This window comes from Cebidichthys violaceus, unplaced genomic scaffold, assembly GCF_023349555.1.
Source record: "Cebidichthys violaceus isolate CVI_PGR_0920_01 unplaced genomic scaffold, fCebVio1.0.p SCAF_10, whole genome shotgun sequence".
Classification (NCBI taxonomy): domain Eukaryota; kingdom Metazoa; phylum Chordata; class Actinopteri; order Perciformes; family Stichaeidae; genus Cebidichthys; species Cebidichthys violaceus.
Window position 1 is genome coordinate 10,791,206 of NW_027176263.1, and position 142,889 is coordinate 10,934,094.

At 43.3% G+C, this 142,889-nt stretch overlaps 7 protein-coding genes and 2 non-coding genes across 21 annotated transcripts in view; 1 reads left to right on the top strand and 8 right to left on the bottom strand.

Annotated features, from left to right (window-relative positions):
- Window positions 1–9,657: 9,657 nt before the first annotated feature.
- On the bottom strand, window positions 9,658–12,260 carry irf2bp2a (interferon regulatory factor 2 binding protein 2a). The gene is made up of 2 exons (XM_068725107.1): window positions 11,116–12,260; window positions 9,658–10,774 (listed from the first exon to the last, which is right to left on the bottom strand). Exons 1-2 carry the CDS (start codon window positions 11,939–11,941, stop codon window positions 10,059–10,061), a joined length of 1,542 nt encoding a protein of 513 aa, XP_068581208.1. The 5' UTR covers window positions 11,942–12,260; the 3' UTR covers window positions 9,658–10,058.
- Window positions 12,261–36,430: 24,170 nt separating this feature from the next.
- tomm20a (translocase of outer mitochondrial membrane 20) lies at window positions 36,431–38,816 on the bottom strand. Its single transcript, XM_068725120.1, has 6 exons — window positions 38,629–38,816; window positions 38,254–38,300; window positions 38,085–38,166; window positions 37,685–37,827; window positions 37,296–37,370; window positions 36,431–36,990 (listed from the first exon to the last, which is right to left on the bottom strand). Exons 1-5 carry the CDS (start codon window positions 38,750–38,752, stop codon window positions 37,326–37,328), a joined length of 441 nt encoding a protein of 146 aa, XP_068581221.1. The 5' UTR covers window positions 38,753–38,816; the 3' UTR covers window positions 36,431–36,990; window positions 37,296–37,325.
- LOC137886033 (small nucleolar RNA SNORA14) lies at window positions 37,099–37,233 on the bottom strand. Its single transcript, XR_011104938.1, has one exon. It is a non-coding gene; the product is annotated as a small nucleolar RNA SNORA14 (small nucleolar RNA).
- LOC137886044 (small nucleolar RNA SNORA14) lies at window positions 37,501–37,635 on the bottom strand. Its single transcript, XR_011104939.1, has one exon. It is a non-coding gene; the product is annotated as a small nucleolar RNA SNORA14 (small nucleolar RNA).
- A 527-nt stretch (window positions 38,817–39,343) lies between the features above and the next one.
- Window positions 39,344–77,270, bottom strand: arid4b (AT-rich interaction domain 4B). 6 transcript variants are annotated; one of them, XM_068725158.1, is made up of 24 exons: window positions 77,117–77,270; window positions 74,873–74,921; window positions 65,555–65,665; window positions 62,577–62,642; window positions 62,225–62,315; window positions 60,917–60,996; window positions 60,451–60,542; window positions 58,328–58,469; window positions 56,960–57,039; window positions 53,186–53,262; window positions 51,541–51,689; window positions 51,381–51,453; window positions 50,092–50,186; window positions 49,884–49,981; window positions 49,396–49,594; window positions 49,083–49,282; window positions 45,605–45,787; window positions 44,505–44,589; window positions 44,282–44,417; window positions 42,850–44,076; window positions 42,587–42,697; window positions 42,149–42,391; window positions 41,779–41,925; window positions 39,344–41,626 (listed from the first exon to the last, which is right to left on the bottom strand). In XM_068725158.1, the coding sequence occupies exons 2-24, from the start codon at window positions 74,876–74,878 to the stop codon at window positions 41,475–41,477; spliced, it is 3,843 nt and encodes a 1,280-aa protein (XP_068581259.1). In that variant the 5' UTR covers window positions 74,879–74,921; window positions 77,117–77,270; the 3' UTR covers window positions 39,344–41,474. The 6 variants fall into 6 exon arrangements, with proteins under 6 accessions (XP_068581259.1, XP_068581250.1, XP_068581228.1 ...); XM_068725149.1 differs by having other exon boundaries at window positions 42,149–42,373; window positions 44,210–44,417; XM_068725127.1 differs by having other exon boundaries at window positions 44,210–44,417.
- Window positions 77,271–77,600: 330 nt separating this feature from the next.
- Window positions 77,601–91,205, top strand: ggps1 (geranylgeranyl diphosphate synthase 1). The gene is made up of 4 exons (XM_068717978.1): window positions 77,601–78,008; window positions 79,332–79,424; window positions 82,511–82,581; window positions 90,048–91,205. Exons 2-4 carry the CDS (start codon window positions 79,352–79,354, stop codon window positions 90,849–90,851), a joined length of 948 nt encoding a protein of 315 aa, XP_068574079.1. The 5' UTR covers window positions 77,601–78,008; window positions 79,332–79,351; the 3' UTR covers window positions 90,852–91,205.
- Window positions 91,206–100,980: 9,775 nt separating this feature from the next.
- On the bottom strand, window positions 100,981–109,894 carry b3galnt2 (beta-1,3-N-acetylgalactosaminyltransferase 2). The gene is made up of 12 exons (XM_068725173.1): window positions 109,666–109,894; window positions 108,858–108,984; window positions 108,377–108,477; window positions 105,836–106,035; window positions 105,523–105,618; window positions 104,635–104,742; window positions 104,453–104,531; window positions 103,752–103,935; window positions 103,290–103,415; window positions 102,938–103,097; window positions 102,793–102,849; window positions 100,981–102,032 (listed from the first exon to the last, which is right to left on the bottom strand). Exons 1-12 carry the CDS (start codon window positions 109,772–109,774, stop codon window positions 101,895–101,897), a joined length of 1,485 nt encoding a protein of 494 aa, XP_068581274.1. The 5' UTR covers window positions 109,775–109,894; the 3' UTR covers window positions 100,981–101,894.
- Window positions 109,895–112,591: 2,697 nt separating this feature from the next.
- LOC137883630 (guanine nucleotide-binding protein G(I)/G(S)/G(O) subunit gamma-4) lies at window positions 112,592–125,773 on the bottom strand. Its single transcript, XM_068725186.1, has 3 exons — window positions 125,208–125,773; window positions 123,811–123,916; window positions 112,592–114,733 (listed from the first exon to the last, which is right to left on the bottom strand). Exons 2-3 carry the CDS (start codon window positions 123,907–123,909, stop codon window positions 114,605–114,607), a joined length of 228 nt encoding a protein of 75 aa, XP_068581287.1. The 5' UTR covers window positions 123,910–123,916; window positions 125,208–125,773; the 3' UTR covers window positions 112,592–114,604.
- Window positions 125,774–125,976: 203 nt separating this feature from the next.
- lyst (lysosomal trafficking regulator) overlaps window positions 125,977–142,889 on the bottom strand; it is a 55,602-nt gene continuing 38,689 nt past the window's right edge. For 7 of the 8 annotated variants that reach the window (XM_068725246.1, XM_068725242.1, XM_068725218.1 and 4 more), the window contains 31 exons: window positions 141,588–142,212; window positions 140,732–140,912; window positions 140,107–140,276; window positions 139,788–140,018; window positions 139,434–139,600; window positions 138,177–138,329; window positions 137,340–137,531; window positions 137,016–137,227; window positions 136,718–136,927; window positions 136,101–136,277; window positions 135,815–135,891; window positions 135,514–135,702; window positions 135,001–135,146; window positions 134,801–134,897; window positions 134,552–134,613; window positions 134,298–134,353; window positions 134,054–134,206; window positions 132,597–132,841; window positions 132,182–132,248; window positions 131,914–132,070; window positions 131,214–131,354; window positions 130,875–131,092; window positions 130,547–130,777; window positions 130,236–130,425; window positions 130,013–130,149; window positions 129,736–129,834; window positions 129,116–129,255; window positions 128,903–129,000; window positions 128,643–128,799; window positions 128,485–128,556; window positions 125,977–128,373 (listed from right to left, as the gene is read on the bottom strand). In XM_068725246.1, the coding sequence (XP_068581347.1) occupies window positions 128,235–128,373; window positions 128,485–128,556; window positions 128,643–128,799; window positions 128,903–129,000; window positions 129,116–129,255; window positions 129,736–129,834; window positions 130,013–130,149; window positions 130,236–130,425; window positions 130,547–130,777; window positions 130,875–131,092; window positions 131,214–131,354; window positions 131,914–132,070; window positions 132,182–132,248; window positions 132,597–132,841; window positions 134,054–134,206; window positions 134,298–134,353; window positions 134,552–134,613; window positions 134,801–134,897; window positions 135,001–135,146; window positions 135,514–135,702; window positions 135,815–135,891; window positions 136,101–136,277; window positions 136,718–136,927; window positions 137,016–137,227; window positions 137,340–137,531; window positions 138,177–138,329; window positions 139,434–139,600; window positions 139,788–140,018; window positions 140,107–140,276; window positions 140,732–140,912; window positions 141,588–142,212 (5,189 nt within the window). In that variant the 3' untranslated portion in view covers window positions 125,977–128,234. The remainder of the gene's footprint in view (window positions 128,374–128,484; window positions 128,557–128,642; window positions 128,800–128,902; window positions 129,001–129,115; window positions 129,256–129,735; window positions 129,835–130,012; window positions 130,150–130,235; window positions 130,426–130,546; window positions 130,778–130,874; window positions 131,093–131,213; window positions 131,355–131,913; window positions 132,071–132,181; window positions 132,249–132,596; window positions 132,842–134,053; window positions 134,207–134,297; window positions 134,354–134,551; window positions 134,614–134,800; window positions 134,898–135,000; window positions 135,147–135,513; window positions 135,703–135,814; window positions 135,892–136,100; window positions 136,278–136,717; window positions 136,928–137,015; window positions 137,228–137,339; window positions 137,532–138,176; window positions 138,330–139,433; window positions 139,601–139,787; window positions 140,019–140,106; window positions 140,277–140,731; window positions 140,913–141,587; window positions 142,213–142,889) is intronic. The other variant, XM_068725235.1, reaches the window with a different exon arrangement.

A 142,889-nucleotide genomic window follows, 5' to 3' on the forward strand; every position in this document is an offset into this window, starting at 1 on the left:
CCACTCTCAGGCACAGATAGAGTTCTGAAAAGTACTAAGGCGCTATAGTTGGCACACCCCCTTCCCCCTCCAGTGATACAAGCACAGACGGAGCCAGACTTGGATAAGAGTGCCAGGTTAGGTGGGGCTGACTGAGTTGTCCTTTAGCTGTCCTTCAGATACGCAGAAATATTCACCCAAATGAAAAAGTAAACAAATTGTATTGTAATCAGACCATCATGTGGTTATTAGATTTTAAGCTAATCACTGGCATTTAAGGGCTTATGTTCGAACATGTTAACGTTTTACATACGGCCACAAGACGCATTGTGTAGTCATTTATTTAAATCATGGCCTATTCTTAAAAAGCCTGACTATAGACAGAGCTGGGGACAAGTAGAGAGATAAAGGGGGAACAATTTCTTGCTGAGGTCACTGCAAACAGCTTGTGTTACAAAGTATATGCGTTAAACAGAGCACAATACAGGCTGTTCCAGAGTGACAGATTGTATCACAGCACAAAGGCAACATTAAGATAAATATATTTTACTTTCACTATTAAATGGGGGGGGGGTATAGTGTCCGCGAAGAGATAGAGAAGGTACTCTGATCAAGGTCACAGCCTGAGACAGACCGATTAGGTTGCTGTGGCACTTTGTGGCTCAACAGACTAAAACGCATGACTTATGTTGCAAGTTGTGACTTTGCAACAGAGCCACCGCTCTGCTTGATGTATCTGAGGTCATTCTTTCACAATGCCTGATGGAGGAGTATACCCCCGCCAGTAATAACTCACAGCCAAGCTGTTTGCTGCAGGGTACAATCACCGACCTGATAACATGTGCAGTGAGGACGACACAATTCACACCCTGCAGAGCCCATGAAGGACGTATTCTAAAAAGACAGAGCAAATTACATTTATTTATTCTCTCAAAGACATTATTGAATTTTATTTTCAAAGAAAAGTACATACAGTAGGTCTCCATGACCACCAAAAATAACATTGAGCCCAGTCTTCTTCTCTGCTAGTAAACCTGCTCCTGTGTGCTACAATTACTGTAAGTATTGATTCCCACAAATTAGTAGCGTTACTGGTCTTGATCACCTGTGAGCACAATGGGCCATGTTCTTGGTTGGGAAGCCAGTGAGGGATCAGCTACTCCTTCTGGTTGACTGAGGCCCCTGAGCAGAGGGGGCGTGGGGGGGTTGAAGGTGAACTCTGCTCCTCCCTGGACAAGAGATCAGTATGATTTCATTGAGCATTTTAAAGAAAGAAGAAGAAGGGAAAAATGTAACGACATGGCGTTCTATGGGCTGTGTTGCTGTGTGTGCTCTCCTTGTTTCCCTGGCAACGGACACATTGACATGCTGCAGTGCTGCTGCTGGAAGTTGGCAGGCAGCCAGGAAGCACCCTGCCTCCACACAATTGTACATTCTGTCTGTTGCCAGCACTATCACTCCAGCTTCACGCAGTTCCCATCTCACTTTTTGGTTTGTCCATCTTTGTGGGTTTCTGAGACCAGCTGAACGCCAACCTGAAGACTAATGACTTGGGTGGACTGTGCTGTGTGCGTGTGAAGGGAAAGAAAGGCAGCAACACGGGGAGGGAGAGCGAGCGAGAGCCAGGGAAAAACATGGAGGAGGGAGGTGCGACGGCTGTGCCATGAAGTGCTCGCATGTTAAGATGAATAGAGGGAAAGGCGAGCCTCGTGTTATGTTACGAGAACATAGTAGTGGCTGGAAGGGGGGTTGGGCTCTACATCAACAGATGGATAAACCCGGGAGAGGAATGCGTGCCAAGCGCCAAATGTATCAGCGGCTTGCTCGGGCATGAAATGTCAGGTGTCAGCGGCGAGCCACGCGGTCACTGCTATTCATACAATCCACCATGTGCTGGGTGTACACATAAGGCCCTGTGAATGAGGATGACGGGGGTTAAGGGTAAGAGTGCTGCCAGGGAGAGCAGGATGGATGAGCGGGTGACTCACCTCTTTATCAGCTATGGATACAGTCAGCCTGAGAGGAGCCTCCATGGCCTTATGTGTTCAGACAGGTTGGAAAGGGAAATGTCAACACCGGGGAGGCTTGATCGTGACTAACAACCTCATGGACGCATGAGGGCTAGCATTATCTCATCTGCAGAGCAACACTCACACACTGCTGGAAAAGGCTGTACTTAGACCCAGGAGTGTTGACTGGTCATGCTGGAAACACAGCGACGCATGCGTGCATGCCTTCGTTCTGCTGCTGTCTTCACATAAATGACACACGCAAGGGAAATTTTGCAAAAGCTCCACGCCGGCTGAGAGCAATTTAGGGGCTTCTTCTGACTCTACAATTAGTGACTGGCTGGTGAACAAGTAACCCCATCAAAACACATCAGTTGGCATTTTGTTGCACAGCCTTTTCCAAAGCCCTCGGGGTCTGTGTCAACTGCGTCCTTGTCCAGACAAAGCCTTCTAAACCCGGGATTTCGTTTCCACATTGTGCCCCGGTGTCCCCCTCATTGTTGATTTTTCCACTATGTGCAAGGCCAGGGCATTTGTACCAGTCTGTTAGGCCCACGTCAAAAGAAAAAGTATCCGCTGTTGACGGCTCAGCCATTCTTGTTATTCATGTTATGCCTGGTGGTTTAGTAGGGCAGGGTGCAGAATTTTCCAGAAGCAGCTGTGTGCTAGTGAAGCTGACAGTGCACCAGCCCAAAAGGGTTTCTAACTCCCTCCTTTCTCGCTCTAAAAACCCTCCCACCCTCCCACCCCTCCCTTCCCCTCCATCGGCATGCTTGGCTTGTTGCCCGGACTTACTCAAACTCACACTCAACCAGAAATATCCGCTCACCCTCCCTCCTTCCCTCCCTCCTCCTAGCCCCTGAACATATCCCTATGGCTCAACAGAGAAGCTTCCATCACTCCGGATGACATTGGTTCATTTTTCTCCCCCTGCACATTCCAGCTAAAGAGGAAGACAAGGAAGGGGTGCGGTTTCTGCTCTGTGATTATATCATTACAGAGCAGCAGACATGTATGCAGTATATCGAACACAACCTGTCATTAGCATACTCTATTTGATGATGGCTAAATACAAGTGTGCTTTTGTTGGATCCAGCCAACTGGATGGCCTTTGTGCCAGTGCCGCAGAATTACACTCGGGAATGCTTTCTCCAAGCGCTCCAAATTTGAGACCAACCTTGAGCTATAAAAACCCATCTCTTATTTACTGTACCATTACCCCCCCCCCCCCCCCCCCCCCCCCCCCCACAACACCTGTTGTGACATGCTCTGCCCGAGTTATCAGATACTCCGAAGGCTCTGGTAGCAGTCTAAATAAACCAGTCCGAGCGACACAGTTGTGTAATACACTCGAAGTCACCGGCTCCAATAATAGCACACACCTGTCAAACACAGGCCCCGCTTGTTCTCTATGTTGACCTGACCTCCTCTCGCTCCTTAACTCCGACTCAAATGTTCCATGGCTGTGAGACAGCGTAAACAGTTCTCGAGAAAAATTATTTCCAACACACGCAGACACAAAGAGAAGGAAGAACAAGAGGCGCAGGTAGAAGCAAGAGAATAGAGCATTTTGACAGGCAAGGGAGGGTGAACAAAGGCGATAAAAGCTTTATTCTGCCTCTGCAGAGATTGTGCACTGGCTGCCACTATAAAGCCCTGATTGACAACAACATTAGCACTCAGAGAAGAAATTGCTCCCACTCACAGTTATGTAACATACAAAGAAACTACAGCGAGCTCGTGGATGGGTATTATTGTGCATGTGCTTATATGTGTGTGTGTGTGTGTGTGTGTGTGTGTGTGGGCACGTACACACGTCACATTCGCAGATAAAGACAGAATATCTGAGTGTTGTTTTTATCTTCTGACAACTGTATGCCTTCAAGGAGATGAAAGGCGATGTACAACACACTGAGGATCTCTCAGGAATCCTGGTTTTATGCAGCACATAAAAGTTGTCCCAGACAATTTTTGTGGCGCTCTGTTGTTTGGCAACGCGACGGTGAAAGCTTAATTGTGCGGTTGTGGTGGAGTCAGCTGATCTTGCTGCATGCACACACTGAGCGCCGTGTCCCAGCTTGACCTGGTGATAATTGTCCGCGGCCGAGGCCCTGCGGAGGAGCGGTTTGATAAACAGACAGGGACTCGAGGAAATGAGCGTCCCATAATGCATCACCACGGATCTGCTGACACGCCCCGGAGGCCGATGCATTCATCAGCCCACCAGCCCGTCCCCCTGTCAGGCTCTTCACAGACCAGCAGAGCAAAGGCAGCTTGCATTCAGATCAAACATTTCAGTGCGTCACTGTAGCTGTTATCTCAACATGGATCTCATTGTTTGAAATGATCTGCTTATGTTCGTGTGGTGACTTCAGGCACATTCTGCGTTACCCTACATGGTACTACAGCATACGAGGCTTTGCACATATGGCCCTCACGTGCCATTACATCCATTTGAGTCCAGGCTCTCGGTTGACTAAACAAGCACCTCGGGATTACAGAGGGACAGACAGTCACCTGCTACCCCCCATGTCTTTACACACACACACACACACACACACACACACACACACACACACGGCTAACCTCCACAAAGCTGGCAGACACGCGAACAGACAGTCAATCACTATGGTTGCATCTGTGTTTTTGAAAGGGTCTGGCTCACTGTCTTTCTTTCAATACACGCTGTATGTTGAGGAACCATGGTTTCATTTGCGATTTGCCAAAGCAGTGAAAATGCAGAGCGGTTGGCGGCGGATCCTTCTAGAGCAAAGCTGTGCTATAGCTGCTGTTTACTTTTAGTGCGGCTTTAAATTGACGGCTGAATCTAACTTTAGCTCGGCTCGTGTCAGAGGTGGCAACAAGCATCTCACTACTGTGACTGGCATGCCCCCTCCCCTCTGTCTGGAAGGTAGAGTTCAGTCAGAGAAAAAGAGAAGTCATGGCTTTTATTTTACACAATTGGATTTCTATAGATGTTCAAATGTGCAGGGATATTTTTTACAGTACAGATTTCATAAATTTAGAGCCCATCCTGGGCTTTACTCTACAGCCATACTGTTGTGTACCAGACATTCTCGATTGCAGGAGATCACACTCCCCGCTCTCGCCTCCCATTTTTCATTTGGCATAGTAGCAGCACGCCATCTTATCAGCTGATCCTGAGCCAGAAGCTTAGGAGTAGTTGCTCAGCAGAAAAAAAGGAGGGATTGTGCTGGGCTCGGCTATAATATGAGAAAAAGCCCAAATGCTCTTGGATCAGTCCCATGCTTTGTCCTCATCTCCACGTTGCCTCTTTCCCTTGTTCATTTTTCATCCTCTCTCCTTTCATCTTTTTGTGCTGCGCCCCCTCTCCTTCCTCTGCATTCTGCTCACTCTCCTCCTCCACCTCTCTCTCTCTCTCTGCTCCACTTATAAGATTTGGCAGCACTCCAAGATCTGAGAAAAACATTGGAGGCATAGCCTCGTTTTGATGTCTGGAAAAGAGAGGGAGGCTGAGAGTGAGAGAGCGAGAGAGTCCTCATTTCCATTTCACAGACTTGATTCACGGCAACAACCACAGCAGAGAGAAGGAATACAGGGATATCGAGAGTGTGAGCATAACTGCCAGTCAGAGGGAAAAGGAAGGACAGAGGGGGGGGAAAGGCAGACAGATCTAGATATGCAAGAAAAATAGGGAGAATTAGGTTCACAAAGTATGACGACGGTGTGTATAAAGAAGTGTAGAGGCAAACAAGTGTGTGTGTGGGAAGGAAAAAAGACCCTAAAATATCTTAAAAGTATAGTGAAAACATACATTTTGTTTGTGTGACCTCTAAAAGACACCGTTTTTTGTTTCTTGCTGATACTATACATAGAAAATAGCCATTATACAAAAAAAAGAAGATTAAAACTCATTGAACTCCAGCACAGAACGATTCGTAAAGGCCGTTCGCAGTAATTGGGTCTCATACCAGTCTGAGAGCAAACAAATTTGGCACCCAGCACTGTAATCAGGCCTTCATGGTAACCAGGCCTGACCAGTCAGATGTAAAAAACAAAAAAACAAAAACCTATGTGGAGCAAGCCAAGAATCAGAAGGGAAATTTTACGCGTCTTGCGGATTCAGCCGTGCTCCTCCTAATTGCTGGTTGGAGCTCCAGCTTCTCCCCCGATGCTGAGAGGAGAAACCGTCATTACTAGTCTCGCAGGAGCCCGAGCCCAACTCCAAAGGGAAACTTTGATTGATGAATAGAAGAAAAAAAAGAGGCAGATACGAGCGTGTCCTCGATACAACATTTGCTGTGACCTTGTTTTCCCTGACAGGTCTAAAATTAACCATGCGGATCAGTTATACTGGGAGGGGAGAAATGTGGACCAGATTCTGCTTTTGGCGCGTCCCAGTCTCCGCTTGCTTTCAGGGGATTACAGCAGCACGAGCATGCCTCTTGATTTATTGTGCTAAACATAGATTCATTAGTGAAACAGCTGGCTACACCGAGTGCTTCACTGTCTCCCACACATTCCCTCCCTCCGCCCACCCACTGGGCCATATTCAACGTTTTAATGTAAAATAAATGCCAAAGGATTTGAATTTATAATGTGCTCCAATGTAGATGTCGTCAGTATTAGTGCCATGCTCTTTCTAAGTAAATGACTGTCTATAAATGTGACTTATAGACTTTATAATGTATGATTCTTTAAGTATTTCCCCATGACATCAATAGTTAAGCCAGCGTAAGTGAACCAGAAACATCAAACACACGCTTATCTGAGCGGGCTAGAGAAAACGCTCAAAAGACAACAAATGTGAACCCTGACCAACCCAGTTATGGCTTTACTATCACAGCAACATCTTTCTGTAACACTGCATACCGACCAACACTTTAGTTAACCATTGACAGGCGAGGCGGGGAGGCAACAGACTCTCTGCGTCACCTATCTGTTATTGCCTTTCACTTAGCTTGATTAACTGGACTCTTGTCTAGTAAATCAATCAAACGGTCAATGTGGAATTTTATGACCATTGATGTGTTGCAGCAGCTTGATAAAGAATGTCTGGCTTGGGGACATTTTTCTTGTTTAGATCTATGCAAACTACATGAGTGTGAGCTAAACCGCCGCGCAGCTTCAGACAAAAGCTACTATGATAAGGCAGCGGAAGGAGGAGGAATCTAAATTAATCTTTGCCTAAGGTGATATCAGTTTCACCTGGACTTCACCTGGCTCTGTCTCAGACGCTATGTTTTACTCGGTTTGCCGTAAAATGGTTCCAGGGTAGGAGCACATCAAAGTTAAACAAGGTTTGTCTCATGAGCAGGAGCTTAAACATAAAAAATCCCTGAAGGTTCCTATAGTAAACACAACGAAAAGCCTGTGAGTCATTAAACACACAAGGCACCCGCGTGATTATACTGAAAACAGAGGAGAGCGGTCGCACAAACCAAAAAAATATATATATGATCATAAATATTCAAGCTGAACTTCATGCCATCAACTCTGTGTGACCTTGTCTTCACATGGCGGTTGTTTACTGAAATCACTCCATAATGTTCCCTCCTGCATATAAATCGACAGGCTGCACCGGAGCATCTGCTGTGCACCGTTTTCTCTGGTAACTATGCAACACCAGAGCACTGTGTTATGACAGAGCCACTTCCAGGGACACATTATCACTGTATTAGATACGACGGCAGGCTATTTTAATCAGCACTGAACAAACAGGTATTGGCTCTACTGCGATAAATCTTTAAGGGAAGAGAGAGAGAGAGAATGAGAGAGAGACAGAGAGAGAGAGAGAGAGAGAGAGAGAGAGAGAGAGAGAGAAATGTTCTCTTGTGCGTCGTTGCGTCATACTTCATGGCCGGCAAAACCTGCCTTCCTTGGATGTGGCAATTTCAATTTGGCTCCCAGCACACTGTCATAAGGAACAAGTAGGTCAAAGTGCCGACTATTAACAAAAGAAATCTCTGAGAACAGTATGTGCGATGGAATATGCAGTGGGTGTGTTGTTGGTGAGCACATTGAAGTGTTAACCTTTATCAAACTGGGCTGCGTTTAAAGTCCAACTGATAAGATAAGTCTCCAACCGGAAAAGGACCATAAACAAACAGCTGTCTTCAAAAAAAAGCATACTCTGGAAAAACAGGTTTCTGTCGGTCAAAAGCTCCTCAGCCTCAAATGACATTGTGAAAGCTGTTTTTTTTGGCTGGAGAGTTTATTCAGTCAATCAGGGGACTAGAAAGATTCGTGCCCCTCTTAGTTGACTAAACAGTGGGGTGCAAAGGCTATGTTTTCATTCAACATTATGAATCAATCAGTTAATAAGGACACCATGCAGCTTATTACAGAGTGGGTAATCCCTGTTAAGACTACCAAATTACATTCTCAACACACCGAGGTCAATGGATCCTGAATTGAGGAACAGATTCATGGGCACCGATGGAACTAAAGCACAAAAAAGCGTCAACGTAAGAACCTTCTATGGGCACTTGATAACCCAAAAAATTTAAATATCTGCGGGCCATGGCTGAATTTTGGGGGCTGCACTGACGGCTCGAGTAAAACACGAGCAGGATGTCTTAAATAATTACGCACCTGCCTACTACACCAAGCCCCCACCCACCCTTCCTCTCCTAGATATGAATCTCCATGTCAGTGTCCGCCTGCTGCAGTGTCAGCAGCGAGGGAGTGAGATTTCTTTGTCTGAGGGAGCGAAAAACAGCCTCCAGATTGCTTCTCTTCTGCAGACACAGTAACTGCAGCTTGGCACATAACGACCCCGTGAGGCGCCCACTGCTTGTAGAGAGGAGTCTGGCTGCTTACTTGCCATTATGGAGACAGAATTGCTGTTTTTACGGCCTCGCCGTCATGAATCTGCAACAATTAAATTTGCATCTGAAGAGATGCAGACCGTGGTCGGTATGTAGGGCAGCAGCAGCAGCGTTATTGTTTACTCTGAAAGAGCACACATTGCATACCGAGGCAGAAACCTGCTCTGAGCATTGTGGAGGCATGTTGTAGTGTCGGTGACGTTAAAAGGGGGTGTTGCTGCAGTGCTAATGTATCGAATTCATGCTTGGAGGGTAGTTTGAAATGCTGATTTTTATTCATACGTTGTGGGTTTGCGAACTGCTCAGTGAATCAAAAGCTGGATTGTGTCATGAATAACCAGTTTGTCTGGAATTAAAAACCTGAACGCCATAACGTCAAACACAATTTTGCATACAAGCTTGAAAATGTGTGGCACCAGTGCACAAGCTAAGAATGTTATCCAGGGCGGAACATTTCGGCTGTGCGGTTACACAACGCGGTTACACTATGGTATCATGTTGAAAATCATGCACTTTCTCACGTTACTGACTCAACAGATTCCAGCTGACTGAACATGACTTGGCACCTATTTCTGTACACTGCCATCAATTACAGTGATGCACATGCTGGACCAAATTTGGGACAGAATGTGTCTTGTTTTGGGAGTTGAATCATAAGAAGGCATGTGTGCAGGTAAAACCAGGCTGCCGTCATGCAGCTCGAAACAGCAGCCTGCTTTATGTTGTGCAGCGTAAATCAAGTCTCCTGAGCCGTCACAACAAGCCTGCGTAGCAGAGCACAGAGCTCCTATCTCACCATCTGTCCACAGGTTCTTGTGTAACGTATTCACTCAAATGAAGCAAGCCCAGACAATAAGTTCATACAAGATCAGAAATTGTATTTGGCAATTTTTAAACAAGTGCATACAAGTACAGCTAAAAGCATTTCAGTTTTGCCAAGTGCTCGTAGAGTAGCATTAGTCACATTCTACGTTAAACAGGAACTGCCACCAGACCTAGAAGTACATCAAGAATTTTGTTAAACATCAACAAAGAGGAACGTAGTCCATTATAATGAGTACATACCTTTATCTTCAAAAATATAGAAACACAATGTATTCAAAAATCAAAAATTATACAACCATGTTTACGAAGTATACTCTTCCCTTGGGTCCAATATGTACAAGTCCGTTAGTTTGTTTGAATGGTATGTATGTGATATTTATATATTTATACTCATATTTTTGCTTCCCCTCCCCAAAGAAGTGTTCAAACAAAATCAAGGGTCCCTCTCCTTTTTTACTTTGACGTCTCCTGCAAGGATGGTGGCGATTTCTCCTTGCATGAAAGCCCACGGTACGTTCGAGCCAACCAGGGGACATTTCTCTCCACTTGGACAGTACACTTCACCCGTGGCACCTTGCTGCTTTATGCTTTCCCTCGAGCACGGGAAGCAGAACTTGTGCGAGGGCACAGACGGGCACTGAACAAAGTGTGTGTCCTCCAAACGCTCGTGGCACAGCGTGCAGCACAGGGGTATGCTGCCGGGTACCGAGGAGTCCGGAATGCTTTGGGGGTGCACTTGGTCCATGCCTGGCACGTGGGGCGTGCCCGCGCCAGATGCATCTCTCTGCGTCAGCCTCCTCTGGTTCATGGAGGACGGCGACAGGGGACTGTTGCTGTTCCTCCGAGTGGTGGAGTGGACCTGGTTGCCGTCCTTGGGAGAGCTGTTCCCACCTGCGTTGTCTGCCGCCATGATGAGAGCCGCCATGGGGGACTGGCCATTCTGGGCCGCCTCAGGGGTGGTGCGGGGGTGGGGGGATATTGTGGAAGGGGGAGAGCTGAAGCTTGGCGGGGGAACTGGAGGCATTTTCGGTCCGTCAGTAGGTGGTGGTAACCACTGCTGTCCTTCTCCGTTGAGCTTGGCAGCGGTCCCCTCTCCGTCTGGCTCAGGAGAGGCTTTTCTCTTCATGCTCCGGGGGTGTTTTCCTCTGTCTGGAGGTGGGAAAGGGTTAAACAGAAATAGTTGAGTCGCACAGCTCAGACATGGCTCAACAATTACACTGGTGGAGAGACTTGTTCTTTTGCTGTTCCCTGCTGCACCGCAGGGTACAAAACAATAATAACAAACACAACAAAATTGTAAAAAAAAAAATAAAAAAAAAAAAATACAATGTATGCACCTTTAATTTTGCAGACCTACTACTAGATTTATCATTTTGCACGTTATTAACCCATTTTGCATGAATGAGTAAATTAAGATAACATAAAATGGAATATTGCACAAAAATGACAAAAAAAATATTCTTGAATTTCAACACTGCTGGGATGCTTACCTGACTTGGAAGCTGTGGCGCTGGTCTCATAGACCATAGCCCTTTGTTGCATGGTCGGATGGTCCTTCTTGAACCTGTTGTCGAACGTGTGCAGAGCCATCAGGTCCCTCACCGTTTTGCCCTTGCTCATCCAGTCCGGGTCTGCCCTGTTTTTGTGGCTCTCGGAGAGCTCCGGCGTGAGACTGTCCGGTCTGTGCTTCTCCTTGCCATCTCTGTCGTGCTCGGTGCTGGAGACCGAGGCGGGTCTCTTGCCCATGTCCGCGGGACTACCGCCCGCCAGTGCGGAGGGAAGTCCCATCTGGCCCGGTCTGCCGTTGACTGCGTGCACCGGGGGCATGTTCCCGTTAACCAAAGGCACTAGATTTGGGGGAACCGTGCTATTCCTGCGCGGGTTGGGACTCTGGCGGTTTAGCTCTGGCGGCTCGTCGGGCTTAGGAAATCCATTGGGGACGGGAATGCCGTTCGCCTGCCTGCCAGACTGGTACTCTGGACCCAGCCTCGGCGGGCGGTCGGAGGAGAGCGGGTAGCGGTCCAGAGGCTGCGGCGGCCGGGAGCCTTGGTCTCCCGCCGCAGCGTGGTTGATCGCCTGGATCTCTTTCTGCGACTTCCCCGGCCCGGGAGACCTGCCCTCCTGAAACCCGTGAGCCCTCTTGAGCTGCCGCGCCGTCTCGATGACAAACTCAATGCGGTCCGCTCCTTCGTAGTTGACACATCCCCTGCAGACGGGCTCGGTAAAATCCCAGATCATGGCCCATGGCATGCGGGGCAAGTCGCATAAATAACACGACTGCCTCCTGGAAGAAGCAGCGACCGCCGCGGACGACATAGCGCTCGTCGTCGACCCCCCGAAAAGAAACCCAAAATGTTGTTTTCCCTTTGCCCTGCTTTCCTCCGAGCTCCCTTTAAAAAAAGCCAACAAAGAGCAAGTTCCGGTTTGTCGAGAGGAAGAAAAAAAATACACAAACGGCGTCTTCTCCCGACTTTTAGAGCGACAACGTTGAAGTTTTAGAGGGAGACGTTCATGTCGGTGTGTACTTTACTACGGCGCTCCTCTATCTATCTCCACTGACTCTCTACTACTGGCTCAATGTGGAGCAGTGACGTCACCACGGAGCTCTAAACGCCTGCTTCCACTTCAGTTTCTATTGACTTGATTTCTTCGACAGACCCCCCCCCCCCCCCCCCCCCCCTCCACCCACTCATCCTCCTCCCCCCCACACAGTTTACTGCAGCCTCTGTCACTCACTTCTTTTTTTTCTTTTTTTCTTTATTTTAATTTAATCACTTGAACCTCGGCCAGAACTGCACCCAGTTCAGCCTCACCGCCGCCTCCGACTGAAGGGAATAACCTCCTGTTATTATTATCAAACCTGCAAAAAAAATATGGCACCGTCGATACCAGCGAGCATGCAGCGAGAATATATATTTTTTTCTATGAACAAACGTGGCTGTAGGTTAGCAGTAGACCGCCAGGGGATAGAAAGAGAGAGAGTCGCCAGCTCCTCCAGTTGACTGCTGCTTTGTCCTAAATTCAGAGCATTATCCGGTTCAGGCTGAAAAACGCACGCTGCAGCTTGTTTTTCTCAATGCACAGCGCCTCGACGCCATGAGCTGCTACTACTACTGCTGCTGTGCAATGGATGAGGTGGGTCGAAAACAACTGTAATACGGTGGCAATGTTATAGAAATATACGATGAACCTAGAACATGTTGTGCAGAAAACATAACAGTGTTTTTGTTTAAGCAGCAAATACAATTTATTGGCCATATTTTAGAATTATTGGAGGGGTTTTACTGCCCACGTTTTCGTGTCAGCTTACCAACATGAGTTCAACACGGACAGACTGATTTTTTTTTTTAAAGCACCGTTTAGACAATAATTTCCTGCCCTGTTAATATATAAAATGAGAAAGAAAAGCGCCTCAGTTAGCCAGTAACCAGGAAGCTCTGTCATGAGGTGGGGATTTCCAGCCAGTGTGTTGTAAGCTTGAATGGATCGGGGTTACAGCATGAATATAGCTCTGCCCACATGAACTGAGCAGTCAGTCATCCAAATCTGCCACCACGAAATGAAATTACACAGGAATGAATCAGCCAGTCAGACTCCTTCTTTTTAAGACTTTTTTGTTTTTTTTTGTTTTAGTAAGCTCATAATCAAACACAAAATCCGAAGTGTTAGTATAAAGGTGTAGCAAGATTAATGATTAGACTATTATGTTTTACATGATGGAAAAAAAATGATTCTAGAAACAGGTCATATGCCAACAAAAAACCCCAGCCAAAAACCCCCCGAAGTAAAAGTGTATGTTTGAACTGGAGGAGTGTCCCAGTAGTTCAGATTCCTCCCTCTCATCTGGGCTCATTGCAGCTTAGCCTCGGGCTTTGGGTGAGGCAATGCGTCTGTAACCTGCAGACACAAAGCAGGATATGTTTGTGCAAGTCCATGTGACGTTGGAAAGAGGAAGCTAGATGTTTAGTCACGTACCCTCATCCGCCTCACCCATCTATGGGACGTTGAGCCGTTTGCGAACAAAATAACACAGTTGCCGCCAAGCAGATATAATGGTAGTGCAGTTGCCATATGATTTAAAGTGATTGTTTCTGTAAAGCACGCCTAACAATGCAACGCAACGATATCCCCTTGAGGACGTCACATGGTTTTAGCGCCTTTACTGTTGCTCTGACTGTAAACTACTGTATAAACACACTGTTTCCCATCTCCGCTTTCTCTCAAACCTCAATTCGTGTTGGGTGAACAACACTAGGAAGTGTTGTAACGCTTTATGACAGTTAGCGAATGACTGTTGTGAGGGGCAAAAATAAACAAATTCTTTCCTTGAGATTGGTGGGAAACGGTTGCCTAATGCTTTGATCCTTCGGTTTCCACTCAGCCGATTGTTGTGCAAGCAAATAGCTACACACTATTATGCAAGACGGAGGCATGCTGGGATTCAATTAAATCCTAAATGACCCGCTTCTATAATGGGAAGATCCACTGATTTAAAGTAAAAGCTGCAGCGGCTGCAAAGCACAGTTGTACTGAGCAGAGGCGACAAAGAACTGAGAGGAAGCCAGATTTGCACAGATGGCTCCGACTGGCAATATGAAGCGTGTACACAGTAAAACCAGCACAGTGAGACCCCGGCTGAAGGCCATAGCATTTGAGCCACTAAGCCAGGTAGAGTAGTTCTGTAATGCTGTTCTGAACTAATTTTTTTTGCAGAGCGGTATGTAAATTGAGACATGAAGTAGCTAAATAAAGAGTGAAAGGTAGGTGACGGCCAGGGGAATACCCGGCATGTGACAGCGTCGCAGGCCTGATGAGATGACGTTATTTTTCTTCTATCGCTTTCAGAGCCTGTTCAATTTTATATTGGCCATCTTTTATTCATGGGAGCGAATCATTACAAATTCTCTCTGAAGTTTTCTGCCAAATCCAAACACAGCGCTGGATGTTTTCTTAGTCTTTTTTTTTTTTTATTTCTGTACTTCTCCTCCACGAGAACAACATTCATGTTATATAACCCTTTTTAGCACAACTGCTGAAGTGAGCACCAAACTCCACTGTAACATGTTGCACAGACATAACAAAGGGAGGTTAATGCAGGACGTGTGAGGACATTTCACTGCAGCCGAGCAGTTGTTGTAGTGACCCACCTTGCAGATTAATAGCTGCACAGAGTGGCAGACGGTGGAACATGTCAGGCGGGTGAATGTAAGGACTAATGTGCATGAATTACACAGGCCCTGTATGTGTAACAGAGAGCGGTAACCATGGAGATTATCACAGTACCACGACTACCATATATATCCTGTTCACAGTGCTATTTTTAGCCACGGATTTGCTCAGCGAGGATTAGAGCGCAGATAAAAATTTGGGGAGCTCTGAAAGATAACACCACAACATCCATCTGTCAAATTAGCTGCTTCCTGTATTTCAATGTTAGTTGGAAGACGTTGTATTGATTTGTCTGAACGGATTAACACTGGATCCTGGTTGCATGATGCAGAGAAGCGATGTGCAGCGTGTGCACAGAAAGACAAATTGGGACATTTTTAAGGAGTCTGCTTTGATTTAGGTATAAAATGGTGGAATTCAAATAAAATGGAGGGTCGACGGCGAAAGGGAAAAATGTGCTGGGCGGCTGGAATCTGGGGGCTGGAGGCTGCAGAGGTGATGTCATTGGGCCAGAGCAAGAGGCGAGTGAAAAACAAGTCTCTCTCTTTATTCTGATCCTCTTTGCAGTCCCGGTGGGGGTGGGGGCCTGGCAGTCGGCCAAGGCAAGGGCTGCTGGGAAATGGCAAAGGATGCCAAGCAGGCCCCACCGCCAACATTAGAAGCTCACATCTTTGTTCTCAGAAACCTGGTGTGCTGCCAAAGGCCTCATTTCGGCTCCATGGCATGATTACACTGGATGTAGGCCAACTACTGAGAGCTTGCTCGCTCTCCCTCCCTCCCTTTCTCACTCTCCCTTTATGCTCCCTCCCTAGGCTCTCTCTCTATCTCTCTCTCTCGCTCTCTTTTTCCACTGCCTTCAAAAGCTTTCTGCCAAACATGCAGCAGTTGCCATGGCTGCAGAGAATGGAACATAAAAAAGTGAGTAATGAGTCAGGCTTGGACCCAGATGTGCCACATGTGTATCCATTTAGAAAAAAAACCAAGATGGTAACATATCCCCTTAATCTGCCGAGCTCGTCGGGGGACAGACGACTCAGTAAATAGCAGAGGGGAGAGCGGAGGAAATAATCCCCACAGAAAAATGTAAATGAACATTGTTTTCACATCCATTTTTAAACAGAAGGTAGTTTCAGAGTCTGCTTTGGCAACCAGTAACAGAGAGACCTGCACTTTGCTTCTGTAATGCTCAAGTAAGTTTGCATGCAGTGTGAGCTGACGACATAGTTTCCCGTCCAGTGGAAACCCCCGAATATTTTCAGACACAACCAGACATTGATGTAAACAAACTTTCCCTGGCCTCTTGTTGTAAAATCAGCACATAGTTAGAACCGGTTGAACCAGTATTTGAGGTTTGGCTGCCCAATTCATAAGCTACTGTTAGAATAAGTAACACCTGCATATTTAAATGGCTTCTCACTTATTGCCCTTAAAAGGCTGTTTCACTCCTGACTCATGGTTGTTATGTTTAGCTTAGTGAGCTGAGCTGTGCAATCATTCCAGCTTTGTGACCGACTCAGACAAAATGTTCAAAATGTCATTCTGCTACGCACGCACACATCCCTGCAGTCATTGACATAATGCATTCCCTAGCCCTTAACCTAACCGTAACCATCACAACTAAATGCCCGACACCGACCCTGCACGAATGTCCTCACTTTACATAAATGTCCTCACTCTGAAGGTCTACAACTCAAACTGGTCCTCACAATGATAGATGTACAAGAAAACACACACACACACACACACACACACACACACACACACACACACATATATATATATATATATAAAATGACTGTACAGTAGCACTGCACTAGTTTACTGTATGTACAAACCCCCGAGAGACAAATCCAACTTCATTATAAGGACCTTCACAGTGCATACAGCAGCATGAATATGTATGTACCGTCGGAGCCTGAATGTGTTTATATGTGTTACAGGAACATTTATATTTGGACACATTGCATTTTTTTCCTCCAGCCTCGTTTCTTGACAAAGGTTATTACTTTCTTTTTTCTCTTTTTTTTGAGCCAAGAAAAATAAAGAGGTGTATTTCATGTGTGTTATGTAACCTCTTCCTCTGAGCCAAATAAAAACTTTCCCAAAGTAGGCCTATTTATTACCGGAGCTCCTGTCTATTTTTGAGCAGCCATGCTAAAAAATGGACTCTGACGTCCCCGGCAGTTACCAACAGAGCACTCGGGTGTCTTAAAATTCACTAGTGCTGGCATCATTTTCACGTTGCTGCCTTTTCTGTCAATAGTTTGAACACCCATGTGATTTGTATTTACCCCTTTGCATGTATTAATTCAGCCAAAGAGTTGAATAAAAACCCTGGTGAATAATACCTAAAAATATGTGTGAACATGCATATTTATAACTCCTTTATTTAGAAGATATTTCAGGGTTGCAATTGGAAGGAGATCAAAGCTGCTCCTGTTCCAGTAACATTTGCCTTGAAAGCAGAAGGGGTATGCAGAGTAATTTCTGTGATGTATAGAAAACAAAATAACACGACTGCGAGAGCAAGGGAAACCATGAATAGCAGACACTGACCCAATTGAAAAAACCTCAAGTCCCTTCATTTTCGGGGAAATTCTTCATTTATAGCAGCTTATTCAGATCAGGAAAGTAGGGAAGATCATGAGGAAATGCACCTGTATTATGCATTGTTTACATATGTTGTGGTTGCATTTGGAAGGTGATCTCTCTTCAGTTTTCCCACAGTCAAATTCTCAACACATTTACTTGGAAACAGCCCTTTTTTGGTAGTGGTCATAACTCAGCCGCGGTTCCCGTTACAGATTCCACAGATGCCTCCCTGCCCTCCCTTTGATTGTCTGGTGGTTTATGGAGGATGTTTCATCATGTGCTGCGAGCGTCCGTGCCAGAGATGTCCTTCCTCCCCTATCCATAAAAGTGCAAGTTGTCACGATGGTGTGGCATTCATTATCCGCCTGTGGTTTTGGGGGCCTGGCTCCTGAGCAGCTGGGGAGCATCGGTTGTCACATTCAGCCTCCCGCCGCGGTGAAAGATGGGAGGGCAGGAGATGAGTGCTGTCCTCCTGTCTGTGTGATAAAGCCCCCTTAACCGCAGCGTCTGGGCATCTGGGCACACGACGCCTCACCTCCCTCATCCACATCAAAGCCCTGTCTCAGAAAACAGCTCGCTGTGAGGAGCTGGAATAGAAAGTAGAGCTGGAATGACGAGTACAACCGTGTGTGTGAATTCACCGAGGATAATCACAGTGTCTTACAACTTGGGTCTTATTTTTGTAGCTTTGACCAATAATTACCTTAGGTAACCGTAGGTTATGTTTGCAGTTCGGTTTGCTTGTTTGTCTGTTTGTTGGCAGGATTACGGAAAAAAATGTTGGCCCTCGGTGGAAGGGTGTAGCATTTGGCCAAGGACAAACCCATTACATGCTGGCGCGAATCCGAACTCACAGGGTGGATACACAAATGATTCCTCACTTTTGTTAACATTGCGAGATAGGGCACTTGTCCTTGGCTTCTATCTGTTGCGATAATATTTTCCTCACAGAATGAATTGCTTGAATCTGGAACATGGCGACGTAGCAACAACAATGTCTGACAAGGCAAGAAAAGAACAGTCATGTTTCTATATGTACGACTTTATGTGCAGGTAAAATCAAACGTGAGCGTAAACTGGTGATGTTGGCAATGATCTCTTTTAGCCATAACGCAGCATGGGTATGATAGATAGATCAAGAACCCGGTCTGTGATGGATGTTCACAAGCGACAGTCGGGGTAATAATATTCCCATTCAGCAATTTGATTCAACACCAGATGGATAAATTGCCGATAGAGGTCAGGCTGTTTGCTGACTTTGTAAACTGTTACTACCTCACAGTAACGTTAGCTTGTCACTCAAGTGAAGTGAGACGCCATCAATAAAGAGAACAGCATTACGTTTACAAAATGGTTTATGAGTAGGTTGCATTTGAATTAATTATGTGCTAGTTTAACTTGGTTTAGACATTTTTTTAACGAGAGCTCTTGTGAGTAAAATGTTAGTACTGATGGGAATGTTGGCCACATCTACAGAAATACAGCCCTGGTTGATATAAACCTGGAAGAATCCTTTAAGACACATTCAATTAATTCCATCCCATGTGGTTTTTATGGAAATGAGAGTGATGACAGCTTTTATTTTGTGTATCACATGACCTCACGCGGTAAACTTTATCTGTGATAAACCGGTTTTGCAGCAAGTAGGAAAGATGTTGTCATGCATGCATTTCATTACTCCTAACAGGCACATAGTGGCTAGTCCAGTCATAGTCACCCACAACAAGCTCAGCTACAGTAATACTGTGGGAAGCACATGAGATGAATAGCAGAGCATTGACGCAACAGTGAAGTCCCAATACAAAAGGCAGCGCTGTGGGAAAGTTCAGTGCCCTTGAAGGAGCCCGATAAGCCGGAGGTGATATGAACCCACGTGTTTGTATCGTGCAAATTTGTGACGACTACGAGCTCGCCGCTGATCGAGAGCCGTCTTACGCCATGAGTTCCCAAGAAAACATTGAGTTCCCAAGAAAACCTGCCTGTCTAAAGGTCACGTGTTGCTGGGTGTGGTGAACGCTATCTGCGTGATCTCAGTCTGTGATGGTATTGTAACACTGGGTGTTTTACACAGTTGACATACAGGTTTGGACGGAGGCTGTTTTTCAAACGGTTTTAACATATGAGAGATTGTAATTACTTCTCCCCCTCCTTATGGTGAGTGATGGGATCCACATTGTTCAGCAGCGCTCACAGATGTGTAACTTGACCTTGCTCTATGCAAATCCCTTGAACGCTCTCTCTCTCTCTCTCTCAACAAAGAGGGATAAAGTTCACCTACAGCGCGTTGCCACACAATGGCAGGGAGGAGCCAGACGGCCTTGATGCGGAAATGGTTTCCCACTGAGTGACACGTCTGGCTACACCCAGGGTTGCCCTGAAGGACAAAACACCCACCCTCCTTCAACACTTTTATTTTCACATGTACATATCTACTTTGCTTATCAACAAACAACTTTTGCGGAGACCTCATTCTTTCTCCTCTCTTGATATAAAAACAAACAAAAAACGCTCTCATAGAAAAAAAATGCTGTTGCCTAATAATAAGACGAGCAAAGTTCACCTCCCATGTAACCGCAGCGCTCTCACATGATCCATGCCAAGTTAACCATTTACCCCCGAGGAGGAAGAGGAGAGGCTCATTCTGGGCAAACGGTGCTGTGTGTGTGCCGTTTGAACGCGTTAACCCGGCCACTACCTCGCCCCTCTGCTCATTAACACACAACATGCAGCAGCATGAAACCCGTCGGCCTGCAAGTTGCCCTCTATGCCTGAGACAAAAGCCTCCTTCCTGCTGCCACAAAACAATGCATGCGGGGCGGTCGGAGCAGTGCTCCCATTATGAAACCGCTCTGTCACAAGACAAGCAACTCACAGGAATGCTGTTGTGACACATGCACTCTGTTGACATAAGGGTTAAACATTGAACCGCTTACACACACACACACACACACACACACACACACACACACACACACTTTAGCTGCCAAAAGGGCGGGAGCTTTAACGGCTGCAGCACCGGTTGGTCGGCAGTTGCGTATTTGTCTTTCCACTTTTGGCTGGGTGCAATCCCCCCCCCCCCCCCCAGCAGTCATGAGGTTTATCAAAGGAGAAGTCCTCTCTCTAACTGCAGCCAGGTGCACCACAGTGTAATGATTCACACAGATGCAGTACTCCACACGGCAGATTGCCTCGTATGTTCGGAGCTCTGCAGAGGTCGCCGGGTGCATGCGCGTGTTGAACGTCATGGGCTGATCTCCGGCTCGGTGCCGGTGCAGAGGGTTCAGCGGGAGTTCAGCACAGATTAATTATTCATGCGTTTCTTCTGTACACCAAGTGATGACCTCCTCGCTCTGAAAAGGTCCAAGTGCTTGAATGTTCTTCCACTAGTTTTCACTCAGTTGTATTTCTTTCTTTCTTTTTTACAGATGTGGAGCAACAGAACTTGAGAGGAGGTTTATGCATTTATGCTTCGGTGGGGCCGGATTTTTGAAAAAGTGGTCAGGGTTTGCGATTCAGTGATTAGCGATTTAGACGTAGCCATGCGCAATAAGCACAGGAAACGTATCAGCGTAGTTCTTTACAGAATGGTGTATTCACTTTAATGTGTGTTGGCACCGCTTTGAAAAAAAACCCTGCTTAACAATTCTAGGAAAGCCAAGCCACCTGGAAATCTCATGACTTCCTGAATCTACTTCCAGGCCGAGCTATCAGACTGTCTGACTAGCAGCTTTCATTGAGGGGTGTAAACATTGATTGTCAGGCATGTTCGCCAGAGCCAGCGGTGAATCAGGCATTAGTGCTCATGTAATGCCTGCAGTGAACTCAAATGCCCCGGCAAAGCCCTGATTATATTTTCTCCCTGTCCTTTTATAGTACGCCGTGAACCGTCGGGACTCGTGTACAGGCCCCTGCACACTCTACATGGTCTATTCTTGTTGTTCTCGAATGCAGTCTGCATTTTCCTCCAACCGTATAATAACAGCCGTTAGCTAAGGCTTGCCGTTTTTTATAACCTGCAATTGTGATCTGAAATGTGCACGGAGCAAACAAGGCAAGAGGAAAAAAAACAGAGCAAAAGTATGACACCACCGGGGGAGAATCCAGAACAAAATCCCCTCTCATGTCAAGGCATGCTGTGTCGGCGGACCGTGACCTCATCTAAAGTTTACACGCAGCCGCCTCATGCTGCTGCATTATCTTCAAAACTTGCAAAGCAGCACATTCCAGTCCTCAGCGGCAACGAAAAAAATGACAGCGTGCAGATCCTGCTGCGCTTTGAGAAACACGATAAGCAAATAAATGAATACTTCAGAAAGAAAAACAAACAACAACGCACATGCATATGCACACACTTTTACAAGCAGGAGTGCAAAGATGTATGTCAGGTCAGTTGTGGACTCTGATTGGAGCTTTGCGCGTCTGCTTACTCAGCAGCCTGCACCAAGCTTAGCTCGCTTTCAGTCTTTTTTTAAACAGACCACAGGGTAGTAAATAGCTACGAGGAGGATCACAGCCTTCACAGCTGATTGGCTTGATGCTTGCCTGACATAAACAGGAAGCCGGCCGTGCGAGTCAGACAAAGACGGAAGGACCAGAGACGAGCAGAATGTGGTGGCAAGACAAAGAGAGCATGTGTAGAAAAGCCATGCTGACGGATTTAGACGAAGAAAATAAAAGGTCTTTCTGTTTGTGCCGTGTGACTCATGGAGGAATTCTACTGTGATTCAGCTCTCTGCATCGTCACCAGACAGTGTGCAATGATAACAGCGATGAGGTGTATTCGTAACAATAGGGCAGGAGGCCACAAAATTATGCCACTCATAAGCCGAAATATCCTATTCGTTCTGTGGTTTCCTATGTTTGCATGTCATTCGGTATAACATAAACTATATTAATCTTTGCAAGCAGTTTGTCAAACTGTAATAGTGTGAATGAGATTTTAAATATCAGACTGCTGCTGTGAATTTAGAGACCAAGCTCCTGTATTTATTTGCACCTTTTCAGAAAAAAAGGATTGCACCTCTGACTGTTCGCTTCCATTTCAATCGTAAGATGTGAGACTTCAGTAGAATTAGTTTCAATTAATTCCTATTTATATTTTTGTATCGGGTTGCACAAGTTTTGTGTTACGCAAGTGAAGCGTACAGTGACTAAACTTCACTTCCCTGTAATTCACCCTTTTGGGTAAACACTACATAGGTTCCCTTTTTTACGTCTGCTCATAAATTAGTGTATTTTCAGATAATACATATTTAAGAGCTGTGGCCGATAAGAGTTAACAGTATCAGCTGATTATGATGTGTTGAATTCTGTTGTCTCATGTTGATGGTTAACTATTGTGAAGCCTCTGCCAGCTCTGCGTGCACAGCACTGGGTTGTTGCATGCTTCTCAGAGGGCTGCGACGGGGGCAAAAAGGCAAAGAGTGGAAATAATGAGTGACATATCAGCCCTGCTACCCAAAGAGCTTTTAGAAAAACACCCTCCCTCCCTCCCTTGTCAAGCTACCCTGTCTCCACGCCTGGCTTTTTTTGAAGGTCAGATGAGAAACAAGAGAGCGCGCCACCGCCACCTCCGACTGACTGGTTTAAACAGGCCCTGGGAGGAAGAGGGGGGTGGCGGTGTGTGTGGGGCGTGGCCCACTGAGCATGCCCAGTGAGTGAGGAATGCCATGTGATGGCAACACAGTAGGGCTCTCCCATCTGCTGATGCAGTATGCACTTCTCGCCCCCGGGCCCTTTTCCATCCAGTCTAGTGAGCAGCCAGATCAATTTACTGTGGAATGAACACAAAGTCAGCGGCTGACACGCGCGCACACACATATCCGCACATTCTTTATGTACGATGCAACAGCTCAGCGACGCAGAGCCCTGCACTGCAGCAGACAAGCACGCATAGGAATTTACTCATGCATGCATAAAAAACAATAAAATAGTGAGGCGGAGGTTGAATCAAAGGGCCAATATATTATTCAGGGAACTCCCTCTCTGCTCCAGCTGAAGCGTACGGTGTTTTTAACCTCGCTGCACGCAAAGCTGAAAAACCAGGAGAGTCGATATTCTGGCGCCTCTCCTCCATCCAAATTCCTGTAACATGCTGCTGACTCATCTGATCCGCACGGGCGGGCGAGGTGCCTTCATTTATCATCATGGCGGATGGTGATGGCCGTTGATGGCGTTTTCAGGATGAATGGCGCTGACTGACATTTTCATTGTTGAGCTGTGTGCTATTTCATCACCCCCGTTGCGCTAAAATGCCAGAACAAGAAGCATCAGTTGTGGGGGAATGCTATCATCTGTCTCCAGACTCTCACACACACACACACACACACACACACACACACACACACACACGTGGAAAGTGAGACCACATGTGTGTGTGTTTTCCCTCTTATGAATAATTGAGGAGCCCTGCATTGTGTAGTTGAGCAGGCGCTGACTAGGCACTCAGGGTGGTACTCTTAACTACTGTGACAAAATGGTGTAGCGTTAAAAGTGACATTTAAGGCATATTGACGCTAAGGCGTATTGTCAGGCTACTTAGTTGCCTGTGTGCAACAAAGCCGGCGGACACACACACACACACACCGCCGGCTCGAGTAAAGCTCCCAAAACTGCGAGCCGGTGTGTTCGAGTGAGAGCTCAAGAAATGTTAATTTCCTCAGCTGAATGCAAATCAAAGTGTGACTCGCTTCTATCTGCTTGCTCGTACATTATATGAATAATTGAAACATATTGTGGGGGTGATCTAATGTGTTCTTTTATTTGCAGAGTCACGCCTGTGCTTTCTGATATGCTAATGAGTCTCCCCTCGAGTAATTGAGCTGTACTTTAGAGAATCAGCCCAGGCCCTAATGGCGCATTGTCTGGATGATGATCAAAAAGCGGCCGAGACGAGGACGAGATGTTCTCCGGTGATCCACAGATGAGGCCGATAATGAGGCACTTGAAGGGGTTTTCAGGCGTGACGGACACCGCGGCCGGTTCAGTCACGAACCCACCCAGGGAAGCAGGCGAATTTCATCTCCGGCTTTCGTCCCTTAGCCCTTCAATTGGATGAGAATGCCTTCTTTGGGGGAAATGTCCTTCGCAGCTATGTCCTTCATCTCCCTCCCCCTCTTTGACCCTCAGCCCCCAAACCATTACAGCCCCCTCCAGACTGATCGCTGCTCTTTGCCACCCCGCCCCTCCTCATCTCTTCCTCTTGCTCGAGGGTTTCTAAATCAGGAGCATCTGACATACTCGCCACTTACTCGTGTGTCTCTCTCCAACTCCCTGTGACCTCGATCCACCCTCTCACGGTGGAATATTGTACACACTAATCTTCCTATAATACTTTATAGCAGCCACATGTTCAAACACAACCCGTGACCACATGTACACGCGAATACTGCCAACAAGAGACGGACAGCTGCAGTTCAAAGCTCAGCAGCAGCTGCGTTCCATTGTCTAACCGGGAGCTGACTGACATTTGAAGCCTGGCGATGGCCGCCTTTAAGCGCGTCTATTCTTTCTCTCGCCTTCCCTCTTATTTGCGCCATCCGCCCGTCTTTGTCCTTCAACCGCTGAAACACTGCTCATTCCTGTGATGTTTTTGGTGTCGCTGAGGTCTGCCTAGACACACCGCAGTGTTTCGGATTCTCACACAGTAACCAAGGAAGCGCAGAATATGCTCCTTATTTGCCTCCACAGGGGGCGGACACTCAATCCAACCTCTTCACTGTCAAAAAGGAGTTGGAGATATACTTGGCAAGCTATGTTTTGAGCCCCCCCCCCACCCTGTCCTCACTCCCAGTGAGTGTATGTATGTATGTATCTTTCAAGCCCTCCATTTCCCAGAAAGGAGCCCAGGATTTATGAGCGCATGAGCCGCCGCGAGCGACATCTCCAGAGAAGGATGAGTGTTTCCTGCAAACAGTTGGGAGGGGAGGGAGGCGCTGCTGTGTGTGTGTGGGGGTGGACAGCTTCCATAGAAACACTATCCAGTAACACTTGAAGAGCGTCATCAAGGGGAGGTGTGTGTGTGTGTGTGTGTGTGTGTGTGTGTGTGTGTGTGTGTGTGTGTGTGTGTGTGTGTGTGTGTGTGTGTGTGTATGGAGGGGGCGTCTTTCTGAGAAAAAGCCCATGAGGCATGCAGACCTGTGATTGACAGTTACCTCTGCTGATTACTGCCTCTCAGGGACCGACTCTCGGCGACAGCTGCTGCTTCAAACTCACCCTGAACTGTTCCTAACTTCAGGTTGACTAAATATGCCCAAAACTAGCATGACAGCATAAGCATATAGTGTCCAAATCCTCCTCGCTCCCTGTCTTTGTTTCTAGGAACACTTTGCAGAAATCGGACACGAGAGGACCACACATCGCCCAACAATCCAATCAGCTGAGCTGACATGTATTTGCAAAGTAACCGAGCCCTTCATCATCCCTCTGTCTTTATCCCCGGGCGCGGACGTGAGGAGTAACAGTGACCTCATGTTGAGTTGTGTAAGAGCGTGGGGAGAGGCTTGAAAACCGAGCCATGTGAGACAAATGAAAGTGCTGATGCGTCGAAAAGAGAGCCAGTGTTTCTGGAGGCATGCAGATACAAAAAATCCCGGCAGAAGTCAGATGTCATGGAGGACAGACGGGATCCGGACTCATCGAGGCAGTGGTGAAGGGCCAGATATGGAAGGGGGGGGTAGGTTTAGAAAGAGGGGGGATCTATTCCAGTAGAGAGAGAAAGGTCACAGTGTAAGCTGATAAAGGCAGGAGGCAGAGCTTGGGGCTTCTTCCAGGCCAGCTAGTCAGCTGACGCCTGCAGCTGTGTTTGGAACATCAATATGAGCCTTGTTCACCCCCCCCCCCTTCCTCCCTCCCTCCTTCCCTCCCTCCTTCCCTCTAAAACTATCTTTCTCCCTCCCTCTCCTACTCACTCGGCATCCCCTCTCCTCTCCTCCTCCTCCTCCTCTCCCTTCACTCCGTTTCCTTTTTTTTTCTCCAGCTCTGATTTATGAAAGTAGGGCATGTGCCCATAACTGCTGCATCAAGGCACATGGCTGAGCCTCCAGAGGCACTGAGGCTCTGTTTACATCAGCCCAGACAACTGCACCGCATTGCACAATCGCCACAGGCAAGCTCTGTTATATAAAGATGGGGCCACGTTGGCTCCATTGTTTTTGTTTTTCTGGCTCACCCTGTCTCCACCTGTAATTCCTGTAACCGCATGAATCTGTAAAGACACGCAGTCCTCTGATCTTTGATGTCAGTTAGCGCGACCTTTAGCCGAGGACTGAACGTGTCAGCCCGAGCGTCCGATTTCACATTTCCCAGGCTGAAAATTCATGACGCATAATTGGATCGAGCGGCTTGGGAACGTCTCCATGAACTTCAATAGCTGTTTTGTTTTGTAGAGTTTGTTGTTTTCAGCTATTTCACTCATTCCTGCGCAGGATTTCAGGGGGGGGGGGGGGGGGGGGCTTTGTGTCGGAGGTTTATTGTTGAGAAGTACTGGAGCATGAGAATAATATAACAAAGAGGGCGACAAATGCTGTGATTTCAGCCGCGAGTGTGAGTCTAAGAGCATGCGTGTTTGTTTGGGCATGACAATTAGTCCCAGATGAAGCACCGAGGCACTTCACCATCAGTTTCCATGGCGACAAATCAGACTTGCTCAGTCGGGGGAAGACAGAAAAATGTGTTCTTAATGAGCGCGAACAAAAGCATTCGAGCCAGAAGAGACAAGCTGATATGACAGTAAAAACTGCATAATCACGTTGGGAGTAAGAGGAAAGAGTTCGATGGCAGACTTAAGGTTGGGTCGAGATGATTCATGAGAGCATCTGTGCAAGTGAGCAGGTCAGAGGAGTACGAGGATAGCGAAGAACATATCATCCTCCTTTGTTTTTGATCATCTCACACACAGGTGAGGTTTTGTGAGTGTAGATCAAAATGGCCAGCTATTATCACAACAACCATACAACCTAATGAATTACAGGATCTCCACAGTGCAACCATGAACCTGAGCTCAGGAGTGAGTTCGGTGTAACCTCCCCTGTCCCTTTGCTAAACCTTTGCTGACTCAACAACGGGCCGCTTGCTGCAGCTCCATGCCTGAGCCCCCTGGCTGAACCACAAGGACACGCCATCGTTTACAGCCGAGGGCTTTGGAGCTGGACGGCTTCCGATATTTCTGCCTGCTTGTGAGTCACTGCAGGCTGTAGTCATGCTAGAGGCAGGGTCAGTGCAGCCAGCCCTCTGCACAAACGCACAAGCACACACATGATGCTACAGTCATTACTCCAATTTTCTGTTCTTAAAAGGGATCATCAGAGCTGCTGCTGTTTAATATGGGGCACATCACTTCTGTTGCTGGCATGGCTTATTTTGTTTGTGTATTTTCCAGAGACTAGAGCTGCTTTGTTATGCGCCAAAGAATTAATATTATCTGGCAGGAAGGCGCAGAGTGAGATGAAAAACATCTTTTCAATCCGGAGCCCTAACCTAAATAAACGCTTTTTTTTTTTTTTTTTCTTTCTCCCCCTCATGCTTCCAGTCTTTTTTGCTCTCTGTCTTTGTAGAAGTCCTCGTATCCTCGACGCTCCCTCCGCCCACTCCCCCTCCTAACGCCCACGCTCCTGTCCTCCACTCTCATAACTCAGCTGTTACTTGGCAACATGGTCCCAGCTGGACCCAGCATCAGCCGCGTTGCCTCGGCAACAGAACGCACACATGCAGACACGGTAAACATATTGGTTTTTGGGAGCAGGCGCTACACGCACAACAAAAGCCACATGTGTATTCAGCTCTCACTCGGTGCTGTAACATCCACCAAAGAAGCAACGCCCTGATTAATCTATGTGGGAATGATTTCCAATATGATCTCATGCAGCTGCAGCATCTCTACACCTGCGTTCAGGGTCAAAAATAAAAGGAGAGAAATAGATTTGGTATTGGTATCACATGAAGTAATGGATTGCTGATTCTGCACAGTGGTTTCCCCCATCTGGCTGCATCGATCTACCGCTTAATATTTCTTTACATCCTTTATTAGTCACGTCTTGCGTCACCATACAGTTACAGCCAAGATCCCCTCACAGCCTTCAGCGTATGGATCTGGGAAACAAACCTCTCCTCCACGCTCTGGGTAACACTGCATCTGTCGTCATGGCAACCTGATCCATCATCTGCGGGAAGGGGGGGATCAATTGATTCATTATTAAGTGAGGCGCAGCCCTCCTTCTCTGCTTCCAGTTCACGTCTCCTTTCTCTGCCTTCAAGCATCCGTTATTGCCCACTCTCTGGGCTGAGGAATAGCGGGCTGTCAAGTCTCCCTCGTAGAAATATAATTCAGAATCTACAACGAGTCTGAAAAACAGTGTGTTTGTTGACCGCCGTTGAAAGGCACAGGGCCGCGGCGTGAGGCAGGTCGAAAATGCATTTTGTACAAGATGTTCTCAAGATGTTCTCAATCAAAATTGGATCACAGGATGAATGCAGATGGCTAACCTAAAAATCATCCATTTCCCACATGTGGTAGGGAAGGATTGTGAGGGAGGTGGAGGAATGAGGGCGTGAGGGGTCTTTGTTGTATAGACAAGATGAATTAGCATCAGCTGCAGCTTAAAAGGAAGGGAGAGATAAATGTAACGTGACACACATTGCCTGTTCAAAACACCGCTTTGTGGAGCGGGGCATTTATATCGGTGGGGGGAGGCGCGCTTTGACGATATCCCCTCTCATTCCAGTCTGTCCTCCATCGTGTCGTGTGGCTGCACACCTAAGTACAGCCTGGAGGCACTGGGATGGGTGGGAAGCTCCAGTTTCTAGGAAGGGAAGCTGAGAGAAGGGGGGGGAGGAAGGAAGACAAATGTACATTATTGGAAAATGTGTGCTAAATGGATGATGTCAGCTGCGGCACTTTGACATTTTAATGTCATCTCTGAGGGAATTACATCATTAGCCCTCTTTCCTGGCCTGGCTCGATGCTGGGAAACCTCCTAATGGATGTCAACAAGCTGTCCCTCTGGAAGAATGGAGCAAGGGGGGTGGATAGGGTGTGGATGGCGGTGGTGATGGGGGGGAGGGGTGCTTTCACTGAGCTATATGAGAGCGAGGCCTCACACTGAGCATCATCTGCGCTAAAAGCCCACAGTGCATTTCTCGCCACAAGATTAACTCAATCCGTGTTGCCGTCCTTATCAGACTAAGTGCAATGGTCCTCGAGCTCCGCCCACTGCCATCCCCTTGGCGCTAACCCCGTATGACCCGACGTGTAGCGAACCTCGCGGCGGAGCCGTTTCTTAATTATTTCATGCATTTATAATTACAGGAGCACATTGAGTTGGCAGCGCGCGAGTCTCCGCAACGATTGTGCTTCTTTCAATTTGAAGAGCTGTCAGTGGTCGCCACTGCAGCCGCCCAGAGATCAGATGCTGTATCCAATAATTGATTCATTAATCATCTACAAGCCCATTAAATTCAAATCAAGTCCAGGAATGCAGGCTTTCTGGGAGAAACTAAAAGAACGTATCTCTCTGATTGGCTCTCTCTTCCCCGCGAAATCATTTCTGGAGAGAAACACCTCAAACTAGATAAGGATATGAAAAAAAAAGAAGCCTTTTATATGCTAATGAAAGTAGTACCGTGGTTTGAAAACAAACATAAATCGCTCATATTTTTTCGGCAATAATATCAAATCATCACAGCAGCTGCAAATAGACTCCAAACAAACATGGAGGGAGATCAAGGCTTTCGTGTAAAATAGGTCAGATGGGGGATATTGATGTAGCTCGGCTGAATCTCAAAGCAAACCGGGGATACGTTACTGTGAGCTCACTGCTGACATAAATCAACAGTGTGTGCAGAGGGCTGAAATAGAAGAGGTGAAGTGTTGGAATAAAATTGTGAGATCAGTCCAATGGACGCCATGTGAGGTGATCAGACAGAGAGAATAGAATAACGACTGGTTCTTTCAGCTGCTGCTCTCGTCTTGTATTGATAGCGAGTTCAGCTGCATGGCGGATCATCTCAGCCTTGAAGAGGATTTGGCGGTGAGTGAAAAGCTGAAGGATGGGAAAGAGCGGCGTGGCTGGGCAGCTTAGGATCACCGAACAATTGCAAGGCTGACCGGTATTTCGAATGGATTGGGGGCAGAGGGGAATCATATTTCCAGAAGGACACAAAAAAAAAAAAAAGCTGGCGTGAGAATCAGATGTGGCGTACGACGTGGCTCAATTCTCCGCGTCACCCTCTTGAGGACTTTGGTTTGAGAGTCAAAAGCCCGACTCGTCGTTATTATCTCGCTGACTGTGAGCCTGTAATCTCCCTCCCCAGTTCATTGAGAAAAGCAGATTTGATGTGACAAATCCAGGGCCCCAGATGACAAATAAGTCAGGAATTTGCTGTGATAAGTACCACTCACTTCATGGTGCGCCTCGCTTATAGACGGGAAATGTGGGGATATCGGCTTCGCCCTATTTTCTACATTCTGCTCTCTTCTCGTGTTGAGACGTGAATTAACATCAAAGCATGACCCAGAAAGACCAACGGCCATTATCAGATTGATTCTTTTCTTTTTGTCCTCTATGACAGCTTTTAACTTTAATGCAGAACATTCCAAACTATGCCTTTAACGTATGCAGAGACCCCGTCACTTTACACACATCCTACAAAAGCAACCAGTGCTTGCTGTCCCTCAAGTTAAGAAGTTACTGTACCGTCATCTGCAAGCATGCAAGCAAACACATCCATATGCAGACTGAAAGTGGTTACATAAACAACGGCAAATGCAAAATAGTTCTGCATGCAAAGGCTGTCATAAAAATAGTGTGCATGAATGAATAACATTAAACGAGTGGGGCAGATAAGCTACCCCCTTATGTGCTCGCCTCAGATTCAAATTTAGCTTTGCGTAGGGAATTGATGAGACACAGAGCTCAAAGCCAAAGTCTTCAAAGACCGTGGTTACACAAGATGCAAGGCGTCAAACGCACTTTGTAGTTCTCGGGTGAACGAGTGGGTTGTAGCTGCCGAGCCGCGCTGGGTGATACGGCAACAGAGTTCTGCGAGCCCAAGAAAAGATGATAAAATGCAAAAGTTACAGCAAGGTTACATCGCGTGAAAAGGAGAGCAGAAGCCACCTTTTGTTTTTCTTGGTTTTTTTTTTAGTAGATTGTAGTTGTGGGAGTTGTTCTATTGTGCTTCAAGGTTAAGCTCCCCTTTATCGTTGCCATAAAACCCAGCAGGTGTGAGAGAAAGAAAAAAGGCATGGGAGCGCAAGGGGAGAGAGAGAAGAGAATGACACGGGAAGATAAGGAGAAAAATCAACGGCTGATGGTATAATAGTGCAAGTGAACGGTTTCATCACACTCAAATCGAGGCACGCTGAAGGAGGGGAGACATAAAGGAAATGAACGACTTTTTGGAAAATACAATTATTCGCATCCTTAATGAAAGTTAAATGAGAAGAGCTATACCACACTATATGTCGGTACGCCAACTATGAAGTTAGCTTAGCATAAAGACTAGAAAACAGCTAGCCAGGCTCTGCCCAAAGGTAGCAAAGTTGGTCTACCAGCACCAGGCGCTCAACATTTGGGAACAGCACACAGACACACACAACCCCCATAAAAATTGGCATTTTAGCACTTTGTTTACCTTGTTAATTTGTGAACTTAAGTGTGTGTTCATACAGAACACAAAGCAAATTCTAGAGGCGGATATAAATGCATACAGTCAATGGACAGACACGATTAGACGCAAATTATCCTGAGGCGGCACAAATTGACGCATCCGTGCAAGCTGCTAATGTTTTAACTTGAGTGAAAGAGTTAGCACGTAGGAATCTGCTTAATAAACAGAGAGACCAATGGAGTTTCGGTGCAGTCGGAGGTCGCGATCGAACGTCTTTTCGGTTGTACATTTGCTTTTTGGGGCAAATAAACACAAAGGATGCAATGTGAAAACTTGTTTCGCTTTCTGTATGATGGTGCATTTTGTAACCTTCAAACAGAGGCTAGCGGTTTCTTCCCGTTTCCAATCTTTATGCTAAGCTAAGCTAACTGACTGAGAAAGAACATTTCAGTCTAGATCACTATGTGGAAACTAACTGAGATGAATCAGACTATTGTCTTGTCCTGCAAACTGGAGGACGCAAACTTTGCTCCATTTGACTCCCACCCAGCCCCAGGCCTGTTGTGAAATCACATTACCCACATTTATTAACGTTGCCTTCTTAATGGAAGTCTGCTGCAGCAAACTATTTGTCTTGGTAACACTGAGAGCACTAAGCGGAAGTAGAGGATTGCTACATTCTTGCGGAGGGCCCCCACATTCCCCAGAACACCACAGCAGGGTTGTTGTAGCTCGTACAGTTCTTCCTCTGCTCCCCTCCCCCACCCCCCAGCATCCAGCTTCCTGTGCAACAGCAGCATGGCCGCTCAACCGTTCCCTTTCCCTGCGCCGAGCTCGGTCAAGCTCCAGCTCCCTGTACCCCGCAGCTCCAAATACATTATTTACACTCCCCTCCCTTCAGCTCAGCTCAAAAGAATCAGGGCAGAGGGAAATAACACCGCTGCTCAACCCTCCCCTCCCTCCACCAGCACCACCCCACCTGCTCGCTCTTTTCTCACTCTGCAGGGATGAGAATACAGTGCAGGACTGGGCTGCGACAATGGGAAACTGTGTGAGGGCCCCAGCCCTCCCATTAATCCCCTCTGACATGCCTCCCGAGGGCAGGGATTTGCTACAAGTCAATGCAGGAGACCTACAGTATGCAAAACAAGCCTGTCTGACTCTCTCATGATTTTCAAAGCCTCTGCACTGCCTGTGAGACAGGAAGGCAGATCAGAGAGAGCGAGAGGGGGAGGGGGTAGGGCGAGAAATAACTGTGCACACAGTCTGCTTAGTTAACCCTTTCTTCACCCTCCTGCTCAGTGTACGTGTCACTTCCCTCTTCTAGTTTCACTCCTAGCCTAGATTGCAGCGATAACACTGATGACAGATGACAGGATGAGAACCGAAGCTGAGCGAGATATGTTTTTTTCTTCTTCTTCTTCTTCTTCTTCTTCTTCTTCTCCCGCTCAGCCGTGCCGCCGTCATCCTCTTTGTCTCACTTCATGACAAATTCAGCTCCAAGAGAGAGGCTTGTTACCAGACAGGGGGGGGGGGGGGTGGGGGGGATATGAAAAGCACACAACGTAAACAGGAATCCACACAGGTCACGTGACGCACTCACTGTTCTCGGGCAGAGTAGTGCTATTGAATTTCCGCCTTATCAGGAATCTGGTGATGAGGAGATAGGTGGAGGCTGGGTGGGGATGACATTAGAGGGTGTTGGTGATGGTGGTGGGGGGGGGGGTCGTCTGTCCACACCCTGCAGCTCACACTCACTGGGAATGTAAACAACAGAGATGAATAGACAGGCTGGCTTTTACACAGAGGAAGGAAGAAACCTGCATGGAGGAAGGGCAGCAGAGTTACCGAGGGGAGAGCAGCTGAGAAATGGAAAACAAAAAAAACAGTTGACAATAAGACACAGCGAGAACTCCGCCAGGATTTGTAGCCTGCTTCAGAGTCACGTGATTGGCTCCACTGTTGCCCCCCCCAACATCCCATTCCACCCCTTCCCTTTTTTTTCCACCGGTCCTTTGAGATGGAAAAATGGGTCATTTGTGTGGAAGTTAATACTCTGAGCACGTACAGTGCTGCTTTATTTTAAGGAGGTGCCATGGAAATGTTTCTTCTTCACCCCCCCTGGGTAATTAATACGCCGTGTTGCTGCCGTGCACACAAGTGGCAGTGCGGAAGAGAGCGGCGGTCTTTATTATAGACGCGACTCATATTGCTCACCAGTCTGCCCTCTTCTTCCATGACAACGTACAGTAGTAGTAGGCTGCAGACTCTCACACCGCAGCCATGACATCAGGCCCAGACTGACGCGCATCGTGCGGGCTGGAGAACATGTTCCAAAACACATGCGGGCCTCTGTGGACGTCTCCACCTTAGCAGCCAGTGATCAGCAGGCTACGGACAGGCAAACACCTCCCCGGGAGGTTATAGTGGTCGGAGCTGGTGCAGCATAGCGTGCCGCTTCGCAGAGTTACGTGAAGATGCCATAGCAACCGCATACAACAGAGTTATTTCTGTCTGCCTTTAAAACTCCCAAACACAGCTGCTCTCACAGAACCAGACATCTCCACACGGCCCAGATACCAGATATGTGTACGGTATAGCTCTCGGTATTCAGAGCGAAGTAATCGAGCTTTTGACATTCAAGCCTTGCAAACTGGAATAACACAGCAAAAGGGTAATTACTGCTGTGGATCATTTTTGTTGACACGATTTCCCGTAATGAGTTGTGGAGCTCAAGCGATTATAAAATTCCCAATACAACGTTTGACATACGATCGGAATCCGTGCAAACAGATTACACTGTGGCAGTCAGACCGTTTGGTTTGCTCCCTTATGCCCGATCCTGGTATTTTAATGTTGCCGTCAATAACAGGTTATTTCCTGCGCCTGTATTGAAGGAACAGGCCGCATCTGTCATCGTGAGCACATTAGGAAAAAGGATTACAAACTGTTAACGAAAAAAAAGAAAAAAGAATCACCCCTCCCGAGCACATGGTCTCTGTGCTGCAGGCACCGCCATTGTTATTGCTGTCAACTGGAACTGTTTTGCTCTCAGCTCTCTCTCCATTCAGTTGTCCTTCAGTGGAAAAGCACGGCCGTCTGCACACAGACAGCCTGGAGCAACAGTTCCCCCTACTGCACAACAAGAGGGACTTTCTTTATTCAAATCTTTTTTTATTATTATTCCCCTGTCGGCTTTATCAGATATGAAGAGCTGACTCATAATCCATTCATGCAGACTCATAAGAGCACAGGTGCAATAATAATAAGAATTACATCAAATTAAGAGAACCCCATTGATTACATAGCAGGTCTACTCAGGATTAAGGCAGACTTTGTTGTAGACTTAAAAAAAACAACTAAAGATGTGCTGTGTCATCCTAAACTCAAAACACAACGTCATGGCTTCATGTTGAGACCGGTTTTGCTTGGTTTATTTTATGGTGGCACGCTTCCACGGCAGACGGCACTGGTCTGGTATCGTTCATTGACACCTCAGCTCGGTCGAGTCTGCAGGGGACAGTGTTTGTAGAAGCAGGCCAGTGGTGCATATGGGGGGGTCCGAACCTGCCCCCCCCCCAGCAGCAGACCACAGCGCCGGCTTGACCTCCAACAGATTAACAACGAGTCACTTCTTCTGCACACGCACTCGGTGCCAGACGACTCTGAAGGCCTCTCCTTTTCCACCAAAACGGCAAAATAAGCACGAGTGCTGAAGGAAAGGCTGCAGAGTGAGCACATGAGTTCATGGCAAATGGAACACCGTCTACTATTTACTCTTAACTCGACATTTCTGGGCCGCCGTTCAATTTTCATTTCTCATTCCTGATTTTTCGCCCTGCTCGTTTCCTGGCAACCTCCAGGCCCGCGCTGCTCTCTGGCCAGAGCCTTTAGGAAAACAGCAGCAGACAGGGATAAAATAATTACGGCTCTATTTGTCTTCCAGGAGACACTTTAAACCAGACCCACTCCCTTCCCCTACGACCTGCTCCACTTTCGCTCCCCTGCACGCACAATAAAGCCATTCACAATAAAGACGGCGGCTCAATGTACTCACACGCGCTCATGTGTTGAGCACAGAAATACTGTACTCCCAAAATGACAAGTCAACCGTGTTTCTGCAGCGTCTGCACATTATTAGCTGTCAAAGATCCATTAACGCGTCGGAGGTTAACACTTAACGTACCTAGACCTTAGTCCCATGAGGATGCATTCTATTACCTTCCTCCTTGTTCTTTAACAGCTTTTTTTCTGCGGTAATTTTATTGAATCTTGACGAATATTTATCCTCGACTTTTGCACATAATTTCCATTAATCTCCAGCTTTCCGGACACATAAAAACGGCCCCTACGCAACATTTCCAAACTGTAAAAGCTTTACATGTTCCTGTGGATTGCTACTGCCATCTACTGGTGAGTGAAAACCAAGAAACTTAGTGTGTTTTCATGTTTTATTGTAGGACTTTACACGTAAAAATATTTCCAGATATGATGAAATATAAAAATAATATTTTGCTGACATTGGAAAAACAATTTTGAAAACTTGAAAATAGTCCACAAACAAATGTTTTGCTTAGTGTAGGCACTCAGACACTTCATGTTTAAACTGTGCAGCAATATGTAACAAATCATTTACATACCTTTTTTTAATTAAATACATATCAGCAACAAACTCCCCCCAAATAAAGCACATTTCATTTGAGAAAAATGTATAAAATTAACAGATGGGAATACGATTAGAAAGATGGAATGTGTTTAACATCTCCCAGAAGCATTTATTTAACCTCGGAGAGCCACAATAGAGGGAATCATTGTCCCCCAATGTCCAAAAGGTAGCGCTCTGTCGTCATCAGGCTCACTACTGCAGTCACAACCAGACAGTGCAAAAATACCAGTGTCCGAAATAATCAAGACAACAGAGTAGCAGTTCTCCATCTCACAAGCGATTGCACACATTGATTCCATGTCATCATCTGTTAAAGACAGCTGAAGATTCTCTGAAAAACAGAAAATAAGATATTTCAGAGGTTATGCCGATATTGAAACCCAAATTATAGAATTAAGCTATTCGTTCTCGCATAATCAGTCATTTTTAACGTTAGTATTTCTGTCTTAGAGGTGAAATAGCCAAGAGCTACTGACACATGGCTCTCAGCTTTGGATAATTCTAAGGTTGATCTTGCACCCTTTCTTGTCCCAGAGACCACAAAAAGCAACCAGGGGGTTTATTAAGGATGCTCTGCAAAAATGGTGTGGGGGAAATTACACAGAAATGTAAATGGGGGATGCAGGAAATCCTCACCTTTCAGAGTTCCATCTCACACACACTCATTCATTCGACGTCATCTTCTGTTAATGGCTGAGAGCCGACGATTCGCTGAAAAACAGAAAACATCTTCCAGGTTATGCTAAAAAGTGCATGAAGGCACAAATTCTAGAATAGCTACACTTGATCTTTCTTAAATCACACATGATATTAAACAGCCAGCTGTTTTTAACATTAGTATTTCTGTCTTAGAGGTGAAATAGCCAAGAGCTACTGACACATGGCTCTCAGCTTTGGAAAGTTCTAAGGTTGATCTTGCACCCTTTCTTGTCCCAGAGACCACAAATAGCAACCAGGGGGTTTATTAAGGATGCTGTGTAAAATAAAAACTACACACACTTTGAATGGGGGTGCAGGAAACTCACCTGGCTGATGGTGGGCAGTTTGGTGAGCAGCATTTGGAAGACTGGAGGTGGCAGCGTCTGCTGGAGCACCTGAAGCAGCTGCTGAGGTTGACCGCAGACCGCAATGGCGTTGGTCAGGTGGTCCACACCTTTCTCAAAGTCACCTGGAATGAGGATCGGGAAAAGTTTAGAAACCAATCAAGGAATAGGAAGCGGGTCAGGAGAATATAAACAGGAGGTATGGGTTAGTTACAGATGGTTAAAGTGCAGCACAGGCTGTGTCCCTGAATGATTTACACGTGTATGTATTATTTGCTGCAGTGCTCTCTCAAGCACTCTTTGATGAGTCTTGTAAGTGTGCCCCATGCACATAAGCAAACATTTTATGCATGAGTAAACTGTGAGCAGACACGTGACTAACCTTGTGACAGGAGCTCCTCTCCCACCTGGATTTCCTCCAAAAAGAATTTCTGAACAGCTTCCGCGTCCTTCAAGTCAGGTAACTTCAAAGTCAAACAAACAAAAACGTGTCAGAAATGCACAATTAGGCCCCAGTGAGCCGCCAAAATCTGAAATAGATTTAGTCCTACCCTTGCCGCGCCAGAACTTTCACTAGAAACGTTTTGCTTTCTTCTGCCTGCGAAACAAAAGCGGCTTTAGACTGTGCTGGTACGTTCGGTTTGCTGCAACATTACAAATCGAGAAACACGTGGTCTCAAGTTACGCCGTTAGTCACCGCGTGTTTCTTGCGTCAGTTATCTATCCTGCGACGTGGCCGAGGAATATTAAGCAAATAACACGGGTTAACACTTTCTACGCTGTACGTAATTCCAAAAACAACATAGCACTCTATCAATGCGTTTGCGTCCTTGTGGCTTTTTTGCCGCATGGGAGCTTGTACTAAGTAGCCTATTGAGCTAATGCTAATGCTAACTTCGTCTGCTCCCTCCAGCTCAAATACTTACGTTCGCGTAGCTTTTCCTTGAAGCGAGGGTCACTCCGTCGCTTTCTGTCAAAATAAATACAGTATGCGAGGAAAAGGGCTCCACACGCCCCGACAACTACCGCAGTCGTCTGTCCGCTCATCATATCTGAGACTACTCATTAGCGAGGCACGCGGCACACTAACGGTTTAGCAGCTAGCGCGATGCTAAGGAAGTGCGGACCGGAAGTGTGTACATCGTGACGCATTAATGTATCGTAGTTCAGTTTTAGCTATAGGGCCCCTAAACAACTTATTCTTTAAGAAAAACATTATGTAAATACAAAAGTGTAAAATGCTCTGTTACAAGTAAAACTACCTTAATGCACTTTATGTAGCAAAAGCAAAAGTAGTTATAATGCTGAAAGCTTTCATGTGCAAGCAGCATTTTAATGTTTATTTTAACTACTTTTAAATCTAAAGTTCACTTTGTATGTACTGTCGGGTAGGTCATCTTCGATGCATCATATTTTGTAAGCTTGTCATGTGTTTTAAATGCAACTATAGCAAAATAACTACTTACAGTACATTAGTTAAATGCATGTAATGGGGTAAATACCTGGAGTAAATGGGGCTAAAAATAAAATTTTCACTCAGAAATTAAGTAAAAGTAAAATAAAACTGTAAAGTAGCACTACCTCAAAGTTGTACTTCACAAATAATGTACTTTCCACCACTGAAGCCCAGAGACACACTGAATACTTCACAAACTATGGCATTTATTTCAAACAGAGGCTTCTGCTTAGCTTACATTTTTACAATAAATTACACAATGATCATCTTCAGATGAGCCTAATAAATACTATTGAGCATTTTTCAACAAGCTCCATTACTTTCTCTTAATCTATGATTCAGACTATTTTCCATATACAGGTTCATACAGGCCATGTACAGGTTGGAAAGTAGTTCATCCGCGTCCAAAACCACCATTCTTTTCTTACAAGCACAAGCTATAGAAAAATAAAACAATACAAACTAAAGCAAAACATGACGTTAAAAAAAAAGAGAAGAAAGAAAATAAAAGTATTCAAACTTATGAAAAGAGGCAGAACAAAACAACATAAATGAACTCAAATAAATCTGTTCCTAGAAGAGAACAATCATGAGGACAAAGGGGAGAACAAACATGCTGTAACCCTCAGTATTTACACTTAAGCTGCAGTTAAAACCGTAAAACTGTCTGTACAGAAAGGTACATGTTATTAACAGTGCAAGATATTAAATAGCTTGACTCAAAACACTTCTCAATATACAAATGTATAACAAAAGCATACAATTACATACAGGTGCCAAACAAAATGTAACTTCAGGTTATCGTACAGTATGGGGGTCTATACAAAGGAAACACTGGAGATGTCTTCAGAAATGTATACACATACATCACTTTATGATATAAATGTACATTTATAATATCTTTAACTTTAATCTTGTCATAGTACAGGAAACAGAACCAAACCTTTTTGGTAGGGATGAGTGAGAGAGAAACTTTTTTTGATCATGAGTACAACTAGAAAGATGCCAAAAGAGAATGTGTTGCTTTATTTAACGAAGCAAAAATACACTTAATTCAATACCTTCATGTTTGTTTAAAACACTGCAAAATGTGGGATTCAGCTTCATTCATGTGTTGCGCAGTACTGAGTACATGCTGTAAATACCTCCTATGGCTGCCTTCACGTTAACTTGATCCAGAGAGTGAAGACAACGGGACAGAGGGGATTAAATGGCTGATGGAAACGTAATCAAATAAAGCAGATGGGTTTTTAAAAAGGCTAAAGAACTGGAGTAATGTGACCATTGGATTCACCACCTCCATCATTGCACATTTTATACTGCCAAACTTTAACAGTTGCACCCAACCTGGATGAGAATTCAGTAGTAGATTACAGGTGATCCAGTACACGAGTTCTGCTTTCACAATTATACTTTTTAAATATCACCTTACGCTGATTAAAACCATCGTTATCCGTCAGACGCAGCCCTTAACTGCCCGCTCACTCATAGGGCTTTCATCAGTCTTTTGTAAAGGGACACGATATTCCGGCTGACCCTCCTGATTTGAGAAGAGGATCAGGGGAAACAAAAGTGCGTCCCTTTCTCAAAGTGCCCCATGGAGAAGAACAAAAAGGCACTACAGTATCATTCCATATTCATCCACTGAGGCCGTCAGTGGACCTATGATGGTCTGAAACCCAATCCGCCAACACCTACATGACTCAATGCAAACATGTGCAGCACCACATGCCTGTATGCGAGAAGAGCATCGTCAACCACTTGAGGTTTAACCACATGAAGGCCTTTTTTTAACAAGGGTGGACAGAGAAAACGCGTCAAAGTTACATTTCGTACGCTCTTAATGCCAATGTGGCAGTGCTCCTCTGGATTCGCCGAAAAACAACATGGCAAGCACAGGCTGTACCGCGGTGAGCTACGAGCACAGAGGGCTCTTCACTGGAAATCATCCCTCACCAATAACAACTTTATCAAATGGAAACAATTATTGCTTGCAAAAAACAATTCTTATAAATGTTCAATTAAGCGGAGCGTAAAAGACAATTTTGTATTTTTTGTTTGGACAAATGTTTTCCCCCTACACAATCTTCATAAAAGTGCACTTAAGTGCCATTAGCTTGCCAAGGAAACAATTGTCAATAGAAAATAGTGCTTGTTTCTTGTTTTTTTTGTTTGTTTGTCTCTGGTCTGGTTTTTGGGCCCCAGTAGTTACAGTATGTAGGTTGACTTGTCCGTCCTGGTGGATGGGAATGGGGGCAGTGACCCCGGGGTGCTGGTTAAGTGCTTAGTGCGGTGGCTTTTCGCTGGCTCGTCCTGTCACCTGCACTCCACGGATACCCCAGAGTTCTGAGATGAGGAGGATGAGGATGACACCGGCGGATCAGCCAGGGTCAGCATGACTGCCGCAGTTAGTGAGCTGGAGGACGGGGACGAGGACGAGGAGGATGAAGAGGAAGCAGCCACCGTGCCTTCAGAACAAACAGAAAGAGGATTTGGTCATCGTCAGCTTAGAGGCACGTATGGTTTCAATAGTGTGACCAGATCTTTACACACAGACATAAGAATTTAAAAACAGCTGGGGGAAACACAAGCCTGGTAAGGTCACAAAGAGTTGACTCACTTTCCCGTTCCTTCTTCTTCATGCGTTTTCGCCGCCTGTCGATGGAGGCCACCTCAGACTTGAGGGAGAGGTAGTGGTTCCTGATGTCCTGCAGCTTCTCCTGAAGAAACGAAATTCTCTCCAGACTGCTCATCTTTTCCAGGTCAGCTAAGCGGAGCGAAAACAATTCATTTTAGGATTTCAGAGTTAATAGAGCAGAGACATAAACGCATATAAAACTCAGCTTTAATGAATAGGATGAAAAATAGTTGCTGAATTAAAGAATAAGTTCACCCAATTCCCCCCCAAAAAACGTGACGATGTTACCAATTAAATAGCCTCAGGTATAACAAATTACCATACAAAAACAGCTTAATTGTGCGACGCTTACACATCTGGAAGCTCCACTTGTACACGCGTGACGATCTTCCATGGTGGTCTCGGTGCTGGGTGTGGTCGGCGTCCCCCTGCTTGTGGTACTTATGGCTCGAATGGGGAGATCGTACGTGACACTTGGGCGAAGTGGCGGCCTTCACATCTGGCGCGTTGTTCTTAGAGGCGGTTGGTTTGGCAGTGCCCTCAACAACGGACTGGTCCTCACTGTCACTGCTGTTGGCTGGAGGAGAGAAGACAGCTGAGGTGAAGAAAAAAGAAAAGGAAAATGATCAGGCAAAAATCTCATTCTCTTTCCCATCTGAAACCTGTAATTTAATGTCAGGAAACGAGCAAATATGAAATAGAAAATTCCCCGGCTGATAAAAGTGCTGCTGGCTTTTGAAATAAGAAAGGCTAGCAGGGCGACAGCAATTCCATCGACAGCTCTCCTTACCTGTTTTCCTATTCTTTTTGGGAGGCACACCTAGGCTCTTGCGGTTTGGCTTGTGTTTCTTTGAGGGTCCACCTGTCTGTGGTTCTTTCTGCCGCTTCTGACTCACAGAGGCTACAAGGAAAGTGCAAGAAAACAGTGAGGATGTAGGCGGACTGGGAAATGAGTCGTCAGTGTGTATTTATTTAGTATTCCATCATAAAGAAAAACAATGAATTCTGTCAAGAAAAAAAAAAAAAGCTGAGTAAATTGGCTATTACTTGTACCTTTGGACTTCAGCTCGCTCTCCTGTTGGCTGCTGCTGCTCAGCTCTAGACTGCAGCTGCTGCTGCAAGAGAGGCTGACGTCAAACACCTTCGAGGGGGAACCCGCCCCCTCATCCTGAGGGAGGTCCTGCAGCTCCCCGCCCAGACTCTCCACCTCCACTGTGCTGCTGTCCGTCTCACTGCGCCCACCTGCCACTTCCTCCTGCGTGGGTCCCGGGAGAAGAGCGTCAGGAACCGGCTCTGGAGGCAAGGCGGGCGCTACGGACGGTGGTGGGGAGGAAGGCTGCGCCGGGCCAGAGTCCTCCACGACACTGCCCCCCCCTGAGGGCGACTCGGGTGTCGTCGGTGGCGTGTTGAGTACAGAGTTACTGCCGCTGCTCGGAAACTCCTGCAGCTTGTCGTTCTCCATCTGCTCCTCCGAGGCTTCGTCCTCGGGTCCAGCATCCTGTTCGACGCTCGGCTCCTCCAGACACGGGGGCGCAGGTGGAGGGGGAGAATTGGCGGCCTCTGTGTCCGAGTCGGAGAACAACTCTTTGAGAGTCTGCTTCGGCCACTGGGCCTGGATGCTGGACCACACATCCTTTTGGCCTTTAGAGCGGACAGCTGGCCTTTCCTCTGCGTTCCCAGACATTTTGGCCCTCTTTTCAGGGATCTCCCAGAACCCAGCTTGTCTGCCACCTTTGGTCTTCTCCTTCATCCCGTTGTACTTCTTGGAAGGCGAACTTTTGGGTTTTGGCCGGCTTCGCTCACTTTCCTCAGCTTGGGACTCGGCCAGCGCTGCGCCCTCATCGTCTGAGCTGCTGCTGGACGAGGCCCCCCTCTCCTCCCCGGGACCAGCAGCTCTCTCCTCCAGTTTCCTGGGAGAGGCTCCAGGCAACCAGTCAGCACTCCTGGTGCTCCGGGTCTTAGCTTTAGCTTGGCCTTTCGGGGTTCTCTCTGCTGCACCGTCAGATTTTCTCTTCCTGTTGCTCTGCTCTCCCTCCAACTCCGGTTGGCTTCGGCGCTTCCCGACATCTGCGCTCTCTGAACCGACCGATTCCTGGTTCTTTCCTGAGCCCGGAGGAGGTTTGGATGCTTCAGCAGGGGTCCCGCTCTCCGAGCACTCTGATGTTTGCGGGGTCTCTGGTGGGGCTTTTCTGGGGCTGCCTCTACAACCGGGGCGATCCTCCTCATTATGCTCTCCCTCCTCATCATCGTGCTCACTCTCGTCTGTGGACATCTCCGAGGCTGAGGTAAACGAGAAAGAACTTCCGTTAGTTTCGGCAGGATATCAACAGCATAATTAAAACCACTTCAGAGTGACACAGTCCTAAGCTGCTTTAAGTGTGCATGAGGTCTACAGGCTAATGAGTGTTGCTACCTTGCAGGCCATTGAGGATAGAAGTAATTTCTATAGACTTGACTGGAGACTGCTGAGTCCCTTTGTCCTCACCCTCGTCCATCTTGGAAAAGACATCCTGACTCAGGCCACATTTGGAGCGTGGGAGGCGGTGAGCGTGGGGCGAAGGGCCGAGGACTTCTCTCTCATTGAGCCTCTCCAACCGGTCCCGCTCCCTCTCAGCTTTGTTCTGTCAGGATTTAACACAGTCAGTGATTCTGCTCATGACATCAAACCGGGCTTAAGGTTGAAAAGTGATCGCTCTCCAGTCTCGTACCTTTATCTTTTTGCGGTGCTTTATTTTTGGTACATTCTTATTGGCCGGGCGCACAATCTTGTCTGCTTTGATCCATTCATCATATCTAAAAATCGAGTGCAAAGACAAAGAGACAATTTCATCATTCAGATCTTTGAGAGGAGCCGAAAGAATCCTCCTCTCACACCACCCACCACACAGACGCCTCTACTGTCTGAACCCAAACATGTTGCTGTGACACAATAAGCCTCGACAGCAAAAGGAAGAAACCCCATGGTGTTAAGTGGAAAAAGACAAACCTTTACGATGAAGAAAGAAACAATATTAACACCGACCACCACACAAATCATATTCAACAAAGTTCCAACAGTACCAAGGTTGCTACTTGGGTTGTATGAGGAAAATGAAAAGTTTCACGACATCGCACACAACAGACACAATGCAGAGAACATCCCACTGTCTTTTATAGAGTGCTAGAGGACCACACAACAACATTGAGACAATGAAATGCTAGTTGCACTAGTTAACCTCTGTGTCATGGTACCCTAACACTCTACTTAACACTGCATTAACCCTGACCCGCTGGGGAGGGGGGGGGAGAGGGTTGAGAGGTAGAGGTGAGTGTAGCAGCACTTTGGTTGGCCTTTCAGAGATCCAAAGGGGAGCTCACATTAAAAATCATATCATCTTGTGGCTCTAAAAAAAATAATTGTTTAACCAAAACCACTGGTTGGCTATGCTCAGAGTCAAATTGGTTCAAATTCAGCCTGTCTGTAGATTTAGTTGAGAGACAGGCAGCCGGGGGACAGACAGACAGGGGATTCAGTCAAAACTGAGTGAGGGAAGCTGAGGAGTGATCCACATCGATCCAACACTCAATTCTGTTTCTGCCACTAGAGGGCCCAGTGTTCTCCATGATCAGAGTACTGACCATGGGACTGGATCAAGTGAAGCAGAATTGTGAGGAAGGGATGTATCTGTTATTACTGAGGGGATACCCATGTAGCGGTGATCCCTTGCGCTGAATTGAAAGTTAAAAGATGTATTTTTTTTTTTTTTGCTTTTCTCTTTTTTAGGGTGAATATAGACGTTAGGTGATTTCTCCCCAGGTCCTGTCTTACCTGACGTTCCAGCCACAGTAGTGCACCAGGTAGAGCACCTCTCCCCCCTCCACGTCTGCCTCTTTCACAGTGGCCTCGTACGTCTTCAGATTGCGGCCTCGCCCATACCTCACCTGCACCTTCATCCCCGGGGGGTAACACTCAAACTCCTCCCCTTCCTCCCCCTCCTGACTGCTGTCATCCCTGCAAGAAAAACAGTTCAGCACTTCCTGGCCCTAGGCTGCCCCAATGAGCACCACAGAACCCCGCCCACAGCCGCCCGCCCAAACTCTGCTACCTGCTGCTAGGAAGCCTGTGTTCTACTTTATTTGCTCCACCCTCGCCTTCCCTGTCCCGTTACAACACTAGGAACTCTCCTATACAGAAACATAAACTTCCCATTTCTGTCCTTCCTTAACTCTAGTCCAGTGTAACCTACAGCAAACTGCAGTATAAACAACTGTTCATTTACAGTATGCCAGTCAAAGAACAGTACATGGGAGTGTACAGTGAATAAAACATCATTCTTTCATGGCTAAAATCAAATCATCTTGCATGGGAAATAACACTACTGTAAGGCTATCTAACCCTATGTCCACACACAGCAACATACTTGGGATTCTCACTCACACTCACACACACGCTGTAAGAAACAAAGCAGCCACAAGGAGGAGCTAGTGGGAGACAGTCAGGAGATGTCGAAGCTGGAGGGTATACGGGCGGTGCAGGAATGCCAGTAAGTGGTTTAGGCGCAAGGGCCACAGGGGCAGGTTAGCACAGCAAAGCACAACTTGGCAGGCAGCGCAGCAACTTGAAGCAAGACTACAGCGCTGAGAGGAAGCACGGCTACCAGATCCAATTTGGTACTCCACACAGTACTCCACACAATCCCTCTCATACCGAACTGCTCGGAGCACGTGCCTTCTGCCGGCAGCTAATTTACACAAACACACCACAATGAAGAGAGATGAACTTCTTTGTGCAGCAGTCCAAGTGTGACAGCCGAGGACGCCGCCGCCGACTGGGGGACACGCTTAGACTTCAAAATGCCAAAAGATTTATAAAAAAACACGCCGCACATAAATCAATTCCACAGACCTTTTCCACCTCCTTAGTGATAAATATGGTCACGGAAAAAAACAAACAAGCACAGGTACGGTGTCAAACACTGAGATAGAACACATTAAGAGCTGCAACAATTGGTGGAATAGTCAGTTAGTCGAGCCAAAGAAAATAATTACCAAGTATTTTGAAAATTGATTTATCGTTTATGTCATTTGTTGCTTCCAGGTCCTCAAATGTGAAAATTTGCTGTTTCTTTTCTTGGTCTTAAATGATAGTTAATTGAATATTTTGGGGGTTTGCACTGTTGGTTGAACAAAACAAGACATTTTGTGACGTCACATAGGACTCTAGGAGCTTGTGGTGGGCATTTGTCACTGTTTATGATATTTTATAGACCAAACAATTAATCAAAAAAACTGCCAGCAGAGTAATAAATAATCAAAATAATCATTAGTTGCAGCCCAAAACAAATTATATTATCCAAAAGCATCACTTTGCTCCAGGACTTGCAATGTCCTCAAACTTGCAGAGTTCAACTTCAGTCAATGTGCAAGATATTATGCACTCTAACATCAGCAAAGAAAGCCTGGAGCACACATTTCAATAGAGCAGTTGATTAGGCTTCATCAAGGAAACAAAGGTAAATAGCACTTAGGCAGTTACTTAACAATCACTGTTGAGTTTCCTTCTATTTAATCACTTGTTTTTTTCCCCCCAAAATGTCCCATTTAGGCTCATTGTAAAACAGCCACACTACTACTACACACGGTCAGTGCTGCTGGAATGAAAATGTGCTCCACACACACACACACACACACACACACACACACACACACACACACACACACACACACACACACACACACACACACACACACACACACACACACACACACACACACACACACACACACACACACACACACACACACACACACACAGCAGGTCCAGATTACAGGCTGAAAACAGTGAACAGGTCTGATATCATCGGGAAAGATGAGATCAGCCTGCAGGTTGTCTGCTGTGTGAATCTGTAAACCCTCACACTGCCACGTAATCTGCAAGGACCACTGATCCAGACAGAGCTAAAGGATCTGGGAACATCTCGAATTGTCAGAAAATCCACATGTGATGGCAATCAGCACGATCGTGCTGTCGCGAGCCCACGGCTGATTAGAACTACAGAGAGAGGGATAAGAAGTTGCGCAATCCCTTCAAACCAGACACACAAAAACCTGTTGTTTCTAGCCTGTCCGCAGTAGCCCAAACAACCTTAACACACGAGTCAAGGGTGGGTGGTGGAAGGTGAACAAACAGGAGAGTGTGATCTGGAATGCTCTGGACAGCAAACAATAGCTAACTGAGACCAAACCGTACAACTTCCCAGAACTATTTGTCATTTTTCAACGCTGAAGTCACTTTTTCCTCTCAAAAGATTACTGCCTCTGAAAGCACTCTATTGCATCTAGTGTGCTAATGCATCAGTGACAACACTCACACACATGGAACATTTAATAAAGCTGAACATCGAAAAGCCAAAAAATAAATGAGAGAAAAGACAGAGAGAGAGAGAGAGAGAGAGAGAGAGAGAGAGAGAGAGCGCGAGAGAGAGAGAGAGAGAGAGAGAGAGAGAGAGAGAGAGAGAGAGAGAGATATCAGGAAAGGGTAGAAATCGAGAAGAGCGCAGCCATGTTGTGTGCACAGAGGCTGGCTGCTGTCAAACAATCCCAGCGAGAGAGAGACAGAGAGAGAGAGAATGGGAGAGAAAGAGGGTGAGAGAGAGAAACAGAGCACAGCATGACATGCCAGGTGAAAAATAGCAGTCTGGCTTTGGTGCTCTAAGATGTCTCTGCCAGCTGATGCCGACTAAGCCACGAGAAATAATAATAGCACAGAGGGCAGTGGGTGAGAGCTTTGAGAGAGATGAGAGAGAGATAGAGAGAGAGAGAGAGAGAGAGAGAGAGAGAGAGAGAGAGAGAGAGAGAGAGGAAGAGAGATACAGAGATAGATAGATAGAGAGAGAGAGAGAGAGAGAGAGAGAGAGAGAGAGAGAGAGAGAGAGAGAGAGAGAGAGAGAGAGAGAGAGAGAGAGATACAGAGAGAGAGAGAGAGAGAGAGAGAGAGAGAGAGAGAGAGAGAGAGAGAGAGAGAGAGAGATCCTCTCTCTGGTTAGCAGGTAGAGGTGGATTGTGGGTATACTGGGTATTAGTGTCATTAAGGTCAGAAAGGTCTCTGCTTCTCATCTGCTAATGGTCTTTTAGATTTCTACTGCCACCAAGGAAAGTGAATGCCTCAGGTCCTTTAGTCTGGTGAAACTTTTAGGTGTTTAAGGTCCGATTGAATATCAACACAGTTTCCTGCACGGAGCTTGTGTTTGTGCCATGAGGATATTTTTACCACCCTGGTGGAGGGACCATCCTTTCAGACCACCTACCCAGAGTTGTCTTTGCTCTCCTGCTCCTCGTCGCGCTCCTCCTTCACGCTCTCGGCTCCGAGGCGAGCCGTCGACGAGCCCTCGTCTGCGTCCCCATTGAGGGGGCCGTCGTCCTCATCGTTGTCCTTCTCGCTGTCATTTCCCTCTGTTTGTGATGGTTCAGGCTCCGTTTTGCTTCGGGCCAAGTCAGGCTTCTCGTCCTTCGAGAGAGGGATTATTGAATTATAATCAACAAGGGAGGCCTGGGGATAATTAATCTAACATGCAGTTTGGATAAATATAGAAGGACAAAGAGATATTTAGGAGAATGCACCTTGCAGACTATAGACTGTGTGCCACAAGGGTCTCCATCCACCTGGGCTTTCTGCTCCTCCGAGCCGGAGGAGGTGACAGGTGCTCCTCCTGCCTCCCCCTCAGACTTCACCTCCCCCTTGGGAGCCTGCTTCAAAGGGAGGTCCATCCTGAAGGTGATGGCGGTGGAGGTGCAGTATTCCTCAAATCCATTGAGGTACCTGGGTGATAAAACATTACTCGTCAACACATCCTGAAAAGTCTTGTTTCTCTGCTCCTCTCAGAGATGTATATATTATCTTGCAAAATATAAAAGTTTAATTTACTCTTGGGGGGGGGGGGGGCTGTGAAAGTAGTACAGAAGACATCCAGATGAACATTAAAAGAGTAGAACACAGTACAAACTGCTTGTCAGTCTTGGTAAAAAACAACTACTAAAGAAACAAAAGCGGCATCTGCCCAACAGAGGAAAAAGCTCTGAGCCGCTGAGGAGGCAGTGCCTGTACGTACTTGCGGTAAGCACACTTGACATTGTAGCCAGCGGCTGAGTTGAGCACAGGGATTCCCAGGTCCTGATAGACTTGCTTCCAAACGGAGCCGCTCTCAATCTGCTCAAACACGGACAACAAGAGAAGACAGATCTAGAGTCAGTGAACATCGCGCGAGGGAAGTATGACCTAAGTCACGCTACACTGCGGGCTGTCGAGGTGGCACTCACCTTCTCAAAGCCTCCCAGTTTGTGCACCAGCCTGTAGAGCTTGAACAGGTTCAGGTTCCTGTAGCCCAAAACAGGCCGTTTGTTGATGGGAGTTCCTGAGGACGAGAAACACGTCACGGTTGAGATGATAGACACGAAGATACAGTTTAAGTAAAAGATCTCCTGAAAACGGCTGGTTAACCTCAGTCTGCATCACAATGCATTTATAAAGCTACCTGGAATTGGTTTTCAGCAGCGGTCAGATCCTTAACTTAAAAAGAACAGTAGCAATACTGCAAAATAGAAAATACACCCTTTATAAGTAAAGGTGCTGCTTTAAAAATGTCACTTGAGTAAAAGCATTATGAGCATATTGTATCATAAGTAATAAGATAATAAGTATCCTCTGAGTGTTATGCTCATTTCAACATTTTACATACTTTTGAGTTGTTTAATGAAAACTCTATTTTCTTTCTTTAATAACAGTACATCATATGTTTTTGTGTAAAATATTGATCTGATAGCAACTAAATGTCAATGTAGTTGAGCAACTATTGCCCTCTGGATTGTAGTGGACTGGAGTAGAAAATGGAGGAGCATGGAAACATCCAAGTAAAGTACCTCAAACTTGTACTCAGGTACAGTACTTGTACTCAGAAACATCCCGCCACTGGTTTTCAGAACTTTTTAAGGACCAAAGTAGGTTAAAAAGCAGCCACACACATAGAGATCTTGACTCGAGGTGGCGCTGACGATGGCTGCTAGATTATCATTTTGCTTTCATTTGCATGATTTTCTTTTTCTATGTACATATTTAATGAGCATTGTTGAAGGGGGCCTACAGAGATATGATAATAAAGAACTTAAATCTTGAAAGAGATATTTATTGTTGTAAAAAGATAAAAGTTAAGAAACTACACATGAACAATATTATACTGTAAAATACTATGTATATACTTAAACATAGAAAATTCAATGTTAAGGGGGGCAGCCTTAAAGGCTGTAGAGCTAATATGATAAAGGTACAGGGGCATAAAGAGAGAGAGAGAGAGAGAGAGAGAGAGAGAGAGAGAGAGAGAGAGAGAGAGAGAGAGAGAGAGAGAGAATCTAGGTTTGGGATTGTAAGAGGGAGATAAAATAAAATTGGGTTTCTTATTATTTTGTTCAGCTAAATTTGAGCTCTCCCTTGACCTTAAAGTGGGAAGACTGTGTCACAACCGGTACTTGAGTCCAAAGCTGCACCTTGAACCTTAAAAATAAAATGCTTGTTTTGAGGAAACCCTGAAAACATCGATTGTATCTGGCTTCACCTCTGTCTTCCATGAACTTGTAGAGCTGCTGCAGAAAGTTCTCCCGCTCCTCTGGGAACGGCTCCACTTCCTCCTGCAGACAGGAAACGAGACAGTTTGAGGATCTTCTTTTACTTGGGAGGTTGTGAGGATAAGAGAATGTGCAGGGCTGCCTCTTTACCTCCTCCTCTTCGCCACTGGCATCTTCTTCCTGCCCTTCCTCTTCCTCCTCATCCTCGTCCTCGCTGCTTGAACTTTCTTCTTTCACTTCCGTCTTCCAGGTGCTCGGCACGACAAACTGCTGCAGAAACTCCAAGGCTGCATCCAGTGCTGTCAAACACACAAAGTCAGATCACATTAACACGTTTTACACAATTAAAACCACATCTAATGAGCGCTGCCTGTCATTCTCTGCTGCTTGCAAAACTCTAAGCTAAATCATTCGTCAAAAAAACATTTTCATGCTAAATAAAGTGAGAAAAGAAATGAACAAATGTTTCAATCAGATTGCTCTTTAAATCTTGTAGATTAACTAAAAACAACGTGATTCTTAAACTGGTAAGAATATCATGAGTCAATAGAAACAAGGCAAATAATCTAAATTCAAACTGATCCTTCTTTAACCTCATAACATCTGTCACTTGGTGTTTGGAGCGTATGAGGATGCTGGGTGTGCATTTATACTGTACATGCATCCTGCATTCAAACAAAGGGATTCGTTGGTCTTTATTAAATCACCTTTCTTTAATGAATATAACTCCTTGGTGCGTGACTCCCTTAGTGTGTGGCAAATGGAGAGAAAACAGTTTTTTGACGGCAGCGAAAATGCCAACAAATACAGATTGAAATAATATTTTGTGATTGTGACTTTCGGATATGGTTACATCTAACTTTTTTCAATAAATTTAGACTTTTCAACGCTCTGGGGTTATTGGAAATGTTCGGATGACACGAGTCAGTCATTTATACAAAAAGTATAAATACTAACAATATTATCGTAGCCTGATCTTTATCTGCAACTGTGCAGCGACACCGGGTTTAAACCGAATGAACAGACATGTTGATTTAGACTTTGAATGTCAACGTTATGAATGAAGCTAATATTCGGTGCAGCCCTGGTATTGAGGCAATCAAACAGTGTATTCTACTAAATGAAACCAGAGCATCTTCAGACAAAATACTAACTGACAATAGATTTTGGTTTGCAAAAACTACTTTGCTAAAAAAAAAATTTATGTAACTGTTATTACCATCTTAAAACAATAGACCCGTACACAAAAATAGGACATAATAAAAATAGAATTGGACATAAACATGACAAAAAGCAGCCATGGAAAAAAAGCAGAATGAAAATCTGTCAGGCGCATTCACAGTGACGCAGAGCAGCAGAGGCATCGAGCCACAATGTCACAGGTGGCTATAAGTAGCATCTAACCACCTTGGCAGATGCTTGTTTTACACGTTTGTAATGCAGAAAATATCACAGTTGTGAGTCAAACCACCTGTGAATACCAAGACTGCGATCATACGAAGCTGTTTCCTAACTGTAATTATGAAAGGGTGAGAGCTCTGCAGCAGGAAATCGGGGGCACTATATAAAAAGCCTGGTGAGGACTTCAAATAAAAATAGACTCGACAGTGACAGGAGCTCTCAGCCGCTGCATTCCCCAGAACAAAAAACAAAACCTCTCTCGTCTGTCTCGCTGCAACTCACTCTACGAGCGCCTTCTGCCAAATGTGTCGACATCCAGGCCAGCCCGCAGATGTCGAGGTCTGGTTATGTGCTATGCACAAGTTCCTTGAGAGTCACCTCTCTTTCAACTCACCTGGTTTGAGCCCTGCGTCGGCCTTTGGAGGACAGTCACCGTTCATCTCGCGGACGTCCTTCCGCAGCACTGTGTTACTGCAAAGCACGGAAAATCTGATTAATGTGTGTGACAACATCAAGGTTCAGCCACACGGTGTGACTCTAAGTTAAGCCAACCAAGTAAGTTGTAAGTCAGCCAAAATCTAAGCAAATGTTTGTTTTCTCCGAGACCAATTTAAGACTATAAAGAAAACAACCCTAAGGTCTTGTTAACTAAACCAATGGCAGGGGGAGATTTTCATCTCACGGCATTCACAGCCCACTTTCTTACAGTGTCCCTGCAGCAGCTGGGCAAAGTGTTGGTGATTTGGCAGATATATGGATCAGTGGAGCTTGTAAGCTGAAAGCAGTCAGAGGCGAGTGTGCCAGAGAGACGATTTGCTGTGGTATCTGTAGGCAGCTGAGCTGATCCAATGACTAGATTTGTCATGGAGGGAATAAATAAAAAAAAAAAAGAAAAGAAAAAAAAAAAGCAAGTATACTGCATCTAAAAGAGATCATAAGAAACAGACACATTGGTTTAATATTTCCTTTATCTTTTGTTTAAAAAAAAAGTATTGGGTAGCATTGGTTCACACATGTACGACTACTTACATTGAGAATATCAAAAAGAAAAACAAGACTAAGAGTCTGCAGGCATTCTAGCAGCTCTGTGAGGCTGTACTTAAACACAGCAGCCCTTTAAGCTAAATGCTCACATCAGCACACTAACATGCTCACAATGGCAACGCTAACACGCTGATGTTTAGCAGGCTTACCATGTTCAACATCTTAGTATAGCGCGTTAGCATGCTGACATTTGCAAATTGGCTAATCACCAATGTCAGTAAGATTCATCCGCTGGGGACCACGAATGTCTGTACAACATATTATGACAATTCATGTTGTTTAGGGATTTCAGTCCGGACCAAACTGATGGACCAACCGACTGACGGGCATTTCCATCCCTAGAGCTGAACCGCTAGCATGGCTAAAAAATAAAGGCCACACATGGAAGTGCTGCAGACACTCATATGAATAAACTTAACACTTTAGTTTATTGATTGTTCAAAATCTGGTGTTCTTAAGTCAATTAAACTGAAACTAGGGCTGGGCAATATGGCCAAAATGTTCTACCGCGATATAGGTCACATCATATCTCGATAACGGTATGTATCACGATATAGCATGTTGTCTTGTGGTGCAATAAATAAATAGTATAAATGAAATAACCACATGGTAAAGTGTATTTTTTGTTTACCCCTGTGTGAATTAAGTTACAAGTGAAAAATGAATGAATATCAATAAATATTTACAACTGTACGCTGACTATTTTTACACACAAAATACACAGTAATTTGTGTGCATGCATGTTATTATCAATTTAAATGACGTAATTAGAAATCAAGATATATCAATATACTATCTGAAACTGCTCCACATCACTGCTTACTGGCTGATGTGAAGCAAGCAAATGATTGAATGCATTTCAGGTTCCACATATGTTACAGAATACAATATTTTCAATTTACACCTCTAGCTCAGTTTCTTCTTAAAATATTTGCAGAACATTTGTCAAATCAGCCATTAAGATAATTTCAAAAAATATTACGGGATATCAAAAAAGAGTAATATACTTTAGAACATAGCTTATTTAATAGTATAATATATATATATATATATATATATATATATATATATATATACACATACACACATACACACACACACACACACACACACACACTAGTTTTGTCTAACCAAAGTTTTAGTTAAAAACTACTCACAGGGATCAAACTCTTGTTTTTTTTTGCAAAGCCAGGCGGACGAGAAAAAAAAGAAAAGAAATGGCTTCTGTTTCTACTGTTACTATGGTAACCAGATCTGACTAAATAAGAATAGCCACTTCCTGAAAACTGCCCCCCCCCCCCCCTTTTGGATGTGACCTTGCTTTCCCTAAAAATGTTTTGGAGAGCCATTGTTTTTGAAAGGCATGTTGAACGGTTATCACGACCAACAACACCAACGCCTGTAGAGGGTGTGAACATGCTGACCTCGGCGCTGGGCGGGAAAAGGTCACATGGCTTATGGATGTGACCCCTCTTCACAAAACACAAATCACACAGGGAGCAGCAAGTTAGAATGAACTCGCTATAATAATAGCTGAAAAGAGGCTGTCATGAATGATAAAATGTACAATAACAAACAATGACGAGTGGAGTGTTTGTTTCGAAAGAATGGAAAAGGAAACGGTGCAGCAGTGTTACTGAAGAGAGGGTACAGTTGATGCATGTGACATTTTCCAAATTTCATCATACTGCAAGATCTCAGCAATGACTACATGTGGTCAACTCTGTTAAAAAAAAGACTTTGTTCTCATAAAAGCAGACAGGATTCGACTGATTAACAGTGTTCATATGCACTTCTCATCTTTGCTATTCCATCCACATAAAAAGCAGAAAAGAATGGAGGGAAACAAACCTGAAAAACTCGTTAAGGATGATATAGATTTTCCGACTTCTTACATTACTATTTGTTGCGAGTACCCGTGGACACACAGTGCCGATTCAGTTTTCAATGTAATTTGCAACAAAAAGCCATCACAGGGAGCCGCGTTCAGGGAGGAAATACTTCCCGAGTATATGACTTCCAGGTCTCCTCTGATTTATCATCTCTTATCTTATCGCTCTCTTCGGCTCCACCTGACTATTAGCCAAAAATATAAACGATAAGAGGGACTCTTCACACCGCGTCTGCTGCAAATGTGTCTTCAGCTGCAGATTAAGGTTTGTGCTGATGAGTTACGCAGGGAATCCATTAAGGAACGCGGGCTCGAGGCGGCTCCGTCGTCAATGCAACTCAAACAGACGGAAAAGTCGACTTTGGAACGGCGAGCAAAAACCAGATTAATTCATGCCGAGTGTCGGCTGTGTTTCTACCCACACACACACGCTGCCGTTTTCAAACCACCAGCAGAGTGCCGACTCCTGACAGGACTTCTTCCCCTCATTGCTGCAGACAAAACAATCCGTGCTGTGTGCCGAGGGCAGGCTGCAGGGAAGCTACACTACCTCAGCTGACCGGTAACTTACAGCCTTAGGACAAATGAAATAACAAAGCCAGGGAAGCACCAGCAGGGAAGGCCCACAGCATCTCAACTCTTGTTGGGCCACACAATAAATGGGTCATTTAAAACATGCACAATTAACTGGAGGAAGAAATGTCATCTGGCACAGCTGCCCCAAATAATGGGATAGGGACATTGCAATAAATAAACAAAAAGGCATGAAAAAGAAAAAAAAAAGTAGTAACAAAAGTAACTGAAATATTTGCAAATATTATGATTATATTGTGCAGCCGCATCTTGCAATTTAGTGCTCGTTTTTTCCAAAGGTTCACTGCACATATATCCAATTAAAACACTTTCATCTCCTGATGAGGATGTCTTACAGTGGTACTAGATGATTAGTTGATTAACTGACTTACAGAAAATAAATCAAGAGCAACTTAGATCATTTATCATTTAAGTGAAAATGCCAATCACTTGCTTGTTTACTTCCCCAATGAATACTTGGTTTAACGTCATTAATCAGTAAGCAATGCTAGGGCCCTGAAGAAACGCTGTGCAATGCCAATGACTTTTTGTTGACATAACAATTACTTCGAAACATAACTGATGTATTAAATGACAGTGAAAATGTCTGATGACTGATAATCATTGCTGCAGGTCTAATCAACACAAGGTGTGACTCACAATTTCCCATCCTTGAAGGAGCGGACGAAGATGTTGTCCTTCTTCACAGTCACATCATCGTGGCAGTCCGGGGAGATGACCTTGTTGCACAGAAACAAGAGACAGTCAAGAGGTCAGAGGAGGTGGTATTATATGTGTGTGTGTGTGTGTGTGTGTGTGTGTGTGTGTGTGTGTGTGTGAGAGAGAGAGAAACTGTAAAGCGGAGGAAGGGAGGGAGGGTGTCAGAGTTTGAGTTAATGATTTCAGGAAAAGGCCACACTGATGGATTACAGAAAATGCTGTCTACGAAACGAAGACAAACAAGCGCGTGGGATGAGCAGCGATGTGTACGGGGTGCGCTGCTGCTGCTGCTGCTGCTGCTGTTTACTGGAGTTGAGGAGCACAACAGTGGGAGTTGTTCCACTGCCGGGGTCTAACCCACAGGAGGCAGCACTGCCGATATGGAGATTTGATTTCCATCAGAACTCTGCCTGCTGGCTCCTGCTCTCTCTGTATGTACAGCACACACAGGCAGGCCTGCAGGGTGGAGGCTTTTTACTTGAACACTGTGCCGTTTGCTCTGTCATTTCTCTCTGACACCGTGTGTGCTGCACTGCAGACGTGCAAATGAAAACACGTGTTTCTTTTGACTTTCATTTTTCCGTGCCTCTCAGGAGCACATCGTTTGTTGCAGCCGTGCGTCATCTGTTGCACGAAACATCTACCAGCGTACTGCTCCACCCCCTGTGCCATACGCTGCCGGTGTAAACAGTGATATGCCACCGTGTAATGCACTTCTCCTGGCCGTCACAGGGAGGCAGCATTGAGCTCAGTCGACAGCAAGCCAAGAACAACAAACCCTGGAGGCGGGGCCCCGCTGACTACACAGTTAAAGGACAGATTTCCCCACCCTCTCCCATTCTCCCAGTTCCACTTGCAAAACTTACAAAAACAAACAAGGCCTGTCACCATTTCACTGTGCGCTAACGCTGCCTGAGAGTTATGGGTGGGCGGAAACAAATGGATCGGAAAGGACTGAAAAACATCAAACGTTCAAAAGTTTTGTGCACACATCAGCCATAACTTTTTTTCCTCCAAAAAGGGAGCTGCATTGTTTTCATTTCTGAAATTCTAGCTACAGAAGGCAGGCAGCTACTGCAAAACATCTCATTTAAAGGAATCAGCTCTTTAACCACATCATCGTGCATATTTCCAATATTTGTTGATTGATGTAATAACATAATCCCATTGAGGTTACATAAGCGGGCGTTTAGATGAAATGGCACAATGCTGTGAGTGCACTGGCAGACCAGCAGCAGTGGTTCCTGCTTCTGTTTCTTCACAGCGATGGAGCAGAGAGCAGTGAATGAAGGCAGACTATGAGCTCACCAAAGCAGGATACCACGTGGTCTTCTTTTTGTCCCCGGTGGCGACCCCCTCCACACAGACCACTTTGCCGAACAGATCCTCATTCTGCCGCTGGTCGCTCTCCTCTTCTTCGCTGGAGGATGAAGACAATTCTTCTTCTTGACTGTGAGAGATAAGGGCAGTTTACTCAACAGACACAGCAATTTAAGGTAGGCACAGTGAGCATGTGGCTTCTCATTTAAAAACATTCATCACGTCTGGTTGACATTTGATTGAGAACATGTTGTGCTGTCAATTTGTCTCCACTTTTACATAAAAGTGGAGCACTGCTGTTTAAATAGAAATAGGTTCTGGTTGCTGATAGAGCCAGAAAGATGCTTGCATTTCATATTTAATCAGGTTCGGAAAATGCCATTGTGTGTGCTGGTCTCTCTCAATACAGGCAGAGGATTCCTGCTGACCAATCATCTTTCCATTTAACATCAAAAAGCCTCCAACTAACAATCCGCAGCACAACAAAGCCTTTCTAGTCATTCCGTTATGCAGCGGAGCAAAAACATAAAGCCAGCTTTACTGACGAGCTCCCTCATTAGGATCAGTGTATTGACGAGCCGGCTCATTGTGACTGCGGCCAGCAGATAGACAGCCATGCCTCTGAGTGAACATGCAAAGCAGCAGGATCCTCCGTCCTCTTTTTATACTCTATGTTCATGTTCAGGCACAGAGTTTGGCACGATTCAAGAGCAGTAAATCAGCCGGTCTGTTACTACTACTACGACAACAACAACTAAGCTGTGAATCAAAGTCACAAACAAAGCACTTTAGCCACTCAATGAGGAACACTTCCTTCAAATCATGTCGGATAAAGTTTGCCTCACATATATTGTAGCCGGGGTTGTTTGACAGTTACCCTTACTTTGAAGACGGTGAATAAGCACATTTCCCAAAATCTCAAACTATTCCTTTAAAATTACTTTTCTTTCTGGACGTTAGATGAGAAGATCGACACCACTCTCTCATGTCTGTACGCTGAATATGAAGATAGAGCCAACAGTCAACAACAGGGGTCAACAGCGAGCCGAGCTACGTTAAATGGTAACTTCCTTCCAGCACCTTTAAAGCTCAATATATACACATTAAAACGCATGTGCTTAATGCCCACAATAAGTAGAAAAACGGCGCTTTGTGGTTCTACTGGGCTGAAAGCAGTAGCTTCTCCGCTGCTTCCCTGGAAACTAACTTAATTGTAACTTAATTGTGGGATTTAGAGGTACCAGTCAGTTAATTATATTCTACCTCTGAACAAAGCCAGGCTAGCTTTTCTTTTCCCATTTTTAAGCTAATCAGCTGCTGGCTGTAGCTTCATATTGAGCATACAGGGACGAGAGAGAGGTATCAATCATCTCATCTAACCCCGAGCAAGAAAATGTTGAACCATCTCATTTACAGAAGAAGAAATGTAGCGATCTTCTTTTCCCAGTAATGTCAATATCCACTGCCTCGTCAATCCTCGTTATTCAAGAATTCAGACACCATTAGCGCACCGGAAGACAACAGGTCCAAGGTGTCAATGTGCAGCTGAGACAGACCCAAGTCAATATTACATCAATGTTTAGAGAAATATTGACTTTTCTAAGATTGCCCTTAGCAAAGGGGGTGTCAGAGAATGAGATTACGTAGCAGTGTGTCCTCTTTATAACAGAGAGGAGCCACAATTATATCCACCTCCCAAAAAAAGCCTTCAGCAGTTCCTATTCCCCGATGAGAACTCTGCAGTCTCCCAGGAGCAGAAACATCAGAGCACAAAACAGCCACTGGAACATTTGAGTTAAAGAAAGAAAAGATAATATTCAGCAAGACCGTGCTGCGCTAACGCTGCCTCTACATCCCGGCGTGATGAAGGAGCTGGAGGAGGAGAGTATAGGCTCTCTAGTTTCAGGTCTGGGGCGCTGTTTATGAGGGGATGGAGATGAGGGTAAATCTTTCATTTCAACTGCTGTCAGCATACTTAGAATGGGGGAGCCTGTTACAAACGACTGTGAATTGGTACAGGAAATCCCTCGCCTCCAGCACCACCGACCTCCTGATATATTAAGTTTGATGTGAGCCCTGTGGGATGTGCAGAGGCGGAGGGCGATACTCACATCGGGTTCGATCGTCTGCCGCGGTTGCCCTTCTTGCCGATGACAGGCGTGCCGAAGTGCTCAGGGTTGGTGAGAGGGAGTCTGTCGAGTGTCTGCAGGGGAGAAAAACAACAGCAGAGAGTCTCAGCGCTGCTTTGTCAGACACTAAATTGTAAGACAAAAAGATTTCTCTTTTATACCTGGAAGAAATTCTCTTTGTGGGATTTAATCAGTTGCAAACGTAGGGATTTACCCAGCGTTTTATTTTTTTGGCAAACTTGCCGTGATGTGCCTGGAAATGTATCACAACTAAAATTCTGAATGCCGACGTGAGACCATTCGTAAGCGGCCGTTTTAATTTGAGCACCATGAGTAAAGATGTGAGATGGTTGGTGACAAAATTTAAATGAAATTAAAAGGTAACATGAGCTTTGCTTCTCTAGAAAGCTGAGAGACTGAGGCTGGTATGAAACTGCACAATACTCGCCTCGCTCTCTGCAAAGTGACGCGCTCCTTTCAGGCAGAGAGAGGAACGCCTCAGGGTCTTCTCGTCGCCGTCGTCAAACACTGCAGAGATGAGAGACTGTTAGGCTGCTGTGGGTGGGACGGGAGTCCACAAAAACACACACGTAAACACAAATAAACTTACAAAATGTCTGCTTGATTTATGATATGTATGAAATTACACTTGTGTTTTTAAGGCTTAGATAGATCCTCCAGCAGGCAGCTCACTGCTTTACTACAGCTTCAAGGACCCTCCGTCAGACACAGAGTGTACACATGGTAAAATAAAAGAGACGAAGGGGAAGTGCTTGAGGATTTATTGATGTCATTTGTTTATTTATTAACGGCTATCAAATCCCCCGAGACATAATATATATCATATTAAAAAACTCAATCAACCAGAAGTCACAATGCTCCCACAGATAACCCACATGTGTAAATCACTACATCCCATCAGGCACTGCTCGCTCAAATATACTTGGCGACAACAATGAAAGAAGAGCACTTGAGGTAACTTCAACAGTGACTCATGTTTTTGTTGATGAATCAAAATGTGCCACGCTGAGTGTTTGGAGACGGGGAAAACTCCGTGGGCTCTCTTAAGTGATGAGCAGCCGCTGAGAGACGACAGATCTGAGCAGCAGTCTGTACTCTGTGTACTGTGGATGATTTGGAAGAATAATTCAAAAAAAGTCCAGCTTCCAAAATACATACATTACATTTGGACTGTTGGTTGGACAAAACAAGCAATTTAAGGAAGTCACCTTGGACTTTTGAAAATAGCAATTACCTTTTTATTTTTCACACATTATGAACAATCAATCAACTATTTGAAAGAAAAATGAATCAATAATAAAAGTTATCTTGGGTTACATTCCTACATGCAGCATTTACCAGCACTTCTTACTTGTTACATTATATATATATATACACACACACACACACACACACACACACACACACACACACACACACACACACAAAATAAATATATACAAACACATATATATATACACACACACACACACACACACACACACACACACACACACACACACACACACACACACACACACACACACACACACACTTCCAGTATTCCTGCTGTACTGTGAGACACTACTTTGTTAGGAATTGATTGAAGATGGTTCTCTCTACTAAGTTCAGTATAACACAAAAGAAAACCTGAAACCCTGAAAACCTTTTGGAGTTCCTATTACACGAGCATGTTTTGTTAGATAGCTGCAGGGAGAGCACAAAGGGGGAGAGACACAGTTTGCTATTGACTTACCAACAGTATATATACTAGCATCGGTCAGCTTATTGATCGTGGCCTCCTGGTAAACTCCATCCTGATTCTTCACCTCTACAACAGCACCCACCTGTGGGACGGATACACTGCTGTTATGTGGCATCCTAATGTGCTACTAATGATGAACGGAATGGCTTTTTAAGTAATGAGACCATAAGAACATCGCTGACACAAGAATCATGATTGACTGAAATAAATATGCAAAGCAATGACTTTCTACACTCAGTATGGTCTTATAGTGCGAGCTGAAAAAAAGACTAAACTAAAGTCATCAATGGTAATAAACTTGTGTGTGATGAACGTTCCAGCTCCTCCATCTTTCCTGCCTTACCTTTAGAGGTCCTTTGATGTTTTCATCATGAACCTCAGCTGTAGACAGATCTGGTTTAAAGGTCACCTGTGGATGGGGGGGGGGGGGGGGGGGAATCAGTAACGAGGATAAACAAACAATTCCCCAAGGGCCTGACCGGGCCCCACCATCCTCCAGTTCACAGAGGCAGCACGTCTCTGCACTGATTACAATGATGGACTCTTTCACGCAGGTGTGCTACTTTAAATTGGTGCGATTTCAGATAACATGCTAGTAAAGACTTCCTGCTGTCATTAGGCAAGCAGCAGTGTGTGAATATTTAATGCTCATTTCTGGCATCGCTGAGTGACTGACCCCCCCCACAAACTGGCAACTGCGCCACATCTGTTGGAGCCAACTGCAGTAGATTCCTGTTGCCCCCCCCCCTCCTAAGTGAGCCACAGTAGATCATAATCTGATCATGCTGTGGTAATCTTGCATCTGCATGGCGACCTGGCAACGCTGAGTGACAGAAAAGAGCACAAGGCACACAGACGCACACGCTTTTTATCGTCACATATTTTTCCAAGGAGCGTGTGCGAAACGAATATGCCCCTCCCTGCTTGATATATCAACAGGCTCGTGTGCTTCCTTCTTTGTTTCCTGAGGGAAATTGAAGTCATTTTCGAGAGCATGTGCGGGTAAAATACTAACATAATTTTAATGGAAAACTGGCTTCGCTTTTATCGGCTGATTTAGTTTAGAATCAGCTGCCATACGGTGGGCAGAGAAAGATGTTAAGCACCCCATCTCAGAAAAACAAGCCTGCCGGTAACAAATTCAGACGGTTTTCAAACATAACAACAGCAGAGACGAGCAATCAAAGTCTCACTATGAAGGCGGCATCAAGACAATGAATGAAAGAAATACATAGTGTAAGATGCTGTTAAATTGTCATCTCATTAAATTAGATGGCAGAGAACGGAATAAAGCGCTTCCTGAGGCTGAATTTCACCAGTTCTGGAGATAATAACAATTCTGCCCATCTGAATAAAGGACTTCCTTAACTTCTCAGAGACGTCCTGTCAACATCCTAACTGTGAGCCTGATTGCCGCACGGTTCAACAGAAAGTCTGAAACCGCACACACAAAGTGTACAACCACTTAGACTCAACATCAAATATTGGAATAAGATATGAAGCCATATTTCTGATAAAATAAAGCCTCTGGCAAATGTGTGATATGAATAGGTTTGTCAGGAGCTCACAGTCCATCACGATCCTTTCTTCCAATAAGCCTTAAAATGTTACTGAGCTGCAGGCAGTTTCAATGCACTAAATTCAAAAGGGGTAAGTGAAAATGCAAACAGCGAAAGGACATGATCCCCCACTAACAACACACCTCAATAATCATTTGGCCGAGGGACACCAGTTGAAAACATTTCTAACTTTAGCGTTTTCGCCTTCACTTTGTGTCCTTTTGAATCTGCATCTCCTCACCTCTGCACATGTATTTCCATTGACTTTGTTTGCATTAATACTGCCTCCAATCAGGGCTTTGTACCACAATGTATAATGCAACTAAAGGGAATGAATCCCCTCATTTACTTTCAAGAAAACAAGAGTGTGGATATCACTTTTTTGAGTGGTCCAGTGGTGAACAACAAACAGTACAAATAGATGCAATGTTTTCATTCAAGCGATTCCTTTATTTACATTCTGCAGTGCAATCTATAATAAAAACTGCTAAACATGTACTATGAACGTTGAATATATCATGCATCGCTCTTTTTTTGGGCACAGTACTTGTTACTGTACCATAGTCTTGTCTGATTTAACGTGTGCCGAACATGTCCCAGTGAGTGATGCCGACATGGTGCTAATTCTAGTACGGATCGTCGTCATAAATAAGAATGCCATGCGGATCTTTTACTGGGCATTAAAAATCACTGAAAACACACCAGCGCCATATGCTGCCACCGTCGACTCTGTTAAACAAGCAGACCGGGATTAATGAACCAAAGAGCTAAAGAGGAATCCATTACAGCGGGATATTCAGATTCACAACAACCACTGAATAGTTGCCATGTTCTCCGTTTGTGTAACAGAGCCTCACATTCATTTTACAGCTACCCAAAAACAAACCCACACTCGGGCCAATTAGCATGGTAATTAATTTATGAGACGAGACTACCCTATTAGCTTCATTTTAGTCCACAATATCTACACTAAGAAAATCACATGGTCTACTTTGGCATGTTGTTTTGTCTCCGTCCATTAGACAAAAAGTCTTCTGATGGTTTCAGCCGTTGCGCCTGGATGGCAGCACATCGCTGCTCTTTTGTCTCTACAGGGGGAACTACAGTGCATTGACACAGTGAAACAGCCAGTATCTAATCTTTGGTCCTCCCACACACTCCAGCAGAACGAGAGACGAGCGATCTGTCTCTATTGTATTATCCAGATGCTTTAGCCCCACTGGGAAATGAGACACTGTAATGCGTGCATCACGATACGCCTTCATCGGCAAGGCATCAAACCATCGGGGAAACGGCAATCACGCCGTCCCCACGACAAAATGTGAAAGCAGTGGGCGGGCGGGGGAGAGGACTGGTACCTGGTGGGCCAGGCCAGACTCAGCATCTGTCACATCTGGGGCCCCGATCAGTGTTTCAGCTACTTGAGCAGTACTAACAACCTAAAGCAGGTGGTAGAGCTCGAGCATGTAAGCAACACAGCTGGATTTTGTGCAACATCACAGACAAGAATGTCATTTAAATGCACTATGAGGACTTTCTAATCATGTTTTGGAGGGCATCTTTTAAATGTGACCATCTCCAATCCACTCTGATTGTACATAAAAGCTGAGCTGCGTGATCTTGATCATTGCACCTTCGCACAAAGACAAGAGCCCCTCGCCCTGCTGCGATCCACTTCACACACACACACACACACACACACAACACAGACAGACGATGCATTTTTAATTGTGGATCATAAGCACTTTGAAATGTGACTTACCTTGGCCTTGACTAGCCTCTTGGCCGTCTTGATCTTGGCCTCACAGAAAGCCCCTCGGTACTTGGCACTAACATCCGTCCCTACTGTCAAGTAGGGGGGCTCCTCCAGAGTCTGAGGAAAACAAAAAGAAGAAACCAGTGAGTTCAAAGCCTTTTTTTTTTTATATAAATAAAGTTTACCGACACAGGTGTATTCTCACAGCTAAAGCGGGAGGACACACATTAAAGCTTCACATAGTGTAGGCCAGCTATGCAAAACCCACCCGCCTCAGTGATTCATCCACGGAAAACACATACCATCTGCTCTGGGTATTGGAAAACAAGCCTCGAAGGGAGCAGACAAAAAGGCCACTTCACTACTGCTTTGATGACTACAGAGAAGACGCTATTTGAAACAAATAGCACCATCCTGTGTCATCATTGGATGTTTATCAAAACTTTTTTTTTTTTTTACCCCTCTCAAGAACAGATTTGCGGAGGATCGGGTACACAGAGAAAAACAGACTTTCAGTGTGTGGATGAGGGCAGAAGATGTTTGTAGTTCATGTAGTGTGGAGATGGATTTACTGAGGGTGTTTCTCTAAGGCTCCACTAACCTAGCAGAGGTATATTTAGACATCTTTCTAGAATAAGACCCAATGTGTGGGCGCGCTTCCTGTTGACAGGACACATCAAGACCAAATGCAACACGACATTCAGCCGATACTTTTGTGTGTTACTTGAGGAAAACATCAGCTCCTCTTCTAATGTGCAAAACTGCAAATGTACCTTTCAATTGGGAGGAAGCACCGATCTGACTTTTTCAGTCCGGATACTGACACCTGGGCTTTGGGTGTCAGCCGATACCAAGTACCGGTCTGGTACCAGGGTTTGATTAATAAGCGGTCTGCCTCACTGTGTGGAAGTGTTAGGTGTTAGGCAACATCAGATTTGACTTAAATTGCTTTACCAACTTTGTAAAACAAATTGTAACATATAAATACATGGACATAAATTTACTGAATTGTTATTTGTCATAAAAATAATAAATGGTACACCAGCAACAAAGGAATTACAATTAAAGTTTAACCTTTTTAATGCAGCAACAAAATGTAAATTCTGTATATTATGTATATGGCATATAAACATAGAACTGTACTGAACAGATCGGCCCTATTGTCACAGATATCCCATCCAGCTATTTGAGTCATAATCGGCCTAATATCGGTTGTGGCGCATCCCTGCCTTTTTGTAGCAGCACTAAATACGAAAACACATCTTATTTTCTGAATGGATGAATAAAATGTACTATTGCCAAGCTCCCTAACAATTTAACATCAAATTAGCTACAAAAATCCCTACAGAAAGATGGCTCTGTTCATTTAGCACCAATTTCTCCAAACACTTTAGGCATATTCAATTCCACACTACAAGTTAATTACTTGTAAGACTATGTAAGATATGTTTTCTGATACATAGAGATAAACATAAAATACATAAATCTTTATTTCTAAGCACACAACAGCTGTTCATTGTTGCCATTCCAACTACAAACTACACCAGCGACGTAAACTTAACGCTGAAACCAGCTGCAGAGCTTCTTGGCACGACCGCCCCACGTTAAGGTCCAAAACGGTTAAAAGTCCACATCTGTAAATTTGAGAGCTTTGACTTTCTTCAATTGTTTACAGGTTAACTTTTTTTTTTCTTCCCGTAAACCAATATGCTGGTTTTATCATCTTCATCAATCCTGCTCCTTTGTCTATTGTAACCCACTAGACTCTGTGTACACAAAGATGACTTACAGTACTGCCTTTGTGTAGCTTAAACGCATTCCTAACGTGCGGCACGTGAACAAACCCTTGAATGACATGAAGAAATACATAGTAGCCAACAGTTTCAACGGGGAGCTCAAGTTAACAGGGAAAAACAGCTGATTTGACTCTGAAGTGCACCATGCCTCCTAAGTGCTAGAAGTGATTGAATACTGCATTTGAACTTGTGTATTTGTGTACTCTAAATGCTGCTCATACCTCAGTCCTACAACCATTTCACACCTACACCCCCCTCTGCAGGGATACTATACATACTGTAACATTAAGGACACATGTGCATTGAATATATTTATGTAGTTCTACATTACAAGGAGCTGCACAGCTGTTTTATGTAGAAAAAAATAAATATTAAATCAGGATTTTGAACCTGGCAGATATTCAATGTTGAATGACTCAGATCAGTATCAGGGTCACATAAACATGATCTGGAATCGGTGTCGTCCCTGAACTGCTAATGATGCTTGGTGAAATACCCTGCATATGCATGAGCAACATGTTGCCCCGCTGATAGAAGAGTAACAGGTGAAACAGAAATAAGGTTAAAAATACCCACTGTCCAATTATCCAAATGAACAAAAAGGGTTTCATGTCCCTCTTCAATTTATTTGTTACCGGAGGCTAAATCCTACATTATCTTATCTGACAGACTCCGGAAACTTGAAGTGATTCTGGGCCACAAACCATAAGACCAAAAAATGAATCTTATTTAGGAGACATTAACGGAAAGATTATCTGGATTGGCAGACTAGAAAACTTCCCTGGTTCTTTGATAACAGAGTGAGGTTCGTCGCTATGGGACTCGCCTCAGCGTGACCCACTTTAAAAAAAAACAAAAAAACAATCGTTTTTAAATGAACCCTCAGCCAAGTCTTCATGGAAAAAACCCAGAGTTTGGCTGTTGTGCTAATAGGATGCTCCAATTGATATCGAAGAAGTACAGTGTACTGAATACTACAGTGGTAAGAATGCTCTGTTGACTTAATAGTAGTGTTTCAAAATAGTGAATGTGTTTATTATCTATGATGTGAAAGTGCAATAAAAAAAACTAAATAATTTTGAGATGTAACACTGCAAAGAACATTTTTAATAAATCAAACACCCAGAAAAAATAATAATTTAAAAACTCAACAAAAAATTAGACAAGAAGTTTGTTAACGGATGGACAAATTGTGTCTTCCGTGTTAGGGAGGCCGTGGCTCAGTCACACTAGAACAGGGCGCCTCTTCTCCGGTGTCTCATGGATTCTGACAGATGGGATTCAGGGGCAGAGTCCAGAGCATCTCAGCCTCCCCAACTCTCAGATAAACACCTCATTAGTCTCTAGTGCGGTCGGCCTCAGCACCAGCTGCCCCAGCCAACGCCAGGTTTACATTCCCACTAGCTAACCAACTCTCTCGTCAGAGCTGAACACCACTTCCTTCTCTCCTCCTTCACACCAATACGTCTAATAACGTCTCCTTTTTGATTCTCCTTGCTCTAAGCCTGTTCCTTCTCCTCTTCTTGGAGGAAGAGTCGTGCTACTGACTCATGGAGGGGCAGCTTGGGTTATCTTGACAGCTGCGGCTGCCAAACCACCCCAGTTTAACAAGGCAGGGGTGATAACACACTGCTGAGGCCAGATTTACATTTGTCATGCTCACATGCCAACACAAACAGAGAGCTGGTTGTCGTGTCCACTGATAATGCCCCCACCTCCTTGCATTAAACTAAATCTATCCATGGATTAGATCACACTACAGCTATCTGGAGAAAAACACATCACTCCTGCAGGCACAGATCGACAGACACGCTCAGAAGAACAACCAATCAAGATGACTTAGCTCAGGGAGGCGGAATTCCTGTGCCTTTGTGAGGTGTAACATCCTTTCACCGACTAAAAATAAGCTGAAGAAAACGCCACACACACACACACACACACACACACACACACACACACACACACCTCACAGGAGTGGCTCTCATCCAAGATGCTGCCACATGAAGGGCAGAGCAGTATTCAACACAAGCGCTGCTTCAGCTGCTGCATGCAAAAGTCGGCGTAATGGTGATAACAGAGGTACGATCAAAACCGGCTCTCTGGCCATTCACCTAGTGCCACCGATAGGGAAAGCGCTCTCCAGGCACATGTACTTCATTAAACGCACACAAATGGGAGTTGGCACGGAGCGACAAAACGCAACTGCGGCTGGCACGGAAAGACACAAACATAAAGTGTTCACAGAACTGCAGCTCCACTGAAGGATTATCGACTTGGATGTCAGTCAGACGCGCCCAGATTCCACATTAGATAACAACTTTTATTTGTTCCTGCTTTAAAAGCCCCCCCCCCCATCCACAAAGGAACGACCTAAAGTAAATCCCAGAAGTGACGGTTAACCGGTGTTGTTGTCTGTCCTGGCTGTTGAATCTTCACTGATTACTAGAGATCTGAAGCCTACTCCGTATTTAAGTCTTTCTAGTCGGGGAACGCAACAGACAACGCTGCTACATCATGTCACAGCTTTCAAATCATTCAGAAATAAATATACTGGGGTGACAATGGCAACAGCAGAATGAGATCAGTTTCAGCTCAATAAAAGACTCTCAGGTCATGAAAAATTTAACAGCCAGCTCCACCGAGCGCCAGTTGAAAATAAGCTGCTGCTGCTTATAGTGCATTTCTTGGACAGCTTGAGGGACTATAGCAATTTTATTCTACAACTCAGTAAAAAAGACACTCTCAGAAGGTAAAAAAAAGAAGAATACCAATAGCACATTTGTGGGGCGATGGATAATTTGCTATGGTGTTCATATCAGTCATCAGGGAGGGGCTCAAGGGATCCTGGTCATTCTCTCAACAGACCACTGGCTGTTTGTGGGAGAGTGTCCCGTGGAAGCAAAACCCATTACTAATCTATTAAGACACACTTCCACCAGTCAAATATTGCCCCTCTCGCTGATTCGCTACAATTAAAGCCAAAGTGATGGTTATGTCCAAGTATACGTTTCAGATTCAGATATGCTGCACATTCATCAGTCAAAGCTCACCTTTGCTGAACTTTTACCTACAAAATATGCACAGTCAGCCAATATGTTGTAATGAGTCGTATGGTTTGGAGAGTGTATTAGTGGAGCAGTCATTTATTCTAGCTCCATTTCGTCCACCGTAATAGACTGCGGTAGACAAGCAATGATTGCTCAGATCATTATTTCAAGAAAATCTACATCCGACTTGTTAAATCTTCTCTTTCTGGTGTGAAGTGCAGGACTTTATACTGGACTGAATCCAAGTCTGGCCCACCCATATTTTTGATACAAGCATTTTTGGAAATGTTGAAGTGATTCCAACTACTCCACTCACATTCCACCACCGGCTATTTGTCCGTAGCGATGTAACTAACTACATTTACTCAAGCACCACTTACTACTGTTAAAATTAAAGGCCAACCTACTATCAACAACTTACTGTGCACTTTTGACCATTTCCCATCGTGTGTATGAGTGCATCATCTTATTGTTTCTTGTGAATCTCCTGTTAAGGCACCAGATTTCCACCTACATTACCATGTGTGAATTCCACTTCAGAGCAGAATTTCACTTTGTGTCGTATTTTCACACCAATGATTCATCTCACTCTCGCTGTATTAACAACTTTCAAAGGAAATCTGAGTTTTTAGGTCACTACTTTTGCCATTGCCCAGGATTTAATCCAGATTGTGTGCCCTCTTAAAGCTAAATTGACACGTTGTTGTTAGAATGGATGTGTCACTATTTGTATGTTTCAAGTTACACGGCAGTGAAAAATTATGCTGGGAACATAAACCGGTTAATATTCACCTGTACCAGGTGAGGGTGGTGTAAACACAGGGTGACGTAACAGTTAACAGTCTAAATGAAGTGTACTAGAGAAGTGTACCAAATCAATTATCTTCAGTCTAGGAATTACAATGTAAGATTTAAAAGCTGCACCTTTAAGAAAATACAATTCAGGCACTAATCAGTAATACTGTAATATCATAAATAATAGTTTCTGACCCATTCTATTGTGCTATAATGAATAGGCTTGTAGGCCAAACAAAGAAACATGCAAGAGGCATGCAGGAAAGAATTAAGCTCCCTCCCGGCCGAGCTCACACGTACAATAATCCTGCTGTGAATCACCTCTTTGTCCAAACCAAAGTCACCACAATTCCAGTGACTGGTGCTTCTGCAGGAGTTGCCTTGGCAATGCCATGGCAGCTTTAAACTAAAAAAATAAAAATAAAATCTTTATACTTTTTGTTTACCCCAAAACGCAGGCCTGTCCAGCAAATTCACTCCCTTAAGTTTTTACATTTCCACAAAACTCTGCTAATGAATGACTGATACATATAATCTCAAAGCAGCCCATTCACCCTGACCACTCACCAAACACCAGGACTTGAAAGCATGGACAACTACAAAGTGCAAATTCCCAATGTTTGCATATGCCTGCTGAATGATTTGTAGCCGTCTCTTAAGCCTTAAGCAATATGGACCCGTGGGGGTTTTAGTAGAATATAATGCTGATGTGATACACATACATTCAATTCAAATTCAAAGCCCTCCTTCCTTAACAAAGATGTTTACAGCTCTACAAATGGTCATGCTTACACACTCTACACGTTACCCATCTTATGCTCATCAGTCAGGACGCCGTATGAGCTAATCAGTGGGGCACGCTCACGTGCACTAAAAGCAAGCGCGGCTGGCCCGGCTATGTCAACAAAGCGAGGAGAAGCTCTGACAACAACACACACAGAAGAAGAGCAACTGTATCCTCCGCTCAGGTAGACATCACTCCACTATATCTTTACATCGCAAAATGTTTACAATGTTAAATACAGCTCCCTTAACAAAGTACTTGGTTTCCAACTACAGCAGCTGACTGCACCTGACCTGCAACAGGTCTCTTCCCAAATGCTTAAGTACATACAGCACAGTATCACCACAGCACCGCATGCTGTCAACTCATCTAAATGCAGGATTAACTTAACTAAACACATTTCACTCCCACAGCGCAGCAATTTTCAGTTTTCATCTAAAACGGTCTGAACAGTTCCTGTTTTGACACATGAGAGCAACTTTGGACTGACATTTACAGCTAAAAGAGAACCATAGCAAATTAGTAATGCACTTCTATAAAGTGTGTGTGGGGGGGGGGGGTCTCGCAAGAAAAACTGAAGCAGCAGGCGCAGATAAATCATGACATTTAGTCCCTAAAGAGGCTGAATCCTACATTTACCTAAAAGTCATCAGACCTCCCGTTCCTAAGTATATATGTGTGTGTGTGTGTGTGTGTGTGTGTGTGTGTGTGTGTGTGTGTGTGTGTGTGTGTGTGTGTGTGTATATATATATATATATATATATATATATATATATATATATATATATATCATATTACAATAGTGTGAGAGTGGTCCTTTAACTTAACTATGCAGTAAATAGTCATACATACGTTAAGTCACTGTTTTTGTTATCACGGTTAACTTTTAGAAGTCACAGGCATGTAGACTACACCGTTATGCTTAAATCTGATATGGTAAAATATTTAGTTTATTTATTAAATCTTACCGAGGTCATGGACAAAGTGCATTACCTGATTGCATCTACCAGATTGTTTTGCTCAAGCGAGGACTTTCTTCATTCACTTTTAAGCAAAGGTATTTACATATTTACAGATTAAGTTCATTAAATATTTAATTATCTTAAGATAATAACGAGATGATAATTATGATTTCAAACAATTACCCAACACATTAGTCAACTCTTAGGATGTTTATATAAGTGTCATCCAGCACACAGTGTGTGTGTGTGTGTGTGTGTGTGTGTGTGTGTGTGTGTGTGTGTGTGTGTGTGTGTGTGTGTGCAGTTGATGGAGGAAGGCTGTGGACTGTAAGCCAGAGTGACATGAAATGCTAAGCGAACATAATGAGAAAGTTGTCCCAGTTACAGATCAATCTACAGTTCAGGCGTTGAGCAGATGCTCCTGACATACAGAGCAGTTAAACAAGTGGGCAGTCGTCAAGCACCAATAGATCACGATGAATCAGAGCACTATGAAAACAACACACGCTACAACATTAAACCAGAAATGTCAACGTGAAAAACATCCCTCCCGTCAGCGGTTATAAAAATAAGCAAGTGTAAACACAATCATCATCTAATAACAGGCTACTGCTATCCAACTGGAGAGAATAATAACTGCAGAATGGTCACGGCCCCTAACGGCAACAGTTTGATGAACTTTCACATATTTAGCTTATTTAAAGTAGACAGTATGAAATGAAGCAGCAAAGCTAGCCTACGGTGTGTGAATTGGTTTCTATTTAATCCGTGACTCGATGCTCTCTGTGCACTGGAATGCATTTCTCGTCACGACAATCAGAACTCCATTGTCTTCCTGTGGCACAAACTATTTATTACATAACCACAAATCATCATGCAGTTCAAGTCAGCGCTCCTAGTTGTGGACAAGTAGGAATGCAGGCAGCAGAAATGATTCTGAAGCAGAGACAAAGCCTCGTACCAGATCTAAAATAATTTCCTCGGCTTTCTTTTTTCTTTTTCTTTTTTTACCAAATTGAACGAATAATAATAAAAAAAAAAAAGAGCATGCAACTATTTTTTACCAATGATGCTCTTGGTTGCATTTTAATTGGATGCTTTGGTGGACTGCTAGTAGTGGGTGGTGGTACAATGCTTAACCACAATAAGCACAACATCATTAGGGCCAAAGTGACAGACTACAAATCATTACTAGACCAGCTTTTAATGTCTCCACCACCAAGTCTCCAGTCACAAAGTGGCTCTCATCTTGTATTTGATTTATTCTTTCCCCATAATCCGGTTACACTACATTCAAACTCTTGTCAAACTTCCTGTAGGTCATAAATTTAATCAAAAAGTGAAACACACATGCGTGTTATGACTCTACGTTAGGCTTACATGGTAACAAACGATGCAACGGCAGCCTGCAGGCATAACAACAGTCACAACTTTGTTGATCTATTGGAACTATAAGAAAGCTAGTACCGCAGAACATTTAGCAAACAAACAGAGCTAGGACTTTTTCAAACTGAGTAGGGCCGAAGAAAAAACACCCAGAGCTTTTGATCATTTGTAAATTTCACAGCTTTTCATACATCGTCAGTCATTCGTATGTCATTTCGCACCACAACATTACATAACAAAGCGCAACATCAACATTAAATCTCCAAATATGTGTTTGCAAATACAGCTAGAGACACTAGAAACTCAATGTGTTACTTTGGCCGGTGTCCAAAACACTTGCCTCACTGTGTTTGAACAAGACTAACATTGACATTTAGTAAAGGTTCACAGCAGCCATATTCATGACAACAAAAGGATGAATAATGATATTACATTTGTCATTTTATGTTTGATGTGCCTGTTTAAAAGCTTGTTTATGCAGGGTTAATGCAGAAGGCCTGTGTTTAATGCTCCAGTGGCATTAAACACATGCAATAAAAAGGTAAAGAACATACCTTCATCTCTCGATGAGTCCTCTAGGTGAGCCGTGGAACGAAGCTGAGGCTGAAACAAGAGGTGGAAGAAGCTGTTAAGACATTACAGAGAGTGACAACTTCAGTCTGCCACAACAAGGCACGGTTATGTTATGATGACATCACTTCTTCTGCTTCACTGCTGAATGCCATGAAGAATAAATAATAATAATCTGGGCGGCAGACCCTCACACTTTAACATCGTCTCCACACATTAGATCTCCTTTTAGGGATCGTGGGCTTCATTTAGGTTGCAAATTGATTTAAGAAAAGTTTAAAGATCCTTTACTTAAATAATCCTGGCTAATGCATTGTGTTGATAGTGTGTGTGCTCGAGCTTTCAGAGCCACATCCCCCCCCAAAACAGATATCCGTGTTGCAAAGTAAACCGTGGCAGGCTGCTGATCACTCTCATTCGCAGAGCCCTTAAAGCCGTTTATGTAACGCCTCTGTAGTCAGCAGCCACAGTTTGCTTGTGGCATCGCAGGGCGAGCAAACACTAAAGTAACTAGTTACCAGGCCCTCAAATGCACGGATGACCAAGTGGTTTAGGATAAAGTGATAGATGTACAGTAATGTCCTCGGTTCTTTAGAGCACGGCAGCGTGGTGCGCCCGCTGTCTTCGCTGCACCGACTAACCCAACACCACAGCAGAGGATGACGCCATTTCTGTAGCGGACAAGTCGGCAAAAAAAACAACAACCGAGAGAGCACTTCAGCGAACAAACAGTGGAAATTGCGGGAACGATGGTCGCCATTCACCTGCAACCCGTGAGAGACCAGTCTCTCTGTCGGAGACGAGTCTCTTTTGTTTTTACAGAAAAACTGCCCATCGAGACCGTTCGTTTTCGCTTCTCTCCCCTTGTCTCTCTGCGGAGAGGAGCACGCACTCGACAGCGAGGAGAGAGCGATAATAACATTAAGCTTTTAGCCGCTAAACCACACCGTTATAGAAATGTCATATGGTGCTAATAACAGCGTCAAGTTGAACAAAGTGAGTATCGGCCGTGCAGCTAAAACTCACTTTCTATCCTCACACAATGTTCTCCTCATCCACTGGTCTCGTTTCGCTGACTGCTCACTGAGTGACGAGGAGTGAGGTCGCTTCTGACAAAGAAACAAGTCGACGAAAAACGGTTCGCAACAAGGTCAAGGCTCGAGGAGGACTCGTAACGCAGCGACATCGCGTTAACACCGACTACGTTTCATCGTTAAAACAGAAGGTCGCAGCCCTCGTTTGTGGCTGAATGATCGCGGAGGATACAATGTCATCCGCCCAGACGAGCTGCTAGACCAGCCGCTGCAACTGAATGATTGACCACCACAAAACAAATAAAAATACACATACACCGCCTGAGCTTCGGTCGTCTTTTCCCACTGTTCTTCAACCCCGATACCGTAGTTCACTACAACATCGAGTCCATTTAAATCCTCTTCAGTAAGGAGTCCTGCCCAGACAGTTTGTCAGCGATGGGGTTGCCAGTTACGGAAATGTGCAAAATACTGGTCACGCACACACACACGCACACACACACACACACACACACACACACACACACACACACACACACACACACACACACACACAGAATAACGTAAGTCCTATCCAGCAGGGGGGAACTAGTCCACATCGCATCTGTTAAGATAAACGGGCGAATTCCTCCATGTAAGATAGTCCCTTTGGTCCAACCTACACTGGACGAGTATTTAGTGAAGAGCTAATGGTGCTGGTGGCACAAAAGAAAAGCCTGACGAAGCAATTTACCTGTTAAACTACGCCGTTTGTTCGCTGGTCGACTAATCACATCCTGCAGCGATGTCGAGCGTATACGGGTCTCTGATGGTTTCGTGTAATCTCACTTTTGACGGCAATAAAGAAACACCATGACAAGCTAGACGAGGATTCCTCCGCTCAACAACACAACACTCCGGAGAAACTATTCAGCCCCGGAGCAGCACAACCGTTCACCGTGCTCATCAGATTATGTGGCTGGCTATAGCATAACTTTATTATGCAGCTGACTACATTTATGTAGTAATCTCGGCCATCGGTTTTGTGCTGTCGAGTCTCTTAATTCATTCATTCCATAAAACCCCCTAAATACATCACAGCATTAGTTAACAAGTTAGCTACCGTCAAGGTTGGCTCGGTGGCAGCAGGGACGCAAGCTAGTAAAGAAAAATGTTCAAAATAGCTATTTTCTTCTTCTCTAAAAGCAGGCTTACCTATGCTGTCAAGTTGAGAAACGCCTCTGTTTTTCGACGAAGGTGTATTAGTAATCCATAGGAACATTTATGAGAGACATCTGACAGGTTTTAACGTCGTCCGTAGGAGGATGTTGATGGTAAAAGTGCTTTCGCAGAGCGCTGCTGTTGTTGAGTAGCTCCTCGAGCTCTTTCTGTGATGCCCCGCCTCTTGAGAATGATTGACAGTCGTATAATCCCGCCTCTCCTCAAACTACACTCGCCCATTGGATTGCTCAGCGACGGGGGAAGCACTTTAGGAGTTTATGATTGGCTGATCGAGGAGAAAAATATTCACGGTAAGATGTATGAAGTTGTCCTACTGGTTTGGTCTCACACAATACAGAGAGAAAAACTACAACCCCCAGCTTTATAACATGTGTGTGTTCGATATGTATTACAGGCCGTCCCGGCAAGACGTATGTGTGTTTCTCCAATTTCAGCACAGGCCGGAAGCTTTTACCGGGCAATGTAGAAATACAACTGCAACACTCAATGCGCGAGACACCCCACCTACTCTGCGCGTGCTCTGTACCGACACCGAAGCATATATATATGTAGCTCATTACAACTAGCTCGTGTTAAAAAGTGTCTGTACAGTGCGTAATAATAGCGGCGTTAGCTTAGAATAGTATTCGGTGAATTGGTCAGTGACACACGGACCTAACAATAATGTGAAAGTGTGGATTTGACAGTCATATCGTGTGCCTTAGTCGTCCAGCGTTGAAGTGGACGTTTTGTATTTTGAAAAAGAAAGAAAGAAATGCTGAACTGTGGTTTATTGGCGCCTTTATGTTAGCCTGCTAATGCTAGCTAACTAGCAGCCTGGCTAACAGGAAAACAGGACCGGCATCAGCAGACTGACAGCGGCCAGGTGGGTGGAGTTAAGAGCTCTAGAGGGTTTGTTGTGTTACAGCAACATTTTAGTTGTGTATGTGTAATCTGGGTCACTGTGTAACTCTACATTACCTTTTTGGTTGAATTTCAGTATCACAACATTTTGAATTGCAAGTATGAAATACATAAGTTATATAATTGAACTGAGTAATGGTTCTATTTAAAAGTGAAATTGACATTTTAAATTGGAAAAAACTTAGATTATGATAATTCTAGTTAGGCACTTGTTGCAGACAATATGACTATAAAAGTGTTTATTTGATATATCTGTTATATTAAATAATGTAAAAGGTGTAATTATACTGTGCAGACAATTACCAGCTACAGGGCTGTGTTGGATAGTACAGTGCCATTAAACTAGTAACTATCCACATACTATGGTGTCATCTGTTTATAAGCCATGACTCAGTAAATAATATTTGATGGTCTTCCTAATAAACCACTTTTTGGTTGAAATGGATTGCGTTATATGATGGAAACTTTCTTTGCAGTTTGATCATTTGATTATAATGTGAGGCTTCACATCCGCATTCGTTCACAAGCAGAGTTACAGTGAATGGTAACTTTTTTTAAACTGAATTTAGTTCCCTAATATAATTTTCTCACGGTGGAGGTTTTACACTTTTTTGATAGATGTCTCTGATGTGACAAAATCTAAATGATCTAGTCTGGTCAGCCGTTTTATCAAATGAAACCTCAACTGCTGTCTTATGCAAAGAATAAGGGATTTTTATTTGAGTGATTGTGAGGGATTTTTCTTATGATTATCACTAGCTGTCACAGACAACCCAACCTTTCTATTTTTATTGCTACATCACGAGTTTCTGTGATTCACCAGGAATGCGATTGTTTTAACTTATCCAATCATGTGATGAGCGTGTCACGATGCATGAGGGGATTTCGTGGCTCAGCACATGCATCTGACACACATTGCAGTACATCATGAATCAATTTTTTTTTTAAATTTAGATTTGTCAAAACCTTTTATTTTCTTGTTTTGTTTATGAGTTAGCATTCCTTTTGAATTTCATGTGTCTCAATTATGTGCTTATTTAAAGGAAAAAAGTGTAACAAAAGGGTAAAACTACTAATGCCGGATGAATACCCAAACAGTTCATGTGTATTACGCTGCTAAGTGTGTAGCAGCATTCTGCAGTTATGTCTCTGATGTCATTTACACTAAGATATCCTTCAAGTCTGACATTGTTCCCGTCATGTCAACACTCTCCTTTCTGCAATATTGTCAGTTGAGACAATGTTAATTGTTTAACTTTTTTATGTTCTTTTTCCTCCAATACAGATTTGTGTAAACCAGAAGAAATGGATGGCAACTCGGAAGCTGCCTCTGAGCGAATCCTGTTGGAACCATACAAGTACTTGTTGCAACTACCAGGTGAGTCTTTCTCCATGTCAGTGACTGCAGAGAGGTGGACAAGACATGTGTGGAGGCATGCAGACATGCAGCTAAAAGGTCATTGAAAGCAATATACTGGTGATGAGTCCTAGAGCTACACTAAGCCCTGACCTGCTCAATTACTGTTGGTCACATAGCATCAGCAACATGCCTGAAATGATGAAAGGCTTCAGTGTACACACGCAGACATAAACTGCACTGCATGCAAAATGAAAGTTTTTAATTGTGTTGATCAATTCTAATACCTGGTGTTATTAGGATATGCTGCTTAATTTCATGTAAGTGCGTTTGTGTATTACTTCTGTGTCAGAGTAGGCTCGAACTTAAATGGTATTAAATTTCCCCCTTTTGATGTATTCAGTTCAGTTTTTAACCAAACTACTTTAGTTTTACATGGTGCATTTTGAACACGATCACGACAACTGAGCAATGTAATACTTATATTACAAATTTCTAATTTGGGAGCAACACATGTTGTCACTATGTTAAAGGTGCTAAATTCGATATTCAGAGCCGAGGGATTGCCTCCCACGGCTTCAACATGGCGATGGCTGAGCCGGCAGCTCCGAGCTAACAGTGCAAACAACTGCAACGGTGCTGACAGAGCTAGAAGCTAGCGGTGTTTACTGGAGGGGGAACCGGAGGGTGGCTGCTACGTTTCCGTGACGAGTGTGTCGGTCGGGACGACGTTATCAGCTGCAACCACTGTGCACACTCAGTGCAAAGCTGCAGCTAGTGGGGCACTAACATGCTCTAAAAGGCATGCACAGCCGGTCCTTCTGTGTAAACAAAGCACAGAGAAGCTCGAACTACAACACACAAAGAGGGCGAGCAACTTCATTCTCTGCTCAGGTAGACATTACTCCACTATATCTTTACATAGCAACTATTTGTTTTTAGCTATATTAATGCTCTGAATATCGTATAGAGATTTTTTAAAGATGTTAGGCTACATTGTTCATGCCTAAATAATATGGTTTATTGCAGATTTGGTAGGCATTTGGCATATTAGTAATCAATTTGTCGTATTGGTAATCTAGTGTTCTTATATATGAGGCAGTATTTCACACATTTATGACACAACATGGTAATAAAATGACATTTTAATACCCAGAAATCAGTAAGCTGTGCATCATTGTGTGCATGTTTAAAATCCCTTTTTTTGTGTGATATCTCCTGAGTGCACACTCGCTGCTGTATAGGAGACTTCTTTGTTTGGTTCTTCAGTTTTGATTGGTCACTTTATGTCAGTGGAGAAGTGACTGACCTAACATGAGAGTTTAATTTTGGGTAAATAGGACAAGTCCTTCGGGTCTCCGTAAGTTGGGATGTTTCCTCTTTTTCAGTGTCAGTGCTGTGTCTTTCAGGCTCATAAGATTATGTTAAAGCCTTGCAACAGATGAAGTCATTTAAGGGAAATTCCAGTGTTTTAAACCTTTATGTTTTTGTTACAGTTTTGGCAAACATATCTATAGGTTCACATATAGATACCCCCCCCATCACTGGTTAGATTGAGGCTGTGAGCTTTACAACAAAGTCCAATGGTTTCAAAGAAAAGCAAGCCTTTTACCAGGGACCTGTACTATGAAGCAGGTTTTGGGGTAAGCAAGGTAACTTCAGGGTTAACTTTTGGTTTTCAGTCCTACAGCGGAGGTTCACTTCTTACTGGGGTAGATCACCATGGTAACAGATGCTGAACTCCTAACATGCTCCAGAGCTGGTTATGTTCCAGATAAGAGATCAACTCGTAGAAAAGCATCGTCTACAGACCAAACAAAGCTCAACGCGTGGATCTTTGGATAATGTTACACAAATACAAAGAAGTTTAGGTCATTATTCAGACTAAAAGACACCGTTTGAACTGACAAATTAAGTTTATAAATGTCATCAATGTTTTTATATTTTTTAATTGCCCCAAAGTCTGTTTCACACCGCCGGGGTCGCAACTAATAGAATAATATTAATAATATTGTCATCCACGCCATAAGAAGACATCTAAGCAACACTCATTTAACGTAATACACACCTGTACTTATAGTCACACCTATCATGCTCTAGATGAAGCAGGGACATTATAAGTCTGTAATTTAGACATTCACACAGTCAGTGATTTATTTTTTGCCAGCTGTCCTTTCTGCATTTGGCAGTTTAAACTTTGTTGCTTTTAGTCTTGATTATGTGCTTAACTTCTTCTAGTATTTGTGTAACATTGTATCTTTCTTCGAGTTTGTAAAATGCGCCGCTCTGCCGACAGCAGGCTTGTCCGTGTTTGTGAGTCATATGCTGCAAACGCCCCCCCTCATGTGAACGCCCTCTCAGCCAGATTGAGGTTGGTCGGTTGATAACCAGCTTTGTAGGACGGTTTGGTGGGATTGTTAGAGTTAGAGTTGGTTAACCCACATAACCCAAAGAGACCCTGGTTATGTGGAACTCTCTTTCTAGTACAGGGCCCTGGTCTTTGAACAACAGAACGCTTCCTGTGCTTCATTGAGACCAGCTACAGAACTTTTCTTTAGCTTTATTTGACTTCTCTAGTCAGGTCACATCCCACTTCCACTGTTCTAAAGAGAGTTGTGTGCCCCAGGCCGACCTGCAAGTTTACCACAAAGTTGGCTCTGCAAGTATAATAAATAAAAAGTTAATCTTTATCTAAACCTTTTAGAGAACTGCCTGCAATAGGTGGGATTGAAATATCTTTTACAATCTGTATGAGACTGTCTACAACAGTGAGGGTGATGTCAGTGTAAGGTACCTGTAGTTATAGCAGCAGAAATTATGACAATAAAACACTGGTTCTAAAACAATGTAGTTTTCTTTTTGGTTTGTTTTGTTCGGCTTCTCTGGGAATTAGGTCCCACCCACCAGCTGTGTTAATATAGACTTCAACAAAGTGTGCATTTTCAAATATCAGTGACAAAAGCACTCAATGAAAGTAAGTAGAATGAGCTGATGATTTGCTACAATAATCATTGTGATGGATGCACTTGCTTTTTCCTTTGCATACTCCAGTACACATGTCTTTGACTATTAAAACTTACACTTTTGTTTTTCCGCATTCTTCTCAGGAAAGCAGGTGAGGACGAAACTATCACAAGCATTTAACCACTGGTTGAATGTTCCAGACGACAAACTGCAGGTGAGGAATCGGTCATTTCAAGCCTCTTAACATTCAGAGTTATCTGATGTTTGTTGTTGTGGACGGGTCCAGAAACGTGAAATCATTCTGTGCTCATTCTGCACCGGCAATTTATTTTGTCATGCAACCAGAGTGTTCTGTCAGATGAGTTGTTTCTAACTGAATGTAAATGTAAAGCTTGGATGTGGAGCTTAGAGCATCCATGATTCATTACAGGAGGTGGTTAATGCATTTGAGGATCAAGTTGAATTAAATGAAAAGGGTCAGCAATGCTATCAAAAACTGAACATTCACCCTTTTCTAAAGTTGTTGGATCTACAGTTTTCCCTTATTGCTGATTTATGAATTGTTGGATCAGAATCAGCTTTATGTGCATGAAAATATGTCTATATACAGTGTGTAGGATTCATATTGACAGTGACAGATTATATGTGAATCTAAAAAAGCAAATTGTAAAATCTACAACGGCAGCAGTGGATGTTTTGGTGTTAGAGGGTTATTGGCAGTTTATGACATATAGAGTGTGTATATACTCACTTCTAAAGAGTATCTTAACAGTAGTAACAGTAACCTTTCTAAACAAAAGTTGATGAACGCACATGTTGGCAAACTGTTGTTTATTTAAACAACCAGCACACATGGACCAACATTATCATTGTTATTGGTTTGGTTTCCATTGACTGCTGAGAAAAACATCTGGATCTTAAGCTTGCACGATGTTCGACTCTCTTCATCTTTTTGTTGCTAAACTTGTCCGTAGTTTGGTGCTGGGCAGGTTGTGAACATTGGGTTGTTTTTTGGTCCAAAAATGGCAAACAAGTTTAAGACTGAAATGAGACTGAGCCATACAGTTAAGTTGTGGGGCCTGAAATTAAGACAAGGCAAAAAAGCTCTATAGAAGTGCAGAGTTTGGTGGAACACTCAGTTGTTGTGGCTCTGTTACTACAGCACTAGTGACCCCAATATCATTACATGTAGTCAATCGATTAGCTGTTTTTAAAAGATAAATCTGAGGTTTGACTGCTTAAAGGCCCACATTACTTATTTTGTAAAGCAGAGCAGTCAGAAAAGGTCTGGTGTTGCTCTGGCTTTTTAGCCATCTGGAGGAGCAACCAAGTCCTTCACAGGCTTTGCATGTTAGCGATACGTGGTTTGGGTAATGGCTGATATAGAGGACCGATCTCATAACAGTGTTTAATTAATAAGCTGTATACACTTATGCAAGTCACTGGGTTCATTCTTTCATGTGTAAGGCAATATCAGGCTTGACTTAGACATCGCTTTCCTAACTTTGTAACACAAAATATAAATATATACATGGGTACACGGTTGCTGTATTGATCTTTATTATCAAAGTAATAAATCGTACACCAACAAACTTGGTAAAGAATTTTTAAATTTGCAGTTTTAAGTGCCGCTCTTGTGCTGCATGTAGATAATTTAATATTTCACAATCTGTTAAACCTTTTTCTTACAGTGGTGTAACAGAATATACACACCTGTGATTAAGTGTCATGTAATACAAAAAATGCCACACTGTAAAAAAGGATGTGGCTCAAATACACCAAATTTCGAGATTATATCAAAAGAAAAACAATGTTGGGATGGATCTATCATATTTTGTGTAGTTATGAATACTTTGAATCAATCATTAATACGTAGCCTAAAACTCAATTCCTTGTCCTCAACAAAATACAGCATTTGGGGTGTAAAGTGCATTATTCTATTTTTTTTTATTGTTAGCCAAAGTACAACATCTTCAAACATGTGGGAGCATCAGATGAGCACGTGAATGTAGCATAGCTGCCGGCCACATCATCAAGTCCATTTAGCTAGCAACATCAGAAGCTATCACCCCCCTCCCTGTGAATTAAGCCTGGAATAACAGAGAAGTCCGGGTCCTGTAGATACAGATAGCTTCTCGTCATGATGGATTTTACATCGACTGTGGTTTGTTTTGTTTGGCTGTTTAGTGTTTATAATATTGGTATGTTTTGACAGTTTATAGTGTCCAAAGCTAAAATAGTGACTTGTTTTGGGTTAGGGACTTGCGTAGCAACAGGTGCAAAGTTTGTGTAAAGCTTGACTGCCAAAATATGTGTGGCCAAATTTACTGAAAACACTTTGCTGTATTTTGATTCATGTCCGCTGCTATTTGCTGTTTGAGTGCTCACGTTCAGTTTCCCAGAATCCCATTAGGTTTGCACTTTTAAGTTTGATCAAAAAAGGAAAACACCAAATTGATGGTAATCACTGCACACAAAATGACATCGGTTACATTAGCTGTTGTTTCTAGTCCAGAGGTATCCAGTGAGTATAATGGGGCTAGTTACCAGGAGATTTTGGTCATTGTGTTCTTATTTATTACACGATATAAAATGCATTTAACACTGTGTTTGGGAAGTGGGATGCTGGTGCTACAGTGAGTATGATGACCTGTCTAGCTTTGAAGAAAGCCTTAAAATCAGTATTCAGTTTTAGCTTGTTGAATGAGAACGTGTAGGTCATGGTAGCACATCTTTTTTTTACTGTTCGGTGTATTCCAGATGGTGGGCTAAATGATAGTGAGAGGGGAATATTCAGCAGCATTTAGGGATTGTTTGTTTGTGTATGTTAAAACATAATCCACCGTACCCACTGAGACTTCATGTGTTCCTGATCACCTCTGTAAGCAAAGGATTAACAGACGGCTTCCAAGACAAACGTACGCCTCCACTCATCCATCCATTACAGTGTTGTTGTTGTTCTTGTTGTTCTTGTCACACATTCTTGGATGCTGCCTGATTAGATTCCAACAGACATATTGAAGTGCATGTACAGATAGCGGACTGATTGGCATTCCTGTGTTTCCTCAGCCAGATTAATTTCAAATTAGCCATTTAGGATTTATTGGTTTTATTGAGCAGGACCCTCGCCACTGTCACCCGAGGGAGATCAGGCCATTGACCTTATTATACTGATAGCATTACAGTTGCAGTGGCTGAATACTTCCAGTCCAATAATGATAGGATGGAGACTGTATTTTCTGAATCTACATGCCTTTTGCAGTGCAGAATGCTAAGTGCTGAGCCTGTCAGGTCTCATTAGGTTTGCCGTTCAACAGGTTTCCCTTTGTCCTGAATGTTTTATAAACCCTCCCCAAGCAGAGGATTCATAGTCCTGCAGCAGAGCTCAGAGGTCATACTCTGTCTCCTGTGGTCGATTCATCTCCCAGTGTACAATAACAGTCCTCCCCCCCTGAGATGACTGGTTTCAAAAGCCTAGGTGCATGCGTGTGAGTATTAGTCTCTTCTGACGAATTATTGAATATTAAAAATCGGTTCTGTCATGTTTGCGTCACATATTGCATCAATAGATGTGTATTTAATCCCAGCCTTCACTCTGCTACCAATATAGTGAGCTGTATGTCTTCAAATTAATTAATTCAATTTGCAAAAGGAATAAAAGGAGCGACTCAGCATTCATTTTTGATTATTTTTGCTACGTTTCTTGTCTGTGAAGTGCTGACATTTTCATTTCAGGAGGATGTGCTCCTTGAGGCTAGAAAAGACTCCTGAGAGTTTTGGGTTTGACTGATGAGTTTCTGATAAGTTGGCAGTTCATATGGCCAACACTAATATGCAGATTGTAACCAAATCCGTCTTCAGACAGAATTTCCTTGTTTGGCATATCAAAGAGCTTTCTCCCCCTCTGTCTCCCTCCATGGAGCAGCTCAGTAAACTCCCGCTGAACCCCTCTCAGACTGAGAGCACTCCTCTTGTCATCATTAGCACACTGCTGCCAAGAAGTCTCCGCCATGGAAACAACCGTGCCTTCAGATAGATGGAGGCAGTAGCAGTGCCACACTGTCTCATTCAGTTGACAATTATTATTATTTTTAAATCAAACCCCACATATGCGCTTCGCTACAGTGTAGAACAGAACCGTTAGTGGAGGTTTGGGGAATTCAGTTGCCTTGCGACCTTTAGCAGACTGGCTTCCTTCTGTTCTCTGACGATGTGGAAAGGTTAGCTGTTATATACTTTATATACGGTCCTCTGTCTTTTACCTCGACTCATGACAATGTCTGCTGCCTCAGGCTGAGAGCGTCTTGTAGTTTGTTTTAATTCTCAGTGAAATATTGTGATCCATTACAGTTTGCATAAATACATAACATATGAATAAGTGAAGCTTAAATAGACATTAAGGTGTAAAATAAGGTGTTAGAATTTCTAATAAATAATAATAAAAGTAACCTAAAAGAAACACAAAAATACCTACAAATTGGATTCATTACAAACAAATAAATAGGATGGGTAAGTCGGTGTTATCACTACATGAACAAGCCCGTCTGGATAGTGTAGTATAGTAGTTATAAATGCTTCGGTCAGGCCATGAGGTCGGCTGAGGTAATCACTGCATTAAAACGCTCATTAGAGGACTCCATCTCTTAACACATTCACCAATTGATAGAATAGTTACCGACAGTCACTGCTGTAGTTATTAAGATCTACGGTAAATAAGTCTTTTGTGTTTTGTTACAAATATCTCAATTGTAAATACTTTTATTTATTTATTTTAGGGAGGATTGCTCCAATTGCACAATTGGTGTAGATAATTGAGTTCATATTCTGACCATCTTTTGAATCTTATAGTGTATGTATATGGTTATTTGTTTGACAAAAGTAAATTGAAGTTAAACTGAAATTTTAAATCGTATTCATCTTCATCAAAACGGCTATAAGCTACTACGGGTAGATGTAACAACCCCTCACAAACAATGCTTTTGACAATAACACACACCTTACAGTGTGCATTATGGTGTGGTTTACTAAACCACACCATATAAGGAATAAACCTGGAGTTAAATGTGTCAATACTAGGCCTACTGGTACATTTCTGGTTTTGAGCAGATGCCGTCCTGTATTGTCAAGAAAAACTCCTGGAAAATGATTTCTTACAAAGTCATTTCAGTCTTTTTTTAGAGAACCATCTTGAAGGGGAAGCTAGAGGTTGCTGGCATTGGTTTTATTTCAATGTTAAGCCATCGTGTATCTGTCCGTACTGACAGAGCTTGTATCTGCGCTGGCCTTTACTAATATCTCAGGGGAGTCCTCCTGCAGTTTTTAGAAAGATGCAAAGTTTAATTTGACTCTTGGACATGTCCCTTGCCAAATGAATCTAGAAAACAATTGGTCCCATTTACCAAATGTGGACTTTGGTATCTGAAATGGTGCCTTTTGAAATGGACAGAGCATACTTAGAGGTTTTAATGTGACTCTAATGTAGCTGCCTCCATCAGAAAATAATGAGAAACTGGATTGTAGGTTAGCATTTCAAATATGAAATGTAGCAACTCATAACAGCTGGATAGTATAATAATAATACAAGTTATCCCTTTTTAAACCGTTCGAACATCTGGATACAACCGGTAATGTGACGGTTATTATTACACAAAGCAGATTAGAAGTTGTGACAACAGCAGTAAAACCTGGAGCAGGGTAGACGCTACATTTGTTATGCATTTGTACCACCGGGGTTTTCCCAGGAAATATTTTAGCTGCAGTACTTAGCAAGACAGGTCCTGACACATCTCATCTCGTGATTAATTTAGTTAGTATATGAAATTATAAACAATAACCACACCTCATTAAATATAGGACCTTGCTGAAATAGCTCCTTTGCTTTGTCCCCTAAATGTTAGTTTTATTTAATTAAAAGAATATATATATAAATATATATATATAAATATATATATATAAATATATATATAAAACAAGATTTAAAAAAATAAAAACAAATCCCAGATTTAGTTTATACTGAGGGTTCTTGAGCATTTTACAAAAACTGGTAGGACATCTGCCATATTTAGCTATATTTGTTCATGATGAATAAGAAAGTGTGGGATGACCATGTCTAACCCTTGGCCAGACATCAACAGCCCTGCAGTCTGACTAAGAGGGATGACTGTCGGTGCTGACCACTGCCAGTGTATGTGTGTGAGACGGGTTCATGCACATTACTGACTTGTCTGTTTCAGAGTTGTTCCCCCTCAATATATTGGACTTTCCTAATGGATCACTGATTGTAGCTTCGGCAAACAAAGTGAGTTTTTGCATCAGTTACTTCTGGTGATAATCAATGAGGTCTTGTGGAGCTGTGAAGACACGTAAATGGCGGCATTACACAGCGACAGCTTGACTAATTTCTTTACTTGGAGACACTCAAAGTCCAGAACTTTATGAAATGCTGGTGCTTGTATGAAGGTTTGATAACTGCTGTATTTATCTGAGGCTTCAAATCTCGTCTTGATTGTGCCCTTGTTCCTTTTTTTCCTGGCAGGGGAATTGTAATTCATAGAGACCACTTTTTGCAATGAGCCGTTGAATCCTTGAGTAACTTTTTGGCAATATTCCATTTTCCCCTTCATGTGTGCATTCATTGTAGCTTTACCCACAACCCCCCCTCTGTTGTAAGTGGCTCACTGAGGTTGCAGGGTGAGCAAGTGTCGGGACCCTGCCGAAGAAAAGGTTGCGTTTGGCGGATAAACTGCTCAACTGGTCCGGCCTTGGCCATCTGCCGGACCCACTGAGTCTCTCTTTGTGCTCCCTGGCCCCATACAAACAGCTTTCATTACCAGGCCACACCACTTGTCTTTTAAATCAGCAGAGCACTACAGCAGGCCGCACGGCCAGCTCAAGACAGCAGACACCTGATGGCAACCCTGGCTGTTTGGTGTCAGACGTGGGCCTGAAACAAAGCCTTTTTTGGATATTGAAAATGGCATCCTGCTGCTGGACAGAGGACACTAACCATGGCTGTTTACCAATTTGTTCACTGTCAGCGTAGCGCTTGAGGGTCATACTGTAATAGAGCTTTTGGAGCTCGTCAGTACACTTGTCATATATGGCAAAGGAAAAGTACTCAGCCCACATCAGTCTTTCTTTAGAGGAGGTGGAAGTGCACTAAGCTTAGTATTGTCACCTGTAGTATTTCTTAACTATGTGAATACATTTCCTCTAAATTCATCAAGCCACTGTTGCTCTCTCTTGGGCACGACATCCGAGTTTTAGAGCAGACCAGATCAAAACGTCTCCAGTCCTGTCAATCTCTGAATGTGAAAGGGCTCTGGTCCAGAGTTTATCTTTGCTGAACTCTTCATTCTCTCCGCTTGACTGCCTGCTTTGTTTCAGCAACAACAATTTTGTCTGCTGACAGGAGTGTAGACATGGCACCCTCTGCTGTATACGAGTTGTAATGCATAATTTACTCAGAGCTCCCAGAGAACCTGTTACTGTCTGTCTTACGAGTCAGGAGTAGGAAAAGGACGTTTTTATCAGCGTAAGCATCATTGTTACAGTTCCTCAACGTTTGTACAGCACAACATGAGGGCATGAAGTACTATGGAATGGAAAAGCTGATGTGATTGCACAATAATTCTCAAACTATTGTTAATTTCTCGTGTAATGATCACATTTGTTTTTCAGGTGATCATCCAGGTGACTGAAATGCTGCACAACGCCAGCTTGCTCATAGACGACATCGAGGACAGCTCCAAGCTGCGGCGGGGCTTCCCCGTGGCCCACAGCATCTACGGCATCCCCTCTGTCATCAACTCCGCCAACTACGTCTACTTCTTGGGGTTGGAGAAGGTGCTGACCCTGGAGCACCCCGAGGCCGTCGGAATGTTTACCCGGCAGCTGCTGGAGCTGCACCGCGGTCAGGGCCTGGACATCCACTGGAGGGACACCTACACCTGTCCCACCGAGCAAGAGTACCGCAACATGGTGCTGCAGAAAACCGGAGGGCTGTTTGGCCTGGCCGTGGGCTTGATGCAGCTCTTCTCGGATTGGAAACAGGACCTGAAACCGCTCCTGGACGCACTAGGCCTGTTCTTCCAGATCCGCGACGACTACGCTAACCTGAGCTCCCGCGAATACAGCGAGAACAAGAGCTTCTGTGAGGACCTGACCGAGGGCAAGTTCTCTTTCCCCACCATTCATGCCATAACGTCGCATCCGGAGAGCACCCAGGTGCAGAACATCCTGAGGCAGCGCACGGAGAACATGGACATCAAGCGATACTGCGTGGACTACCTGGAGAAGGTGGGCTCGTTTGCCTACACCCGTCAGACTCTGCGGGACCTAGAGGCAGAGGTCTACCGCCTCATCGGGGAGTTTGGGGGAAACCCTCAACTGGAGAGCCTCGTCAAACACCTCAGCAAAATGCATCGTGAGGCTGAAGCCACTGCAGAGTCCAGTGTTGAGCCACAGTCCAGCCAAATCCACTGACCTCCTCCAGCTTCCACTGCTATGTGACTCACATGCTAGCCCTGCACACTACTGTCACAGAAGCTTTGCTAATACACAGATGCAGATATACATATGCCCCTAAAAGCTCAACACACATACATGTATGTTATATTCACAAACTATTAAATGAGTCACAATTAATAATCAAATTTGAGCTGTTTAAATCTGGTAGACTACGAGACCACAAAAACAAATGTTGCCTTTCTCTCTTTTTTTATGCTCGATGGCGTCCTTCAAGTGTTGCTTAACAAAGTACGCATCTCCAAAATTTTGTATCCAAATTATAGCTGTTCAGTCTGTAAAATAAATAATAAATAAACACTTCTTACGTTGGTTTTCTGTCTGCTATTCTGAAAAAGATTAACAAGATGGCAACAAAGCTTAAAAGCCTTCCTTTTGATGTTCACTGCAGTGAATATAAATGTATTTTTTATGTTTTGCCACCAAAATAATTGTTTATCTAGAGCTGGGTGTTTTTTTTTAAATCTGAAGTCTGTTTAACATAAGATGTCTCCAGTGTATGATGTGTGATTTGGAGACCCTCAATCATTAAGCCTCCAGAGTGCCAATCCCGTAGAAAAGACCTCTGCAACTCGATTGCCTACTTGTTATGTAACGTGGTGGCATTATATGCAAAGCAGTGCTAACGCTGTTGATGCTCGGCTTTATATGAATGCTCTGACGTTTTGGTTCATTGCAGTCTGCGTTTCTGTCTGCTTCAGATTCAACACAGCTTTTCACATACTTATTATTGGGGTGACTTAGTTATATTTGTGAGTAGGATGCTGTGCTGCAGTGAAGACCCTTTTTTCATCTATTGAATAAAAACAAAACCTTAAAAAGATAACCTGTGGACTTGTCTAACTTCTAGGCAAAAAGTGGTTGAAGATGATGGACGAACTGGACATTTTATATTTGAGGGGGGGGGGGACCCTTCTCCAGAGATGAGCAGCACCATCTACTGAGCTCATGGGTGTACTTGTAAATCCAGATGTGACTAACAAAAAGCTGTTTGTATGTTACTGTAGTTCTGACACACATGGCTTCACCATTGCAAAACATGAGCCATTGTTATCTGCAGTACGTGTAATCGTAAGCCTTCCCCTGTTGCACCAGATGCATGTGTTTATTTATCAACACAACTGATACTTGTGTCACTCCATGCTGAATAGTACAGGCTGTGCGGCGCAACAGCTGATGCAAGTCGTTGCACAAGCCTCCTTTTGAGGAGCCTTGACTGAGCGCTCGCACAGGCAGGTTGCTATGAACGGTGGCTGGTGTTTGGTCTGAAATTCAGGGCGCTATCTAAATCCTGTATCATCAGCCGCTTCTGTTGAGTTGTTCCTCAGCTGCGGAAAAAGAAGTGCAGCCCAGTGGACAGAGGCTATCGGTCCCAGACAGCTTTGTTGACTCACTGAAGCTGTTGACATCTGCAAGTCAATTAATTATGCGTAGTTCAGATTGAAATCTGTAGTTCAGATTGAAATGTGTCTTTCTGAGAATGCATCCATTCATCAAAATGTCAAATTTCTTGAAAATCTGTGGAGCCAGTGCCTCTACTAATTTTCCTTTCCGAGCAGCTACAAGTGCAGGAGAATGTGATGCGAATGCATTTTGGATTTGATAAACAGCGGCGACGTATGAAGTGGCTTTTCGCAGAGCTGACTTAAGTCCATTACAATAATCAAAGCCTCTCACGGTTCTCATTGCTTCCATCTCTTGGTTGACTCGATTGATTTTTCTCCGCCCACAGTGTCTGAGTTCTGCTTGAGAGCTAAACAGAATAGCTTTTGTGTGACGAGCGACACGGCTCACTCACTGTCTCCCTCATCGTCTGCGAGCTTTGGATTATTTATCACGGGGATGCGCTTTACGCATTTGTTTTGTTTGGGCGCGCTCTTATAGATATTTCATAAATATTCTTGTGGCAACAACAACATTTTGAAATCCTTGTTGCTGAGAATGGAAATAGATGCAGCTTGTACGCCTTCACCGATTTCAGTTTTTTTGGGGGGAAAGGATTCTGCTGAATTGAAATATTACTTATTTGAGTTTATTCTATTTTCTTTTGTTTTGAATATTTATTTTTTGGGGGGAAGGATTCTGCTGAATTGAAATATTACTTATTTGAGTTTATTCTATTTTCTTTTGTTTTGAATATTTATTTGTTGTCTTTATTGCACCTTGCTTGTCGGTCACACACATTGGAAAGTACATTTTATCCTTCTACGATAACCTCTGAAGCGGACTTACAGAGCGCCTTAAACTGGTCTACATATTGAACCGATGGTGTTCCGTGATGGTACCAGATGCTTTAAAGTTCCCAGCTCCATTTAAGAAAAAAGTCAGAGGTTTTTTATATTTTTCTCATGAAAAGACCAAAACCCACTATTGACACTTTGCAACTCACAAATATACACTTCCATGTTTAACAAGGCTGAGAGAACAGCTGGATACTTGTTGGGGACTATTTTCAGCTGTGGATTCGTGCTAGTGAGTAGTGAGGATGATGTGCAAATAATTCATATGAACTAAAACACAATGCTCATGATAATGAGGCAAAATGTCACCCATTGCATCAGTGTGGCACAGTAATGTTTTTTAAATACCTCTATAGACTCTATATAGTCCGGTAATAATAAGACAACTCGGCTTCAATTCATTGTTGGTTTGGTCTTCTCATGGAATTTGTTGACGAAAAGAAAAATATAGAATATAAACAGACTTGTCCTCTAATATCACTTGATCCGCTGGCTTAATAAAGAGCTGCCTTCAGTTTACACTATTCATGCTACTGTGGTTATCATATTCATGTAACTTTTCCCAAAATAACATGTTCTCATGCATAATTCTGCCAGCACTCACTTGTTTGTAAAAACCTCAGTGCGCCCTCATGTTCCATTGGGGATAAAGAGGAATAACAAAGTACTCGTTTCCACCTGCAATCACTGTTGGCTGCATGAAACTGTTTCCTTTGAATTTAAAACCACTGATTAAAGGGGAACACCAGCTAATTTACCCATTAAGTTCAGTTTAGCCATCATCCGGAGTACTACGCTTGTGACTGCAGTTGTATGCTATTGTCTGTAGCTCTGAAGGAAGCTTCTATTTAGGTCTTTATTAGTCCAGCTGGAGGATGACAGGAAGAGGGAGGTATTGAGGGGGGATGTCATGCAGCAAAGAGCAGCGTTTCGGAATCGAACCAGAGCCGCAGCCAGGACCCGGTCCACATAGAGGAGCTCTACCTCTAGAGGTCATCCCACTGAAGGAACTCTCTAAAGCCTGAAAACCCCGGATGATGTCAGCAGGGTTATCTCGGCTTCCATTCAGTGATTCCACATTAATAGCAGAAATCCTGTAATACAAACTGGGACATGGACATTAACCAGCGTCTAACCAAAGATGCTTTTGAGTTGCATTATGAGAGACGTTTTTCTAACTTGACCCTTACTAGGGAATGAAAGTCAGGACAGCTCTGCCTCTGATGCATCAATTGTTAACATTCTTTTTAAAAATCGCTCTCCCAACCTTGTGCAAGTCCAATGCCAAACGGCTGAAGTAAAATGCTGAACTGGGAGCAAATGGATTACTTAGCTGACATTATGACACTTCTTCCACATATGGTGTTGCATCAGGTTACATCAGATGATTGAGTGGTTTCCAAGAATCTCATCATCAGACCAGTGAGGTAATTCATGATCCTCTTAAAACAGAATGACTATCAGCAATGGTTCAGTAATAACTGAATGACTAATTATCTTTCACAAACACTATCGGAGTAAATCTGCCATGTTACTGCAGCAGGGCTCGAAAGGGCTTATGAAGCGCCATGATTCACCCAGTATATTTCCATCACTTTGTCAACGACGTGTGTAATTATGTGTACTCTCTAATAGCCAACCTTCTACTGAATGTGTCATCTGCCAGATCCACAATGTCACACAGCTGTGTTCTGCAAATGTTTGCAAAAAGTGACAGCCGTAACCTTAGCAGGCTGAGACGCTGTAGCTGCTATGGATGAGAGAGAGAGAGCGAGAGAGAGAGAGAGAGAGAGAGAGAGAGAGAGAGATTTTGAATTGGGAATGAAAATGTTGCCCCATAGTTGTGTGTCTAATAATATCGCCTCATTCCCGTGAATCAGAATCCGTCAGAACTACTGGTTTTAGATGCCGGGAGTCATGAATAAATGATTTCCTCCTCGTTTTAGTGCACACAGAGGAGGAGGAGGAGGAGGAGGGGGAGGTGTTGGAAAACGAGGAGGCTGATTGACAGAAATGTGTTATGCTCAACAAGAAAAGTCTAAGAATCTGGAGTTGTTGGAATAAGTATGCAGATGCACACCACTCAGTAGACTGTATGATCCTCTTTCACAGATCTGGGAGAGATTTGTCCTGATCTGATTCAGGGTGTGTTCACTTTAAAACTAAAGGTAGTTTAATCCATAATGTACTGTATGTTTCCACAGTGCTGTCAAATAAGACACGTATGTACCACACATGCCCTCACTGGTAGTAGCACATAATCTATACTTTGGACTTTTGCTTAAATAGTTAATGATATTCCGAATGGTCTGCAACAGTGACTCCCTACCTGGGATACTGGCAATGATGGCGTAATTTACTAGCTGGACACAGGAGACATATTGAAATCAAGACTGCACAGGCTCACTGGGGGACCCTGCTGCAGTAAAATATGAGCTTTTCTAAAAGGACTCTGGTGCTAGTTTTTGTCCATTTACTATACTATGACATTTTTAGACATACTATACTATGAGTTTTTTTAAACTTTTTTCAACATACTTATACTATGACTTTTTAAAGACTTTTTCTACATGCTATACTATGACTTTTTAATTATTTTTTGACATACTCAGCTATGACTTTTTCACTTTTTTCAACATACAGTCAGGGCCATACGTATTTGGACTGTGACACAATTTTTCAAATGTTGCCTCTTTACACAACTCCAATAGATTTGCAAGGGAAGGAGGCCATTATTAGGTTTAAAAAAACATAACAAACCTATCAGTCGGATAGCAGAAATATCAGGATTGACCAAATCAACAGTTTAGCACATTCATCTTTCAGCATTTCTTTTGTGTTTTAGACATACTATACTATGATTTGTTTTTCTATACTATAACTTTTTCATGACTTTTTTCGACGTTCTAAACTATGACTTTTTTAACATTAATATGACATTATTCATGCATTATAACGATACAATCACTTTTCTATGACTTTTTTCTAATACTACAAGATTTTTATGACTTTTTTTGACATACCGTGATATGATTTATTTATAGATAAATTTGGACAAACTATTCTATGAATTATTTCAACATACTACACTATGACTTTGTTAGGACTTTTTTAAGACTTTTTTTGACATACCATACTATGACTTTTCTATTTCTTTTTTGGACATACTATTCTATGACTTATATCACCGTACTGTTAGACTTCTGTACTTTGCATGTTGACCCCTTGTCAGCGTGGGCTTCCTCCCACAGTCCACAGACATGCAGCTTTGGGTTAACTGATGACTCTAAATTGCCTGCAGGTGTGAATGTGAGCGTTAATGGTTGTCTGTCTCTGTGTGTCAGCCCTGTGACAGTCTGACGACCTATCCAGGTTGTACCCTGCCTTCGCCCCATCTCAGCTGGGATCGGCTGCAGCCCTATCAAATTGCTTGTATAAAATTGTGTTTCTCGGAAACACTAAATGGTTTCTTGGTCTTTGGCAGCGGTGCACACTGACCTCTCCAACATGATGAGTATACTCTGCACACAGCTGGCACTGTAAGGGTGCTTTCACTCATCATTTATGTTTCCCAACCTGGCATATTGTTGTGTAATAAGGTGCGGAATTATTTCCATAATCACAATGCTATAATTAAGTGTCATTGTAAGGTTATTTAAACCGATAATAAAGTACTGTGCTGGTTATAATCTAGGGCAAAGAGTAGGTTGAATAAGTCATAATGCAAAAAAATCAAATATATTACAGTTCACAAGGATAAACACGAATATTAGACATTACCAAAAACATATCATGTTGTTAATTAGTTTCTACAAACCGTATTTCAGGCATCTAACTTAAATCCATTCAGACAGCCTATTGACTTGATATGAGGGATCCTGAAGTGCTAACCCATTTGAAGGTTTATAAAGTAGTTTTTGTTGGTCAACCCCAGAAGTTAGCATCGCGCCCGTTCCCTCGACAAAAAGCCAGGAGTGATGCTTCCATTGGATTTTGGATTATAGTAGAAAGTAAGCACTGTGGCAAAGAAATGTTTATGATACTTACGTGTTGTTCAGCAAAGTAATATTCACAAATAAACACGAGTAACATGATTTTTGAAGCGTGAATGCAATCAGTCAAAAGCTAAAGTTGGGCTATAAATGAACTTCACCTTGGTCGTATGAGAGTAAGTATACACAAGTCTTAAAACCTTTTAGGGACGAGGGTCCCCCATTTGGACGCAAAAGTCCAAAAATGTTACACTGTCTAGTGTACAAATTGACTGCCAAAGAACCCACGAAGAACGAATATAGTGATGTTAAAGTTCTGGAGAAACCTCAGCGACCTGGGAACAACATGAACTAGGTCACTTCTACATGAGACAAACACATCTCCCATACGGCAAGTCTCCAAATAACAAAATATCATAAATCATAACTCCATAATTCCATAACTGACCAGAGAAAACAGCTGCTACTGATCGTTAGCTACGTGCTAGCTCCGGAAGAGCAGCATCAAAAAGCATGTCCGTTTGACACAGATTACGGCGATATATTCCATTTCTCTCCCCGGTAAACCATCGCAGAGCTGTTCAGCATCAAACACAGAAAAGTCACACAGCTTTATGGAATATTGTACTCACTTTTGGTCGAGTCTCAGCGAAAAAATGAAATATTTCCGTACTTCCTCGTCTCTGTGTTCCAGCTCCATCCGCTCTGTGAGAATCCATTGTTTACGGAAGTCTCCGAGACTCCTCGCTTTGTTGGGAGGGATGGAAGTCTCAGCAAATTGGATTTCAGATCTGACATCAGTTTGGACGTTTTTCATTCCCATTGGCTAATAGTGCTGTCAATCATCTAACTTTCAATTCCCTGCAATTCTATTGGCTTCTACGGTTCGAAGGAGGGCTCAATGGCGCAAATCGGAGAAAGGGGGGCTGAGCTGCAGCCCTGAACAGAGACACAGAGACTAGAAAGGGCCTAGAAAGGATCCTGGCCTTCAAATGAAGCCCAAACTGCTCTGTTTGATGTATTGAACATCATTAGTGATGTATACAAGTTAAATATATAGTTTGGTACATGATAAAGTTAAAATAACACACATTTTGCAACGTGTAAAAGTGTAAACATTGGAATTCTCGCCTGAAATCTCTGTACTAGATCCTCTCTAGCTTATGAATGCTTCACTTGATCTAAGTAAAAATGTGTATAGAGATCCTCAACATATAGATCTATGATCTGGGAGAGCTTGAAGGCTTGGACCTACATGATTTCTAAAAGAAAATACCCTGAAATTGATTTTTTTTGTGTGCCATCTTAATATTCTCTTAACCAGTAACATATATACTGATATTTACACATAGCAACAGATCTTACAACTGTTAGGGTTATTTTAATCCAAAAAGTATTAAAATAGCCCTTACAGTTGCAACGCTACACTCATTCTAGTATGGGTATGCTTTTTTCGAGCGGAGGCCTAAAAAAAGGCCTAGGGTTTAAAAGGTTTTAAAGGCTGACTAGTCGGTCTGACCACATTTGGTAGTCTCATTTAGCCTCTTGTTAGCAACCGCCTTTTTAAAGACGTAAAAGCGTCAAAATTCATGAGAGGGGTATCTACTGACCCACTGACTTCAAGACGAGGAAACCGAAAGTGCAACAATGCCAACGTAGTTAGCTACAAGTAATGAATCAAACAGTTAACTAAACGTAATGGATACACAGTAATTAGTTTTCTGAAGGTAATAGATGAACAGTTAATAACTAGCTACAAATTATGGATACAATGTTAGGTAATGGATAGATAGCTAAAAGTAATGGCTAGAATAAACTAAAAGTAATGATTAAAGGTTAACATAATCAACTAAAAGTAATGAATTAATAGTTTCTATAGTTAACTTAAAATAATGGATGGATAAATAGTTAAAGTAGTTAACTAAGTAAATGATAAATAGATGAAATAGTTAGCTGAAAGTAAAGAATTAACAGTAAACATTGGCAGTAAAATTGCATGAACAAATATCATCACAATACACTTTTATAATGTTTAATAGCATCCAGTCTATAATCCATTCATAGGAACGTATTTGGAACATGCTGAGTGCTGTTCATTGTATTAGGAGCTGTTGGGAAACTATAGACCAAAAGACTCTAGAACACGTCATTGTGTGTCTGCCAATGAAAGCAGACATGAAGAATATAGGACTCAAATTTGTAATGTCAACATATTCTTGCATTCAATCTGCAGAGCAATGAGTTTTAGGAAGAGGTGAGACTCGAGATGAAACAGATTTTATAAATACAATTAACTCGAGCGCTCAAGTTCTTTCCGTTTTCTCAGAGCAGTACTCGTCAGAGGCTAAACGGATGATTGCACTTTCATGGCAAAATATTAATAGAGTAATAGAGTGAAAATAAGTCAGTGGTTCAGGGAATTGTACTCTCGATGTCGCTTGGAACAGATTACACACTTGCTTAAGGGCAGACGATTCAAAATGTGTGGGGTTTATTTATATCAAGCATATAGATGAATCAGATATTCTTACTCGCTAAGCTGAGATCTTTTCATTACCCCCTGTTGTGTAGTCAAAAAGCTTTTTTTTTCTTTTTTTTTTAAGTTGTGATCACTCTTTAGACATCCAGCTTAGGGAGAGATTTCGTGCTCACACATTGATCTCACACAGAACAAAGGAATTATTGAGTGGTGTTCACCTTTGACGCATTATTTCACAGCATTTTTTTCCCTTAAAAATATGAGGCAGTAATCCGCTGAATAGTACTCTCCACATGATGTACAGCTAATACCCCACATTGTATATTGGCAGGAAATAAGGTGAGTTGAAATCCTAAAAAGTAGCAAACAGCTAAATGACATGCCTAGACAGAGGCTGCAATTTATAGGCAAACATTGAACAATTTGTCTCAAGTTGTTATGATGTGGTTGATTGCCTGCTTGGATGGGTATGAATGGGAGAATAGAACTCATACACACCAACAGGACCAAGGAGGCAGAAGATTTGGAGCATATCTCTGGAAATAAAAAAATGCTGATAATTTATACATTTTACATAGGTGAGTGACAATATCCCCACAGCGCTCATCAAAGTTCAGACCACTTCAATAACTTCATCTTCTTCAGAAGCACTAGAGCTGAGATGAGATCTGCGTGTTATTTCAACACTTCCCTCTTGCTTCACATCGAAGGGCTTCCAGCCAAATCAGAGAGAGAGAGGCTGATGGGGGGGAAACTGTCGTCCTTATCGACGTAGGAGAGCGGAACAGATGCAGATATGATTTTTGTTATAATGCAGCTCACTGAAGGAGCGGCGGCGGCGTAAGGATAAGATCGGGAGGCTGAGGAGAAAGAGGAATGGCAGGTATGACAGGCCTAAATAAAACAAACGACTTGTATCATCCCCCATTAGTAAAATATTCAGTATCATCTTTCACTATTTACAAAAAACAGAGAGAAAGGCTAATCTAATTCTAGTGACTCAATCATAACATGGCTAAACTTCAACAAACAAATCACTGCAGGCTCATTATGACCACATTCCAAACATCTTAAAGAGGTGCAACGTGTACGAGTTGAAGGCTGGATGTGTTCAGTCCTGTTGATTCGACATGAAGGCACAGATCAATTTGGAGCCAACAACACTCCACGGGTTTCCCTGTTCATCATTCCAGCGGCGTCTGAGCCACTGTCTCAGGAAAACAATCCCCAATAGACATCAAAGTGATTTCATATTCCTTTCAAGTTGAAGAAACCGACTTCTGTAACAACACGAGCAAAGTCCGTTTGCTGACTGAGCAGCACTAATGGCTAAAACGACGCTTCAGGCACAACATGGATCCAACACAGAATCAGCCGCCCCAGTGACTTCACTGTGAAAACGTCCCCAAAAAACAAACAACGAGGAAGTCATTCATCTCTCTTTAGTGTACTTTATTACCTGTGAGGAGGCTTTCATAAAACCAGTGCTAAACAACGGAGTCAACCTCCAAAATATTTTGTTGCAAACACGCTTATTCAAATATGTGTCGACATCACAAGTGTTAACATACATACAGTATGACGCCTAACAAATACAGTAAGGCCAGATCACTATTTGCACAATAACAGTTACAGTTCAAACTGTGCGTGTTTGTGAGAACGCTTGTCGTGAATCTACAAAAAGGTGAAGGGGGTGAAACGCTTGAGACAAGAATTTACAAAACATAGCAATGTAAAGCAGTCATTCCATCAAACACCCCTTTTAAACCACAAGGTTTAAGTCAAGTATCATCAATAATTATAATACTACAGCAGTGATTCTTTACATGATGACCAGCACATGCTGGTATTGCACATGGTTTTTGTCCTTATCACATAACTAAAGCATCTTTTAATCCAGACTTTGTCCACATTGTTTGTTCCACTGAAGACATGTTCAATCTCAAATGTAAGAATTGAGTTCATGTTACAAATGCTGACACAATGCTACAGCTGCATGTGAGTATTTAACGTATTTTGAAGCTGCAAATGTTTTATGACGTTGGTATTTAATACTATTTTGTGAATATTAAGAACCTGCAATGAAATCTAAAAGTTTTTAAGATTATTTCCCCACAAGAAGTCCCCACATTTCAAAACTCTAATTGTTTTTATCATAAAATTCCAACTGATAAAACTGTGAAACTAGTCAGTTTGGGGTTATAAGGAAACCACAGAAACTGAACCGACAACCAGTGCTGAGTGCATTTTACCCACAGCGCGGCGTGGCAAGTGTGAATGCAAGTCACATTTAGTGGCCCCAGGGACAACCACAGGGGTCTCCACAGGCCCTCTTCCTGTCCCAGAGGATGAGCAGCTCCTCGGCGGTGTGTTGGGGTGACGACAGCATGTCCAGGTAGCACTCTTTCTCACACAGCCAGCCGGGGTCCTAGCAATAGCAAAGGGGGCAGGACAGCGGCTGTGTTAACAAGCACAGGCTGATTTGGTTATTAGCCTCACACTCGTCAAGGTCTTTTTAGGTTCAATTGTTAACATGCACCTTTAATACGCCGTCATCAAAAGATGACCTCTAGTTTAGTCGCCCATAGTTTTACAATTTATCTTTCTCCTGTCCAATTAATCTTGTAAGTGTCAGTTACTCGTAGAGCACTTCCAACTGCACTAACTTGTGTAAAAGAAGCAACAAAAGAGAGCGGGGTTGATAACCCACACTAAACTAATTGTTCACAATATGAACTTTGATTTAACAAACTAAAACCACAACATTGTAAAAACCACAACTCTTGTAAAATTGACTTTAGAGGCTAATATTACCATTCCGAGAAACATCTTAACAGTTTTTTTTTTATGTTTTCCCTTTCAATTGATATTGCATCTTAAAATATGTCAAAAAATCGTAGATGTAAGTCTCCTTCGTCGAGAAAAAATATTGTATACATGGTTACATTTTCCATTATTACTACTCTTTTTTTCCCTAATGATTCTTAATGCCAGACATTGAATGCGTATCTCATCCAGATAGATAGCGGACCATGAAAACACCAGAGACAACGATGGAAAGTGTAGGACTTCATCGTTCTCTCCCTGACAGTCTGATAAATTGTATTTCACAAATACACATAAATATGTACCAGACAAAACCATTTGTGATCATGGTGCTTCATTGGATATGAGATTACATTTTTTACCTGATATTTCTGTGGTCCAACAGCTGCCATCCATATCCCCATGCTCACATCTTCTCCCTGAAAACAAGACAGCCAGGACAGACTCATTATATTCACCAGTATCTGCCACCATACCCCCACAGTCTCTTGCTCGTGGGTGCTCTACCTGGTAGGCCTTCAGTTTATCTGCATTGCTGGCGAGCCACTGGACCAGGTCACGAGAGACCACGTAGCCCGAGCCGCAGGCAAACGCTGGGTATGCTGGACTCGCGTACTCCAGCTCCTGCCACTTCCCAATGCGGTCCACTGCCCAGCTCTGCCTGAAACTGGGTCAGGATGGGAGATACATTATCATCACATCCCGTCTCCCTTTCAACGGACCCATCATTGTTTTGACAGAGAGTTCCTGAGTCTTTCATCTTTAGCTGACACAGTGCACAGAAGTTAAGTTGCAAAACACAAATGGACTAAAAACACCAGCAAAATATACGTTGTCAACAGGATCAGTTCGTACTTACTTCCCCCACCAGAAATTGCTGCGCTTGAGACCCTTATGGTCAATCTTCATTAATACAGAGTCCACGTCGATGTAACAATCATCATCCGTCTTCAGCAGCAGATTAAAGTCAGCGTTTCCCACCGACCTACCGGAGAGGGAATTTGCAACCTTAATTAAAGCCCACCTTCTGATTTATCCCAATGAAATATCCCAAAGTGGATTTACATTCAAATATCACCGAGAGTGACGGGCAGCAGGTCTTGCAACTAGATAAAAATACTTGCCAAAGCTTAAGACCACTCTGTCTGTTTTGCTACCTGATGACTCACAACTGTACTTTTTCCGACTGAGTGATTGCAATCGTGTTTGTAACAGCGAGACATTTTGAGGCGACGACACACTTTCATTTCAGGTTGCTGATTTCCTCAGAGGGCCTGGGCAATTTGGAGACAGAGAATCGAGTCATTAGCACTTGCCATACCATTTATAGAACTGAAGCAGTTTGGAAGGCACGTTCCTGTAGGTGTCGACCACATCCACGAACACCATGTCGCCGTGCCTGAGGCTCTCCCGCTGCAAGGCGGCATCCTCCTGCCTCAGCCTGGAGGCATGGCGCTCCATCCTGGCCGGGCGGCCCTGCAGGAGCCCCGACAGGCCGTCTTCATCTGACACAGGTGGTGGGGGGGGGGGGTGGGGGGGGCACGGGGAGAGGAAACATGGAAAATTGGGCAAAGAGTTTTCTTCCAAGTCACATTAACTTTTCTTTGGATAAGTTAAGGCACTTTTGAAGGATGATAACTTAAATCACTGGCTGCCAAAACAATGAAATACAATTGTAACATTTTACAGAATGGACCATTAGTTCTGTTTTCAGAGATATTGGACGGTGTTTGTTTCGCCCAAAATGGCTACAAATCCGTTCCCAGATAAACTCAAATGCAAACACAAACACGTAACACAATAATGCAACACAACAGGGTAGAGAGGAGAAAAAGAAATGCGATTTCGATTTGGCAGGCATGAAAGAGCCCCAAGGTGAAAAAGGAGCTAATCTCATAACCTGCAAGAGAGAACAATGTTTTTATTCTACATAGGGACTCATTTTATAACGGTTGGCTCTTTTGATTTTGATCACATTGTTTGCATAAAAAGCTCTGACTTAAATTCTGTTGCTGGACCAACCATAGATCGTAAATGTGAACCCTCCAGCCAAACCGGGAAATCCAAGCGCACTTCTATGAGGCAATATGCCCTCTGCGATCTGCAATTCAAGAAAACAGCAAAAAGAATGTCTTTCCTTCACTTTAAAAGTTGAAAGGGAATATTCTTAATACATTTATTCATGATTCCCTGTCAGTACGTACAGATGAGATCTTGAGGACTCCTCCTCCATCATTGAGCTGCACAGAGGAGTTGACTGTTGTCAGTCCAGCAGAGGCCATATTCTCCCAAACCAGCGTCCCCTCAAAACCCTGGATAAAAAGCAGACATTTCATTCTTTGCAAATGTAGCACGGTGTTGTTCTGTCAAGCACTGTTTAAACTGAGCAACACTATACTGTACACTGAGCAGTATAGCTACCGCGGAGGACACAGACGTCATGTCCTCAGTACAATTTCATCATTGTTTATTTATGGTCATAACATTGACGTAACTCCCTGAAAATCTTGTTTTTGCTGTGGTTTAACTTCTCACTTTGCAGCAGTGATGTACAGATGTACTCCGGGACCCTGTGACATCACTACTGGGTGTGGTTGCAGTTACAACAAAGCACGTTTTTGATGACGGATGTGTAAAATAAGCTTGAAACTTTCAACCAGAGACGGCAGCAAAACACTGCATTTTAACCTGGTGTTAAGTTCCTCTTTGATGGCATCGTGGAGAAGGCTTTGTAATAACATTTAGCATTTTATTTTCTGTTGGGAAATATTGTAGTCATTTCCTGAGATGCTTCGTGGAGAGAACTACGTGTAATTATCTGTTACTAATTCTAGGAAAAAATATGAGATCAGTTCTGAGATTTTAGATAGTTGTGTTCAGCTTATGGTCTTCAGAGGGATTTTCTTTGAAGGAACTGCATTATTTAAATAGAACTTGCAGAACATATATTTAAACAGTTTAATGTGAAAAATCTAAATAATTTAAACATTTTGAGGCTCTCTTCTTTGGAGGGGTGGGTGTCGGCTGGGGGGATTTGTCTCATCATCTCGGGGTTGTAGGCAGGATATTAGAAATGCATGTGAGAAACTGACCTTAGGCAAGATGAACTGCTCCACTGGTTTGTACCACAGCCCGCTCATCATGGTCCCTGTGCTGATGGCACTGAAGCGAGCAGTGACCACAGCCTCCTGCAAAAAAAAAAAATCATGATTTGCAAATTTCCCTTCACCTAAAGTGAATACTACACCGCAGACTGTTAAATTAAAGACAGTTTCAGTTTGAGTCTTTAACTGAGGCAGTAAAGAGCACCAGCAGCACCGAGTCCTCCAGCTTCCCCCAGGCTGTGTATCCACCAGAAACACAGCGTATGGGATACAATATGCTCAGAGGTGGAGGTTCTGTTACCTCCTGGTCCAGCTGGAGAAGCTTCACCGTCACATTGCTCTGAAGCTCTGGCTGGGTCCCGCTGGGAAACACCCCCAGCCTGGTGATCACCACCGGGTGGAGGACCTTGAAATCCAAGGCGATGGCCGACACGTCGGAGGGGGCGAGCACCGAGGGGTCAGACACCCTCACGATCTCTATCTCCGCATCCTGGCCCGCCACTGGCACAGAGAGATGGCAGAGATTACCGCACACGCACACATTCAATTTATTACAATCCCAACATGCTGACCATCTCTTTCCCGTGATGAAGACCGAGTGATTCGGGTAGAGGGCGGGCGCTCAGAGAAGAAGGCAGACTCTTGGTAAAGCTACACCATCAGCACTTTGAGAAGGCGGTTCTTGGGACCGCCGTCTTCAAAGCGAGCTTGTGCTCGTGAGTGTGGTTTCTTAATTACAAAAGAGCAGTTTATTACCCAGGAGATCAATGAAGAGATCAAGGCTGTTAAAAGGAAGCAGGCTTTTTTTTTTTTTTTTACTTTATATGCATTCTACACAAGTTCTGCTGCTCACTTCCAAATAAAGACAATTAGAGGTGAAGAACACGGACAAAGAGAAAGCAGCACTTTATCAAACCAAATGTTTCTCACAGTGACTGAGTGGAACTGACCTTCAGGGTTTTACCAGTGTGTGTGAGGACATGTGTGATTAAATATTCCTAGCTTGTGCTCCTTTAACAAAACAAAGCAGTGCTTCTCTTCACACTGGCCAGTGTGAGATTGCTTGTTTATTCTGGTGAGAAAATGAATAAACCTTTGCATAAATCATAAATAATTAACAGCAAATTTACAGTTATTTACTATGTATTGGAGACTTTTTTTCAATATTAGGCAACAACTAAAAAGGTCTATAATATTCTACATTGTTTACAGTTCAACAGTTAATTATGCAATGTAGAAATCAAGCCACAATAAGGGCTGCATTCGGCAAATATTAACATTATTGGTTATTCTGTAGATCATTTTCTTGATCAATTAACATTTGGTCTATAAAATGTAGGTAAATACTAAAACACTTGACAAAATGGCTCCCTTGAATTAGTTGTGATTGACCGATTTGTTCTTTGATTGATTTTATTCTATATTTCCGTGTCATGCACACAAAGTACCCAAAGGCACCAAAAATGAATTTGCAGTGGTCATTTCATTACATTACAAAATTACCGGATATTTTACCGCTTGGCCTTTAACAAAATATTCTGCCTTCTCTCCTAAACTTGTCTTATAAAATCTGCTACAAAAAAAGTTATTTTCCTGAAGCACAATTCAAGTTTTTCATAGTCCTCCAGCCAGAAGAGATCAACATAAATGAGGTCACTTTACTACGAAGTACATCCCTAATGACCTCGTGGACAAGACAGTAAAACAAAAAGTGAAGCTCATTCTCAATTCCACCGTACTTACTACACAACAAACAAAGTCAGTCCTCCTCTGCAACTTCTTTTGTCCGACAAACAAATGTATTCAATTTAGTGAGGCTCAGGAAACCAGCTAATATTCACAGTGGAACCTGTGATTTTTGGGACCTTTTTGCCAAGAAATTTGTATCAAAATTGTGTGAGGATATCCTAATCGATTTGTTGAAATGTTTTGACTAGAGCTGAAACGATTAATCTAACATTGTTAAAAAAGGCTTTATATCAGCCTTCTCAAAATCATTAACATTTTGACTTTTTTTCCCTCTCAAAACAAACAAAAGAATTATTAAAAAATGCAAATTAGCATTCATCTTACCGTAGTCCCAAAGAAACATATTTCAACAACAATAAATTGTGCGCTTAACGTGTGCTTTGACCTGAATCCTAAGTCAGGTACCCAACTGTGTTTAAAAGCAGCCGTTGTCTCTTTCTCTTCCAATCACAACGAGCATCTCGCTGCAAAGCCGCCCGCCCGCCCGCTATTCTGAAGCAAATCACGTCAACACTTACAGCCATTAACGCGGCGGAGAGCAGAGACTAAAACGTCATGGTGACCCTAAAGGCCGCCGTCTGAAAAAGCCCGTTCTGATGAGCAGTAATTGTGTTTTCATGACGGCGGCTAACAATGAACCGGCCGGGGGAAAGTCGTGAAATGGCTGCATTGAACTGCCTCTGTGAAGGTGAGACACATAACAATGACTGTGGTTGTTCCTTCTGACAGAAAGCCTGTTCAATTATTTCCTATATGGCGTGTCAGTGCTTCGTATAGTTTTCCTTTGCAAGTGTTAATACGCGGTTCTAGTTACGGCTGCAGCAGCTGGGAGAGATGTCTACTGTGGCCTTGGGTATGGAGAGGAAAAAGAATGGTGTCCTTGAGCTGTGGGTGAACATGAATACGGTGTTTTACTTTTTTTCTGAACATGCATTCTTTCATTCTTTCAACTGTTATCCTGCGTCCGCTCCACTATTGACGACTGCACATCCAAGCAATAGACTGCACACAGAGCGTCTTTCCATATTACAGCTGCCCCCTCATCAGTGGGTGAGGCAGATCATTATTATTATTACTATCAGCGTTATTTTACCTGGCTGCGTGAAGTTCAGGAGGGAGCAGGAGTAGGGATCCTCTCTGTCCTCCTCTGGAATGGGACACCCATGTTCGCCCACGATGAACTTCACCCCCACTCTGAAAATAAGAAAAAAAAACACAACTGCATTCTCCTTCTTTTTTTTTTTTCTTTTTTTTTGCAATATTAGGCTGTAAGATTTCTAAAGCTTGTCCATCTTATCCGCCCTCCGTTGCCATGGTTACGGAGGGTTGGTTAAAGGCCATCACACCTTATCTTTGCTCAGATCGCGGAATTAGAAGGAAATGGACAAAAAAAAGAAAAAAAGAATGAAAGAGGACAATATTGGCCTCTGGTCAGGTAAAGATAAAAGGGTTGGTGGGGCCGTCAGTGATTTGCTGACAGCTGCAGGCTTTATTTCCACCGTATGAATCTGTCCTTGGAACAACAACAAAAAAAAGAAAAACAAGTGTTTAAGTTGGAGCAGCACCCTACAGACCTGTGCTGGAAGAGAGGGTGATCTCGGAGGTAGCCCAGCCAGGTCTCCCTTATCGCTTGTCGCAGTTCATAATGGTGTCTCGCTGACAACACTCCCACCAAAACTTCATAGAAAGGTAACGATTCATCTGCATCGGAAACAGAAAGACATGCTGAAATATTTAAAATGGTAAAACAACAGGACGTCATTTCTTATTCAGTGATGAAGTGGATGAGGATAAAATAAGACACACAGTTGGTGACAATGATAGGGCAACAATCAGATAAAATATTAAAATCACACTTTGAGGAATGCTTGATGTATGCTTGCCATTCCTGATTCTGACAGCAGTTTCCTCTAACATGTAGTTTGACTTACTTTGTGATGCATCCTAGAATTGACATCATGCATCAAAAGGTGGTTAACTCTACTCCTCCCTGATCATAAGTGATGGTCCGTGTGAAAGCAGCGCAGAGATCCGCAGTAGTAACGGCACAGAAATGCTGAGCTCGCTTCGGTCTGTTTCCAGACGTTAGACTATCCCATCAACGCCCAACACTACTAAACTGTTACAGTCACATCATTCCTCACCAAAACACCACATATGAACACACACATACACACACACACACACACACACACACACACACTGCAGCGCAGTTACACAGTCTCACGAGCAAAGCACAAACTACCTGTTCCCACACAAACTAACGAACAACAACAGACACACAGGGGCGGTAAAAGCAAAGTTAGCCAGCCGCTCGGTCGGATGTGAAAAGTTGCGAGGCGTTGAGGAGGTGAAGCCCGGGATTGTGGTTAAAAAAAGTACCCGAGTGTGTGTTGTTGTCCAGCGGCGTGGAGGAGGGTCGTTGTGCCAACCACAAGTGCACCAGGACGGCGACAGCACAGGGCAGCAGAATGAGCGCTAGCCTCCGCATGGACGGAGCCCTTCATTCAGCCGGAGCAGCCTTCAGCTTGAGCGGCGCAGAGCCTCTTCCTGAGCCGCACGGCACTGCACTGTGTGAGCCGCTCCGTGTGTGCGCTTCATTTCAGCTCCGCAGCTCTCCGCCGGGCTCTCACCACTACCTCACGTCTGCCTCCGCTGCTGGGAGAGAGCAGCCAATAGGAGACGTGGAGCCCTGCCGCGGCGCACTCTGGGAGATGGAGTTTGACGCTCTCTGGCCAATCAGAACAGTTTCGTAAGTTAGAAGGTATAATAAAATATGAATATAAAAGTTGGTAAGGATATAAATGAACTCCAGATGCAATAGTTTGTTGTTATTATTATTATTGTTATATACAAAAATGAAGCTCTCCATGAAGCTCCATAAAAAAATAGATCACGCCACGCAGTTTAACTCTCCATTCAAACAACAAATAAGTAAACAGCATATTTTAGTAAGCACAATAAATAGTTCATCACATGTCCTCAGAAGTAAAATGAAACATTAAAACATTGATTCGAGCTACAAACAGTATCTCTGTGGCACATCTTTCCATGTTTATCATATAATGATAAACATCTGTCAGTTAATTTCCAATTAAGTGGGGAAACAGAGCAGAGTAGAACATGAACATAATCATTTGAACCCAATAAAACCCAGGTGACACGTTGCAGCTTTAAAATTAGAACACAACTTTAAATCTGTTACCCTGCGCTGCACATGAATCATTCAAATGGAATCTATTGTGCATGGAGGAGGGTGTTTGAGGAGGATTTCTTCTGACTTTGAGAGCACCAGTGTTTCTCCTGGAGAGGAAGAGGGGGCCACGCCATCAAAAGAGCACCTGCTTCCATGCTTGTAAGAATGTCATTTGTAGTCATCTTAATGGCATTCCAATGTTGCATACATGTTATTTAAGAAATCTTTACCACCTCTTTAAGGGTAAAAGTATTTAAAAAAAAAAAAAATATTTAATGGGAAACACTAACTTGCAACGCACTGTACGCCAATGTTATGAGTAGACATAAGAAAGCATGCTGTGAGTGTAGATAAATAATCTTATCAGAAATTATTACTATTCTCATGTATATTTTGCATACACATTGGGGGCTCACTGCTCAATTTCTCACAGATTCTCCATATTAGATAACCTACTGCCCTGGGGATAATTACTTTCCTGTGCATTATATAATTCTTTTTGGAGTCGTACTCATTACAATGATTTATTTCTCTCTGCAACACATTATTCATTTGAAAGAAAAACACTATTCATAGCATAGTCAGGATTTCTTGGAACACAAACTAACATCCTGCTCTGCTGCGGAAATCAAACTTTTATCTTTTCTAGTTTCTTGTTGACATGTTCTCAACTCTGAATTAACTTTTTATTTATTTGTCGAAACTTATTTATTTATTCTCTATTCATATTATTCCAATGCAATTCATTTTTTTCTCTTTCTCTTTTCTTTTGCAGGGTTCAGAGAACGCAGCACTCACTGAACTTTTTTGGGGATCTGTATAGATTTATTTTTATCTAGTCAGGTGCCATCTGAGAACGCTGTGCATATCACATAATATTAAGACTTCTTGAATTTCTAATTTTAGTTTTTGGTACACAAAAGTTTTTGTCTTATCCAAATTGAGGGTTCAAGGAAAGGAAAGGAGCTGTAATATTACAACTGACTTACAGCCCCTGACAGCTTGGTGTACAATTGTAAATATTTTACTTATTTTCTATAATCTCAATTAGCCATGGCTAAATGATCGACATTTAAATTGAAATTAAGGAAGATAAACTTCCTTAAGTATTTACAAAACACTACAGAATTCAGCTGAGACGCTTCATCTGGACTGTGTGGTTGGATTCGATGTTATTGACAGTGACCAAACAACCCTCCGATCATATACTTGTCCAAATGTTGCTAAAAATTGGTGTACTGAAGATTGTAACATCTTTTTTTTCCAAAATACACCCTGCTCACTTCTGTGAAAACAGCTCAGAAAAAAGAAAAACTGTCCTAACTTTACGAGACAATGCTGTGTTCATGTAGGACAATCAATCACAACACAAAGCTGATAGATTTTCATCACAGCTTTGCCAAAGTTTAAAAAAACCAAAAACCTTCTCTGCTTCTCTTTAATTACATCCTGGTCCTTTGGGATGGGACAATCAATAAGGGCTTACCTGATTTGCCTTATCAATGTCATTCATCAAAAGTGTCCATAGTGTGTTGAACAATCTCTTCAGTTGTAATAATAATAAGAAAAGAAAGGTTGTTTTCCTCATATGGCCATGATGTAATCGGCCAAATCAAGCAATTCTGACTCCGATATGATCACCAGACCTTAAAGTGCAGTGACATAGTAACCAATGTCAACCAAACTTTGGAAAAAGTGAGGCTGTAAATGTATGCATGATGGAAACATGAAATAGCTGCAACAGAAAGTGAGTCAGTGGCAGATACCCTGAATCGTTATAATGGCTATTCTTCAAGCGCCCCGCGGTGTCGGAAGACGCTTTTTTTTCTATCTGCAATGTAAAAGACAAACTGGCTGAGGCTGAATTGAATCACGGTCCTATGAAAAAAAAAAGAAAGAAGCCATGGCGCATGAACAGTGCATCCAGATGGCCTATGGTTCAGCTCAGCCACAGGAGGTCTCCACCACACACCAGAATATCATGTTCATCTGTGAGGCCTACAACGATCTGCAGTGGCCTTTTATGTTATCAGTGTGATCAGACAGACTGTAGCTCCAAACGTCAGTGAGAGACACAAGGCAGAATTATTGAAGACACAGCACATTGGGGTTGCCGTTTTCCTTTAATTCATTTGATCCATCAAAGGATTTACAAAGCTTGCTATTTAAATGCTATTTTTTTTTACCAAAACGATAATACCATTCATGAATACAGCTGCACATTGTCGACATATCCGTACTCCAAGGAGATTATTCTGTGCAAAGTAGCACCCAGAAAGTCAACGAAGAGGCAATATTTCATATCATAATAGTTCTCTCTGTTAAAGATAGAAATAAATCCATGCAATATTCATCTCTAACCGTTATATTTCTTGTTTCAGATTTGGCACCATCCTTAAGATGAGGTCAGTGGGAGCGCCCTGAGGTCAGTCTCAGGTCTTTTGATTTCGGAAATAAAGACAATAATTATCCTGAAAACAATTTGAGTCCAATAGTTCGTGACAGTCCAGTTTTAGTTTGATTCCTAATGCGATGGCTCTTACCAAGTACCAAGAGGAAATTTCTTTTAATTTTACAGAAACGATAATGCAAAAAGCCTCAACCACCGAAGGGATCATATTATATTATGTAAACCGACCCTTACCGTTATTCTTAAAAAATAGTCAGATAGTATCAATAATTGCATGATTTATAAATGTTTTTTTCTCCTAAGTATCATACAAGCTTAGTAGCACTACACGTCATGTAGCTGTCAGTGCTGTGCAACAAATATTCAATAATACTACTGATAATAACAATATTAATAACGATCATAACAATTCATCGTAAAAATTAGCAAATGCTATTCAACTACCATGTAAAGGAAATGTTTCGACAGTGTGCTTTTTCTTCCAAAAACAAACAAAACGGGGAAAAAAAGGCTGTGGGAGCACAGTGTGAAGATCACACTGCTCTCACAGAAATTGGCACTGTAACATACTGTACACTCTAAAAGACTGACAGTCCCTCGGAAACAGAGGAGGTTGTCAAAAAGGAGCGGAGGAACATGCAGGCCTCTGGTTTGGCATTAATGTCAAAGGCCTTGCCATTCACTCTAGGACAGGCAAAAAGAATCAGGCTCAGGAAACATGCCCAGAAAACAAATGAGACCGTTAAGGAAAGAAGGGGAAAAGATGTCCTGCAACTTGTAAAAATATCCCAGTCAGGGGCTGCAGGGTTAACCGATAGTGTCTCTGATTTGACGTGGATGAAGTATATGATGAGTAAATTAAAGGAGCAGCAAGGGTAGAATGCATTAGAGTGGGCCTGAGGAGGAGGTGGCAGATTCATAAATAATTCTTGACCTAAGGGTTGTTTGCACACTGATGACCCTGAGGAACTCATCTCGCTGTTGAAACATTAGCTCTGCACCTTCCAATAAACACAGAGTCCATTTATTTATTTGCAGCAGAACTGATGTGCAGCCACCTCCTTATTACCAGAGCAGTTGGCACAAACAAATAATTTACAAAGCGAGATAAGGTTTCTGTTTCTAGGCTCTAATCTGAATCTGACTGTACTGCGGCACTAAAACTATCAGTTTAATTGTTTGTGACTCTGGAGGCAAATTGAAGCAGTGAGGAAAGTGTCAAGTTTCAGTAGTACTTTCAGTCGTTTTTGCTACGAATAGTCAAACCTGTGCACTGAAAGCAATAAAAACTAACTCAAGTTATGTTCAAGATAATAAAAAGATGAATGCTTTTTTTATTCAGGGAAAGGGAAGGGAAATTAATATTTAAAAAAGTCAGAGACACTGGGCAAATTTCTGTTTCCTGAGGCATGTTAAGATCTAGCACAATTAAAGAAAAAAAACATCTCTCATCTCATTAAGCACTGAGCAAGGCTGTTCTCTAATAACAAAGCAATAACAAACCTATTTAACAAGACATGATACGCTCATTGGGTTGCCAGTTTGGTAGTTGACTCCCCCAAAACCGTCAGCCACCAGGACAGAGCTGACCAACAACAGAGTGTCCACCTGGCAAAACTCAACTCAACGCCTATGGCCAGTAGCTTCAGGTGTGGTGAAGACAGAGAAGACAGGCAACGCCATGCCTGCACCCATACAGCTCGACCGGCAGGTCATCAGAGGATGGTGCAGAAGAACTTCTTCTCCCGGAAAGGGTTCTCGGAGGCGGGGACGGGCATGATGAGGGGGTCCTCGCGTATGTGGGCGTCGCAGTACGCCATCAGGTCTGCAGCCGCTTTGGAGACCTGAAATGTTGAGACAAAGGAAAAGGACACACATAGGTGATTAGATAGATAGAGATTAGATTCTCTGACTGTTACATAACAACTATTATATAAATTGAAGATGTCATGTCTAGCATTGGATCACATAGATGTCTCCTTCACATGTAACTGGTCACACTCTTCTCCAGCACACCATGCTTTACAACATTTTAAGCTATCTTGCCTTCATCAGCGTGGTGTCTGAGGTTGTTTCCGTTTTGTCTGATATATAATTTATCATGTGACTTAAAAGTTCAAATCTGGCCGGGGACCTTTGCTGCATCTTTCGCTCTCCATCTTTTACTCTCATTTCCTCCCTGTTGCTATCTAATAAAGGCAGAAAATACCCCACAAATAGTTCAACACTACACAATGCAGATGCTGCTGTGGATTTATTTTGACTGATATGAATTTTAGTTTATTGAGTTAAGTGTTAAAGTGCAACCCAAAGAAACACTGAGGCTGATGGGAATCTCATTAGTTTTGCACATATTTAGTCATAACACAAACTATTTTTGTTTTAATTTGACAGGATAAACTCATCAACGTCAGAGAAGGATGCTCAGGGATTGGATAAGCTGCAGCAGAGCAGGAGCCAATCATCATCCTCCCACCTCTTTGGACTTGATGGACCAAGCACCACAGAAAGTGGAGTCGACCGTTCCAGGAGGAGAGAGAGGATGGACGGGATTGGGAGCCTTACGTCCCCAGCTGGGAAGTAAGGCTACTTCACTACCCAGCCTGCTACTGGCTGGATGATGTCAGGCCGCAGGATAATAAGATGGATGAAATATGATTTCAGGCAAACACAGCAACAGGAGATCAGTGACTGTTGTGCCCACATCTTTACAGAGACCTCGTGGCATCCCGCATCAAGCTGCACTTGACTGGCAGACCGCAACCATCAGGCCAATTTTGGCCTGATGGTTGCAAAAGAAGAAATGTCCAGGGATCACCAAAGTTATCAGGATTCATCCACTGGGGACCATGAATGCCTTTTCTAAAAACATCAAATACTTGTGGCAAAGTTGCAGACAGAACGACCGACATTACCATCCATTTAGCCACACCACTACCACTGATGACTTATTGTGTTTTGTGCGGAGCATTTTGAAAAGTTGGTTTGTATTGTTGTTTTGAATTCATTGTCATTTATTTTTCTCTTGTACTTTTCTTCATTTGTTGAAAGTAAATATTTTACAGATGAATTTTGCAAGGTGAATGAAGCATGGAGTACTGGAGAACAATTGTGCGACTCTTCTTGTGTGTGTTTTCATTTTGATAGATTTGCACTAACTCACTGTGCGTTCGTTCTCAGAGAAAACGTTTTTGGAGCTAAACTTTGAAAGATGTCCAAAATCTTTGAAATTGCATATTGTCTGTTTCTGATTCGTCAGTGCCTGTGGCGACTGCACTCATGCCCGTTGGCTTAGGTCGGCCTCAGGCAATAAGAAGAGACAGCTCATTCAGATGACTGACAGGTGGTAAGGCGGGACCTTGAAATAGCTGAGGGGAAAGGAGGACGGGACAAACAGCACACTTTCTGCCTTGTGTAGTGTATTTTTCAAAGTCAAACAGTGACTAAACATTTTTACAGTAAGGCCAGACTGCATGGGATTGTAGGTTTCTACTCAGGAGTTGAGTGGGAGGTTATGGGAGGGGGGAGGCTGCAAATGGAGAGCAGAGGAGCAGCTGCATCAGAGGGACGGCGAGGGCTCAGGGATCCACGTCGAGGACAGAGCCATCTGATCTCCTGTGTGCCATTTCACCTCACCCACTGCTGCTCTCACAAGAGAATTAAATGCACAAAATCCATCATTCTGCCTATCAGCTTTAACCTTCAATGTGGATTATCACAGTATCATTTTTACAGTCTCACAGTATAAAATAAGATGATTTAAGGGTTGTTCTGGTCATATTTCTATATTTTAAAAGGAACAATAAGGCTGGGGTTATTCTACATTTTTCTTATTGTCAACAAATCCCATGAAAAGACCGTAACCAACTACGCGTTAGTCAGTCTCTCAATTCTTTCTGACTTCTGTTCCTCCTGAAGATGTAAATCTATGAAAACAGCTCTCAAATATATACATTCCCTTTTAAAAAAGGCTCTGAAATCTCCTCAAACGGCCTGGCATTGTAGTTTCTAACAAATGTTATTCAAACAGCGGTAAATTATTGTGCATTTGCAGGGGACTATTTTTAGCCGTGGATTAATACACATTTGGTCCGGTACGAGACACTTGTGTGTTTTTTAAAGTGTTTGTACATCAATGGAGGGAGAGAGGAATGAGGGCTTTGGCTACACATGAAATACTCGCCAGTAAGAACAATTGTTGGTTTTGGTCTTTTCGTGGAATTCGATGATCAGAAAAATATACAAAAATGTAGAATATCACAGGCAGCTGTATCCTTTCAACTTGTTGGACACCTTTCACGTTAAAATAGACCGCTATTCAAGAATAAATACCAGGAAAAAAAGTGTATTTTTTGCATCTTTGAAGCAAAATCCCTCAGGTTTTCTTCCCGTGTCTTTACCTCAGTGGTCCCCCACCAAGGGTTCAGGACACTGGATACTTTTAACACAACAGGGCATCTAGAAATCCTTCAAAAGAGGTCATTGCTTCATTTTAAGGGGTCAAACAGAGTCAAAAGTTTGGGAACCATTGAGTTTCTCATGCTGTACCAGTAACTTTGAAACAAGATGAAGGGTTCACAGCCATGCTCGCTGCTCTGTGGGGCTGCACTTAGACAAAACGAAAAGCAGACGATCAGAATGACAATAGTTTAACAGGCATTTGGTGAGTTAGACCTACACCTATTCTGATCTAACTGGGCTATTGTATTAAGGTCATACTCTCAGAGCTGTTACATTAGTCACATTAGAAGACAGTCATCATGCTAAAATTCATGTTTAGAGGGACACACCAACTCTCCCATCTTAAATTATTTTCTCACTTTCAAATTAGAAATTGTTTTATTTATAAAACTTAATATTTATAACTGCCTAATGTGGTCTGCTGTCTTAATCAGTGGAAACCCTTTTCTTCCTTAATGCATTCATTCTTGGGCTAATAATTTGTTAAGAAATGTGAGCACTGAAACAAAGAGTAAAACTGAATGTGAAGTTGTGCCTCTTGCCAAATATTTCAGATTAATGTCCTCATAGTTGGCTAAAAAAACAAACTTTATTAATGTTATGTTTTACTTGATTACAAGTTGAGTTGAGAAGTTCTGGTCAGATTAAACACAAACAAAACTCATTAAATGAATTCAAATGTGCCTATCAATTAAAGAAACAAAGTTGTTTGTCTTCCTGTAAAAATAAACTAACACAGCTTTGTCTCTTAAAAAGTTGTGGTTAACCTTGCTAACTGGGCTATTGCACAAAGGTCATACTCTCAGAGCTGTTACATTAGTCATATTAAAAGACAGTCATAATAAAATTCTCCTCACTCAGAGGACACAATATATATATATATTTAACAGTAAACTATATTTCTTCTGCATTTTTATATCAAATTTCTGTCTCTATTGGACCTTTTTCCGGCACTAATTGGATTCTGCACAAAGTGTGAACATTACCAAAGCTGGCACTTGCGATGCAACTAAACAGCTTAATTACTCTTATAATCAAAGAAAATGCAATAATTATACTATCGTGTAGCTGCAACCAGAGGTTCTGCAGACAACGGGAGCCCCACAGGACAAAAAGTGGTATTGCACAGTGTGTCATTAGGCCCAGACTGACTGTAATTACACTGCAGCTCCGTGATGGAGGGAGAGGCCTTCTAATTAGCACAGATCACATTCCTTTGGCTGATTGAGCAATTAATGAGAACGTGGTGATCCCTCAATCAGCAGCACAGAGACTCCTCTTGTCACTGATACACTCTCTCCTTCATCAGATCCCTTAATTCAATTTAAGGGATCGCCAGACGTGGCCAACTGTCTGTTTCCTCCTCTTTCTTTGTACTCTTCTCTGCTTTCATTTACAGCCACGTTTTACTTCAGTGACTTTTTTTTCAGGCCGTTGAGAACAGTTGAAGAATGACTTGGATCGTCACATCTGATGTGGAAGTGGTTGTTAAAGCACAAACAGCTGCCTGCCTTTCAATCATCCAAATGCTGCTGCTCAGAAAATATTACAGATGTGAAATCATGCTGATCACGCTAAAATACATTTTTGAAATGACACACCATCTCTCCCATCTTAAGTTATTTTCTCACTTTCAAATTAGAAAAAATGTTATTTAAAAAACGTAATATAATATTTATAACTGCCTAAGGCCTAATGTGGTCTGCTGTCTTATTCATAGAAACCTTTTTCTTCCTTAATGCATTCATTCCGTTTTTCTTGGGACATTATTATGGCTAATAATTTGTGAAGAAATGTGAGCACTGAAACAAAGAGTAAAATGTATGTGAACACTGTATGTGAACCCAGTGCCTCTGGCCAAATATTTCAGATTAATGTCCTCATAGTTGGCTTGAAACCAAACTTTATGTTTTCCTTGATTACAAATGTTATGGGTTTTTTTTAAGAGTTGATAAGTTCTGGTCAGATTAAACACAAACAAAACTCATTAAATGAATTCAAATGTGCTTATCAAGCGAAGAAACAAGGTTGTTTGTCTTCCTGTAAAAATAACTAACACAGCTTTGTCTCTTATAAGTGGAAGTTGTGGTTAATCTTGCTAAAAAGGTTTTCACATGAGAGCAAAGATGACCCGAATGAGACGGTAGAAGTCAATTATTCAGAAAGCTTAAATATTTGTCAGACCCACTATGGAGCTGAGTGTAAGCGTTTCAGATATAGATCAGATGTGACATTTAAGATTCATTTACATTCAAGTCTGCCGTGTCTTTTTCCATAAAATGCTAAGGTGACAATAAAACTGACAAGTCAAATCTATTCAGACACAATGTTATCGGAACACTTCTCAGCTCATTTAACAGAGCATCATTTTACAGTTTTTATCATTTACACTTCATTTTCAGCAGCACTATAAAGAAAGAAAGCTTGTTTGCTTTGCACACAATTTTAGGCATGACAGCAAGTTATTATGAATGCTAATAAACACCTTTAAAGACCTTGTTATGCTTGATGCTTGTGCCATTATTCTTGCTCAATGACCCATACTGATATTCTTGGATATTCAGTTTTTCTATTGTCAATCATAATGGCTATCACCACTAATTGCATTGCATTTATTATTTTCACTCAAAACAAACTAGTAGTGTGAAACTCGTGTTTCGTACCGTAACAATGAGGTGAACGCTGCATCAGTCCTTGTCTTAACTCAAACACTTTACTGTGTTTTCAATGTCCCAAGTCAGCCAGAGAAGAATCACAAGCACCACATGAACAACATTAAACAACTTTAACTACTAACTACTATCGACTCAAATTATTTCCATTGTGCTGAAACAGCTAAAGTTGCAGGCTCTGTCTAAAAACTGGAAGAACTAGAAGCCACTGTCGCCCAAGACCCCCAAAAAGAGAAGACCTCCAATATGGCTGCCGGATGCTGTGTCTGTGTCTAATAAAGCACCTTAAAGGATAAATCTTTACTACCGCATTCAAAATAGTACTAATATAATGTCACAGACTGTTACTATTAAAATGAATTACCATTCAATCATAAACAAATACAACTGAACACGTTCAGGCTTCAAGATACATATTTTGATTTCCAATTTAATGGCAATATTGATGTGGTTTCACTCAATTTACTGTTTTGAGGTGAAACACAGGGATTAAACCTTTCTATTAATTGCTAGAATGAAATATTGTATTATCTAAAAAATGTTGGGAAAAGTTGGATGTAATATTGTTTTGTGTTTACGGTTATTTATATTTCTTTTGCACATTTCTGTATCCACTAAAAGTAAATACATAATTTCTTTTTACAAACATGATGGTAATGTTGCTTTAACAATCAAAATGAAAATGACTTCCTGACTGACATGATTATATATGAATAAGAGTAGGTGTATAATAAAGGACCAGTGTGTAGGATGTAATTGCTCTTAAGGCAGTGGTTGGTGTGTCCATTCTGGGCTACCGTAGAAACATGGCAGACTCTGTGAAACAGGACCTGCTCCCTATGTAGATATGAAAGGCTTATTCTAACAAAAATACAACAATTCTTAGTTTCAGGTGGTTATACACTGATAAAAACACAATAATGAATACTTTATTCCATTTCCGACAATAGAGTCCCCTAAATCCAACACACTGGCCCTTTAAATCCAACTCTTCTCATTAAAAAAACATGTAAATATCTGAAAAGATTTAAATGAGACGTTGTGCCAAAAAGTCAACTTGTAGGTTAAATTAGGGGTCTTCCTGACACATCTTCCAAACCCTGATTACACGTTGGTGATAATCACTTTGTTTTTTTAAGAAGAGGAGGTTTTCTTGTAAGCAGCCTTTGTTGTGCTAAGTAGGGATGATGGTGTATGGCAGGCTTCCAGGCCCTGGCTATAATGCTGAGCGAACAGCCTCTGGGCTGTGGGGCAATCATGCCCTCAGCACACGAGGAGCATACCGAATGAGATGGTGACACGGCCTTTTAAGTTGCACAAGAAGTAGTTCATGAACAGCCGCCCCTTCATACACCAAAAAACATATTCATGCAAAACAGCCCTTCATTGGGGTGGAAACAACATGCCGTAAAAACAATGACTTGAATGGTTCAATCTAATGAATGGATAATAGAAATCTGTAAATACAGTAAGAATATTATTACATTTTAAAGTATGGTGACTGAACTTAACCATAAGGAGCATAAATGGCTCAAAAGTCAATGTTTAACCAGGTGTTGTTTGATAAGGAAACATAGTCTTTATGAGGCCTGAACTGATGGAGCTGCAGGAGGTTATGGGTATCAGGAATATGATTATTGTATAGAACAAGCAAACCAATTTGAATGTCCATATTTTCTTTGCTGCAACTGGGAATTTGAACCAGAGACCTCACTGGCAATGCAAGTTGAGAAGAAGTTTGCATGAGTGCTAACAAAGGACAATCTCTGTGATCACACTCAGAGAAGATGACCCAAATAGGTGGAAAGCTAATGTCAGCAGCGGTCAACAGTCACCGAATGCCTCTGGGTTTATTCCTCACTGTTACCACAATGGTGCTACTCAGGTCTCCCAGCTGTTCATAGTGGATGAACTCTGACAGAGAGGTGACGACACCGATGCTGTCAAGGTGAACTGATGCTTCATGTGACGACTGTCAGAAGAAGCTGCTCTAAACTAAGCTGGGAAACATACATTTAGCTGTCATCTCGCTCGTTGGCTGTTGGAAAAAATGATTTCATTATTCCACATGGTCCTTCTGACCATGTGGAAAAAAAGTTGTGTTAACCCTTTTGAGGCTTCAGAGGGAGCTTCATAAAGTCTGATAAATCGCCTCAAGTCATGTCACTCGGGTCAGAGTTGATGAGGCTGACTTTGAAAATGAAGAAATGAAAAAAAAAAATCTGGGGGTGTGGATTTTGAAAGAATGGGGTCTTACCAGACCTCTGTAGCCAGCTGCTTATCTCTGCTCGACGCTAGAGGCTTCCTTTTGACAAGGAAGAAGAATGTGTGGAATATAAGATATGATATACTGTATATCTGGTTCTGCTTCATCAGTTTTGATCCTTTTTTTGTGGAAAAAGTACCTTAAAGAACAGAAACTTCATGAAGAACTGATACAAGATGATGGTGATGATTCACTGCTACTGCATCAGCCCATCCACTATATGGGTTAATTCAGTCATTACACACTGAGATGGCAAATAGTGCGCAATAGTGGACATAAGTATCAACATAAGGACCGTATCTAGAATATTTGTGACAAGTTGATACACTGTTCGTTTCTGGATTCAAATTTAAGATGAGTACTATTTTGGGAAATACACTGATTCGCTTTCTGGTGGAGAGTTAGATGAGAAGGACAATATCATTCTCACGTCTCACTCTTCAGTAAATATGAGCCTGGAGAGAGCAGCAGTTAGCTTAGCTTAGCATTAAGACTGTAAACGAGGTGAAACTGAAGATAACAAAATTCCTCTTCCAAGCCCTCAAAAGTTCACTAATCAACACTGTTCTTTCATTTTTTTCACCTGACTCTCGCAAAACAAGGCTATTTCTCAAAATGTCAAACATTTTATTTTAATTTTGTGTTTGAAGGTTTAAAATGGCAAAATGGCAGAAGGTATAGTTCGTCACAGAGGAGATGATCCAACTAACCCAATTAAAATGACCAAAACCCAAAATGTGTCAGTTTGTCTCTCAAAACTGTCTCAGCCTCTTTGTGACTCTCATGAATATATACTTTCATTTCAAAAAACAAAAACAGTAGTAGTAGTAGTAGCAGCTCAGGAATTTCCCAAAACAGTTTGGCACTGTAGCTTTTATCAAATGTTACTCAATCAGGACTACATAGTGTATCAAAAGGGGACTAATTTGAGAAGCGGATTAATACACATTTGGTGCACTAGTGAGTATATCTGGCAGCAGGTCAGTGAACAGTACGTGGGATTGAGTTCAAATAAACAACAGGGTTCATCGTGATGAAGGAACATTCAGCTAGAGGTGTTTTATGATTATTAGCATCTGTGTTTAAGCCTGGCTATTGGGTCAGCTAAATGAACGCTTGCACTGACAGAATTTATTGTGTGCAAATTTGAAGCCGTGAGAGGCAAGTTGGATAATGTTCCCAATTCTAAGCGAGACATTTTCTTGTGCTTTGTCTGGACATTAAATTAATTAAAAAAATGAAATGTTTGCAGGGAGATGAAGACGGTCACTCATCAAGAAGAGGATATTGTACTGCTCCAAACACTCAATGTGTCTAAATCAGTGGGGGTTAGATATACACACAGATTTGTTATCACGTTATTCACATTAATATACAGGCAATAAGCAAAGCTTCCAACAAGTACAATGACTGAATAATGTACACCAGCCAGATTCATTTCTAAATTAACACACTGCATGTTTGAGCAAATAGAAACCCATGTAAATCTTTGCTCACAGACACAAGTACAAATAAAATGTACCTTTATCCTATCCATGCAGGCCTCCATCTTCAGCTGCTCCACAGCTTTCCTGGCTTGGGAGATGCTGGCCGTGCTGTTGTTGGCGATACCGTCCTTCATGGTGCTCCTGTGACACCAAACACAGGCACAAAAGGGGAACACATAGAGTCAATGAACATCACATTAAATCCACAAAGCAGCATCCCCCTGGCGATGTCTCTACCCCCCCTTGGAGCAGCCATTCTCTGCCACAACCTTTTTATTTAAAGGACCCATTTTGTCTGGGGGAATCTGTTTTACAGCAGCCAAGCTCCATTTTATCTGAAGAAAGAGCTCAAAAAGGCAGCAGCTGGACAGCAATTTGTCATTTTACAGTCAGTGCTCATGCATGATTATTTTTTGTTTTTTGGTGAAGTTGTTCTTTTTTGCTCAACGGTACTTAAGCACACATTTAGCGGTTTATTTTGCCTTATGTCCTTTTAATTATCAGTTCTAGGACCTTTCCAAGGGAATCAGACCTGCAACTTTCCTTCCTCTGCCCCGGCACCTACAGATTGGAGAAGAACACTCCACTCTTCGCCTTCATCCTCTCAACTTTCTCCACAGTGGGCATCAATGCAACTGCAGCGATTTAATCTGCCCCATTGTAATCAGCCTTTCTGTGCTATCAATATGTAGCCTAATGACTAAATCTTGCTCTCATTTTAGGCCCCTTGACCCCCCCCCCCCACTCCTGAAATGTCCCAGTATGACAGCCACAGCAGTGAGAGATGACACCTGACCACAGATGTGTTTTATAATAATTTGCATGAAAATATGAAGCATTTGACTGAGGTGGGGTGCAGTTGAATCAATTCACTCACTGTGGATTTTTTTTTTTGTTGCATCGATTTGCTTATTGATTTCATCTTCATCGCATCAAGTCGAATTTAAGTGTTTTCAAACGGATATTATCGGGCAGATGTTTTGTAAAGGGGGATGCAGACGGTGAATTAATTTTCCAATCCCACCCTTCATGGCTCTAAAGCCAATTTATAGCTTTTATTCACACCCTCGTAGGAAGCTATCAGGCCTTTTCCATTTAGGTTTCCCTTCGAGTCGCCCATCCTTAAGCTCACACGGCTACATCAGTGGCTTTAACGGGGTCTACACCGTTTTATCCGAATGTAACGATGCTAATTGTTGATGCAGATCTGTCAAACATGGGCGACTCTTATTTCTAAAGGGATTAAATTGTGGACACACGCCGTGCGAGCTGCGGCCCTGGTCAGAGCAGAAGACAGCGAACCACACATCACGAAAACAAAACAAATTATTTTGCATGGAGACATTACATTAAAAAAAAAAAAAACATCTTGATGCTTCGCTGCATTGCTCGGCTAGGAGCAGATTAATGTAGGCTACAGCCGCCGACCTACCTGAAATGTGCCAACGGTTTTTCCAATTTGGAGAATTCCGGGTTGACTCCACCCAACACACACACAAAAAAAGAGGATCTGTCAAATATCAAATGATAAGAGGAAATCCCAGCCTCGTTTCGGTCTGGACTGAACCCGAGGAGGTAAATCCTGGCGTTTTAATTTCGCCTCAGCGGTTCGCTCAGTGCGAGTCGTGCGTATTCCGTGTAGGAAGATGAGATCCAAGCGGTGAGGTCTTGGTGAGCACCACGGCTGGACTTGGAGAGATGTTACGCATGCAGCAGGGGGGGAAACCTCTGTATGACGATCAGATACAGGCTGTAGGGCAGGGAGCACTCGATCAGAGGACCCGGAGCTGCAGCAGCAACAAGCCAGGATGCGTTTCTGCTGTACACACTGGCCCTAAACGCACCGAGACAGCCCATTAGTCGGATAAGCGTCCGCTGCTTTTTCTAATTTGCTTTATTGCTGCAGAAGGCACCTGAGATCTGCAGGCTTCCCCATTTCATTTTAACATCAGCTTTGACATCACCGGGTTCCCCCCCCATAGTAACTGCTGGGCCTCATCCATAACAACACTGCTCTTTGGGGGAATTTGCATCCAGATTAAATATCTCGATTCCATCAATTTGAATCATAATCAATTTTTTCCCCTTGTCGTGCTTCTGATCTAACACAGTAATTTGTGCAGTATCACCTTGGTTCCTTCTCACGTTAGTGTCCCTGAAAGCACCACACAAATAGACACAAATCACAAGATGTTGTCATATCTCTTCAAATATTTATATATATATATTTATAATATACCCATCACTTTGTTTGTCCATACACACACACGCACATATATACAAACAAAAATAAACATAAAACATTTCCTTTCAGAACCTCAATCCATGATACCAAACTGCAAAAACAAGCCAAGAGAGGTCAATTAAATGACACAATTTCAGCAACTCAATGATCTTAAATTCTTAAATTAACAGAAAAAAATATATTTCCTTCTGTATCAGATAGCACAAAAACACATTGCCAATAATAACATTTTCCTCTCGTCTTCTTGCCACTTGCTCAATAAAAGGGGGGAAAACATTCATACAATCTCACACGAGGATGTTCGAGAGAAAAGAAAAGGTTGTGGATCTCGTAGACATACACTTTTATAAATTTCAAGAAGGAAATGTATGTACACATGAAAGCAGGAAACGCAGTAAACATCATGTCCTGTACAGGCCTGGTGCTGATCACAAGGGTCCTGGTGGGCTGAGAAGGAAAAAAAACAAAAACCAAGATAACACCACAAAAGGAATGACGTCATGATATAAGAAGCAATATTCCCTTTCTTGTAAACAAGTCAAACACCAGGTGTGAAATTTAAGACATCATTTCTCATCACAGAAGGCTCACTGCAGTCAAAACAAAAGCTAAACATCATCTTCACAGCTGTGTTAAAACAAACTTCATATGAAACATGACAAAAATGAGCTATTGCGTGTCTGATATTGCTTTCTTGAGTAGACTTATTAGTGGAATGAAATCAAAGCTCAGATCATGTTAAGACCACAGATCATTGTCTCTCCTTCAATTAAATGGTAGCTGATAAAAAAAAAAGTGCTTTGACTGATTTCACACATATTATACAGACAAACTGAAAGTATCATAAGCAAAGAGGGAATGTAAAGAATAGCTGCACGGATGGGTTAAGGAAAGCAATATTTGGGTGAGCATTTCCTGGACTGATTAGTGTAGTGTATAAGATTAAGGAATAAGCTGTAAACCTAATCAGTGCAGGAAACGCTAACTGTTCTAACCTCAGTCAGCTGGACATGATGCTCCTCACTACGCCCACCCACTACACCCTTTTACGTAGCTCAGCGACGGGGCATTCAGGAGATTCCTCTTGGCTTCTTCTGCAGCTTTCAGGCATCTAATACTGTTTAGTAATTTCTCAAAATTTCAGCAAACTATATTAGGTAGTGAAAAGGTTTTAGTGCATTTGAGCAGCCAACAGTTTAAGTCAGTAAAACACAAGAAAAAGGAAAGAAGGAAAGATGAGCCTCCGAGGCGCTTCTAATAAATAAATTAATATCAACATTTCTCAATGCAAGAGGACAGGCGCAACCAAGGCAGGCCTTAATAAAGGAGTATCATGACAGTAAATGTCACAACCACATACATACTGTCAAGGTCAGCATCATTCTAGCATGCAAAAGTAGGACAGAACAACAGGCAACACAAGGAACAATTCATCCCAACGTCCCCCCGTCCCTCCACTGAGCTCAAATGCAGCTCAGGGATGCAGGGCTGTGACACTAGTGTGCAGACTTGAGTGGAGCAGACAGCCTAGCAGAGCGGCGTCTCACTCCCACAGAGCGGGCCATCTCCTGTCGACAGACGCGAGGAGGGGCTCTCTCTCTCTTGGCTACTGCAGCGTCAGCAGGACGCGTTTGCCGAGCTCCGGCAGTAATCTGTCAGACGACGCGCCACGGGAAATATGAGCTCATCACGAGGCGAGAGACGGGGGTCTTAATACTTTGGGTCCGGCTTTGGCCAGAAGAGAGCAGCTTACCAGGAAACGGGGAAAATCAACAGGCAATCAGGCAAAGATCTGCATGACAATAACTCAACGGCAATCAACTAAATAATATAAGACTTTAACAAATCAAACACACCCTCAGAAATGCATTTAGTATATAAAGTGTCTGTTGCAGCCTCAGCCAAATATTCATCCATTCTCCCCAACATTCCACTTCAGTATGTTTATAAATATATATTTATATACATATATTTTCATAATTATTTTATGATGCTGGGAGCGGCTGTGGTAGAGTTTGCTCAGCTGGGGATGGCTTTAGTTAAAAGATAGGGAGGGTTCAGGGAGATTGAGGCCATGCTGACACATCCTCCTCCCTGTCAGTGCAGAGGAGGAGGAGGAGGAGGAGTAGTAGGAGGAGGAGGAGGAGGAGGAGTAGGAGGGGGAGGAGGCTCCTCTTGCTGAGAACTGGACAGTAGTAAACATCAAAGACACAGTCAGCCTGCAGCGTAGCTGCTCAGGAAGGAGTAGAACATGGGCAGCTTCATGCGCTGCTGGTCCCGCCGACACCACGCCATCACTGTGCCCTCGCTGTTGGCTGTGTAGAGGTGGTGTCCGTCACATGAGTACGTCAGGCTGAGGGGACATTATCATCAGTATTTCCAACAGAATCACACATGTATATTTTAATTTGTGGCATCACATAAAAGCAAAGAGGAAACAATCTCTGCAGCGCTGATGAGATACCTGATGATGGGTTTGCTTGACTTGGAAAAGGTGATCTCTCTCACTGGTTTTAAATCCCAGGTGCTCCACAACCTGGAAATATTTCACACATTAAAAAAAACATACTAGTGTGAATAATTCATTGTCTTGAGAAAGGAAGCAAACGAGTGCCTGCTCACCTGACGACGCCGTTCTCCAGCCCGCCAGCGATGACGTTGACAGACACGCCCTCCGGCTGGTTGGAGAAGGCCACGGAGCAGATGATCTCTCTGCAGTGGACGTGACCGATGAGGTCACCGTTCACCGTCCACAGACGCAGGTCGCTGCCTCCGCCCACTGGTTACACAGAATCATGTGTCATAAGTCACATCAACATTGTGTCAGTCTGGAAAAGTGGCATGATTAACTCGGACAGGAGACAGAGCAGAGCGGTCTTTACCTGAATCACAAACTGTTGCAATGTCCCCCGTGGTCTCGCTGGCAGACACTGCAGTCACAGGGCTTTTGTGGCCTGTGAGGCTTTGTACGTAACAGAGCCTGAAGAAACACAGAGCATCACTTTACCTTAGATTCCTCGTCACGCACTAAAAGACATACAAAAGATATCAATAAAGCTTTTTCTTCCTTTTTTTCGTATGCCTCACACACTGACCTGTTCAGGTCCCAGAGGATACAGGTGCCGTCTTGGCTGACACTGATGAGGATGCTGTAAGGTTTGCAGACAAACAGGCTGGTGACTTCCCCCGTGTGTCCGTATAGATGAACCTTAGATTCCACCTCCATCTCTGACGGCTGTGGAAAGACGCATATCAGAGACCGTATACAGAGGACACACTGGCCTGAATAGTTGCATGTGACTCAGAGCTAGCACTGGATAAGGTACCTCTGCTTTTACCGTTTCCTAAAAACACTACATTAATGAATCTCCAACCAGATTTTCTGAACAGCAGAAATCAATTGCTTTTGGAACACCCTTCAGAGACAGAAAAAGAAACAGGAACATCGAGATGCCTATTGGTAGGGACCGATGAAAGTCGGAAAGCCTCTCTGATGACTGAACTCCCGAACCTCTAATCCCACTTGTAGGCTCAGTGGAAATGTGTTTCAAGGGCAACTGTGATGTGACTAATGAAGCCGAGCGTTTGAGCACGGTGAGGCGGTCTAAAGAGGGGTAGGGGTGGGGGGGTAGGGGGGTAATGGGAGGTGGGTGGGTGGATTGGGTGTTGATGTGGAGGCGGAAGGTTAGAGGGGGACGTCACCATGGAAACCCACCGTGGTGCTGGTGAAGCGGTTGCTGTAGGCGGTGATGACACCACACTTGCTGCCTGTAAATAGCTGGCAGCCATCAGGCACCCAGGCGCAGCTGGTCACCTGGAGGAGAGAGAGAGAGACGGTTGGACAGAGGAAACGAGAAACCTGACATCTTATTGGTCGATCCTCAGTGTAGAGCTGCTTAACACTGAGAGGAGACTAGTGAACCCTTTCACTTTCAGGTGCTCTGTTTTTTTTGTTTGTTTGTTTTTTAAGCTCGAGTTTAACTCGTGTCTACCTGGTGCAGTTGTGAACACTGAATGAAGTTGATAGGCGGTTCACTCTGCTTGCTCTTCAGCCTCAATATGTTGTCTGCATAGCCCCAGCTCAAGATGGCCGACCACTGGATGTCTGTGCTGTGCATGCTCCGAACACCTACGGAGTAGAGAGCATTAAGTTAATTGAGTCAGCAGGACATTGTGTTCAGTACAGCCAGGCTGAGCGACTGTTGGGCGTCCTACCCTGCTCCTTGCTGTAAATCATCATAAGGCAGAACTTGCGGGACAGCCCGCAGATGGCTCGCGTTGGCAGAGCCAGCAGGGATCCAAACCTCTCCCCGTGCGGCTGACTGAAGCACACCACTGGGTCTGGAGCAGAGGGCGAGCCCACATACTCACCCCACTTCAGGCCTTTGATCCACGGCAGTGGGCTCTGTTGGGGAGGAAGAGGAAATTGCCAGGTGAGCAGCGGATCATTGCATGCGACAATGCATTGTGTCATTCCTCAGCGCACAGCGGGCTGCCAGAGTCACTACTATCACAGAGCAGATTACCGGGCAGACTATTTCTTTGGCCTGTTCTCGGGTTTCTCTGAAGGCCAGCTGAACTAGGAGACCCATGGCTGCCGGCAGCTCCCCCTCCATCATGAGTTTGGGGCTGGCTCTGCTGACATGAGAGGCGTTGAAGAGCTGCCTGGGTGTCTGTCCGTAAGTTTTGATCATCGTCTCCAGGGCCCGTCGCTGCACTGGGTCTTCTACAGACGAAACGTCCATGCCAAAATAAGTCTGTGAAAAATGATATGAAGGCTTTTGTAAGCAACAACAACAACTTTCCCAATAATTTCAAATTTCAAAATCAAACGGGAAATAAGCAGCTACTTACAGCTGGGTGGAAGACGTTGATGGCGTGGACAGCTGCTTTGCCTTTCTGCTTGAGCCCAAACACCAGGTCGATCCACTGGCACAGCGTCTGGGAGACCTGGTCCGACTCAAGCGCTTGCCGGTGGATCAGGATGAACAGACGTGGGTCGTTGCGGGCCCAGGGCGGCAAATTCACATGATTCACTCTCTCACCATTTTGACGAACACCAAAATCGAAACCTGTGAAGGCAAATTTTCTTTTACCACTTTTTTAAATGAATGAGTAGTTATGAAAAATGTATGCTGGTGTAAATGATAGGTATATGGATTAAAAGTATACATTGTGGTGGAAAATAATTACCCTCTCTGTTGACCAGGAATTCTGGGAGGTAGAAAAACTCAGGGATGAGCTCCTTAACATCAGTCATGGACTCGAAGGAGGACAGGCGCCACGTGGTGTTCATAGAGTGAAACGTCCGGTCCGGGATATCAAAGCTCTGGTCTGATTAAGGCCAAAGACAATCTAATTACAGATTCTACTCACTGATTGAAAAGATCCCCTTTCATGACCTTAGACACCACGCTTGCTGAATACATTTACAATCACATGAAAAGATGCCTCAGAGGATCAGAGGAGAGAGACGGATAAATGAAAAAATAATTAACAAGAAAGGAGGACATAGAAAAAAAAAGGAAGGGAAGGGCGAGGAGTTGATCAGAGAAAAGTATAAAGATGAAGTAACCCTTTATGGCTGATACATGAGATGCTACGCGACTATGGCAACACGCTGCTCAGTCAGATCTGAGATCAGGACGTTCCAACTTTTCAGTACTAAAAGCCTCAGCATCAATCAAGAAGGAGCAGTCAATGTAATGCAGGCAGGCGGCACTCTGTGATGCTAAAAGCTTTTTGGAGATGCATGAAAATGACCTACTGTTAAAAAGCACTGGCCTGTCAGTCAGTTCACACTTACTTGTGGAAACTAAAGATACTGTTAAAGACAACGCAGAGAGATAATTTTTCTTCCTTAACTGTTAGTAAAACTTAATGTGTGACTCACCCTGGTATGCGAGGAACATCTTGGTGAACGGAGGCATTCGAACCAGGAAGTGCAGCACAGTGCCGCTGTTGGAGTAATGTGAGCCGTAGTGGTAAGGCTGGACAGGAGGCATGGGGTCGTCTTCACGAATGCCCTTCTTGTACTCCTCCTCAAGGTACTGCACAACACACACACACACACACACACACACACACACACACACACGTTTTCTTATCACAACATTCACTACACTCAAGAAACACATGCTAAAATGTACAACAGGTCATACCCTGTAATTATCCACGTAGCGATCTTCTTTCTCTTTTGATTGGACTGCGATGGGTTTGATTAAATTCCTGCATTACAAAAAAATACAAGCAAAGCAGTAATGAACCATGATGTTCAACTGTGACTAATGAAAATTGACCTATTATGAAATAATTCCTGTGTCATGAGTCTTGACTTTTAGTTTAGCTTATCAAAAAATAACTTGATTTAAAATCATAGTACGGAATGGCTCTGGCATAAACTGGACAAACTTAAAAATGTTTGAAAGTTATTCCTATTTTAGGACCTAAGTACATCAAGGAGGAGCATTTACATATCTTTTATACAGTGCTCAAGAATAATCTTAATAACATATATAATCAAATAGCTCAAATGCCTTTCCAAACATATTAACAAAGCTGTCATCAACCACTGACCTGTAGATGTTTGTGTCCTGCAGGTCGATCGTCTCGCTAATGTAATCTCGCAAGATAAAGGGAAACACCGGGTACTGCATGAGGTCGTTGAAGGAGCGGCCTGCGTGCTTGTTGAGATGTGTCAGGTACTCAAAGTTAGAGATCTGACCCGAGCCCCACAGCTGAGTGAGCGCCGTGATGTTTCCGTGCTCCAGCAGGTTGGGCAGATCAGAGGTCAGGATGTTGTGGTAGACGTTGTCACGGAACTAAGGCGAGGAAAAAAAGAGAACCACAGGATGTTTCCATCTCTAGAGTCACGACTGAAGTGAAACATGTAGAAAGTACTAACTGACAAATGTAATGTAAAGTCACACCTTTGTTTCCTGTCATGCCTCTACTGTCGACTACCAATAAATGCATAACACACTGAGCACAACCTCACAACCATCCAACAGAAGTTGAAACATTAAACTGAAAAATATTGCATGTCAGTCTAAAATAGAAATGAATGCACAGGAAAAAATGATTATGCCTGTTCATCCAGGAAAGGTTTTTGCGACTTCACAAACAATCAGAGGAGAGCTAATCAGTTTGGCCTCTATGTGCTGAGCACGTCTTTACTTCCTTTGATTCTTCTGGATTGGAAATATCTGCTGTAAAACGCAGACTTGCTTAAACGTCTGTTTTCCAACCATATCATAACACTATTTCATTTATTACATCCTCCATCAAATTATGAAATAGCAACAAGTAGTATTACATGATATGATTTTATTGGGGAACAATATATTGTGACTTGATTACTTATTATCTATGTTGATCACACCTGGTTTTATTATTTTATTATTTGTAACTATTGTCGACATGTGTATTTAAGCATGTTTATGCATGAGTGTATGTATGATCTATGTTCTATATGTGCAAGTGTATTGTGTGACGCAGCGGCTTGGAGCCGAAGACAAATTTCCCTGCAGGACAATAAAGTAAATCTCATCTTTATCTTATCTATTTTAGTAATTTACAGAAGTGTTTTTCCTGTAGAGTATGACAGTACTGTATCGTATCATCATGACTGATGGCACAGAACACTACAGAGCTCTGCAGAATACCAAAAAGGCATTTTAACAATTATATTTTTTTCAAGCTGTGTGATTTTGTCTTTTCATAAAAAAAAATAATCTTTGAGCATCAGTAGGTTCTTTCATCTTTTCATCCCAGTCCATTCTGTGTAGCTTCATTTTTATATTCAAATAAAACATGGGCTGAATTTCTCTCTTAGGATGATAAGCCAACTCAATTCTTTGCAATACTGAAATAAAACAGCTTAAGGAAAAACACTAGAACATCTACTGTATATCATTCATAAAAAAAAAAAATGTCAACATTCATTCCAGCATCTGTTTCCTGAATAGCCAACTTTCCAGTCACACCATGGCGTCCTTCATTTTCATTCTAAGCGACCTGTGTCTTTGCCTCACCTTGGTGTTGTCAAAGGCTAACAGCAGGGTCCTGCCATTGGTGAGGAATATCTCCACAGCGTTGTCTCTTAGCTGCCACCAGCGCTTGTGCACCTCCTTAATCTCCTCGTACGTCCAGGAGAAAGAGGGTGCCTCAGTCTCCCCATGAAGGCTCTGTCCAAACACATAAACACATCCGGTCTTGAGACGCCAGGCGGTAACCCCTTTTGGCAGAGAATAATCCTGAACAGTCCTCTGGCTTTACCTGGATGTCATGAGCATCTGCAGCGTTGTCCTCCACAAAGTACATCCCAGACTTTCCTGTGACACAACAACAGGGTGAGTGAGATTTTGGAAACTGAGAACAAAACAAACAAAAGCTTCCCCCGCTGAATAACTCACAAACAGGGGAGAGCAATAATCTGTAGTGCCTCAAAGAGAGCACATTACTCTTTGTGCCTTGTGACCGGCTGACTCTATTATGCATGGAGCAGCTGTGAGAGATGGTCAGTGTCCTACCCAGAAGTAGCTCCCCTGCTGTCTCTCTGGAGGGGGCAACGCTGATGCACCGTCTGGTGAACCTAAGGCCAAAGAGACATTTATCATACAAGAAACACACCATCTGAATAAAGCATAGACAATCATCAATGTAACACAAGTTGATGAGACATTTATGTGACTTGAGATCACCCTGTCCTTCTGAGAGGGATTTGATGTTTACTGAAGGCTTACAGGCAGGAAGAGTGAGAGAGGTTTCAAAAAATGTACCTGATGGACTCGCTGGTGGCTTTGTCTTTGACAGTGGAGGAGAAGGAGGAGTGGGTCTTATCCTCAACCAGGAAGGACAATGGGGGCTTCACTGTGTCTTAAAAAGACATGGAGGTCAAAATAAAAACACTGAAGGAGACAGACACACTAGCACAAGACAGCATTTTGCCATACTGCTATAAGTAAAAGGGTTTATTCACCTTCAGACTTGCGTCTGTCTTTGAGCAGGTATTTGTTAGGAATGGTGAGGTAGCATCTCTGTAACCGCCTTCGCTCCCGGTTTGGCCCTTCGGTGGGGTCCAGCTGCCACGACGTTGGGTAGGATGTCTGGTCGTACCAAACCGCACTGAAACAGACCATTAAAGTCCTCTCAAACGGTTTGTCTTATCATATCAATACAAAAGTAACCTCACTACAAAGCCGTAGCTACCACTGAGGACACCATGTCCTCAGTATAGTTTGAAGTCATTTTTTTTTTTTTGGGGGGGGGTAATCCGTTACCTTGTCATGTATCGCTACCAGCAAGTCAAATAGTTTATGATAATTAGCAAAAGTTTTAATATACTAATACGTACCTGATAAACATCAGAATGTTAGTATTGTCACTTGTGAATATGTTAGCGTGCTGATATTAGCATTTAGCTCTAAGCTGTGAATTAGTAAAGCTCGGCAATTTGCGTAAGCCCCCGTGAGAGATAAACGTGGATGCCTACCGGTCATGCGTGAGTTGTTGCACCAGCTCCTGCCAGTGGCGGCTAGCGCTGAGGTCAGTCTTATAGAGTCCCCTGATGTGCTGGATGACTTTCTTTCTCTCCATGCCTTGTCGCAGAGACACATTCTGAGTGATGTCAGCCGCAATCTTTGAAATGTCCTTGGACTTTCCATCCAGCCTTTGGATGAGACTGCAGAGAATTAAGAAAAAAATGGAGTGAATAGAAGTGTGAAATGATTCTTACCAATATGTTCTTGTACTGGACATCAATCTCATATCAGGAAAAAAAAAGCCCTACTCACTTCCTTTGAGTGTTGGTCATTTTCTTTTCCCACGCCACTTTGCTTGTTTTCTCTTCTGCTTCATACTTGAATTTTTCCTGTATGAATAAAATTAAGTAAGAAAGATGCGTTAGCTTAATTTTCTGGCTAAAAAGAAATAACTGACATGCTGCACTTCATGGACAACGAAGCTTTTCCACCTGCACACAAGTAGTCATACTGCTGAACTACCAAACAGGCAAATTGACTTTGGCTAATAAGGCTTAGAAACTGTTTACAACGAATGTTTGTCTTTGCAGGACTTAACCTCTTTTATGGCCTTGAGCAAGTCTTGTTTGTGTGGAGAGTTGGGTGGGATGCAGCGATGGCCACAAAGCTTGAGCGAGGTCATGAAGACACCCACGGCGTTCTGCTCGTCTTTGGTGAGGCTGTCCTTGTGATCGTGCAGCATCTCATACAGGTACAGTGACAACTTTGGTCCATGCTGAAAGACAGAGCGAGAACATAGCACAGATCAAATTTGAATTTGTGTCTGAAGCAGGTCACATACAGTGATGGACAGGAAACAAGCCTTATCCGACTAGTTGACCCTCAGAAAAGCCTGAGAGGCGGACAAGTGAAAGACTCCCATGGATGCAAGGGGGTTGCTGAACAGCATGAAAACATCTATCAGAGTAATTTTAGAGCCAAAGCCTGACAGCTCCTGTAGGAGTGAAAATGACAAGCAAAGCTAATATACTGAACTCTCACTCATACTTTCCCCCTGGACCCAACACAATGTCTGAAATGGGAAGGTAAAAATGACCAGATATATATCATTTTGGGTTCAATACTTGTCAGTGAGCAAAGGCCAAATTGATGTGTAAGGTGACGAATACACTAGTGATAGATTTTAATTTAATGAAGCATTTCCTTCACACTCACCTCTAGACCCGGGCTGAGGCTCTCCTTGAGGATATCCAAATGTCTGGGATCAAACACAAACTCCAGCGACTCCTTCCTGTCAGAGAGGGGAAGCGCAGGACTGAGTGTGTGCACAAGGAGGCGGCCGATTTGGACCCGAAAAGTGTCCCGACATGACCATAGGATCCTTCGCCACTGCTGATGTGGGGCTCCTCCTCGACCCGAGCTGCCCTGTGAGATCACAACCAGTAACACAAGGTCTCACAATATAGCAATTAAAACTTTACAGCTAAAAAAAGGGTTCTCAGTGTCATCATACCAGGCTTATTTTGATTCCGTCCATCATGAGCTTGAGGATGTCTTTCTGAAAGCTCTTCTTGCTGGCAGGCGGCAGGGTGAAGGGAATGGGAGAGTGTGAGACAGAGGCGGAGCCACTCTCGTCCTGTGGCTGATCAGCTGGATCTGGGGTTAAAAACGGTTGGTCTGGAGAGTCTGGGATATTCAGCAGGTCAAACAGGTCCTGACTTACATCTGAAATGGGAGAACAGACCCGAGATTAGACAGCAAATTCAGTTTACACTCATGTGAGGTGAAGGAGAAAATAGACAAGATTGGAATAGGAAAGTGGGAGGAGTTTTTTTACCATGGTAAATGAGTCTGTTGACAGCAAGAACCACAAGCCTCTGCAGCCGTTGGACGAACTCAGTCTCGCTGGCACGAATGGGGTTTTCCTGGCTCATCCTCCTCTGCATCATCTGGTTGAGCTCATCACTGGCTACGGAGCGCATCCGCATTAGGAGAGAGTCGGTCTGGGCCAGAGAGAACCGGCGCCGGCCTACAAGCACACATGATGGTCGCTTCTTTGTAAGTATAAGCACACATTCTTTTTTCCTTTCAAGTTCGGAGTAAGGTTTTGCAAATATCCCGTGAATCATTGAACGCAGAAAAGATTCTAATGATTCACTAATCAAAGTGCCATCTGTGCTAAAATACTTAACACTGATTTAGTTAAGCATTCGACCATGCACACACAAAGGCACCAGTAGCGCGCAAGGGTACTGGGCAAGTTAACACCCGAGGTGAGTGCAGGGCAAAGGGTGAATTCACAGCAAAAACGGGAGACATGCTCTGTGACAGTGGAGCATGATCTCCGCTGTGGACTACAGTCCGAGCTACCTGCGTCACAGTGGAGCATGTAGGATGGAGCTCCAGTGGGGGAGGGGAGGGGGGAGTCCTGGGACAGGAAGCTGAAGGGAGGGGAGAGGGGTATCTGGCCATAGGAGCAGTAGTGCTGTCTGGGGATGCGGGGAATAATGGAGTCTTTCATGGCAATGGAACCTTCAGACCAGGACGAGGAGAGGATCAATAAACAGACAGGTGAGGATGGACACAGGGTGGAAACACATGATGGTCAATTCTAACTCGACACAGAAAGACTGCACACCAGATTTCTGCTGCTGCATCAGTATGAAACACTCACCCGCAATGCTCTTGCGCTTCTGATGGATGGCATGATGTGGAGAGCTCGGTGTATTAACAGAGCTGCTCAGTTTCTGAGGTTCCTGATTGGCTGTCGTCTTTATGAACTCAATCGCTGACTGAAGGACGCGGAACTGCAAAGCCACAGCCATTTCTGGGGAAAAAAACAGGAAGAGACAAGGAACTTTAACATGTTAGACGTTTACCGGACGCGCTTCATGAGCGACTGACAAAGAGCTTCATGCAAGAAACACACATACAAATTGATTTGTGGCACGTACAAGTCCTTTAAGGGAACTTTGAACTGGCATTCATCAATAATAGTGTACTTAGAATTTTCTCTTACGTACGAACATGATTCACAAGAGGCCTAGGCCTGTCGTACTAGTCATGTACAGAAAGTCTATCTTGCTCTACAGACAAAACATTTTATTTTGAATTTAAACATGTTAGTCAAATCCAATTTTTTTTAAATAAATTGAAAAAACTTGGGTCATGGCAGAGTAAATCATCTGTTCACCGTATCAGTGAGAGATCCATCATGGATAAACAAGAGGTTCAAACTTAATTTCAGACCATTCTTCTTTATTCATGTCTCTGTACGGTTTTGCGACGACACAGGGACAGCTGTGGTAATATTTTTCAGCTCCCCTACTGTGACTACAGACACTTAAATGTGTTATGTTTTATTCTGCTGATTTTAAATTACCTTTACTCTTGGGTAACATTTTTATCACAGAAACTTTCCCACAAACGGAGCAGAACAGGCAGCCTTCCATGACAGTTTGGGGTAGTTGATTATGTTAATGATCAAATCTCACAACACGCACCTCCTCACGAACTGGTGACATTCATCACGTTGGCCCAATGAAGGCAGGCAGTAATACAATCGAGTATAATTACAAATATATTATAAAGTGTGCCATGTACAGAGCCATAATGCCTTTGTAATGTTTCTGTGATCACAGAATGATTATATCACAAAAGAAATAAGTGCTAATGGGGAAGAGATGGGAGAGATACGTTTCAGAGAGCTAATTTATGGAAAAAATTAGAAAATGATTAAGTTGGAACATGGAGATTTGTCAAATCATGGTTTTTTTTCTCAAATGATTTTCCACTCTACAGTTGTAGATAATGAATTTTCTTCCTGCAGCAGACATTGACAGCTTGATATCACCCAGAACTGCAGAGCATAGTAGATGACAACGCTGATGTCTTCCGCATGTGTATTGATTTTTAGAAATCCAGCCCTCACCCTGTGTGCGATGCGTCTTGCTGGTCTGCATGAAACCCAGCAAGGTAATGAGGTCTTCAATGATGCGGAAGTACTGGGACCCTGAAGAGCTGCAGGAGTGGATCGTCACAGCTACCAACAGCTGCTGGATGTCACACACCAGGAGCTTGTAGTCATTCAGGGGAATACTGCAGAGGAAAAACAAGAAAAGCAAGAAAATATGAAGCACACAAAGTGAGTCTACCACTCGTATGCACCAGATCAATGAACAGTGAGAGGATTATTGATTCAATTCATGGCTCAAAAGGTTCAAGACAAAACCTATGAATCCATGGAGGTGTTTGAATGAATAGCGCTCTGTTCTGGCAGCCGTACCCGTTCTCCATGCCATTGAGGGTGGAGAGGGTGTTAAAGAGGACGTAGAGCAGCCCGTGGTCTAGCAGGATGTCTGCCAGCTTTGGGCAGGCGTTGAGGAGCTGCAGCAACATACACAGGATGTTGTGCACCAAGGAGTTTTCATACAGGGAGTTCTCAATAAGACCCAACACTGGGATGATACAGCGCTTTCTGAAAGGTGAGATATTTTCCATTTCCTCCAGGTCCAGACTGGAAAGAATTACAGAAGAGAAAAATAGTGTGAAACACACATAATCATACTGTGGACAATCCAAGACAAAACACTCCCTGGACTCACTCTTCCTCCAGGCCCACCGGCCGTCCGAACAGCATCTCCAGGAAGCATTCGAGGAGCCCCTGGCTGCCCTGGTGGATGTACAGCTGGTTGGCCAGCAGGGAGAAGCCGTGGTTCTTCAGAAATTTCTCCTTCTGCTCCTTGTGGGCTCTGCTGAAATATGCATCCAGCAGCTAGGAGAGAGGGGCAGAAAAATATGACATAAAAGGTACAGTCCCAACACTGGCAATAGAGTGTGATACTTTGCTAACACGCTGGCACCGATTTAAGATTTCAGAGTAAAATATATTTTCTTAATCAAATGTTTAGCACAAGCAATTCATGGAAGAGTTTTATGGTGCTTATTTGCTGTCATGCTGAGTGTTAGAAGATTGATGCGCCTCTCATGTCTATATGATAAATACTACAGTTATCTTAGCTTAGCATAAAGACTGAAAACAAGGGGAAACAGCAAGCCTGGCTCTGTCCAAAGGTAACAAAATCGAACTACTAGTGCCTTTAAAGCTTCTCGAAGATGTAAAAGTGAAATCATTGTGATTGGGAGAGCATCAGAAGTGCAGTAGAGTGCTAAATCAGATCCTCCTGCATCAGAATATTCAACACTCATCAAAGAGGATACTGAACCAACCTTCATGACACCTTGCTGGATGAGAGGCGACGAGTGGTTGACTAGGACAATGAGGGCCTCTGGCTGGATGAGTTTGTCCATCACCTCCTCAAGCATGAGGTCAGGCAACAGCAGCAAGATGCCCCTCAGAAGATCATAGAGTCCGCAGCAGATCAGCACCAGGCAGTCCTCAGTGCTGGACCTGAGAAACACAGCTTAGAGTTCAGCGCTGAATTACTGAGCACCAACTGCAGTGTGAGGTGTATTAAAGAGAGCCTGACTGTTCAAATGAGTTATGTTCACAATCAGCACTGCTAGAATTGACAAAGCTATTTGGTTGTTGAACTCGTATTATTTTTAAATCTGACAGAGTAGTTAAAGCATCAGAATATAAAACAAACACCTGCCATGAATTTTGGATGCAAGACATTTTTTTCCCTCAAAGGTTTCCTGTATAAACTTGAAATTCATCTACAACAGCCCACATTGTGTCTAATGAAAAGAAAAAGGTGACTTTGGTGAGAAAACAGGATTACAAGAAAACATTTTTTTTTTTATTTCCTATCAGCTTGAGTCACCCGCTGGCTGGCAGGTAGAAATACACTGAAGCTGTCACTGCAGTACAAATCATTTTCAAAATTGGAGGATTATTATCATAACCAAATGCTGTATTTAGATTATGCAAATCCCTGCACAGTTCCTTTTTATCGAGCAAAATGGTCCATGTCTTTATCGTTTCTGGAATTATGTTCCAGAACAAAACCCACATAGACATGCAATTAAAACAAATGTTGAAAGAGACTGTCAGTGCTCACTATTTTTAATACTGTATGTGACAAACAAGCATGCCTTGCCAAAGGGTGTTATAGCAACATACCCGTCATTGGACTCGGTCTTGCTGTGCATCCTCTCGTAGCCAGGAGAGTATGTGTAGCTCTCCCAGTCTTCAGGCATGGAGCTTCGGTCAGCCGAATTGGGCCAGCGGCCGATTGGCAAGGAGCCATTTGGAGCTGGGAAGGCCAGGCCCAGACTGGCCAGATTGCTGTGGCTCCTCTGAAACGATTGGATGCCTTTCAGGCTGTCAGGGCGGCGTGGCGCCTCGTCACTGGCCCAGTCAAACCTGTCCTCAGACTCTGCCACCCCAATGCTGCCCTCTGCTAGGCTGCTCACCTCTGCCGCCTCGTCCCGCTCCTCCTCCACGCTGATGGAAGGAGTGCGCAGGGCTCCTCCCTCACCTATGTCCTTAGACTCACAGATTGTCTTGGCTGATTCACAGCTGCTTAAAAGCTGCTCGTCCGCTCCGCCCTTCTTGAGTGTCTCTGTGCTGCCAAGAGCCTGCTGAGTGGCAAGGGAGACCACGTCACCTTCACCTGCCTCGTTTGAGACACCGTGTCCGAGTCGAGGCATCAGTAAAGGAGAGGAGTACGGAGATGGTGCCAGACTAGGAAGGCGTAACGACTGATTATCACCTCCATGCTCAGGGGAAGGAGCGTGGAGATGGCCTGGAAAAGAGAACAAAATGATTCAGCACTAAGAAATTATTAGACTTTATAACTGAAGGCTGCAAAGGGACTTATTAACATGCAGAGAATATTGTAATTTTTAGACTTGTGGCTGTGATGAATAACATGAAGTGACAGAGCAGAATTGCAGATTCATTTACAAAACTGTACAGTTGTTTGTGGTCAGTGTCTCACAATGCATTGTTGCAAGTATCACAGCCAAATGTATTCCATTTAGAAAGCCCTTTCCCAAGGCATAAAGTGCTCTAAAAATAATTAAATTAAAAAAGCAATGTTATGACCACAAAAGAGGTTCATATTTGTAAAACGTATCAGAACAATAAAAGCTCAGATTAAATAGGTAAAATGTCCTAGTTAGAAAGATGGATAAAATAATAAAGAACTACTGTTAAGAGCAGCAGTTAGATTAAAGCTTTTTAGGGCCGAAAACAAGGAAGATTGGAGGGAGTTTCACTAATGCATAATAATGAGTAATAAGTAATGGTGTTTGTAATAGATACTTTAAACAAAACTCTGGTAACTAATTAATCACAGAGAGAAAACAGAGCTGATACAGCTCTAAACATGTTAAACCTTTTAGTTTTTTGGGTGAGGTGAGGCAGATACACTCACAAAAGCACTGCTAATCTTCCTTTTTATAATGTAATTCCACAACG

Coding starts and splice junctions, on each gene's coding strand:
- arid4b (XM_068725127.1), bottom strand. Junction 49,595..49,883: donor GTCAAGTGTGCTTACCGCAA/GTACGTACAGGC, acceptor TTTATCACCCAG/GTACCTCAATGGATTTGAGG. Junction 44,418..44,504: donor AGCACCGCAAAAAGATAAAG/GTACGAGACTGG, acceptor AAATCCTGACAG/AACAAAGCTGAGAGGGAGCG.
- ggps1 (XM_068717978.1), top strand. CDS start 79,352: ATGGATGGCAACTCGGAAGCTGCCTCTGAGCGAATCCTGTTGGAACCA. Junction 79,425..82,510: donor GTACTTGTTGCAACTACCAG/GTGAGTCTTTCT, acceptor CATTCTTCTCAG/GAAAGCAGGTGAGGACGAAA. Junction 82,582..90,047: donor TTCCAGACGACAAACTGCAG/GTGAGGAATCGG, acceptor TTTGTTTTTCAG/GTGATCATCCAGGTGACTGA.
- tomm20a (XM_068725120.1), bottom strand. CDS start 38,752: ATGATGAGCGGACAGACGACTGCGGTAGTTGTCGGGGCGTGTGGAGCC. Junction 38,167..38,253: donor AAAGTTCTGGCGCGGCAAGG/GTAGGACTAAAT, acceptor TTGACTTTGAAG/TTACCTGACTTGAAGGACGC. Junction 37,371..37,684: donor AACTGCCCACCATCAGCCAG/GTGAGTTTCCTG, acceptor TCTGTTTTTCAG/CGAATCGTCGGCTCTCAGCC.
- irf2bp2a (XM_068725107.1), bottom strand. CDS start 11,941: ATGTCGTCCGCGGCGGTCGCTGCTTCTTCCAGGAGGCAGTCGTGTTAT. Junction 10,775..11,115: donor CGCCACAGCTTCCAAGTCAG/GTAAGCATCCCA, acceptor TCCCACCTCCAG/ACAGAGGAAAACACCCCCGG.
- LOC137883630 (XM_068725186.1), bottom strand. CDS start 123,909: ATGAAGGACGGTATCGCCAACAACAGCACGGCCAGCATCTCCCAAGCC. Junction 114,734..123,810: donor CCTGCATGGATAGGATAAAG/GTACATTTTATT, acceptor TCAACATTTCAG/GTCTCCAAAGCGGCTGCAGA.
- b3galnt2 (XM_068725173.1), bottom strand. CDS start 109,774: ATGCGGAGGCTAGCGCTCATTCTGCTGCCCTGTGCTGTCGCCGTCCTG. Junction 104,532..104,634: donor GAGTCCTCAAGATCTCATCT/GTACGTACTGAC, acceptor CTTGAATTGCAG/ATCGCAGAGGGCATATTGCC. Junction 102,850..102,937: donor ATAAACTGAAGGCCTACCAG/GTAGAGCACCCA, acceptor TCTTGTTTTCAG/GGAGAAGATGTGAGCATGGG.